The 134,247-nt window shown below is 41.3% G+C and overlaps 1 protein-coding gene across 9 annotated transcripts; it reads right to left on the reverse strand.

Annotated features, from left to right (window-relative positions):
* Positions 1-30,598: 30,598 nt before the first annotated feature.
* On the reverse strand, positions 30,599-121,666 carry POSTN (periostin). 9 transcript variants are annotated; one of them, XM_060763443.2, is made up of 25 exons: positions 121,454-121,666; positions 118,556-118,654; positions 101,020-101,084; positions 100,494-100,651; positions 99,119-99,283; positions 97,865-98,011; positions 88,950-89,091; positions 81,145-81,357; positions 80,810-80,944; positions 74,577-74,725; positions 72,523-72,659; positions 68,008-68,138; positions 66,318-66,448; positions 65,879-65,981; positions 57,681-57,748; positions 56,464-56,509; positions 53,912-53,992; positions 50,210-50,263; positions 49,153-49,248; positions 48,350-48,439; positions 47,342-47,422; positions 45,300-45,380; positions 41,235-41,321; positions 37,871-37,912; positions 30,599-32,033 (listed from the first exon to the last, which is right to left on the reverse strand). In XM_060763443.2, exons 1-25 carry the CDS (start codon positions 121,576-121,578, stop codon positions 31,963-31,965), a joined length of 2,697 nt encoding a protein of 898 aa, XP_060619426.2. In that variant the 5' UTR covers positions 121,579-121,666; the 3' UTR covers positions 30,599-31,962. The 9 variants fall into 9 exon arrangements, with proteins under 9 accessions (XP_060619426.2, XP_060619425.2, XP_060619431.2 ...); XM_060763442.2 differs by having other exon boundaries at positions 37,862-37,912; XM_060763448.2 differs by lacking the exon at positions 49,153-49,248 and having other exon boundaries at positions 37,862-37,912.
* Positions 121,667-134,247: the final 12,581 nt, after the last annotated feature.

Below are 134,247 nucleotides of genomic sequence, written 5' to 3' on the forward strand. Positions count from 1 at the left end.
CCATTGGACAGCTTAGTATGCATACCAGCCGTCCTCCAGAATGACCACCACCACTACCAATATTACCACCTCCTCCAACACCTCCCGGGGGGCATCAATCCTAACCCCCCGGGACTGACTGCTTGCCTGCAGTGAAGGCCAGCTCCCCATTCCGGCCACCTCCAAGCCCTCCCGGAGGGCATCGATCCAGGCCCCCCAGGACTGACTGCTTGCCTGCTGAGTGAAGGCCAGCACCCCATTCCGGCCACCTCCAAGCCCTCCCGGGGGCATCAGTCCTTAACCCCCCGGGAGTGACTGACTGGATACGGTTTAGACTGCATACCGGCTGCCCTCCAGTGTGACTACCTCCAAGCCCTCTCGGGGGCATCGGTCCTTAGCCCCCCCGGGACTGACTGCTTGCCTGGAGTGAAGGCCAGCTCCCCATTCCGGCCACCTCCAAGCCCTCCCGGGGGGCATCGGTCCTTAACCCCCCGGGAGTGACTGATTGGATATGGCTTAGACTGCATACCGGCTGTCCTCCAGTGTGACTACCTCCAAGCCCTCCCGGGGGGCATTGGTCCTTAGCCCCCCGGGACTGACTGCTTGCCTGCAGTGAAGGCCAGAGCCCCATTCCACCCACCTCAAACCCTTCCCGAGGTGAGCAATCCCCCCACAGGAATGACCGATGGGACACCATAACGGCCGTCCCCCAGTCCCACCACCACCGCCAAGATAAACACCTCATAATAAAAACCTCCCGGACGGGCATTGATCCTCTCCTCCCGGAAGTGGCTGTTCGCCTGCCATGTTGGGAGGCCAGCGCCCCATTCCTCCAACCTCCTTGGACTGATTTGGGTGCATTACAGTCATCCTCCAGTATTGACTTTCCCCAGGAATGACCATTACCCTGCTACACTCTGGGGAGGGGGGGAACAATTCCTTCCCCCCCTTACTGGCTGGCAGCCTGCTGCCTCCCCAATCATCTCCTCCAGGGGGGAAAAGACTTCCCCCAGGAATGACCCAGGAATGACCGCTGAACTACAGGGGGGGGGGAGCAATTCCTCCCCCCCTTACAATCCCCTCTGGGAATGACCGTTTATCAGCTCTGTGAATATTTGAGGTCTAACTACTCAAAGGAAATTAGTTCTTAATATAACCAAAACTTGTGGTAATGTATAACACATAGTCAATGTTAATAAAATAACCGGTTAATAAAACCCAAGGTTGCAATTACTATGTCTTTAACATACTCCAAAAAGAAAGTTAAACTTCTAAAGACACCCAAAAGGCTTGGATTATGTATGTATTCCAAATATATTGCGTCCTCCAATTATCAGGGAGATAACGATTTTACAGCGCTGCAAGAGATCCTACCAACTGGAATAATATGTGAGGAGGAAGAAAAACAAGCCCAGCAGGGAATGTCAGAACTCCTGCTGGCACCGATGAAGCCAAATCCACCCACCATGGAGGGGTGCTGTAATACACATAGTGATAAAGTGGCCATCCTTGATCTAGAGAAGGACAGGGTATGAATACTCAAAGTAAAAAACAGTTTAGGGAAAAATTAAATTATCAAAGGTTGCAACAATGTATTTATGATAATAAAATTTAACGAAACAAAGGACCGAATGTGGCAAGTAACATATTTTAGGAAATGATGAAGTAACAGCACGAATGAGGAAGAGAAGCTGGCATTTGAGCAAACATCTGCAGCAGAGCTTGAATGGGGTACTACAACACAGCAGACAAACAGACAACCCTCAAAAAGAGAAAAGCAACGGTAGGCTTGGGAGGAGACGGACTACAGAACACTGAAGCAGAGCCTGTAAAAAGTTGGCAGACTCAGAACAAGCAAGAAGCAGTAGTACCCTTTGAGCCGAGAGTGGTACTTCTCCCCGAGGAAACTCCAGAATGAAATACTGGCCTACACTCGGCAGCCAGACAGACACCTGTGGTAGAGACATGTCTCTTACATAAGATCGTACTTCTTTCGGATAACGTTCCGATGTCACCCTGGAGTTGCAGGAAAGAGAAAAGTGCAGCGCTAGACAACACCGCAGACAAACAGACACCCCTCAAAGATAGGAAAGGGTATGGTAAGCTCAAAAAGGGAAGGACTACAGGACACTGGGCCAGAGATTGGGAAAAGGTGGTAAACTCAGAACAAGCAAGAAGCAGTAGCACCCATAGAGCAGAGGGTGGTGGTTCTCCCCGAGGATACCCTGGGATGAAGTACTGGCCTACACTCGGCAGCCAGGCAGACAGCTCCCCCAAGACATTTCGTACACCTGTGGAACATGTCTCATATGAAGATGTCTTCTTTTGATGCCACCCTGGAGCAGATGGAAAGAGATGATGGGAAGTTACCAGACAAGCACTGGGAAACGACAGCAAGACACTGAACGCAGCCAAACAGCAGTAATGTAATGGACACCACAAAGAACAGACAGAGGGAGGAAAAGTTCCCTTGCCCAGAAGAGAAGGATAGGCCCCCAACAACAATAAGGAGAGCTCTTCCGTAATGCAGTTTGAGGAACGCGCCGCCGCAATGCACGTGAAGGGTTCACCCCTCCCTCCAAATCGGAAAGAGAGGTCTCACAAAATGTCCTGTAAGAAATCTGGAATGACCTGAACTGATAACTCTGAATGCCAGTATTACAGCAAACCCATTCGAAGACATACAGCAGTCAAGCAGTAGCTCCCCAGAGACAAAAGAGATCAAGATGTCTGGACTCTGAAACTGCCAGGGAGTAATGCTAACTGAAATGCTGCCCTGTCCAGCCAAACACTGAATGATTCCCTTCATTGGAATATGTCTCTATTTCTAGAGTAAGACGGTCGTCCTCACAACTCAGAACAACACAGCAGTCAAACGGGCAATCATGTGAGATGTTGAGGATAAGGATGCGCACGCCGACGTTGCATTAGACACTCGGCCTCAAACTGACTTCCTGCATGTCATAGCGTAGTTATTTGGGGTGCAGATTGTGAAGATTGCATTGGATAGACCATGTAAGTACTAGTTCCCGATAGATTGAATGCCATCCAATAGTCACCATCAGCTTGCCCAACATATGCATACAGATTTTGAGTATGAACTTACTGGCTGTCTCAAAATGCAAGCCTAACTGGACCCTCCCCCCCTCAAAAGGTTCATGCCAAATGAAACCCCCCCCCCCCCCAATGCCCCCAGGAAGGAAAAGGAATTTGTTGAGGTAGCTGGAAGCAAAAGCAATGATGATGACGAAGACTATTTCACAAAAGAAAGAGGAAAACCTTTAAGAAATCTCTGGACTGGTTATTAACATATAGATTCAAATATAAGGTACTAGCTGTCCCCTGCCACGCGTTGCTGTGGCCCAGTCTGTTGATCTGGGAAATAAAGTAATAAGAAAGTGTTGGTTTCTAATATATATAATTATGCTTGTGAGTAAACAGTATTTCTTGCTGTGTCTTTGTCAGTGTTATGTGGAGAGTGTCTGGTTTGCCCACTCTGGAACATGCAACATATCATTGTCCTTCTTTAAGGGTCCCTTTCAAATCTATGGTACTATATCTCTCTGTTTGTGAAATCTATCTATCTATCTATCTATCTATCTATCTATCTATCATAGAATCATAGAATCATAGAATCAAAGGGTTGGAAGAGACCTCATGGGCCTTCCAGTCCAACCCCCTGCCAAGAAGCAGGAATATTGCATTCAAATCACCCCTGACAAATGGCCATCCAGCCTCTGCTTAAAAGCTTCCAAAGAAGGAAGCTTTTAAGCATATATATCAATGGCTGGATGGCTCTTTGTCAGGAAGGGTTTGATGACATTTTCTTGCCCTGATGAAGGGAGTTGGATTGGTTGGCCTTAAGTATTTTCTGTTGGTTGTGGGGGTTCTGTGTGGGAAGTCTGCCCAGATTCTGTTGTTCATGGGGTTCAGAATGCTTTTTGATTGTAGGTGAACTGTGAATCCCAGTGACTACAACTCCCAAATGTCAATGTCTATTTCCCCCAAACTCCATCTGTGTTTATATTTGGGCATATTGAGTATTCGTGCCAAGTTTGGTCTAGGTCCATCATTGTTTGAGTTCACAGTGCTCTCTAGATGTAGGTGAACTACATCTCCCAAACTCAAGGTCAATGCTCAGCAAACCCTTCTAGTGTTTTCTGTTGGTCATGGGAGGCCTGTGTGGCAAATTTGGTTCAATTCCATCATTGGTGGAGTTCAGAATGCTCTTTGATTGTAGGTAAACTATAAATCCCAGCAGCTACAACTCTCAAATGAGAAATCATAATTTTTTGAGTGATGGCCACTCCTTGTGTTGTGAGATGTTTTGTTGCCAAATTTGGTGTGATTTCATTTGGTTCTTTTGTTTTTAAGGTACTCATTATGCACAGAGCATGGCTGGAATCACTGGGTTGTTGTAGGTTTTTCAGGTAGGAAGAGACCTCCAATCCAGTCCAGCCCCTTCTGGCAAATGGGAAAAGCACAATGTAACCACTCCTGAGAGATGGCCATTCAATCTCATAATAATAATAATAATAATAATAATAATAATAATAATAAATGAATCCTAGGATAGGAAGAGACCTGCAGGGGCCATCTAGTCCAGTCCCCTTTGGCATAAGGGAAAAGCACAATCTAAACACTCATGAGAGATGGCCATGTAACCTCATAATAATAATAATAATAATAATAATAATAATAATGAAAGAATGCTAGCATAGGAAGAGACTTGAAGGGGCCATCCAGTCCAGCCCCTTTTGGCAAATGGGAGAAGCACAATCTAACCACTCCTGACAGATAGCCAGCCTCAGGTTAATAATAATAAAAAAAATATAAACAATAATAATAGCAGTCCACTTACATCCAGAGAGCACTGTGAACCAAAACAAAGATGAATCTGGACCAAACTTGGGAAGAAAAGTCAATATGGCAAAATTGGAACACAGTGGAGTTTGGGGAAGACCTTGACATTTGGGAGTTGCTTGTGGGGGGGGGAGGGCGACAGGCCCTTCACTCTTTCACCCCACGTAGGACAGAAGGGGAAAGTAGGGAGGGAAAGAAGGAAAGAAGGCAGGAAGGAAAGACAGAAGATAAGGGGAAGAAGGAAAGGAAGGGAGGAAGGGGAAGGGCGGGAAGGAGGGAGGGAGGAAAAACAGAAGGGGAAGAAGGGAAGGCAGGAAAGAAGGTAGAAGATAAGAGAAAGAAGGGAAGAATGGAAAGGAAAGGTAGGAGAGAAGGGGAAAGAAGGGAAGGAAGGGAAGGAAAGGGAAGGGAGGGAGGGAGGAAAGAACAGAAAATAAAGTAAAGTAAGTAAGGAAGGAAAGAGAGGATAAGGGGAAGAAGGGAAGGAAGGAAGGAAATAAAGAAAGGGAAGGGTGGGAAGAAGTTAGGAAAAACAGAAGTGGAAGAAGGAAAGGAAAGGAAAGGAAAGGGAGGGGAGGGAGGAAAAACAAAAGATAAGGGAAGGAAGGAAGGATCACAGCACTCTGGCTGGCTGGCCCATGGGCTATGGGGAAGCCGGGGGGGGGGGGGATGAAAGAGGGCCACCTGTCCAGGAAGGCGCCAGGGCTCGGGAAGGGAGGCATGCGGCACTGGAAGGGCGAGTGGGGCTTGGTGCTGGGCCTCTGGGAGACCTACAGGCCAGGCCCCGAAACAGCCAGGGAGGAGGGGGAGGAGTCCTCTCTGCCTGCAATTGCTCCTGGGAAAGGCGGGCCAAGCATCTCCCAGGCGCAGTTGCTATGGAGTGGAGAAGCCGCCTCCTCCTTCTGCTCCCTCGGTTGAGGCTCAAAGAGGCATTGAGGAAGTGAATAGGAAGAGGCCCCTCTGTCTCTGTTGGTCAGGCTGGTGTTTCAGATGGTGAATTTTGGTGGAACTGTGGCTGGCTCCGGGAGGCCCAGCAGCCATTGCCGCCACAAGTTCCACCGTGAGATGATGGAGGAGCTCTTACATGCACCCCCCCCCCACAGCTGCACGCATGCGCCGTGATGGCTTCTCCTTTTATTAAGGATTTCTAAGTTGTTTTCGATGTTTTTCTAATTTTTATTATTGTTGGTCACACCTTGTATGGTGAGGAGTTTTGTTGGCAAATTTGGTGGGTATTGGCCCAGCAGTTCTTTTGTTTTTAAGGCACTCATTACGGCATGAAGCATTTTATATATATAGATATGGATCACGACAAGAATCATGAATTTATTGAAAATGATTTTATTGAATTCTTGAAAGGTATTTTAAAAATGTGAAAATTGGAGCAATCTTAATCTATCTTTAATAGGAAGAATGTCAACATTTTAAAAGAACGTGCTTCCTTTTTTTTTCTATTCCAAAACGTACCAAAGGGTGGTGTCTATTGATGTGCATCCTTAGGCCAGTTGTCGCAAGATGCCTCACATCTTTGCCTCTGCCGACGCTCCCACCGCAATGCCTACATACTGCCAAAGTGGCCTTCTGAGGATGGACGTCGTAGTGATCCCAGAGGAGTGACCTCAGCCTACCCACACGCACAAGTGCTGTAGTGTTGTGATTTTGAGTAACGGTGTCGGTGGAAGGGGGTGGTGTGTGGGATGGTTCCTCTAGCTCGCCTTCCTGCAAACAGTCCTCCTCTGCCTCACTAAGTCCCGAGCTGGAAGCAGATTCCATGTTTTCTTCTGCCCATCCCTGTGACACGTCCTCCTCCTCCTCCTCCTCCTCCTCCTCCTCCTCCTCCTCCTCACAAACAGTTTTAGTTTGATCGGAGGTACTTTCGAGAACATCTCGACTGCGACATTGACAATTTTGAACAGATGCAGAAGTTTCTGGTCTCTCACAGCTTGAGTAAGCAGTGGCCTCTGTAGCACTAGCCATCGTGGTGGTGGAACGGTCCCACCACCTTGAGATGTTCATCATCATACCCCTGCCTTTCTTATATGTTTGTGAACCACGCACAGGGCCCTTGCATCCCGAAGTGCTTGGAAGGAAACGTCTCATGACTCAAGGCAAAGGCAAAGGCTGCAAGCACTGACTGAGGTTTCCTCAAAGTCAAGAATCGTTTGTGATTACAAGTAACAACACAAAAAGAGGAAACCCAAAGACCAAATGGTTTACTTTCCCCACACAAAGAGTGGTGTGTTTCCAGGCCAATAAACTAACAAAGAGGGAATGTAAGGCAAGGAAATGGACATATAAAGGAAGAAAATGATCGGATCCAATGCAGCAGAGCGAAACCGTCTAACGTGGTCTTTCAGGCCCCTTGTGTAAGGGCATCACAAAAATGTGGCAGCAAAGACATGGAAGGGTTGTTTATTGTGGCTTCATGCGATGCGTTGCACCAGATCTGACCCCTAGCAGGGTTAGGTTTTCTAACAGGGCAACAGAAAGGGGCCAGAGGCCAACACAAACATGGCTGATGCAGTGCACCAGATGGTGGTGCGTTACTCCAGAGCTGAGCCCAAGTAGGGTAAGGCTTTCTTACAGGGCTACAGAAAGGGGCAAGAGGCCAACACAAACATGGCTGAGCCGTTTTAGGGTGAGGTTTTGTTACAGGAGGTTAACAAAGAGGTGCAACTATGGATTGGAGCCCTTAGCAAAAGTAGGGGAGAGACAGCAGTTGTGTCTAATTTTTGTGGCAGCAGGTTACCACATGCAGTGGTGCAACAGTCAGGGATTGGTCCCCTTGACAAAAGTAGGGCAGAAAAAGCAAATGGGACTGCATTGTGGCAGCAGGTTACCACACACAGTGGTGCAACAGTAAGGGATTGGTCCCCTTGGCAAAAGTAGGCAAGAAACAGCAAATGTGTCTGCTTTGTGGCAGCAGGTTACCACACGGTGGTGCAACAGTAAGATATTGGTCCCCTTGTCAAAAGGAGGGCAGAAACAGCAAATGGGTCTGCTTTGTGGCAGCAGGTTACCACACGCAGTGGTGCAACAGTAAGCGATTGGTCCCCTTGGCAAAAGTAGGCATGAAACAGCAAATGGGTCTGCTTTGTGGAAGCAGGTTACCACACGCAGTGGTGCAACAGTAAGGGACTGGTCCCCTTGGCAAAAGTAGGGCAGAGACCGCAGTTGGGTCTGCTTTGTGGCAACAGGTTACCACACAGAGTGGTGCAACAGTAAGGGATTGGTCCCCTTGGCAAAAGGAGGGCAGAGAGTAATGGATTGGACAGCACAGACACCAGTGTAACACACAGTGTAACACACACAGTGTTACACACACAGTGTAACATACAGAGTGTTACACACACAGTGAAACATAGACAGGGGCGCAATAATGCACCCCTTTGAGAAAGCTGCACACCCAAGAACCCCAGGTACTTGGCATCTATTTCTTTTGCCAAGGAAAAAAAAGAATTAAAAAGTAATAAAAAAAGAAAAAAATGGGGATTAAATTATAAATCGGAGGTTTTTTTTCTTTAAAGTTGCATTTATACTTTGTTTACAAATAGCTAAGAATGCTACCTTGTTTTTTTCCCCAAGAAAAAAAGGAAAATAATATGTAAAAATAATAATAAAAAAATAAAATACAAAGGAATAATTACAAAACGCAGCAAAAAAAGGAAAAAGATTTCTCCTTTCAGGAACCTAAGTCAGAGAAACAACCAGGGCTTCTCTTCACAACACTCTGGTCTCTGTCTTTGCCTATGGAAGCCACAGGCAGGCACAACCAGGCACCTCCCTGCTCCCTGCACCCTGGACCCTGAAGCAGTACCAGCAAACCCTCCTTCCCCGTCCCTTTCCCGGCTCGAAATGGAACCACGAGGCATGCACAGCCCCTTTTAAATTATTATTATTATTATTATTATTATTATTATTATTATAACTTTATTTGTACCCCGCTAGCATCTCCCGAAGGATTCGATGCGGCTTACAACAGGCCGAAGCCCACACAATACAACAATACAATACCTAGCAAATAAAACAGATTAAGCAGAAAAACAATACAATAGCAACACAACAAGACATTGTTAAAAACTGAGCCGGCCGGAGTAGGGGTACAGGATTAAAAGTGCGGATGTGTCGGAGGGATATGGGATTATAATATAAGTGCGATGTGCAGTGTGAGGTGGTCTTGGTTCTGACTAAAGTGCTTCTGGGATTTGGTCCTGGGATTCCTAGTCTGAGAAGGCACATGGGGTTCCTAGTCTGAGAAGGCACATTTGAACAGCCAGGTTTTCAAATTCTTTCTGAAGACTGCCAGTGTAGGGGCTTGTCTGAGGTCTTTCGGGAGGGCGTTCCAGAGGCGGGGGGCCACCACGGAGAAGGCCCTGTCCCGTGTCCCCACCAAGCGCGCTTGTGACGCGGGCGGGATCACAAGCAGGGTCTCTCCAGATGACCGGAGTGAGCGTGTGGGTTCGTAGACAGCAATGCGGTCACGCAGGTAGGGTGGTCCCAAACCGTTAAGGGCTTTGTAGGTAAGCACCTGCACCTTAAATTGGGCTCGGAAAATAAACGGCAGCCAGTGGACCTCCTTAAACAGGAGGGTTGACCTCTCTCTGTAATGGGCCCCAGTTAACATTCTGGCTGCTGCCCGCTGGACCAATTGGAGTTTCCGGGCCGTTTTTAAGGGTAGCCCCACGTAGAGCGCATTGCAGTAGTCCAGTCTAGAGGTGACTAAGGCATGGACCACCCCAGCCAGATCAGCCTTAGCGAGGTACGGTTGCAGCTGGCGCACAAGTGCAAAAGCCCTCCCGGCCACCGCCGACGCCTAAGCCTCAAGCGTGAGCGATGAGTCCAGGAGGACTCCCAAGTTGCGGACCTGTGGCTTCAGGGGGAGTGTAACCCCATCCAACACAGGTTGCCACCCTATACCCCGATCAGGTTTACGATCGACCAGGAGGACCTCTGTCTTGTCGGGATTGATCTTCAGCTTGTTCGTCCTCATCCAGATAGACACAGCAGCCCGGCACTCGTCTAGCACCCGAGAGGCCTCCTTGGAATTAGGTGGAAAAGAGTAGTAGAGTTGTGTGTCATTTGCATAGAGATGGCACCCAACTCCAAAACTCCGGATGACCTCTTCCAGTGGTTTCATGTAGATGTTGAAAAGCATGGGAGATAGAATAGAGCCTTGCGGGACCCCACAGGTCAAAGGCCAGGGATCCGAGCAGGCATCTCCCAGCTTCACCATTTGGGTTCGACCCTCTAGGAAGGACCGGAGCCACGATAGAACCGTGCCCCCGAGGCCCATCCCAGAGAGGCGACCCAGAAGGATACCATGATCGATGGTATCGAAAGCCGCTGAGATGTCCAAGAGAACCAGCAGGGTCACACTCCCCCTGTCCAGTCCTCTACGGAGTTCATCCACCAAGGCGACCAAGGCTGTCTCGGTGCCGTGACCAGGCCTGAAACCAGACTGTGACTGATCTAGGTAATTGATGTCATCCAGGAAACCCTGGAGCTGAAGGGCGACCACCTGCTCCAGCACCTTACCCAAAAAAGGGAGGTTGGAGATCGGTCTGTAATTGCTCAGCACCGTAGAGTCAAGGGAGGACTTCTTAAGGAGTGGACGAACCACAGCCTGTTTTAGGTTAGATGGAAAAATCCCTTGCTCCAACGATGCGTTAATGATCAACACAAACCAATCAACCAACCCCTCCTTGGCAGATTTAATAAGCCAGGATGGGCAAGGGTCTAGGGCAGAAGTGGTCGCCCTCACAGCCCCAAGGACCTCCTCCACGGTCTCAGGAAGGACAAGCCGAAAAGAATCCCACAAAATTGGACAAGCAGATGCCTCAGTCACCTCCTCTGGCACTGCGATGAAACTGGAGTCAAGCTCAAGACGTATCTGGGCAACTTTGCCTGCAAAATGGTGTGCGAAATCGCAACACCGAGCTGCTGGGTCGTCCGAGACCTCCTCCACCACAGGTGGGTGAAGGAGTTCCCCGACAACCCGAAACAGCTCTGATGACCTATTTGCTGCAGACGCTATACGGGTGGTCGTGAAAGATTCCCTGGCCACCCGTATAGCCATGGAGTATGCCCTAAGAGAGGCCCTAGCCCGTGCTTGATCAGACACGTCCCGAGATTTCCTCCACTTGCACTCTAGCCCCCTTCTCGTGTGCTTCATCACAACCAACTCCCCGGTGAACCAAGGAGACGGCCTGTCATGACGCAGCAAGATAGGGCGTTCGGGAGCGATCGTATTTATCGCCCTGGACATCTCCTTGTTGTAAAGATCGACCAAGGCGTCAACAGGATCGCCAGGTTCCATGGCAGGAAGAACCCCAAGATTCCTCAGGAATCCATCTGGATCCATCAGTCTCCTGGGGCGGACCATCTTAATTTGTCCTCCACCCCTGCGAAGGTTGGGGGTCGCAGCAAGTCTAAAGCTGACCAGATAGTGATCAGACCATGACACTGGAACGATGTTTTGTTCTTCCACTCTGATCATTCCACTGTCCGCCACAAAAACTAGGTCGAGTGTATGTCCAGCCTGATGGGTGGGTCCTGATATAATTTGTGACAGTCCTATGGTCGTCATGGCGGCCATAAAGTCCTGAGCAGCACCTGACAAAGAGGTCCAAGCGCTGGGAGGCCAGGGCCGAATTAGAGACCACTTCTACCAGCTCAGGCAGGGAAACAGCTGGGTCGCGGGGTGGGCGGTACACCAGCAGAAACCCCACACTGTCACGGTTCCCCACCTTCAGGTGGACACACTCGAACCCAGGTGCTTGCGGAACAGCGCATCTGGTCACGACGATGGATTGCCGAAAGACCACTGCGACCCCTCCTCCCTGCCCCCCCGTCTGGCCTGCTGATGCACCTCGAAGCCTGGCGGGCACAGCTGAGTGAGATTTACTCCCCCCAGCTCGTCCAACCAGGTCTCTGTGATGCATGCCAGATCCGCTCTCTCATCCAGAATCAGGTCCTGGATGGCAGAGGTCTTACCATTAATGGATCTGGCATTGATCAGCAGGACCTTGAGACCGAGGGGACTGCCATGGCGCCTACCACTTCCTACCTTCTCCAGGGTCGCAAGAACTCTGTTGCGCTTCTCCCTGGAGTGTTGGTGACCTACGAATCTCCTCCCCCACACGACCTGAATGGCGCCCCCCCTCTAGGTCCCCCCCCCCTACACAGTTGGAATCAGTGGCTCTCGGAAGAGGTAAGGCTGGAGTATAATCTCTCTTGGGTGTTAGATAGGGATGCTTCCGATGGTGGGGTGGATGGGGAGTCGGCAAGGGAACCGAGTGGGCTAAATAAAGGAAGTGTCCTTGGGCGGGAATGAGTGGCTGATTGTGAAGGGACAACTGGGGCAGATGGGGTCTCGAATTGGTACAAGCCAGGAGGGGGAGCCCTAACCGGGGAACTGTCTGTGGAATTCTCACGGGGGCCTGATGGAACAGAACGAGAAGGCACCCCGGTGTCAAAGAGGGGGCGGATGAAGGGGTCCACAACTACCCTTCTGATAGTAATGCCCCATTTCTTTAAATGCCAATGACCGCCCTGCAGAAACCACGCCCCAATACCTGGCTTCTCCTCTTTGGCTGGAAGCCCATCATTTCCAGCATCCCAGCACCTGTGACATCACTAACAAAACTGGCGGAAGTCATTGTAAAGATGGCGGATGTGGCTTCGATATGGCAAAAACACTTCTGGGTTGCTAAAACGCGTCGATATCACTTCTAAAGGTATTAAAATAACGACTTAATAACGAGATAAGAAATTAACGAACTGGATCAACCAAGCTTAATAAATACTCACAATTGTACATTCCCATGACAAACACTTTACATTCCTCTCTCAAGTAGTATTCTTATTTTTTTTTCAATTTATTTCAGTTGTGGGTACTAAAAAGGAAAATTTATTTATTTTATTTATTTGCGGCATTTATATGTCGCCCTTCTCACCCCGAAGGGGACTCAGAGCGGCTTACAATATATATTTTCATACAATATATTATAGTATTAGCATAGTACAATATCAGTATATATTACTATATTGCACTATACCATTATGTTGTAATATTATTAGTAATATTAAATGTAATGTAAATATATAATTATAATTATAATATTGAATTATTATTACTAGTATTATATTGTATTGCGTTATAATATTATAAATATTATATGTATATACAATATACTATATTATATTATTAGTAAAGACAAGATGGAAATATCTTCTGTTCCCCTCTGTCTTCGCTCTATATATAAGTGGCTATAACAAAATCAAAAATTCTTGAAATTACAATTTCAAAAGTTTGCATGCATATTCATACTCACAGTGCCAATGAATTCATAAATTTTTACTGCACAACATACATCTTACCAAACCCAATTTAGTAGGGAATTACCCATGTCACTACTGCTCCATATGTTCTCAATTAGTAGCCTCAAAAACTTTCATAGATCCACATACAACTTTGGAATTTAAATACACCCATTTTGCTACTTGTAGCACAAAGGAAGTGGTGTATATGATAATTTTTGGCTGCAATCTTGCTTATACAGGACAGACCCAATGTGCAGTAAAATCAAGGATCATTGAATACAAAAGCAGAATCAGAAATCTGTCTAGAGAATCAATACCCTATAAACACTTTTATGAACAACAACACAGCTCAGAATCATTCAAATTTCACATAGTAGAAGTGGTGACACAGCCTAAACATATGGATTATAACACTAAACTCTTACAAAGAGAATCATATTGGATGTTCAGGCTACAAACTGAACACCCGCGTGGTCTAAATTTACATAACTCTTATAGTTGTTTCATATGTTCTGCAGTAACCTTATCGTACTATAAATCCCAACTATACTATGAATATCATTATCACCATCTAGTGGCTATAATCATTTATACCAACCTGGATGTTCCAAAAGATGTTTGAGAATTATTAGTCCCTAGGCCAGATGTTTTAGCCTTCAACTCCCAGAAATCCTAACAGCTAGTAAATTGGCTGGGATTTCTGGGAGTTGTAGACCACAACACCTGAGGACCCACAGGTTGAGAACCACTGCCCTAAGCCTTTCCCTAAGCCATTAGATAGTACTCTGTTTAGCACTTTATCCACTTTTTCGCCCCTACAATACACTGTTGCACAGGCCTTTGCATAGCCCTTTTATAGTTAGTTGTATCCACTTTATAATTCTGGCCATTGGTATTTTGAATCTGTCTGATGGAGCTATAATGAAATTGGTTTTTAAATTTTTATGTATGTTTTAGTAGGATATTTTGTTTTATGATGTGTATTTTAATTTTATTTGTCTGTATTGTTTTTCTTTTTGTCAATTGAATTATTTGCCTTATTGTTGGAAACTGCCTTGAGTCCCCTTTGGGAGATATTCCGGTATACAACTAAAGTTGTTGTTGTTGTTGTTGTTGTTGTTGTTGATGATGATGATGTTGTTATTGATCTCTTCTAACACTAAAAAGACTATCTTCAATTGATTTCTAATGCTAAGGCTGAAAATCTTCATACTATTAATCAAATGAAATAAGGTCTTTGTCTCTTGTCCCCTTCACTAGTGTTATCCAGTTTTCAAACAGCTTATCCCTGCTGCTTCATGATAATGTCTGAGATCTGGAAGAGTCAGACCTCCTCTCTCTTTCACATCAGTTCAGTTTTTGTACACAATATTACTCTTTCCCCTGCCCAAATAAATCTGGTAAGATCCTTTTTTGATTGATCAAACATTTTAGTGCCTTTGATGATTGGTAGATTTTGAAATAGGGAGACAATTTTGAGCAGTATCATCATTTTTAATCACTATAGTTCTGCCTGAAAAAAATATCGGTAACCTATGCCATCTAGTCAGGTCTTTTTTGATTTTTCATAATTGTCTCGAAATATGTTGCAATTTTTTTTGTGAGCCGTAGACCTAAATATTTTACCTTTGTGATTACTTAACATTCTGAAGATTTCTTCCCATTTCATACATATTACTATTTGTTCCTATATTTTTTAGTAAAATCTTAGGTTTGCCTTGTTGATTAAGTCCTGATAAATTTCCATAATTATTAATTGTCTCCAGAAGTTTTTTTACACTCTGTAAGGGGTTATTTAAGAAACAAACCATGTTGTTGATGTATTCTCTAATTTTGAATTCCAGTCTTTTTAATTTAAAGTCTTCAATACCTTTCTCCTCTCTTATTCTAATGTTTAATATCTCTAGCCCTAGAATAAAATAGCAAAGGCGACAAGGGGCATCCCTGTCTGGTTCCTTTTTAGATCTCAATAGTAGATCTCAATAGTTGTCCATTTCTTTTTGGCCTAGCTCTTTGATTTGAATATATTACCCCCACGGCCCTTTTAAATTGATGTCCTATCCCATATTATCCCAATACCTTATCTAAAAATTCCTGACTAATATTATCAAAGGCTTTCTCTGTGTCAATAAGGAATAGTGCCAGATCTCTATTTGGATCTTTTTCATCCACTTCTAATATATTTAGGATCATCCTCTCATTCTGATTAAGGTGCTTATCCAGCAGAAAACCTGCCTGGTCCTCATATAGTGTCCTTGTTAGTATCTGCTTAAATCATAGAATCAAAGAGTTGGAAGAGACCTCATGGGCCATCCAGTCCAACCCCCTGCCAAGAAGCAGGAATATTGCATTCAAATCACCCCTGACAAATGGCCATCCAGCCTCTGCTTAAAAGCTTCCAAAGAAGGAGCCTCCACCACACTCCGGGGCAGAGAGTTCCACTGCTGAACGGCTCTCACAGTCAGGAAGTTCTTCCTAATGTTCAGATGGAATCTCCTCTCTTGTAGTTTGAAGCCATTGTTCCGCATCCTAGTCTCCAAGGAAGCAGAAAACAAGCTTGCTCCCTCCTCCCTGTGGCTTCCTCTCACATATTTATACATGGCTATCATATCTCCTCTCAGCCTTCTCTTCTTCAGGCTAAACATGCCTAGTTCCCTAAGCCGCTCCTCATAGGGCTTGTTCTCCAGACCCTTGATCATTTTAGTTGCCCTCCTCTGGACACATTCCAGCTTGTCAATATCTCTCTTGAATTGTGGTGCCCAGAATTGGACACAATATTCCAGATGTGGTCTAACCAAAGCGGAATAGAGGGGTAGCATGACTTCCCTGGATCTAGACACTATGCTCCTATTGATGCAGGCCAAAATCCCATTGGCTTTTTTTGCCGCCACATCACATTGTTGGCTCATGTTTAACTTGTTGTCCACGAGGACTCCAAGATCTTTTTCACACGTACTGCTCTCGAGCCAGGCGTCACCCATTCTGTATCTTTGCATTTCTGTTTGTTAAAGTCGCCACAACAACAACAACACAAACAGATTGTATTTATTAGGAAATAATACCACAAATTGTCTGCTTTATAAAGAAGTTGACTGGCTTTTGTGAAAGTTACTAACATTGTTAACTAATTTTCTTTTAAACCTCCTGGCTAAAGCATCATGGGACTTTTCATTATTCTGGGTAGATTTGTGAATTGTCTCCAAATGACTGATTTCAAGCAATATCAGTTTGCCTCTCCTTTTCAGTTGGAGGTTAAGGAAGAACTACAACAAAAACTTTAAAATGTCAGTTAAAGGAAAAAAACTAGATGAACCGTGAACATTGCAAAATAATACCCATGATATTCCAGCAGATTTTTTAAAACCAGTCTTTCTTAATGTTACAGGAATTTCTGAGGAAAACTTTTGGCAATGATTCCACACTTGTTCTGGACATTTTAAAAAGTAGAGCCAAGGTCAGAAGGAGGGCAAGCTTAGCAATTTGTAAATACAATGCAAAAGTATTTGAAAATGCTGCGTCATTTTTTTTACAAATGCAAGAACAGCTTTATTATATTAGAAAAAAACCAAGCATGTGCTGTAGCTAGTATATTGGCAGGGTTCATAGAGGCTTAGCAAAGAAATTGCAATGGTGTTTCAAGGGGAAACATCCAGTCATAAAGGGCTCTTCCACACAGACCTATATCCCAGAATATCAAGGCAGGAAATCCCACATTATCTGAGTGTGGACTCAGATAACACAGATTGTGGGCTTTTCTGCCTTGATATTCTGAGATATAGGGCTGCTATCTCTCAGGAGCAGCCTGATTTCTGGAAGTATGGGTCCCCAGGCAGCCCCCTGAGCCCCACTTTGTATGTGTTCCCCCAAAACTCCATAGGGGGAGGCCTCCACAAGTATGGGTCCCCCTTCCATCTATGGACCCCCTGTGTGCCTATTACCAATGATTTTAGATAATTTTTATGTATGTATGAAGATATAATAGACTGCATGTGTTTTATTCTTATACCGGTTTTGGGTCACGCTTCTGCTACTGCATAAGCTACTCTGCTGGTCTTTTGTTGTTAAGCCCTATTTCTAACAATCTGGAGAGTGAAAGAGTACCCATTCCTGAACCTAGTATACCAGAACTCACACATGAGCAGGTCCCTGAGTCCAGTGTGACAGAAAGTGTTTCACATGATCAGGAACAAAATGAAACTGTTGAAACACCTACAAGACATACAGTGCAGAGAGATGAAGTGCCTAGCACAAGCACAAGATTAAAAAGGTAGTAGTAGCAGTAGTGATGAAGAGAATAAAACAATAGAATTAATTCAAATCCCAAGGAGGTCAAAAAGAGCAAACTTAGAAGTACCTCCAGAAAGATTTATGGTACCAATTGACTAAGATTGAATAAGTAAATATTGTAATGTTCTTGAGATGTAAAGAAAAATGTAACTGTACCTTTGTGTTCAAATGTTTGATTGTAAATCTGTACACTGATGTTATGTTTTGCTGTTTGATTGTATAATGGTTTGGTTGGGGCTTGTTTCTTAAGAAAGGAAAGGGGTGTTAGAGTTCATTTCTGAAGTAACAAGTAGTAAGTGATGTAAGCGATTCAAGGATCAATGCAGCGGGGAATGAGCCAAACCACCTGGCCAATATTGGGTGGTTACAGCCAGGGTGGGGCAGCTGCAAGGGGATTAAAGGAACCAAAGCACTATTGCTGTGGGTTGTTGGAGGTGATTGCTGGAGCTGTGTGTTTGGAAGAGTCAGAGGAGTTTGCTGGAAGTTTGCTGGGAGTTTGTCTCTTTGAGACACAAGGCTTGTGTCTCAAAGAGAACATGTAGTCTCTGTATGTATATATGTTCTTTTATAAATTCTGCAAAAGACAACAACTGCGGTTTGTTCCTTGGTCAAAGGCAAAAGACTTTCATCACAACATGTTGAATGCGATTTTCCTGCTTCTTGACAGGGGGTTGGAATTAGATGGCTCACGAGGTCTCTCCCAACCCTATGATTCTATGAACCAAGAGAATGCACAAAAATATATACTACAAAAGAGACAAAACTTCAATTCCTGAGTATACTAAAGCTATCAAATATTAGAATTAGGGAAGGTAAACTCTTGCAATACAGAATTATGTATTGCAAAAGGTGGCAAAAGTCAATTGTTTGAATAGCTGTCAGACCTCTATAAATTTCTTTGTATGTATCCATTGCCTTTATGTTTGATCTGAAAGCGCTGTCTCTCTGACATCCTCTGTTGGCCAAAGTGAATAAAGCTGTGAGCATTGCCTTCACTCTGCCATGTCTTATTTCATAATGGAGCTCAGGCACCCAAACCTGTGGTTCTTGCAGAGCTGAAATCACATAACAACTACAATTTTACATTGTACCATCTTACAGAATTACAAAATCCCAGGGTTTGAAGTGGCGGGGGGACTAGCTTTTCTGGCTGAGACTTCTAAATACCACCCCTTCACTCTAAATCCCAGGGTGTCAATCCCAGGTAAGTTAAAGTGGAATGATATTGCTGCAATTCCATAATGTGAATGGCCCCAGGTGGCACCACATTTCTCAAATGATACAGTAGATATTGGAACATTTGACTTTTGGAAAAGGCAATGCGCTCCTTGTCTATTAAAAGTATGTGTGTGATAAGAAAGTGAGTCTTATATCAGGAGAAATTTTATTATTTATTTATTTATTTACCTTACTTATATACCGCTGTTCTCAGCCCAAAGGCGACTCACAGCAGTTCACAACAAATACGAACAGCAAAAATTCAGTGCTACAGTATAAAAACAGTTAACAACCTAACACATTACACAATTAATAAACAGTTACTACAATACCCATTCACTGTCGTCTCATCATCAAAAACATGATCCAGATTCATCATCCATTGTTCCATTCCAGTGTTCATTAACCAATCATTGCACTAATTATTCGAACGCCTGCTCAAACAGCCAGGTCTTCACTTTTTTGCGGAATACCATTAGAGATGGTGCTAGTCTAATGTCCGTAGGAAGGGCGTTCCACAGCCGAGGAGCCACCACCGAGAAGGCCCTATCTCTCGTCCCCGCCAGCCGTGCTTGAGAAGCAGGCGGGATCGAGAGCAGGGCCTCCCCGGAAGATCTCAAAGTCCTGGTGGGTTCATAGGCAGAGATGCAGTCGGATAGGTAGCTTGGGCCGGAACCGTTTAGGGCTTTAAAGGTCAACGCCAGCACTTTGAATTGAGCCCAGTAGCAGATCGGTAGCCAGTGGAGTTGGCGCAACAGGGGGGTTGTATGCTCCCTGCACTCCGCTCCTGTTAAAATCATGGCTGCCGAGCGTTGGACTAGTTGGAGCTTCCGAGCAGTCTTCAAAGGCAACCCCACGTAGAGAGCGTTGCAGTAGTCTAAACGGGATGTAACCAGAGCGTGGACTACATTGTAAAATATACTGGAGAAAAGAGAAGGCATTTGCTTTTATGATCTCGATTGTAAAAGCATCTTGGTCAGAAGCATCAAGCCCACATAATCCTGACTAAGCAAATCTTCAGTGTAGTTCAACAAACCAGTTTTTTTTTTCCTGGCAGCCATTGTTGGTGGAGTACAGGACTGGGGTATCATGATCTGCACTCCAAGGATTGGTGAATGATGATTCTTTAATATGTTTTGTATTATTACTGACGAGTAAATAAAATATTAGTAAATACTTCATTTATGAGTAGTTTACACTGCAATTGAAAATTTTTAGCGTAAGCTAACACCTCTGTTATGTACACAGAAAGATAATCCAAATATTAATAAAAACCATGTTTATTTAAAAAGAGAAATTAGCACATGATGTTCCCAATGTAAAGTACAGAAAGCTATTTGGCATCGCCCTACTGTTTATAAAAATGGAAAGAGCTAGAATGACACATTTGGGTTTCAGTTTTCAAACCACAGCTTTACTTCTGAGCAGACCCATTTGAAACAGTTGTTGAATAATGTAATAAGAAAATATGGTGTGGGGATTTTCTCTCTTGTTTGTTCAGAAAAAGCAACCTATTATTTTAGTGTTATTTGAGACTGCTACTGCAGTCTATGTGTCTTCTTTTCCAAGGAAAGTTTTCCAGTCGGTTACCAATTCCCTTTGCAATTAAACTTCTGTTCCCAGTAAGTTTATCCAAGACAGCTCTATCAATTACCTAGAACTCTCTGAGCCAAGAAGAGAGGGAAAGATGACTACTCTCGAGGCTTGGACCCTGAGGATGAAAGCAGAACACTCGCCATCAAAATTATGTCAATGTTGGTTCAGGCAACTGATTGCTCAAAGTATTTTATAAAGTTCTGTGGGTTAAATCCAATTGTTATTTACATAAATATTAACCCACTCATCTTTCCATTGACTGACTGTTTCTACTCTGTAAGCCCTATAGCAACTTGAATCTAGGTTTTTCATAATTTTAACTTAATGCACAAAACATTCGTTCATGTTTGTTTCCAGCATAAAAATGAGTTTGCCATTCAGGAGAGGAAACCCAATACTGTTAATGTCTAGCTGTTTTCTAAGTCTGTCATTCCAATGACACTCATTATATTTTATACTCCTCCTTTCTGAATGTGTAGTCATCTCTTCCCATAATGCAAATGGAAGTCGTTAGTCTGCTTGGGGGGCAGATGGGCTTCTGTTGTAGAAATTGCTGTTGTTTCTTTCACCCTAAATTTTTACCCAGATGCTGGTTTCTAGGGTATAAGTCATGGATTCAGTTTCAGTTCTAGAATTTAAATCATGAATTTCTTCACAAGTGTAAACATATTGATATAAATGGTTACTCTGGTTACTATTTGGTCTATTTCTTTAAAAATAAATTATACTTGTCTATTGCTACATTACAATTATGAGACTCCTCTCATCAGGTTTCAGTGATATTATATCATATCATATCTGCTTTCCTGTGTTCATCTTATTTCTCATGCTTTGTACCTTGGGGAGACAGCATATCTCTTTTTTATTTTTTTATTGCAATGGTATCCATCTAACACATAGAAATAAACTTACTTTATCTACATCCATAAACCATTACATTTTTGCCCCCCTCTGTAATCGAGGGCATCCCAGGCTCCTGCCTTTAAGCTGGTTTGACCTGCAGCAGGGAGCTCCACAGTTCCTGATTGCCAGGTTGGGCCAAACTGATGAAATGTTTTTTTTAAATATATTTTTATTATATTATACACACAGATCAGTAAGCCAAATTCCAAGTGTTACACATATAAAACCTAAACAATTCAACAAATATTAAAGATATTATACTAATTTACACTGGTGTATATTACCTTATCTCTCTCCCTCCCTCCCTCCCTCCCTCCCACCCTCCCTCCCTCTTCAACCACAGTGTATTTCTAGCTAATCTTGCAGATCCAGCCACTGGTAGAGTCTTTGTGTTTTTTCTTTGATGTGATCGTTGGCTTCTCCATTTTTCACCCAGTTGAAGTAGACCTTCCATCTATTTGTAATGATCTTTTCTTTGTCCATTCTTGGTGTTTGCTTGGTCATAATTCCCGTAATGTCTAACAGCACTTGGTCGTACATATAATCATTCCAATTAGTTAACGTCGATTTCGATTTGTCTTTCCATCCTCTGGCAATCACTGCATGGGCTGCTCTTATTGTTACTTTAAATAACTCCTGGCAATTAATTATTATACTCGGATGATCCAACACTCCCCAAAGTAGCAAATCATTATTAATTTGAATTCTTATCTGGAATATCTCCTGAATTTTTACTTGTATGATTTGCCAGAATTTTTTTTATTTCAGAACACTCCCACCACATGTGTGAATAAGTACCTTTTTCTTTATTACAATGCCAACACTTCGAATTCTTTCCTTTTAACATATAAGCCAATTGTTCAGGAGTTCTATACCATCTTAATATCATCTTTTTTCTAATTCATTATATTTTTCTATTTTTATTTTATTCATGTTCCTAATTATTTCCTCTATTTCTCTTGTCTGTAATGATTTAACTCCATTCCATTTATTACTTATTGCTCTAATCATAAACTCTATATGGACTGTCACCTTGTCGTGGTGAGGGGGCTTGCGCGTTCCGATGAACCTGTAGGCACAACAACTGGAGTCGTGCACTCCCAGGAGTGGCCGCGGGTGAGGTTCCAGACCAAGCACAGTCCGAAGACCCAAAGACCTCAACGGCGGAGCAGGCGGAGGATAACATGGTACATGTTACAACGGCTGCGAAGGCGGAAGAAGGCTGCAACAGACTGAGAAGCCACGGTCATTGTGTTAAACTACATCACCAGTGGAACCTCACTCTGTGAAGTCTGTGTGTTGATCAGTTGTGCACTGACCTCCACACATTAAAAAAACCCACGCACAGGCGTCTTCCAAGAAAAAAAACAAACCAACCAAAGCCCCATGGCGATCAGCGAGTGGCGACAGGGGCAGGACTGTGAAATCTGGAAGCCCCTAGTCACAGACTGGCACATGGGCGGTGGGTACGGACTCAGTCGTTCTACCTCAAGGTCCGAGGCAGTTGAGTAGTTCGGCAGCTGTATCCGCGACTGAGCAGCCCTTTTGAGGACTCACTCTGCTCACCCCACATGGGGAGGGGGCTAGAAAAGGTGCCCTAAACATAGTCTGCCTCACTTATCCCTGACTGGACTGCCGCGTCCAGTGGGGTCACCACCCTGCGGCCAAAAAAGGAAAATGAACTTCAGTACGTGGAACGTACGGACTCTGATGGACAACAGTGGCAGTGAACGCCCCGAACGCAGAACTGCCATCATTGCAAGGGAGCTGGGACGCTTCAACATCGACATAGCAGCCCTTCAGGAGATCCGGAGAGCAGGAGAGGGACAGCTGAAGGAAGAAAAAGGAGGCTACACCTTCTTCTGGAAGGGACTGCCCGAAGAAGACAAAAGACTGCACGGAGTTGGCTTTGCTATCAGGAATGATCTGGTGAAACATCTGACCGAAGCACCCACTGGCAACAACGAACGTCTCTCAACCCTCCGAATCGATCTTGCCAAAAACCAACGGGCAACCATCATAAGTGCCTATGCACCAACACTAGATGCTGACGAAGACATCAAGGAGAAATTCTACTGTCAGCTGGACACCGTCCTATCAGGGATACCTAAGGAGGACAAAATCATCCTCCTGGGGGACTTTAACGCAAGAGTCGGGCGAGACTTCGACCTGTGGCCAGGGACCATAGGAAAAGACGGGGTTGGAAACAGCAACTCAAATGGCATCCTGCTTCTCACCAAATGTGCGGAGCACAACCTTGTCATCACCAACACGCTCTTCCGCCAGAAAAACAAGTTCAAGACATCATGGAAGCACCCCCGGTCAAAGCATTGGCACCTCTTAGACTATGTAATCACACGTGCCAGAGACCGCCGTGATGTGCTCCTCACAAGAGCCATGACAGGTGCTGACGACTGCTCGACTGACCACAGGCTAATTCGATCCTCGATGGCTATCAAGATCGCCCCCAAGCGCAGACTCCAAGGAAGGAAGGCAAGGCGCAAAATGAACACCCAAGCCCTTCAGGAGCCCTCCAGACGAGCCCATCTCCAAACAGCACTCAAGGACCATCTACCCACAGTACACCCCGAAAATGTCGAGGAACATTGGAACAAACTGAAGACCTCCATCATTCAAGCCTGCGAAGAAACTATTGGATACCAAGCCAAGAAACATCAAGACTGGTTTGGTGAAAATGACATCGAGATCCAACAGCTAATTGACAAGAAAAGGAAAGCCTTCCAAGCATGGCAGAGAGACATCAACTGTGCTGCTAAGAAAAAGATCTATGCCAGTGCAAAAGCTGAGGTCCAGAGAAGGACAAGAGAACTCAAGAACATCTGGTGGACAAAGAAGGCCGAAGAAATCCAACACCTGGCAGATACCCATAATGCTCAGGGATTTTTCAAAGCCACAAAGGTCATCTACGGACCAAGAAACCATGGCATACAGCCTCTACGCTCATCAGATGGAACCAAACTCCTGAAGGACCAAAACTCAATTGCACTACGTTGGAAAGAACACTACCAAAGCCTCCTGAACCGCAGCTCCAATGTGGCTGAAGAGGTCCTCTCACAAATCCCACAACAACAAACCAGGGATGAGCTTGCAGCACTGCCTAGTCTGGAAGAAGTCAGCAATGCCATCAACCAACAGAAGAATAACAAAGCCAGTGGACCAGATGGGATCCCTGCTGAAATCTTTAAAGAGGGAGGACCTGAGCTGACACACCAACTCCACCAGCTCATAGAAAAAGTGTGGGTGACCGAGAAAATCCCAGCAGATTTCAAGGATGACATTCACCCTCTTCAAAAAAGGGGAAAGAACAGACTGCGGAAACTATCGAGGTATCTCCCTTCTAACCTCCGCTGGGAAAATCCTCGCAAGAATCCTTGCAAACCGCCTTCTGCCCCTCTCAGAAGACACCCTCCCAGAATCCCAGAATGGCTTCCGCCCCTCCAGAGGAACAGTGGACATGATCTTCACAGCACGACAGCTCCAAGAAAAATGCAGGGAACAAAACCAACCTCTGTACATGGCATTCATCGACCTTGCAAAGGCATTCAACACAGTGAATCACAGCGCTCTCTGGACCATCCTCCACAAAATCGGGTGCCCTAACAAATTTGTGAACATCCTGCGGCTCCTCCATGATGACATGATGGCAACAGTCTTGGACAGCAGTGGCTCCCAAAGTGACCCATTTAAAGTGGAATCCGGTGTCAAACAGGGATGTGTTATTGCCCCAACTCTATTCTCCATCTTCATCGCTATGATACTTCACCTTGTTGACGGGAGGCTTCCCACCGGAGTGGAAATAATCTATCGGACAGATGGCAAGCTATTCAACCTCAGCAGACTGAAAGCCAAAACCAAGGTTACAACAACAGCTGTTATAGAACTCCAGTATGCTGATGACAATGTCGTCTGTGCGCATTCAGAAGAAGATCTACAAGCCACTCTAAACACCTTCGCAGAAGCATATGAGAAGCTCGGCCTGTCACTGAACATTGAGAAAACCAAGGTGCTGTTCCAGCAGTCACCAGCCCATCCCTCTCCAATGCCAGTAATACAGCTTAATGGCGTAACATTAGAAAATGTGGACCATTTCCGCTACCTTGGCAGCCACCTCTCCACCAAAGTCAACATCGACGCTGAAATACAACACCGCCTGAGCTCTGCAAGTGCAGCATTTTCCAGAATGAAGCAGAGAGTGTTTGAGGACCGGGACATCCGTAGGGAGACCAAGGTGCTTGTCTATAAAGCTATTGTCCTCCCAACCCTGCTCTATGCCTGTGAGACGTGGACTGTCTACAGACGTCACATGCAGCTCCTGGAACGTTTCCATCAGCGCTGCCTCCGGAAAATCCTGCAAATCTCCTGGGAAGACAAGCGGACAAACGTCAGTGTGCTGGAAGAAGCAAAGACCGCCAGCATTGAAGCGATGGTCCTCCAACATCAACTCCGCTGGGCCGGCCACGTTGTCCGGATGCCTGACCACCGTCTCCCAAAGCAGTTGCTCTACTCCGAACTTAAGAACGGAAAACGGAATGTTGGTGGGCAGGAAAAGAGATTTAAAGATGGGCTCAAAGCCAACCTTAAAAACTCTGGCATAGACACTGAGAACTGGGAAGCCCTGGCCCTTGAGCGCTCCAGCTGGAGGACAGCTGTGACCAGCAGTGCTGCAGAATTTGAGGAGGCACGAGTGGAGGGTGAAAGAGAGAAACGTGCCAGGAGGAAGACGCGTCAAGCCAACCCCGACCGGGACCGCCTTCCACCTGGAACCCAATGCCCTCACTGCGGAAGAAGATGCAGAGCAAGAATAGGGCTCCACAGCCACATACGGACCCACAAGGAAATCCATAATGGAAGACCATCTTACTCGTCCAACGAGGGATCGCCTAAGTAAGTAAGTAAGTAAGTAAGTAAGTAAGTAAACTCTTTATCTTCTACCATTAAATTATATATATTTTGCCACTGTTCCTTTACTTGTCTTCTCTCTTGCATTTAGCAATTTATCTACCTTTAGTTCTTCAGTGGGTTTTGCACCCTCTTTTTTTACTTTTTCCCAAATCCCTCTTAATTTTAACCAATTTTCTTTCCCCCCATTTTCCAAAAACTCTGGCCAATTAATTATCTCTCCATCTTGTTTCCACATATCTTGTACCCTCCTTAATCCCTTTTCTTCTAAGTTATTTGCTAACCTTTCGGGGAGTCCCATGCTCTTAATAGGGGTCTTTCCTGATATTTTATATGCCCATAGTTTTTGCCATTTTTGCCAACAGTCATATGCTACCTTTCTCGGCCCTGTTAGATTTTCTTTTATTTTGTTAATATCTCTGGTGTATAGCCCGTATTTTCCCCATCCTAGATTTATTTCATTCTCTACTTTTATCCATTTATCTTCTCCCTTTAAACTTATTTCTAGTAGTGCTCTTAATTGGAAAGCCTCATAATAACATTGTAGATTTGGAAACCCCCATCCAAGAATTCTCTTTGGGATATATTGAATCTGTTTCATTATTCTGTTTTTCTTTTTCCCATATATCCATTCTCTCAAAGTGTTGTCCCATTCTTTTAATTGTTTATATTCTATTTTTATTGATAAAGTTTGGAAAAGATAAAGTAGTTTGAGAATTATGCACATTTTCAGAGCTTGTATTTTCCGTGGAATACTTAATTGCTTATCCCTCCAGGCTTTTATTTTTTCCTGAAGGGCCAAACTGATGAAATGTGCCCCAGCAGCAGCCTCAACCAGGGACTCTTCCCAGCCGTGTGCTCTCTCCTTTCACTTCTTTGCTAGTCCCAACTATTTAACAAATCCCTAAATAAAGATTGATCAAATTGCAACTTTTAAACTCTCTAGCTTGATACTTTGTGTTTCTTCCTTGCCTGAGACTATCTAAATGCATGAAACTAACCTTTTCCAGGCCGCGGGAGACTGCAGGCCTGCCCGGAATGCCTTCCTGGCGTTCCGAGGAGGCCGAATCTGCGTTCCTCCAAACAGCGGATACGGAAACCCCCAGGGCCTCCCGTATCTGCGAGATGGTGGATCGCCTCCATTTTGATGGCATATTTTTCCTAGCTTAATTTTAACACTGCTATCTCGCTTTTTGCATTTTGGGCTTCTACGCTCGGGGAATAACCTTTTAAGTTTTGAGAATATAATTTCAAGGAAACAGCTTATTGTCAAAAGACTGGCCTCGCTGCTGCCGCGCTGCCACTGCCTCTTGCCGCTTCCTCGCCTTTGCCAGGCCTCTGCCCTGGAGACACAGTGCGGCTACCCCACAAGGCTTTCGGGGAACAGCCTGGCTTTGGCGCCCCAGCCCTTGGAGGGAGTTCTAGTTTCCCCAAGGACCAAGGACTTGATCTCAGCACTGCAGGACTCCATCCTTTGGCTCAGTGGAAATCTCCAGACTCCCTTTGTGACTGTTGGACTCTCTACAAAACATTTCAGACTCTAAGGAACTCATTTTCACATATGGATTTCCCCCGTATGAACTATGGACACATTTTCTTCTGAAATTATTATTCTAATCAATTTCTCTGGCGGGTGGAGGAGGGAGGGAGGGAGGTGTTTGGTATGAATTTCTTATGATTCCCATATTTCCCCATGTATTATCCCTCATATTTTTGACCTGGCTCTGAACCCTTTGCCCCTTTCCCCCTCCCCTTGGGGGAAATCAACCAGGAAGCTGCCAGCTGTTTTGAAAAGGTAATCAGTAATCACAAAAGAACCCTTATCTTGATACTCATGCATGGAAACACAGAAAGCCTTTTGTTTGGTCTCGGAGTCAGCCTGCCAGACAAAAGAATTCATTTGACAAACTACTGATCACTTCGCACTGAGGGCGGAAGACCCCCAAAAAGTCTTCTCCCTCTGAAACTGGTTTTTTTTTCAAAACTCTTCACTGCGGACATTCACCCCAGTCTCTTAATTGTGTCATATCTGATGGCGACACGAAAACCCGGATTAAGTAATCATTATTTATCACCCACCCATCAAGGGACAATAGACATGGCTTCTTTTGCAGGCTGGTTTGTGGACTCGAGGGCCCCAAGGCATCAAATTTCTATAATCCACTTATGAATGCATTGTTTCTTCTTCGTCCCACCTCCCCTCTTTCTGATTCGCCAGAGCGCTAAGGCGGTAGGAGCTTTCTGATAGGCTCTTGCACAGCAGAGGAGCTCCGTGATTAGCTCTGGTGCAGGGAGAGTGGCTGCGCCTCCTTCCAGCTGTTATCGTGTCAACCAATCAACTTCGAGCTGGGAGGAGGGCAGAGAGCGGGAATTTTGAAACTTCTGAGCCTGTATTTCCTATAAAAATGCCTCTGATCTCTGTAACAACATGCTCTGAAGGTGAATGATTGCTACATTGCATCCCTTTCAGCTGAATCGCTAATAAAACACCTCGATGCTGCTTCTTCAACTTTGGTGAGATTTCTTTTGGATTTTTAAGGAGAATAAAATTGCTGAAATCAGGCTTCTCTTAGCTCGCCAAAGTAGCGATCCCTCTTTGTTGGGGTCTCAGGGTCTCTCTTCCTGGGGCAGACCCTCCTAAAGTTCCTATCGACTTCACTCCCCCCCCCCCCCCAACTTCGACTGTGTCAAAAGCCTTTGCAAGGTCCTTCGGTTCTCTGAAACTTTAGTTGCAAAACCTCTATTTACTGGGGCTGAATTATTTTTCATTTGTTTTATTAATCCACAATATTTGTATCCGAAGCTCTGGGGAATGCTGTCAGCAGACCATTCTCCTAGGCTACGCCACCAACACCTTCCCGTTCTGGAGTTCCCTGAGCTAGACCACAATGTCTAAACCTTGCAATGTCTTCCACCAAAATGTGCTCAATATCCAAATGTCTCCAGCACCACTAGTGTCCTACATCTCCAATGTTTTAAATCAGCACCAGCATGTGCTCAACACTACTTCCTGGCACCAGTGGGCTCAACACCATGTTTCCTGGCACCAGAGTGTGCTCAACACCAATGTTTCCTGGCACCAGCGTGTGCTCCAACATCAATGTTTCCTGGTACCAGCATGTGCACAAACACCAATGTTTCTTGTCATCAGAGTGTACTCAACAAACCAAATGTTTCCTGGTATCAGTGTGTGCTCCAACACCAATGTTTCCAGGCACAAGAGTGTGCTCAACACACCAATGTTTCCTGGCACTAGAGTGTGCTCAGCACACCAATGTTTCCTGGCACCAGAATGTGCTCAGCACACCAATGTTTACTGGCACAAGCATGTGCTCAGCACCAATGTTCCCTGACACCAGCGTGTGTTCCAACACCAGTGTTTCCTGGCACCAGTGTGTGCTCAACATACCAATGTGTTTAAGTAGCAATGCTTATGAATTGCCCTAGTGGCCATGTGGCCCACCCCATTACCATGCTGACAGGACAGTGCCTTCCAGATTTTAGCCAAATACCTCATCCTGTCTCCCTTTCCTTATCTCTCTGTTTAGCCAATTCTGTCATGGGAAACTATGAGGGACACCGGGAAAGCAGGTGTGGCCACCACAACCGATTTATGACTGCAAACCTGCCAAGTTTCAGAACATTTCAACAATCCATTTTAAAAAGTTTTTGCCATAACTTAAAAAAAACCAAACAATCCCACAAGGATTGGGAACTGAATTCCCAACCAGCATGCTCCACAAGAAGGGGGGAGAATGGACACAGTAAGCCAGGCTTCTAAATGGCTGAGAAAGAAATGTGAGAAACAGAGAGAAACCTCAACTCCCATCATGCCCTGGGAGAGAGTGCAGAGGCTACTTTAATGCCTGTAGTGCACAAAGTGCTGCTGGGAAATCAAGTTCCCAGTGGCGCCCTCTCTGGAGGAGAGGCCTAGGGCCGACTTTGCTGTCTTTTCTCACTTGCTCCAGCCTTATTTGCCTCAAAGGGCAGGGACTGAAGAGGCTGCAGGGAAAGAAAGAGGAGGAGCTGACATCACCAGGTGCACACTCTTGACAGATTTGCAAGGCCACCCACACGCCCCATCGCCCCCATTAGCCGAAAGATCCGGCTGCTCATGATCCATTCCAGTTAAGGCTTCAGCTGGGTCCCACTCAGTCTGTTTTCAACGATCCAGCGGCTGGATCTTAATTACCAAACAGAATTCTGCACACCCCTATTATTTTGCATCAGGCCATCAGGGATATAGCTGCTGCTGCAATCCTGCCCGCTTTCTAGAAAGCACAGAATGACCATACAGATGGTTTCAGAGGCTTTTCTTTTGGGAATCTAAGGAAGGAGGAAGAGAATACTAACCCTTGCAACAACCCAGAAAGGGCACTATACAAAGGAAGGAAACAAACACCTGCACATATCCCTAGCAAGATTCCGGTCATTATTTGTTTTTCAATTAATCTGGCAATTTGTACACTGTTTGTACATTATGAGCTACAGATTATGAGTAAACAGCATAATTATTTAGCTAATTTTAATGAATATTTTGTTGCAGAATAGAAATATAAAGGCACACCCTAATTTATTTTGACAAAACACTGTAGAATTAAGGCATCTCCATGTACCTATGCTATTCTCTTCACAAATACACTTGCATAGTTGACAGAGAAATATGGCAGAAGCAAAAAACAAGATATAAAAAGGACAATTTACAAACATACCCACATTATTAATGGAAAAGAGCAAAGCATCTTTGATACAAAATATTCCAGACCAAGTCCAAACTGATATAACATTTCTTCTGAATCAAAACAATTTTTGTATACATTTTAATGGTCCATGAGGAATTTAACATTATGTAATCCTTATGATTATTTTCTGTTCATAAATGAAAAACTGGGAGTAACTTTATTTTGCTGTTTTAGATTATGTAATGCAATACTTCAAGAATAAAGGCTCACTAGATCAAATAGAGTCAGAACCTCTGTTGATTTCAATGCACATTTCATAAATCAGAGAATTTCAGCCAGAGAGTCAAATCCACAAACAAGACAACACATGACAAAAAGACATTCTTTGAATGGAACTGATTTAGTTCCACTGAAATGAGAATCACTTGGCTCTTTAATTCGGCTTTTTCAGAACCTTATAGATCAGTCTTTACCAGATTTACAATTTCAACTAGAGAAAGTGGTTTAAATCACAAGCACTTTTAAAAATGAGTTTCTACTGAAAGGCCTAACTCAAAGCTAGAGCAGACCCAGTGAATCAATGAAATTCACAAAGGCTTTCAGCAAGTTTCCATTTATTCAGTGAGCCACTTGTAGATATTAGCCAGCATTTTCTTGTGTGTGTTTTAATTTTGAACTTGCAAATAATTGAGGAACTTCTGAAATTTGGATAATTTTTGAAGAATAAAAACAGGAGAAATTAGCAGGTTCACTGGCAAGTACTTTTATACAGTGATGAAAACAAAGATGCTATGCCAGTGGTTTAATATCCATTTTGAATATTAAAGGTGATGCTGTATGTGCCATAATGATACTTAAATAGGTCATACAAAGATAATCCTCAAATAGTTTTGATGATATTGATTTACATAAAGGGAGTAAACATTTACTTACATAGTTTACATGCTATGTCTTATAATTTTAATTTATTTCCAGATGGAATTATAACTTTATTTGTACATTTCCAATTAATTAAAAAATGAAACATTCAATCTCTCTTCATTAAGCGTACTTTCAGGAAGTACTTCCTATTACATGTTCTCCCATGTGAACATGTAAATATGGGCTACAGGTTGAAATGCCTAATTGTTAATGTGATCTGTGGTTCAATAAATGTTTTTCCCTTGTGACTTCTGATTATTGTTTCAGTTCTTCAGTTCTCTTTCTGTGGATTCTGCTTTTTTGCACCAGGACGGACAAGCCGTGTTCTTCTCCGCGGTGATCCTATTGACCCAACCCAAAATTACAAAAGTTAAAAATGTTCCACGATGAATTACAAATTTTAATATCTCCTCCACAAATAAATAAATATGGAAAAGTTCAGGAATACAGTGGTTAATGGTGGGAGTGCTGGGAACAGTTATTTATCAAAATTTGCAGAGCACCAAATTTCCAATCCCCTAGCTCTGCTGATTCTTTCCTAGAGACGATACTCCCTCCTTTTAGTAGTTGTGTATCAGAAGAACCAAAATCTCTTTTATGGCAATCTTCTTAGAATATTATTATTTCATTATATAATGTATGTTCAATCCAGTATATGCAAAATCTGCAGTTACTCGAAGAACATTTCACATATCTCTGCCATAAATAATTTTCCCTGTGAATACCAGTTAACACCAGACCTTGGTGTTAACTTGCACAGTTGCACAGTTGCACAGTCTGCAGTTTACTGTGTCTGGGGAATTGAGTTATTGTTCAAAATGTAATGCCTCCAAGCTGTATATATACATAATTACTTACTTGTAACTACTAGGCCTGTTTGATCAAGAAAAAATTTGTTTCTAAAATCGATTTGTAATTGGGGTGTTTTTTTGTTTCGATATTTAAAATATTTACAAAACTTTCCAAAAAAATGTTTTGTTATTTACGAAATTTCGTAAATATTTACAAAACATTTTAGAAACAATTTTTTTCTTGATCAAACAGGCCTAATAGATAAACTGAAACTCCATTTGCCTAGTTTCCAACAGACCTCTGAGGATGCCTGCCATAGATGTGGGCAAAATGTCAGGAGAGAATGCTTCTGGAACATGGCTAGCCGGCTGCTCCGAGCGCTGCTTGCCCCTCAGCAGCACCGCCGACCGCCGCGACGCCCCCGACCCCCAACACAGCCCCTCAGACCGGCCGCCATCTTAGCCATTCCCTCCCCCGTGCCCCGCCCCTCCCTCCAGAGAATTGTTGGAGCGGTGCCTTGTGGGAAACGTAGTTCCAAGGGGCACGGGGAGGCTAAAAAGGCAGCTCCGAGGCACCAGAGACAACCCAGCCTCTTTTCCACTGAGCTACTCAAGCGGTGCCCTAAAGCATCATGGGAAACGTAGTTCTAAGGCGCTGTTTGGGTTGCTAGGGAGGAAAGGGAGTGAGAGGAATTATTGGGAAGTGGAAGCTAATGGTGCAGTAGCAGATAAACTGAAACTCCATTTGCCTAGTTTCCAACAGACCTCTGAGGATGCCTGCCATAGATGTGGGCAAAATGTCAGGAGAGAATGCTTCTGGAACATGGTCATACATACAGCCCTGAAAACTCACAGCAAAAGAAGAGCCTGAAAACTCACAGCAAGAGCGCCATCCGATCGGCTCCGGCTGCTGCGCCCTCCTCCTCCTCCTCCTCCTTCTGACACTTCCTGCAACACAGCTGGGAGGAGGAGGAGGAGGAGGAGGAGGAGGAGGGCGCAGCAGCCGGAGCCGATCGGTTGGCGCGCGCGCTCCTGCGCCCTCCTCCTCCTCCTCCTCCTCCTCCCAGCTGTGTTGCAGGAAGTGTCAGGAGGAGGAGGAGGAGGAGGAGGGCGCAGGAGCGCGCGCGCCATCCGATCGGCTCCGGCTCCTCCCAGCTGTGTTGCTCGCGCTGCCCCTTCGCCCCGCCCGCCCCATTTACTGCTGGGGTGCTTGGGAGCGCCGGATTGGCTCCCAGGCACCAGCAGCACAGCAGCCTCCATCCCATTAACGAGACGAGCTGAAGCTCGTAAAAAAAAAATGGGGCTGCTGTTTCGATATTTTTAAACCCTTCCGGGTTTGAAAATATGTTTTGAAATCGCGTCGGATATGCTAAAAATAACGATTAAATTACGAAATAACGAATTAACGAACTAAAACCGACAGGCCTAGTAACTACTATATACATTTGTGAGCAAGACATTTTTTGGCAAAACATCACTTCCCCAAAGGGTCAATTTATTCATAGATCAGTGGTGGACAAACTCTTTGATCTCTCATTTGGTGCACTTGAAGTGGAGCAAAGCAGTGACAGACATTTTAAATAGAGGCATACTATAATAAGCATTTGGGACCTTGGAAGTCTCTCTGCAAGCCTCCCAAGACAGGTAGTGAGTTGGCAATAAACCTCTGTTTTAAAAAGCGGGTACTACTCCTCTCCACCTCAAGTGCACAAAATGGTAAGGAGAAGACTGGTGCATAGATTGGTTTTGGCCATTTGAAATAATTTTTATTAGAAACAATAAGATTGGTTTTGCATTACAATAAAACATTTAAAGAAAAAAGGATAGAGAAAAGGATAAGGAAGAAAGAGCGAAGAAAAGCCAGAAACAGAGAGAGGAAAGGGAAGAGAAAAAGAAAAAAAGTGACAAAAGAATTTTGTTATTGACTTCCATCCGTCGTTTCATTGTTGATTTCTTATTTTAAGACTTTGTCCTGTTTTTGTTCTGTTTCTTTATTTTTTCCCATACTTTACATCTTTTATATTGAGAACCCCTATTTTATAATCCATTATTTTCTCTTCTATATTATTAGTTCTATTTTTAATTGCTTAAAATAGTCCTTAACTTCATCTCAGTCCATCTGTTTATTGGGCATTCCTTGGTTTGGTGTTATCCAGTATGTAAGTCTATCCATATATGAATATGGATATTTTTAGTACCTTATTTTGCCAATCCTCTAATATAGGCACTTCCTTAAGTCTCCAATTCCTCATATACACAATCCTAGCTGAGGTACTCAAATAATTAAACAGTTTTTTCATTTCTGGGTCCAGCATCAGTAATAAAAAAATATTCAGGTTCCATTTTCATTTTAAACTTTCATATTTTTTGAATTTCCCAATTGATGTCTTTCCAGTTTTTTTTCTCACTTTTTTGCATGCCCACCAGGTATGGAAGAAAGTACCTGTTGTTGTTTATTCATTCAGTTGCTTCCGACTCTTCGTGACCTCATGGACCAGCCCATGCCATAGAGCTCCCTGTAGGCTGTGGCCACCCCCAGTTCCTTCAAAGTCAAGCAAGTTACTTCAAGCAAACCATCCATCCATCTTGCCCTTGGTCTGCCCCTCTTTCTTTTTCCTTCTATTTTACCCAGCATCATTGTCTTCTCCAAGCTTTCCTGTCTTTTCGTTATGTGACCAAAGTACTTCATCACTGCCTCTAATATACTTTCCTCCAGTGAGCAGTCAGTCTTATTTCCTGGAGTATGGACTGGTTTGATCTTCTTCTAGTCCAAGGCACTCTCAGAACTTTCCTCCAGCACCATAGTTCAAAAGCATCTATCCTTCACTCAGCCTTCCTTAATGGTCCAGCTCTTACATCCATACGTTACTATGGGGACTACCAATGCTTTAACTATGTGGATCTTCGTTGCCAGAGTGTTGTCTCTACTCTTCACTATTTTATCGAGATTGGTCATTGCTCTCCTCCCAAGAAGTAAACGCCTTCTGATTTCCTGGCTGCAGTCTGTGTCTGCATAATCTTTGCACCTAGAAATACAAAGTTTTTCACTGCCTCCATGTTTTCCCCCTCTATTTGCTAGTTATCAATCAGTCTGGTTGCCATAATCTTGGTTTTTTTAAATGTTTAGGTGCAACCCAGCTTTTGCACTTTCTTCTTTTGCCTTGGTTAGAAGGCTTCTCAGCTCCTCCTCGCTTTCAACCATGAAAGTGGTATCATCTGCATATCGACGGTTGTTAATGTGTCTTCCAGCAATTTTAACTCCAGCCTTGGATTCATCAAGCCCTGCATGTCGCATTATGTGTTCTGCATACAAGTTGAATAGGTTGGGTGAGAGTATACAGCCGTATTCCTTTCCCAATCTTGAACCAGTCTGTTGTTCTGTGGTCTGTTCTTACTGTTGCTACTTGGTCGTTATACCTCAGGAGACAGACAAGGTGACTTGGTATGCCCATACCACCAAAAACTGGCCACAACCTGATGACCTGAACATTATGAAACTTGGTGGGCCAGCAGTGGCCCTGCAAGTGTGGGCATTTTCATCTCAATAGCCTTAAAAATTATGGGAATGGGAGCCTGTGAAGCCCCCTCCCAATTGCCACCAATGGGCTGGATCTAGCCATATATTCTGGCTGCGGATGGAAAATGGGAGGCATACAAAAATGGATCGGTGGGTCCCCAAGATGCGGATAGCAGAAACAGGCTGAGGTTCAACTGAAATGTACAAGCCTCTTGGATTCATCACTTACGCTTGAGGCTCAGGCGTCGGCGATGGCCGGGAGGGCTTTTGCACAATTGACACTCGTGCGCCAACTGTGACCGTACCTCGTAAAGGCTGATCTGGTCAGGGTGGTCCATGCCTTGGTCACCTCTAGATTGGACTACTGTAATGTGATCTACGTGGGGCTGCCCTTGAAAACGGCTCGGAAATTCCAACTGGTCCAACGGGTGGTGGCCAGGTTGTTAACTGGTGCTCCTTACAGAGAGAGGTCAACCTCCTGTTTAAGGAGCTCCATTGGCTGCCGTTCATTTTCCGGTCCCAATTCAAGGTGCAGGTGCTCACCTACAAAGCCCTAAATGGTTTGGGACCCGCCTACCTGTGTGACCGCATCTCCGTATATGAACCCACACAATCCCTCCGTTCATCTGGAGAGGCCCTGCTCACGATTCCACCTGCGTCTCAAGCGCGTTTGGTGGGGACGAGGGACAGGGCCTTCTCTGTGGTAGCCCCCTGACTCTGGAACTCTCTCCCCAAGGACATCAGATAAACCCCAACATTGGCAGTCTTTAGGAAGAGCTTGAAGACCTGGCTGTTCCAGTGTGCCTTCCCAGAATAGGAAACTCCCAGCATCATGTCCCAAACGCACTTTACTAGAGATTTAAGATTACCTGCACATCGCACCCACCCTAAAATCCTTACATTTCACCTGTCATGTCCAGCACTTTTAATTTTAGTCATTACATTTGGCTTGGCCCTAGTTTTAAATGTGTTATGATGTATTGTTTTTAATGTTTTATTGTTATTGCTTTTCATGTTTATTGGTTTGCTTTATGAGTTTTTTGTTGTATTTGTTATGCTGTTGTTTTATTGAGGGCCTTGGCCTTTGTAAGCCGCATCGAGTCCTTCGGGAGATGTTAGCGGGGTACAAATAAAGTTAATAAATAATAAATAGTTAATAAATAATAAGGAGCACGAAGCTTATGCAGTAAGCCTCTATTAAAAATGTTAACTGCATCTCTGCTACAGCTCATGGACCCATACTGGTGGATGTGCTATAGTCTCTAGACTTCCCCACATTGTTGCAGAACACCACTTGAGTAGAAAAAGAAAGTGAGGAAGGATACAGAGCATTCTTTCTTTTTCCAGTTTGAGCAATGGAGGGTAATGGGATGGGAGTACTTCTTGCCTCTGCTTTTTGTGCCTGCCTTCGCACTGTGTCCCAAAAAGAGGCAGCCCCCTTTTCTTGCTCTTCTGTCCCCATTTTTTTCCAGGCCACATTCTCATTCTTTTCCTTTATTCCTTTCCCTTTCTGTATTTATATAGATGCAGATATTTTAAGATAATCAATGCAATGTACGCTCCTCAGTTGTAACTTCTCAATTAAACAGATCCTCTCTTTCTCTCTACGCATTTTTGAAAAGAAAGGAAAATTGTTTGCTTTGTGCAAGAACAAATGTATAAATGTTCTTATTGCACAATTATAACTGTAAATAAATATTTTTAAAAGTCCCTTTCCAAGCTTGAATTAAAAAGGCTTGCTTTTTCAAATTAAACTGTACATAAAGAATGTCCAATCATGCTTTCAATTAGAATGCACATCCAATTAAGCATTTTAATGATATATTTAGAATTTTTCAAAGGTGTAAAAGTTATAACCTCACCCTTCTTACCTTGCATCCTTCTGGATGTTTGTATTTTCCTTACAGGTGTTTCTGAAAAAGAAAACATACATAATTTATAATAAGGATTTGCTACAGACAATAAACACTCTCCCTAACCATTGCTTTTTGGAATTAAATTACTTCTTATGTTGACTTTTTAGGACATTGGGGTTATAACTATATACATGCATATATTTCACCACTTCTAGTTCATTGGTAATGGTGCTAATGTATCTTATTCAATTGAGTCAGAATGCAATTTTAAAATGCTGCTTAATTGACTTGACGGCCCATAACCCCCTTTCAACTATGAATCTGCATTCATGCTGGTCAGAGAACCACCACTTTAACCTCAGCTATAAAACATATCTCCTTATGACTTATGATAAATTAAATGTACTAATTTAAAAGTACAAACTTATATTGCACTAGCTGTCCCCTGCCACACGTTGCTGTGGCCCAGTCTGTTGATCTGGAAAATAAAGTAATGAGAACGTGTTGGTTTCTAATACAGTATATGTAATTTCTTTATGCTTGTGGATAAACAGTATTTCTTGGTGTTTCTTTGTCAGTGTTGATGTGGAGAGTGTCTGGTTTGCCTACTCTGGAATATGCAACAGATCATGGTCCTTCTTTAGGGGTCCCTTTCAAATCTATGATACTATATCTCTCTGTGTGTGAATCATATCTATCTATCTATCTATCTCTATGGCTGGATGGCTCTTTGTCAGGAGGGCTTTGAATATGTTTTCTTGCCCTGATGAAGGGAGTTGGATTGGATGGCCTTAAGTACCGCCCTGAGTCGCCTTCGGGCTGAAATGGGTGGGATAGAAATAATGTAAATAAATAAATAAATAAATAAATAAATAAATAAATATTTTCTGTTGGTCATGGGGATTCTGTGTGGGAAGTTTGCCCCGATTCTGTCGTTTGTGGGGTTCAGAACACTCTTTGATTGTAGGTGAACTGTGAATCCCAGTGACTACAACTCCCAAATATCAAGGTCTATTTCCCCCAAACTCCATCTGTGTTCATATCTGAGCGTATTGAGTGCTTGTGCCAAGTTTGGTCCAGATCCATCATTGTTTGAGTCCACAGTGCTCTTTGGATGTAGATGAACTACAACTCCCAAACTACAATTCACCAAACCCGTCCAGTATTTTCTGTTGGTCATGTGAGTTCTGTGTGTCAAGTTTGGTTCAATTCCATCGTTGATGGAGTTCAGAATGCACTTTGATTGTAGGTGAACTATAAAGCCCAGCAACTACAACTCCCAAATGACAAATCATAATGTTTTGAGTGATAGTCACTCCTTGTGTTGTGAGATGTTTTGTTGCCAAATTTGGTGTGATTTCATTCATTGGTTCTTTTGTTTTTAAGGTACTCATTATGCACAGAACATTTTATATATATAGATTTATCATAAGTCATAAGCAAAGAGTACATGATCACAAGAACTATGTGTACCATACACTTTATATGATATATGATCAGACTACAATAGATCTAGATTACTATATAATGTAATATATTGGCACTGGAAATATTGATTTGCATTTATTGTTATTGTAATTAAATATAGGTTTGCATTGTTAATGTCACTATGATAAGTCTTGAAATGTTTCTGAAGCACTGGAAATTGGGGCACTGAATAATAGCATCTGCAGTGCCTCTCACTCATGGGACCATGGAGCACACCATGCACAGGTAGCTGGAAAGACCCCCTTGGGTTCCTGCCACAAATGATTCCTCCAAGGTGCCTTGTAACTGGGAGAGGACTGCAGACAGTACTTTCATCACAAATGGCTTGGTTAAACTACACCAAGCTGCAAAAGTAAGGTCACTGTAAATGTGAATCCGAGCAATTACAAGTTATGATCTTGTAACTGCTGAACAGGTTGTCAGACACATTTTTATTTATTTATTTATTTTGAACATTTATATCCTGTCCTTCTCACCCTCCTGAGGGGTGGGGGGAGGAGACTCAGGATGACTCACAACCAGCAATCATTAGATGCCCAATGAGCAGTAGCAATAAAATTGCAGTTAAAATATTAATTAAAACAGTAAATTTAAACATCAATATTAAAAGTTAACAAATTTAAGTACAAATACATATCCACATCCAAAGTTATAGTCTGAGGTATGTTCATTGTTGGTCAAATAAATTGTTTGCATTGTTATTGCTGCATCTGCTGCTCGAATGCTTGGCTCCACAACCATGATTTAAGCTTTTTCCTAAAGAATAGGAGAGAGGAGGCCAACCTGATTTCATTAGGGAGTGTGTTCCACAGAAGGGGGCCACCACCGATAAGGCCTTGTCTCTCGTCTCTGCCAGTCACACTGCGAGAGTGGCAGGATCGAGAGGTGGATCATAGGGGGAAATATGTTCAGACAAGTAAGCAAGGCCGGAACCATATATGAATGGAAAAGTCCCGTAATGTGTGCAATGCTTTTTTCTTATTTAAAACGCTCAATGTGTAGGTGCTCTATGGAATTTCACCATACACCAGCTGCAATATTTTTTATTTTGCTTGGATTTATACAGCAGCTATATATTTGTATATGTTTTTTACGCAACTGGTGATATTCATAGCACTGATGTTATAGATACAGTCTTGCTTTAGTTGTATCCAAAAAATCAATTCGATGTGTACATGTTATGTTCAACACGCTCAATTCCATTACATACTTTCAGGTCATGTAGAATGTTGGGTACAAGGTCAACACATACCCCCCACCCCAACCTTTCTTCCAATTTTATAATTCTAGAAAAGGGTTCTAGTCCAAGAAAGAAACAACTGTGAAAAACATTTTATACCTTATTTGTTGTTGTTGTTATTATTATTAGTAATAATATTATTATTACCCCGCGTGACTCAAAGCTGCTTAACATAAAAGCATCAGCAGATTTCAGTTGTGACATGATATCTACAGCAACCATTGCTACCATCTATTAAACAGAATACAGATTGGGTTGTTGTAGGTTTTTCCGGGCTATATGGCCATGTTCTGAGGCAATTTTTCTCCTGACGTTTCGCCTGCATCTATGGCAAGCATCCTCAGAGGTAGTGAGGTCTGTTGGAAGTAGGAAAAATGGCTTTATATATCTGTGGAATGACCAGGGTAATGTTTCAGCTGATCACCTTGATTTGCATTCAATAGCCTGGAAGTGCCTGGGGGGAATCTCTTGTTGAGAGTGATTTTCTGTGCCTGTTTGTTTGTTTTGACAATACAGAATACAGATTTCCAAGCTAGACAAGCAACTAGGCAGAAACTGTAGCAAGGGGGCCTTAACAAATTTCCATGAAAATAATCATAAAGCTGTATCTACAACAACCATTGGATATGTGGTTGGTCCCATAGAACTAACCTTCCAGATGAATTTTCTTTATTTCTGTCTCAACAACCTTTGGCTCTCTCTCAATTACTTTAGTAACCTTGGTGTACTCAGATCCAGCTATGATAAACATTAAAAACAACAATAAATTAAGAAGCAGATAGCATTTTGACAGAAAAACGATCCAGAGCGTGTATGCCTCATTTTAACAACTAAGGCTGGATACAGCTGCATTGTAAGAACTGACTGTTTTGAGGATCCATCTGTTTTAGGGATAGCAGCTATGCACTGTCATCTTCCGCCATGTCCCACAAAATGTATACAAGTACATGCACTTCCATACATTCAAATCACTTCCATTTCAGGGTTCTGTGTCACAACTTGCAAACAGCTGGCTGTGTTGCTTTGGGCAGGAATAAAATTTTCTTCTATGGGCTTATGAAGGCTGAGAGGAGATATGATAGCCATGTATAAATATGTGAGAGGAAACCACAGGGAGGAGGGAGCAAGCTTGTTTTCTGCTTCCTTGGAGACTAGGACGCGGAACAATGGCTTCAAACTGCAAGAGAGGAGATTCCATCTGAACATTAGGAAGAACTTCCTGACTGTGAGAGCCGTTCAGCAGTGGAACTCTCTGCCCCGGAGTGTGGTGGAGGCTCCTTCTTTGGAAGCTTTTAAGCAGAGGCTGGATGGCCATTTGTCAGGGGTGATTTGAATGCAATATTCCTGCTTCTTGGCAGGGGGTTGGACTGGATGGCCCGTGAGGTCTCTTCCAACTCTTTGATTCTATGATTCTATGATTTTCTGTTGGAAAGGGGGAAAATCTGGACGATGTCCAAAATGCCAGTCAGCCAATTAACGCTATCTCTAAATTTTCTGAGGTGAGTGTGTGTCTGAACCAGTGCACGTGTGTGGATCACATCAGGGCATGTGATGGTAGTCTGTGGGAAAGGGTTTAGAACAGTGGTTCCTAACCTTTTCTCCTACAGCTATTTTGGACCAGCTCCCACAATTCCCAACAGCTAAAAAGCTGGAGGACCAAAGGCAGAGAACCACTGGTCTAGAAAAATCAAAGTGGGGTGAGAAAACTAAGCATCAACAATGAAGGCAGTGCAATTGATAAGCTGACTCACTGAGTCCAAAATAAATAAAGCCAAACAACCAAACAAATCACAATGTAAACAAGGTAAACATAACTACCCAAATCATTCAATGGGGTAAGCGTAAGATTTCTACTCAAAACTTCCGGACAGCATAAATATGCCAAAAAGTTGTGTTCTTTGTTACTGAAATTCTTGATTGGTTTCTTTATATTCAAGCAATGTTTCTGTTGTCTAGTCAACAACAACCACAAAGCCCTTGCTTTTGCATAGAAAATGACCTTATGTAGAAAATACTATTTTCTGCATAGTTTGTGCTACAGTGTTGCTTTTTCACAAATATGATGCCATAGAGGAATGGATGTGGCCTGAACATTACTTTGAGCTCTGCAAATGGATTCCAGGCTATAGCTGAAACCTGGGCTTCCATATTTAGGTCTGAGTACCTGTGCAAAGATTATAACTCAATCTCTCCTTATTCTCTATGTATCCCTATACTCACCTTTCCTGCACTTATATCCCTATACAAAACTTTCAGATGTTAGGTTGAAGGTTTCCCCCTGACATTAAGTCTAGTCGTGTTCGTTTCTGGGGTTGGTGCACATCTCTATTTCTAAGCCGAAGAGCTGGAGTTGTCCATAGATGCCTCCAAGGTAATGTGGCCGGAATGACTGCATGGAGCACCATTACTTTCCCGCTGGAGCAGTACCTATTGATCTACTCACATTTGCATGTTTTCGAACTGCTAGGTTAGCAGAAGCTGGGGCTAACAGCGATAGCTCATGCCACTCCCTGGAGTCGAACCAGCGACCTTTCGGTCAGCAAGTTCAGCAGCTCACTGCTTTAACCCACTGCGTCACCGGGGGCTCCTTCAAATGTTAGTAGCATCATTCATTCATTCTTCATGAAGACCTTGACAATGCTCAACTAGAATCAAGTTTTCCACAACTGGCCAATGTAATGACATGAAAATGAATGCTGAAAGGTACTTTTTATTTGTGATCTTTGCAATCCCCTTTTTAATACAATTTTTATGTACTACTCCCTCTGCTCCTCATCCCAATTCCTGATGAATTCTACCTGAGTGAAATGTCAAGATCTGGCTCAATGAAGAGCCAGTTGGCTATGACTGACTTTGCGATCTTCCAAATTTGACACTTAGTTAATCATAGCAAAACTAAAGTGAAGTGGATTTGCTTCATTTGGAACAAGAATAACATCTGTAGTCTGAAGTTTAAGAGGCGGGGTTTTGGTAAACTTTGCCAACTATTTTTTCTTCCTCTCATTATGCATGCCAAATAATTCTGACCCACAAGGGCATTCGAGATGATGGATAAAAGGTAAATGTCTTAGGCATTACATTTTCAAAAGTTGTACTAGAGGCTTTTTGTATATATTTTTGTATTATATATGATTTATTACACTAAGATGCTTTTGGCCAAGAAGAGCTGGCTACTCTGCAGCTCATGACAGAATCCTTCCATTGCAAGAACAAATGGCTGGGTCTGGACACATAGACTGAAGTAAGTATAATCATGGGTCAACACTTGCAACTGTCACAATGCCAATCTGGTCTGCCTTTGGGTTTTCATGGTGCTACACATAACTATCATTTTCTACTTGGTTTCCCATCAACATTTTTCAGTTACACCCAATTCCTGCTCCACATGCTACTGCCACTGATGTCCTGAGAGTTTGGAAATGTGATGTCACCAGATTATGATGGCACTGCAGTTATTGTAATATTTTTTCAACCTGACAGGATTGGAAACTTCTGATTTTAAAATGAAACAAGTTTACATCATTAATTAAAACAGTAAATTTAAACATCAATATTAAAAGTTAACAAATCTAAGTACAAATACATATCCACATCCAAAGTTACAGTCTGAGGTATGTTCATTGTTGGTCAAATAAATTGTTTGCATTGTTATTGCTGCATCTGCTGCTCGAATGCTTGGCTCCACAACCATGATTTAAGCTTTTTCCTAAAGAATAGGAGAGAGGAGGCCAACCTGATTTCATTAGGGAGTGTGTTCCACAGAAGGGGGCCACCACCGATAAGGCCTTGTCTCTCATCTCTGCCAGTCACACTTGCGAGAGTGACAGGATCGAGAGGTGGATCATAGAGGGAAATATGTTCAGACAAGTAAGCAAGGCCGGAACCATATATGAATGGAAAAGTCACTTAAAGTGTGTAATGCTTTTTTTCTTATTTTAAACGCTCAATGTGTAGGTGCTCCATGGAATTTCACCATACACCAGCTGCAATATTTTTTATTTTGCTTGGATTTAAACAGCAGCTATATATTTGTATATGTTTTTTACACAACCGGTGATATCCATAGCACTGATGTTATAGATACAGACTTGCTTTAGTTGTATCCTAAAAATCAATTCGATGTGTACATGTTATGTTCAACACGCTCAATTCCATTACATACTTTCAGGTCATGTAGAATATTGGGTACAAGGTCAACACATACCCCCCACCCCAACCTTTTAAAATGAAACAAGTTTACATCAAACATGCACCATGCAGTCAAATAATGAATATACTTACTGTAGCGTTAAAGATAATAATAAGCTTTAATGCAGAGAACCTGCATTCCAAAGAAGGATGCTAAACATGCCTATGTTATTTTATGAGCAATGAACATTTGTTTACAATAAGTAATATAAAAGAGTTGGATATCTTCTTGTATACTTTGTATTTCTTGAAGATCAGTATTTATTACAGAATATTGTATCAAAAATAAAATCTTCATTGCTCATTTGGAACTATTTAAAGACTGAATTCACATATTATTATTTTTATTTTTTTCTCAGTGTAGGTTTTGAGAGGTAAATGGAATACTCAAAGATCAATTTTTCATATGCATTAGTTTTTGTTCTATATAGTTTTGCTCAATGAGATCAGTCTTTAAAAAGTTAAGCTGTTTCTTGTCAGTTCTCATGAGTTCCTTGAAATGAGGTTAGTTGCCTTGCACTTACTAACCTCCCTGGAGGAGTCTTTTGATTTCTTCATCTTCAAGCAAATGACCATCACCTTCAATGAGTTTGGTCACCTTGGTAACCTCTGATAGGACACATGTTTATGGCATGACATTGGTTTGTTTCAGACATTGGGAAATTTCAATTGCAGCACATTTAAGAAGCATACTTTATAAATAAACAACACACATCTCACAATAATAAGTATAATGCCAAACATCTGTTGTTTTCAGGAAAAGAAAGTAATGGTTGCCATGTGCCTCGAGTGTACACCATATATTGACTGTTTAACTTGAACCCCCCCAAAAAAAGTATTATTGAGGTATACATTATTGAAGTAACTAACTATGGCTCCATCTATACTGACCATTCATTGCAGTTCAACAACAAATGCCCACAAAAGCACATTAAAATGTCCTTAATGTACATCCGTGCTCTGTGGTTTATGTAATCACTATCCAGCCTCAAACTGGTTCCAGAATTTCCAGTGTAATCATCTGCACAACAAAAACACTTTCTTCAGTACTGGCTTGAAACTGACTGAAATGGTTGGTGTAGATGTGCCCTCCAGTGCACACTGAATACTTCTGCTATGAAGCCTAACAGTAGATCACATATACATTCACACTGGATGCTATTTCATAGGAATATTAGAATTTCTGAAAATGGGTCTCTCTCTCTGGGCCTTTCCGCACAGCCATTTATTTTGGTACAGAATTTGGATTTAAGAAATCCAGTTCACTTTGGAGTGCCTACACAAGCACCCCCAAACCTGTTCAAAGCTGCCGTGGAGGCTCCATTTACACTGCAATATAAAATCCAGAATATCTGCTTTGAACTGGATTATATGGCAGTATAATCCATATCAAAGAAGATAATCCAATTCAACTAGATTATATGGTAGTACAGACTCACACAATCCAATTCAAAGCAGATAATCTGGATCATCTGCTTTGATAATCTGGATTATATGGCAGTGTAGATCCAGACAGAGTTTATAAAGCTCCACTGATTCTGGATCAAACTGAATACAGACTTTTTAAAGCTTTTTCAGTGAAAATCACTTTTAAAAAAAAATCAGTGGGTAAAGTGGAACAAGCTGAGGCATTGAAATCCTTTCTTTACAGAAGGAGAGACATTTGTTTACATCCACACAAACTTTTAACATGGCTTCCCTCTGTGACTCCCAGAGTTTAACTCTGTCCTAACAAGCACTCCAGATGCTTCTCCAGCTTTCCAACACTGCATTTTTATACACTGACTTCAGTTCATTTTATGCATGATGCGGAATTTCAGGTGAGTTTTTTAAACACTAGATTTCTGGCTGGATGCAAGTTGGAGGTTGCATTGGGGAGGGGGTGTACATTTTGTAGACACCCCAACCTCAAGATGGATTCCAGCCAAATTATAGTGCCTGTGTGGCTGGGACCTTTCTCTTTCTAATCTCCTTGCTCTTAAGACACACAGGCATGAAACCTGGAGATCATAATTATGTGACTGGAAATGTTCACAAGTGTATCTGTTTTCAACATCATTTTTGGAAGCCTTCTTGGGCTCCCAAAAATGAGGGAAAGGTGATTTATAAATCAATTCTTTTAAAAAAAGTTTTCAAATACTCATAAAATTGATGTAATATTTAACATTCATTAAATTGCATTAATTTAATTTGACATTAATCAAATGGCTTAATACTTACAGTAACACAAATGTGTATATCGCTGACCAACATGCTCAAATCAACATTCCTAAACTCAGCAAGTAACCAAGAGTTCTTTTTCATATGCACTATTCCTTTTACACATATGCTGGCTGATTTCAGCCACTAAAACAGGGGTCAGGAACCTTCGGCTCTCCAGGTGTGGTGGACTTCAACTCCCACAATTCCTTGAGGCTCGGCATTCACCCCAAAGGCTTACCTTGGCCTCAAGGAATTGTGGGAGTTGAAGTCCACCACACCTGGAGAGCCGAAGGTTCCCCGTGCCTGCACTAAAGCAACAAGTGTCACAGTTCAGTATCTTATTCTTCCTTAGTAAGATGAATACTAACCTTCTTCCAGCAATTTCTTAAGAGTCTCCTCAGCATCTGCCCCATCACTTGTAGTGATGCGGGTATACTTCACTTCAGGACCTGAAGTGAAAAAGAGTGAATGAGATGTATTCCTCCCTAATTCTTAGAATGCATTTTTCACAATCTTCATTGTCATGTTGTAATTAGCAGAATCTTCTTCCCAGAAGCACATTAATAGACACAGGGGGTAATGAAAGAAGGCCCTGGTAGAAGACTTGCTCTTCATCAGCACTTACAAGCTAGTGAATGCTCAACAGCTGGCTACAGACTCAGAGATTTCAACATACAGAACATTGAGGGTTGTGAAGGTGAACAGAAATATGTTGCAAGAAATATGTGATATGTCGTGGTTGTTCTAAGAGAATTTACTCCCACCTCTCACATGAAAACTGATATTACACAGCATCATCAGGATGTGGTTATATTGTTTGAGACATTGAGTAGTAAACATTTATGCAATGAACAAACAAACAAGATGCACATGAGATGGCAACGATATCTACATATTTGGACCTAAATAAAAATGTTGGTCCCAACTAAATTAGATTCATTTGAATGGTAAAGCAATACTTATATCAATCCTAGTAATTCATTGGGTCTGTCCTAATTAGGGCTCACATTCAGATTTAAGATGTTAAAAATAGGGAATAGAATATTTTTCCACAGTATTTTAATTGCATTACTTAGGCCCCATGTGCACTGCCATATAATGCAGTTTGAACTGCATTATATGGCCAGTGTAGACTCATATAATGCACATTAAACAGCATTGAACTGGATTATATGAGTATAAATTGGATCTGAGGTTTCGTCTTTCTTTTAAGACCCGTTCTCAGGAATTAAGATAGCATCACCAGATTAGAAAAGCTTGGACCTGCTGGTGATAAATAACCTCAAATGGCCAGAATTAGGTGTGGAATCCATATGAAAAAATCCTCACTTTTGTTTGTAAAATTTATGCTTCTGTATATTTTTGGTATAGTTTACCTTGAATAATTCTTTCTTCTGTCACTTCTTTTTCAGTTACTTCCACAGGAAGGCCGTCAATTATTTTCGTGTATTTTTTAATTTTAGGCTCTAATAAAAATGTTTTTAAACATTAAAGACAAAGTAATTGACAACTGTGTTTTTTTAATTGGGTTGTTTTATATTTCATAATGCAGCCAAATAATCTTTATTTCAAAACTTGGGCCAAAAGGGGTAGATGTTAGAAAATGATAGAACTTAACTGTTAAGTGAAGAGAAGAAATGATGCCATTTTCATTTACAAGCATGCTAATGTTGCCAAGGCCAAATATTTATAATCTCAAGCTATGAACGTGATAGAACTTTTAAAACAAATATTTTAAATATCTATTTTATGCATTCATTGAGTTTTTAGACAGAATGATAGGTGCTTTTCAGATTTTGTTTGCAATGTCAATGGCAACAATGTTGAGTTTCTCAAGATATATAAGTATAATTAATATGTTCTAACATAAAAAATAGAGCGTTGCAAAGTTGTTTTTCAACATTTTATCTCATGGCAATGATTCAGGAAGCAGATATCAGAGATGTTAAGAGACAGCAATGTTTCAGCATGCAAAGCACCATAGGGAGAACATTGTATGTGATTTTGTTTACTGGTATTGATAAGCAAAGCAATGAGTTTAATAATGAAATATTGTGTTATAATACACCATTATAAAACATGCAGAAAGCAAACTTCTCCCTTTAGCCTTGCAAAAATCATCAACTATTTTTTCCAAATCATTCTGGTTAGTAATACCCAACCCGCAAGATATATTCACCTCCATGAATCACTTTAGTTACTGTTTCACCTTCCCTGACCAGTTTAAATTCTGGCTCCCCTTCAATCACTTTGGTGATTTTTGTAATGGATGGCACTGCAAAGCATTATTGCAAAATTGGAAACTGTGTTATAGACACATGACAAACATTGAGGAATTATCAAAACATGGGATGGGACAAGCTTCTAAATGTTAACTTCTAACTTCAGGGCCAATCCTACAATTTCTGAGTCAATAACATGGAAGTCTTCAGAGCATTGCAATACCATCATGACACAAGTGTGCTTGAAGATCAATACCTAGAATTCATGATATATACATGCATTGATATATATCAGGATTGCTGTATATGTTACAGGTACTGCATGAGTAGGAGCAAGGATCTCTGGGTGCTTCCAAACAGCTCTAAAACCCATGCCAAAGTGGGTTAAAATAACCTGTTTTGGCATGGGTTTTGTCTACATGCACTCAAACTCTAGACTTTCCTGGTGTGTGTGTGTCTACATGCTATCCTGATTGAATTAATGTGGAAACCTTGGTTTATTCCAAATTAATTCATTTTTACTGGAGGCATCATTTGGATGTCTCCATTAAAAACTGAGTCAGGCCCTGCATTTTGGGCCTGTCTGGATGGGCCTCCTGTTACCAAGATGCTTCAGATTAAGACAGATTAAGAGTGCTGGTCTTTCACATTTCCACTTGTATTTTTGTGCCTCTTGATGCTCCTGCTATATCCCTGTTTGGTGCTCTTTTGGATGGCTATGATCAGGCAGTCTGAGAGGGCATTAAGAGCTCAATGAGAGCTGCTCACTGAAACGGCATCTGTAAGAAGTACAGGTGGAAGCTTCCCTTTTTGAACAACAAGCACTCTCATTTCAACAACTGTGAGGTCTTGCTGGGCCACCATTCCCTAGCTGTGTGACTCCCCCTGTCCCCTAACATCCCTATTTTTTTTACTTCACCTAAGATTCCTAGTAAGAAAAATGATGTGAAAATTCTCCTTAAAAGTGTGTGTGTCAGGCTGCAACTCCACTTTTCTTCCCCATTGTACTCTTACCTTCAATCTCTTTTCGAACGGTGCTACCAACAACTCTTGTTATTGTTTTAATATCTGTGACAAGCAAGGACAAAAATGCATAGCTTTAGGGAATTATTATTATTATTATTATAGAATTACCATGTTTTAGCTTTTAAAGAAAACATTTTAGCTGCAGTAATTTTATAGCTGAAGCATGACATTAGAAGCTTTTTTATTTAACTTTGTCATGTGCTACAGGTGCAATGATTTACAGTACAGTCCTGTATATGATTACTCAAAAATGATTTACAGTACAGTCCTGTATATGCTTACTCAAAAATGATTTACAGTACAGTCCTGTATATGATTACTCAAAAATAAATTTTATTGGGTATAGGCCTGCAGATCCAATATTTCTTTCAAATTCAATTACACATAGAAACATCTAAATTTGTTTAATTTGCTGATCTGGTTGTACACTGTTCCATGTTCCTAGAGAGACTTTGTGTTTAAAATATATGGAATAGTGAAAATGGAGAACATAGCATTAGTTAAGAAGAATTGCTAAAGCATTTTATACAGGTCTTGTGAACTGGGGGCAAGCCTTGCCAAACAAAGCTGAAGGAATGCTGTAAAGAGTGGTCTACAGGGGAGAAAGGTCTTTGAGGCTCCTTCGACATTGCCCTATATCCCAGGATCTGATTCCAGATTATCTGCTTTAATAGCGGTGGTAGGTGAGCACCCAGGCCATTCAGGACAATGTTATACCTCCATGCTACTTGCAGATATTAATTCAGCTACAACCTACAATGTTGCAAAGTTCTGTGCAGCAGCATACAAAATCCGTCAGGGAATGACTAGTCCCAAAAGTTATCTGTGTGTCCAGTAATCTTCTCTGAATCTACAATTTGGTGATGGATCTGGGCATTGTATGTTTTTACCCTGTTTCCCCTTCCCTTCGGCTCCCTCACCCATATTGTGCTTCAGTAGTGATATTTATATTTTTAATGTACCAAACATACCAAGTTTGTATGAAAATGTGACTACTTCCTGTGCTGGTCAATGACCGAAATAAATGATTTGATTTGAGTGGAGGTCATAGGGAGGAGGGAGCAAGTTTGTTTTCTGCTACCCTGGAGACTAGGATGTGGAACAATAACTTCAAGCTACAGGAAAGGAGATTCCACCTGAACATGAGGAAGAACTTTCTAACTGTGAGAGCTGTTCAGCAGTGAAACTCTCTGCTCCAGAGGGTGGAGGAGGCTCCTTCTTTGGGGGGTTTTAAACAGAGTGTGTGCAGCCATCTGTTGGGGATGCTTTGATTGTGCTTTTCCTGCACAGCAGAGCATTGTACTGGATGGCCTATGCGGTTGCTTCCAACTCTATGATTCTATAATTCTAGGAACCCAAAATGCAGAGAGCTCATACTACAAACTCAGTTTTGAACAGAAGTATTTTTTTTAAAAATACAAGTGATCAGAACATGGCTTCCAACATTTCTTGTCCAATTTTATCACAGTTATCTCCCACATTTGAGAAGCAACTTAAAGAATGCTCCAGTGTTCATTTGGGGCTGCTACTGTTGCCATCATTGGCATGTAAAGGAGAGCTGGGTATAGTTCCCGAAAAGGACTGTTGTAGAGTAATCAGTGGTGGGAGTATGAGTAATGTTAAGAGGCCTTTCCAACACAAATCATGCCTTGGGGTAAAGCCAGAGGTTGGGTTATTAGTCTGGCAGCTGGTGATAAATTGGCTGCATGAAGGGAATGAGAAGTGCTCACTATGTTCTGTGCTTGTTTCACATTTACTTGGAGTTTTTCTAACCTATAAGTCAGCCATTGGTGAAGATGAGTCATTACTTTGTCATTACTTGTGGAATTATTAAGGTAAAGACAAAGGCATCCCGAGATGCAATCAATAATGATTTAATAATAGTTCAGCCACTCATCTCAAGCTCTGTACGGATCTGGTTTGAGATGGTTCCTTTGGAGCCAAAGGCACCCAATTACACCCAATCCCTTTTCAGGCACCAAAAGCATGCATTGAACACAAGGGGAGGGCAGAATGTTCACCACACCTCTTTCATTACAATTTCCACATTCCACCAAGGTATGAAACGGAACAGAACCTGCTGTATACCTGGAGGCTTTCCAAGTAGACAGGGGGGACCCTGGCTTCTGGTGCTTTTTGAATTGCAATCCCTAAAAAACTGAAAAGAAGTATGTTCAAACAGAATATTTAAATGTATGTTGTACTTTTATTTTACCCACTGTGTGCCCTGGCAACAAACATGGAGAAGCAAATCTTGCCACAAGGAGTTGGAGCTGGGAAGATCTCAAGACACTAGTGAGATTCCTCAGTCATTTCATTGTCAGTCATTTCAATAGTTTCTTTAATTGTAGCCATATTTTCATTAGTTTTACCACATTTCTTACATTTCTTACAACCACTATAGGTGCTTGTAGCCACTTAATTACATTTTAATTCTATTGTATTTCATAGAATCATAGAATCATAGAGTAGGAAGAGACCTCATGGGCCATCCAACCCCCTGCCGGGAAGCAGGAATATTGCATTCAAAGCACCCCTGACAGATGACCATCCAGCCTCTGTTCAAAAGCTTCCAAAGAAGGAGCCTCCACCACACTCCGGGGCAGAGAGTTCCACTGCTGAACAGCTCTCACAGTCAGGAAGTTCTTCCTCATGTTCAGATGGAATCTCCTTTCTTGTAATTTGAAGCCATTGTTCCGCATCCTAGTCTCCAGGGAAGCAGAAAAAAGCTTGGTCCCTCCTCCCTGTGACTTCCTCTCACATATTTATACATGGCTATCATATCTCCTCTCAGCCTTCTCTTCTTCAGGCTAAACATGCCCAGGTCCTTAAGCCGCTCCTCATAGGGCTTGTTCTCCAGACCCTTAATAATTTTAGTCGCCCTCCTTTGGACACATTCCAGCTTGCCAACATCTCTCTTCAATTGTAGTGCCCAGAATTGGACACAATATTCCAGGTGTGGTCTAACCAAGGTGGAATAGAGGGGTAGCATTACTTCCCTAGATCTAGACACTAGACTCCTATTGATGCAGGCCAAAATCCAATTGGCTTTTTTTGCCGCCACATCACATTGTTGGCTCATGTTTAACTTGTTGTCCACGAGGACTCCAAGATCTTTTTCACACATACTGCTGTCGAGCCAGGCGTCCCCTATTCTGTAGCTTTGCATTTTGTTTTTTCTACCTAAGTGGAGTACCTTGCATTTGTCACTTCATTTTTGTTAGTTTTGGCCCATCTCTCTAATCTGTCAAGATCGTTTTGAATCCTGCTCTTGTCCTCTGGAGTATTGGCTATCCCTCCCAATTTGGCGTCGTCTGCAAACTTGATGTTCATGCCTTCTATCCCTTCATGTAAGTCATTAATAAAAATGTTGAACAGGACTGGGCCCAGGATGGAACCATGTGGCATGCCACTCGTCACTTCTTTCCAGGATGAAGAGGAAGCATTGGTGAGCACCATCTGGGTTTGCCCATTTAACCAATTACAGATCCACCTAACCATAGTTTTGCCTAGCCCACATTGGACTAGTTTCCTTGCCAGAAGGTCATGGGGGACATTGTAGAAGGCCTTACTGAAATACAGGTACGCTACATCCATTGCATTCCCCGCATCTACCCAGCTTGTAACTCTATCGAAAAAAGATACAGTTTGCTATCCATCTTGCTATTTCATCGGATTAACCATTTTTACCTTCTTTTCCAAGAATGGGCTCAAAGCCGCCCTCAGTTACTTTAATCTTTGGATCTACAACTTTAGTAATAATGCGGGTGGCTGAAAGAATAAAAATAGTGCAAATCAGCAGACATATATGTCATTTTTGGAAAAAAATACAATTCATCATTTGTTTTGAATTTTCCATCAATAACACTATTTTTTATTTTGTATCAAAAGTATTGCATAAAGAAACAAGTATAAAACTGATAAAATAGAGGACACACAAGAAGCTAAATAATTTTACACTAAAATGGGCAACAGCAACTGCAATAACACTATGTAACACAATATTTGTTCCTGGGTTATAAATGTTATTTCCTAATTGGCTCTATCATAAAAACATGCAAAATTTATTCAGCTGCAAAAAAACCCTATAGCATATTTTGCTATAGTTTTTCAATAATTTTTCAAGAGTCTCAACCAATTCAACATAGTTTGTGGCAGCTATAAAAAGAAGTTTCTGGTGTATATCAATTAAACAGGACATAAAACTTTCAAACCAGAAACAAAAATATTTTTCAAATTTTGTTACATAGTGTAATCAAATATATATTCCCCCGTCATTCATATATCAGCAACACTGACATTGTATCTTCCTTGTATAAATGTAAAACATTTTATTTACTTTATTTACTTTGTTTTATATCCCGCCCTCTCTCTCTCATTGAAGGAATCAGAGCAGCTATCATATGGCACAATTCAATGTCGTTCAACGATCCATCTCACATTCAAACACATAAAATCAATACATATAAAATCTATAATACTCCTTTAACAACAACATTACATAGTGAAACATTATAAAGCTAACTATAATTAAAATTCAACATGACTTCCATCTCATTACCATTTTCCACATCCATTGCACTTAACCCGGTTAACCATGGTCATCTCCAAATGCTTCTCCCTACAGAAAAGTTTTTATCTGCTTTCTAAATGATAACAGAGAGGGTGCCACTCTTATGTTCAAAGGGAATGCCAGAACCAAGGAGCCACTGTTGAGAAGGCTCCCCCTCTCACTCCCGCCAGCCTCACATGTGTCGGGGGTGGGACCAAGAGTAAGGCTCGAGCCAGTTTATATCGAAAGATGTGTTTGGATAGCTAGGTTGGGCCTGAATCATTCAGGGCTTTAAAGGTTAAAACCAACACATTGAATTGCGCCCAAAAGCACACTGGAGCTACCATAACAAGGGGGTTGTTTAATTCCTTACAGCGCTCCAGTGAGCAACCTGGCCGCAACCTGGCCTAAATCTGAACAGGTAGTGGTCGGTCCATGACAATGGAACTGTAGAAAGTTCCTCTACAATGCCGCCACTACCGTCCCATCCCATACAAAAGACCAGGTCTATGGTGTGTCCAGCTACATGGGTGGAGACAGAAACGACTTGGGACAGCCCCATGGTTCTCATGGTGGCTATGAAGTCCTGAGCCACTCCCAACAGGGTGGTCTCCACATGGACATTGAAGCCCCCCAGTACTATTAGCTGTTGAGACTCCAATGCCAAATCTGAGATCACCTTGGCTAGCTCAGGTAGGAATAATGTTGAGCAGCAGGGTGGACAGTACACCAACAGTATGCTTATTCTGTCCAAGTCACCTGAAGTAGATACATTCAAACAAGGTTGATTGTGGGATGGAGTACGTGGTCAGGGGGATGGAATCTCGTAGAGCATAGCAACTTTGCCTCCCTGGCTCCTGGGTCTAACCTTCTGCTGCACCGAGAAACCTGGTGGGTAAAGCTGGGTTCTTGATTGGGGGGAATCAGGACGAAGGTGGGGGGACCTTCGTCCTGCTAGGTTTTCATAATACATGGCAGGTCTTCATTCTCATCCTGGATTAGATCCTGGTTGTCTTACAGTTTACAGACCTAGTGTTTAGCAGCGGCATTTTCAACCTGGGGACACAAACATTAACTTGCCTAATTAAGTACTGAATAATATATGTAAGTATATGCGATTTTCAAGATGGATAGATTTTGAGCCCCCGTAATATTTCACTTTAAAGGACCTTTAAAAATAAGTAAAATGACTTTATTGAATGAGTCTGAATAATTATAACTGCCTTCCTACTGAGAGATTTTATTCTCAGAAATCATAGACTGAGAAAAGAAAGAGTATTCTGTGTATTGTCGAAGGCTTTCATGGCCGGAATCACTGGGTTGTTGGAGGTTTTTTCAGGCTATAAGGCCATGTTCTAGAGGCATTCTCTCCTGACGTTTCGCCTGCATCTGTGGCAAGCATCCTCAGAGGTAATGAGGTGCTAGCTCAGGTAGGAATGCTTGTGCTAGATGCAGGCGAAATGTCAGGAGAGAATGCTTCTAGAACATGGCCATATAGCCCGAAAAAACCTACAACTACCCAATGAGTATTCTTTTTGTTTTAGTGACTACCCCATAAGACAAATGTTCTTTGTCTTGGCAGTTTTTTGAGCACTCTAATACCCTGTGGAGGCATCTGAATTTCACAACATTGTCATCCAGTTGCACACCCAAAATTCTAATAGTTTACCTTATCTTTTAAAGTACTTACTGTAAAATGTCATTGGGATCTCTTTGAATGTGCTACCTCGGACAAACTGGGTGGGGAGAGAGAAAAAGAAGACTGAAATTCAGTATAGACACACTAGAAACCTGAAAATAAAAATAGCCAAGTTACAATTCTTCAAGTGACTGTATCTCCTGATATATGAAATGGAATAAATTACATTATTGTTATTGTTGTCATCATCCTTATTTTCTCAAAAACAAGAATTGGTAACACCTTTATTAGATCATTAAAATATTTTTAAAGGCAACATTTTCAAATCCTCCAGGACACTTCATCAGATTATGTGTGGGAAGAGAAAATGAAAACTTCCTAGCTAGACATTGGCTCTATTCCTCTAGATTAATTTAGGTGGTACGGTGCTGAGGGCATCATCTAATACTACAGGGGAGAGATATCTTACCACTCAAGGGACACTGGACTGCACTGAGAACTTAATATTCCTCTAATTACTAAGAAATAATTTAACTTTGCTTGATTGCTTTTTCTTTGTTGCCCACCTAAACTGAATCCCTACTTTCTCTGCAGTTTCTGTGTCTCACACTGTACCCGAGCAACCTGTTTTGGCAATTTTTTCAGGCACAAATTCTTCACTTTCTCAATGTGCATAATTCCTGCTCATTTTTACCCTGACCCCTTTCCTCTGGTGTAGGAATCACCATGTTTCCTGGTGCCACTGGTCCCAAATAGCAATAGGTATGTCCTTCAAATAACGGAACCAGAGTGTGTGTGCAAGTATCTGTGGGCACATGCATGTTGCCTGTTTACTTAGGGTGACCTCATTAATTCCATATGGTTCTCTTTGAGAGGAAATATAAGCCACAACATTTGGTATTCATTGGCATATCCAAATACTAACCAGACTGTCCTTGCTTAGCTTCCAATATAAAATAGGATTTAGCGTCTTTAGGGTTTTTAACTTCTGCACTTTAGAAATACAGGAAAGCAAATTGTTTCTCTATCAACTGATGTGAGATCTGAAATTAACACATCCATCTGACTCTTTAGGTCTGCGAACGCTTCTTTGGGACGTGAATCTAAGTATGGATCTTGTGGCTTCTACATCTAGCCAGAAAGATTCTAGTACTTTTGTTTCTTTTCCCACCACATCAAGCTTTTGTTTGAAGACTGTTAACTGCTAAAAACAGGAGATGCTGTATGGTCCAGTTTGCTTTTATCTCAGAACAATGAAACAATCGCACCTTGATCTGAATGTAATTAATCAGCTTTTTGAGAATTGCAAGGAGTTGATCATTTCCAACCGGCATATCTAAAATAAAAATAAAATAGATTTAAATAGATTAAAAACCATAATGGTTTTATTTTTATAATCTGCATTGAAAAGTGGGATAAAAATAATTCTAAGCCATGTTCCTTTCCTCCCTTTCACACACATAGATTATACCTTGGCTTGTTTTTTAGATTGTCCATATTTCTCCATAAATTATTCTTACCATGTAACTTCCAGATTCGCTTCCCATTGAAAATTAGCAAAACCTTTTGGCTGCCTCACCTATGCAATTCAAATATACTGAATGATGGGGAAGAGGTTATTCAGGTAGAATTCATTTCCTCATTATCATAAATATTTGGGCCATGAAGTACAAAAAATAAGCTAGAATTGTTTTGGAAGGAAAAACAAAGGTTCTTTCTTTTATAGTTAAAAAAGGCTTTGGCAATTATGCTGTTATAAGGTAATGTTCATGCACCCTCCAACATACATATACATTCTCAGTGTCTGTTTGACTTCAGCAGTTTATCATTTGAGAAGTTGCAGTTTTCAAGCTTCCATGATGGTGGAAGTATCTGGCAGCATATTTAAGGCCCCATCCAGACAAGCCCATGTTCTGGGACTTGTTTCGGTTTTTATCAGAGGCATTCAAAATGATGCTTCCTGTAAAAGTGAGTCAGAATCATAGAATCATAGAATCAAAGAGTTGGAAGAGACCTCCAGTCCAACCCCCTGCCAAGAAGCATTCAAATCACCCCTGACAGATGGCCATCCAGCCTCTGTTTAAAAGTTTCCACCACACTCCGGTGCAGAGAGTTCCACTGCTGAACGGCTCTCACAGTCAGGAAGTTCTTCCTCATGTTCAGATGGAATCTCCTTTCTTGTAGTTTGAAGCCTCGGTTTCGTGTCCTAGTCTCCAGGGAAGCAGAAAACAAGCTTGCTCCCTCCTCCCTGTGGCTTCCTCTCACATATTGATACATGGCTATCATATCTCCTCTCAACTTTCTCTTCTTCAGGCTAAACATGCCCAGCTCCTTAAGCCGCTCCTCATAGGGCTTGTTCTCCAGACCCCAGTAGAGCTTAATAACATCACAATTACCTCTATGTACAAGTCAACAAATAGTTTTGTTTCTCCTCTCCTGAGAACTTTGATAGGCATCAAAAGGCGTAGTAATTGGTGACTTTAACAGCCATAGCCACATATGGGGTTATGCTCAGGAGAATAAAAATGGAGAGGCTGCCCTCTCCAGGGAAGAAATGCTTATTCTCATGGATAAGCATTTTTGCCTCTCCATGGTAAGCTCTCCATGGACAGCCTCTCCATGGTAAGCTCCCACCATCCTACAACAGTGGGAGATGGCACTAAGTGACAGCATTGTGCAGCATGAACTAAATCAGTGCGACCACCAATACCAAATACACAACATTAGCCGATAGTATGGCAACTGTTCTCAACTATAAGGCCTCAGGAAGTTCAATTTAAATGAAGATTCAACTTCAGAAAGGCAAATTGGTCTAACTTCTCATACATGTTAGGTGACAAGATCTTATCTGACGCCCCAGTCCCTGAGGAATATGAGCGCTTTATCAAAATAGTAAAAACCTGCTCATGGGCTTCTATACCAAGAGGCTGCAGAACACACTATCTTCAGAGCATTACTCCTGATACAGCTGCATTGTTGGAAGACTATTACAGGCTCCACAATGAAGACACATTTAATTGGGATGGTATGTAGTCATCTGCCCCCCCCCCCCCAAATACCACTTTCTCCATACTTCCACATTTCTAAAATTTCTGAATATTTCTGCCATGGATAATAGGGTTGGATAGATTCACCTAGGTGTGGCGTAACTTGAAAAAGATAGAATGTTTTTGCCTTCTGAAAGGACTTCTGCCATGTTTCTGTGAGGCTGTAGTCCCCTATAGTTTTGACTCGCTTTGCAAGGGATGCCGAAGTGAGGCGGAACTATGATGAAGCATTTTTAATGCAACTACACTTTTTGGAAGGCGAAACCTAAGTGCTTGCCTCCCAGCCAATCAGAGGTTATGTTTTGGGGGAGGGGAGAGGTTTGCAGTGTCCAGCAGCCATTGCTGTATATAAACCAAAGCACATGGCTGGAAGGCTCATTGGCAGCTAGGGAAGGGAGAGGGAGGTTGGACTGTTGTTGCTGCTGCTGCTTGTTGCTGTTGGGTGCGGGATGGAAGAAAGGGTTTGGAGCCAGAGGAAAATGGAGGAAGGCAAGGGAGAAGGGAAGATTTTGAGAGAGGAAGGGTTTGGAGCCAGATAAGAGAGAGAAAGAAGGAAAAGCCTAGGGTTGAGAGAGGCGGTATATAAATACGGTGTGAAAGACTTTAGACCATGGATGATGGGAATAACAGTGTTATCAGTCATTTCTTCAGACCATTCTGATCTACACCAATGGCTGAGCAAGATCGAACTTGGCATACAGAGATTCCATTGCCCACTCTACATCCTGGTGCGGTTTGTGGGACGATGCACCATGGATGAGGGGATTTGCAGTACCTTCATTCACTTCCTGCGACCCACACCAATGACCAATGATCAAGAAGAAACCTGACACACAAAGCCCCCATGACCCACCCACCATCCTGGTGCAGTGCGGAGGAGAATGGATCATGGACGATGGGACTTGCATATGAGAGTTGTAGTTCACCCGCACCCACTGAACCACCAGACATTGGATCTAGACTAAAACTACAGAATAGACAAACAATGCCTATCTCAAATAACCCGGGCAGCGCCGGGTCCCCAAGCTAGTATATAATAAAAGTGAATGTTTGTATGTGGAGGGAGGTATATGTGGCAGCATTCCGATTGGCTGCCACTGTGGTACAATTTGCATAAGGTCTCTGATTGGCCAGCCTCAACATTCTAACATTCCAATTGGTTCCCATTGTGGTATAATTTGCATATGGTTTCTGATAGGCCAGCCTCAACATTCTAACATTCTGAAGTGGCTGAGAGGGAAAAGGTAGGAGTCTGAGGCTTTCGTGAATGGTGGGAGTTGAAGTCCAACACACCTTGTGGCCCCCAACAATGACAGAACAAGACCAAACTTGGCACACAGACCCCTCAAGACCCACTCTACTTCCTGGTGCAGTTTGAGGGAGGATGGACCATGGAAGACAGGACTTGCAGAACTTTAACTCCATTCCTTAGAGCACTGTGGCCCAAACCAATGACGGATCAGGACCAAACTTGGCACACAGAGGCCCAATGTCCCACTTTTCAACCTGTTAGGGTTCAGGGCAGGATGGGCCACGAATAATGGGATTTGCAGTACCTTCACCCGGTTCACTTCCCACAGAACACTGTAGCCCCTACAAATCACAGACCAGGCCCAAACTTGGGACACAGAGTACACATGACACACTCTACATTCTGATGTAGTTTTAAGGAGGATGGACCATGGATGATGGGATTTGGAGTACCTTCACTCATTTACTGAAACCACTGTGACCCTCATCCAATGACTGATCAAGACCAAACTTGCCACACAGAGCCCCCATGACCCACTCTACATCCTGCTGCAAGGAGCCCCCGGTGGCACAGTGGGTTAAACCCCTGTGCCGGCAGGACTGAAAACCGACAGGTCGCAGTTCGAATCGGGGAGAGGCAGATGAGCTCCCTCTATCAGCTCCAGCTCCTCATGCGGGGACATGAGAGAAGCCTCCCACAAGGATGATAAAAACATCAATTCATCCAGGCGTCCCCTGGGCAACATCCTTGCAGACGGCCAATTCTCTCACACCAGAAGCGACTTGCAGTTTCTCAAGTTGCTCCTGACATGACAAAAAAAATCCTGCTGCAGTTTGGAGGAGGGTGGATCATGGATGATGGGACTTGCAGTACCTTCATTCACTTACTGAAACCACTGCGACCCTCATCCAATTATTGATCAAGACCAAACTTGGCATACAGGACCTCCATTACCCACTTTCTCTAATAACCCAGGCAGCGCCGGATCCCCAAGCTAGTCTATCTATCTATATAATAAAAGTCAACGTTTGTATGTGGCGGACAGAAGTGTGGCGGTGTGGAGGAGTATGTGCCAGCTTTCTGATTGGCTGCCACTGTCGTGCTATTTGCATATGGTCTCTGATTGGCCTTGCATATGGTCTCTGATTGGCCAGCCTGAAAGTTCCAAGATTCCAATTGGCTGCTGCTGTGGTGCTATTTGCATATCGTCTCTGATTGGCCAGTTTCAGCAGGAGCCCCTGGTGGAGAAAAGGGTTCATGACAGAAATGGAGACATGAGAGAAGGAAATTTGCATATGGTCTCTGATTGGCCAGCCTCAATTTCAAGATTCCGAGATGACAAAGAGAGGAAAGGAAAAGGCCAGGGGAGGCTGGGTCAGAACATTACCAATACAGACCAAACTTGGCACACAGAGCCCCCATGACCCACTCTACATCATACTGCAGTTTGGAGGAGGACAAACCATGAACATTCTGAGACCGCTGTTAACCTCATCCAATGACTGATCAGGACCAAACTTGGCACATAGACCTCTCATGGCCCACTTTACATCCTGGTATGGTTTGGCTGGGGATGGACCATGGATTATGGGACTTGCAGTACCTTTGCTCAATTCTTGAAACCACTGCAACCCTCATCCAATTACTGATAAAGACCAAACTTGGCACACTGAGTCTCCATGATGCACTCTACATCCTGGTGCAGTTTAGAAGAGGATGCACCATGGATGATGGGACTTGCAATACCTGCACTCCCTTCCTAAGACCATTACAACTGCCAACAATGATGGATCAGGACCACAATTTACACAGAGAGCCCGCGTGACCCACTCTACATCCTGGTGCGGTTTGGAAGAATTTGACAATGGATGATGGGACTTGTAGTCACTTCATTTATTTATTTATTTACTGCGCTTATATACCGCAATTCTCAGCCCTTTAAGGGCGACTCACTTCACTCACTTCCTAAGACCACTGAGACCTTTGCCAATGACTGATCAAGACCAAACTTGGCACACAGAGTCCCCATGACCCACTCTACATTCTGGTGCACTTTCGAGGAGGACAGACCATGGATGATGGGACTTCAAGTACCTCCGCTCCCTTCCCAAGACTGCTGCAACCCTCATTAATGTCCGATCAAGACCAAACTTGGCACATAGAGCCCCCATGACCCACTCTACATCCCGATGCAGTTTGGAGGAGGATGGACCACAGATGAAGGAACTCACAGTACCTTCACTAACTTCCTGAGACCACTGCGAGCCATATAAATAACTGATAAAGTTCAACCTTGATACACAATTCCTTTCTCAAATAACCCGGGCAGCACTGGGTCCCCAAGCTAGTATATAATAAAAGAGAATGTTTGTATGCGGAGGGCGGTGAATGTGGCAGCTTTCTGATTGGCTGCCACTTTCACAGGCCACTGTGAACAGCACGGGTGACGACCTAGACCAAACTTGGCACACATAACCCCCATGACCCCCTTTACGTCCTGGTGAGGTTTTGGGGAGGACGGACCAAGGATGATGGGATTTGTAGTACTTTCAAACCCTTTGGTTCCCACAGACCACTGTGGTCCCCAACAAAGACCGATAAAGACCAAACACAGAGTCCCCACGACCCTCTCTACATCCTACTGCAGTTTGGAGGAGGGCAGACCATGGATGATGGGACTTGAAGTACCTCTACTCACTTTCTGAGACGACTGCGACCCTCATCCAATAACTGATCAAGACCAAACTTGGCACACAGAGCCCCCATGACCCATTCTACATCTTGCTGCAGTTTCGAGGACAATGGACCACAGATGATGGGACTTGCAGTACCTTCACTCACTTTCTGAGACGACTGCGACCCTTATCCAATGACTGACCAAGACCAAACTTGGCACACAGAGCCCCCATGACCCACTCTACATCCTGGTGCTATTTGAAGGAGGATGGACCATGGACGATGCAACTCGCTATATCTTCACTAATTTCCTGAGAGCACTGTGAGCCACATAAATAACTGATAAAGACTAACCTTGGCACACAATGCCTTTCTCAAATAACCCGGGCATTGCCGGGTCCCCAAGCTAGTAAATAAATAAATAAATAAATAAATGTTTTTTTGGGATGCAGGGAGAGGGTGAAATTAATAAAGTCATTTATTTTATTTATTTATTTATTTGCTTTGCTTATATACCGCTGTTCTCAGCCCGGGGGCGACTCACAGCGGTGTACAACATAGAAAGGACAGGTTTAAAAATACAAGACACAATCTAAAATATCAATCTAGCAATAACCAAAACATCATTATCAAAAACATCCACAATATCAAAATACAAAAAGCCAATCTCGACGTCTCATCGTTTAAACCACAATCCAGTATCATTTTCCGTTGTTCCATTCCTGTCGTCATTACCAATTATTGCACTTCTTGTTCGAACGCCTTCTTAAACAGCCAAGTCTTTAGTTTCCTGCGGAATATCAACAGGGAAGGAGCCAGTCTGATGTCCACGGGAAGGGTGTTCCACAGCCGAGGAGCCACCACCGAGAAGGCCCTGTCTCTCGTCCCCGCCAGGCGTGCCTGTGAGGCAGGCGGGATCAAGAGCAGGGCCTCCCCGGACGATCTCAAAGTCCTCGTGGGCTCGTAGGCCGAGATGCGGTCAGATAGGTATCTTGGGCCGGAACCGTTTAGGGCTTTATAGGCCAACGCCAGCACCTTGAATTGAGCCCGGTAGCAAATCGGCAGCCAGTGGAGCTGGTACAACAAGGGCGTTGTATGCTCCCTGCGTCCCGCTCCTGTTAGTAACATGGCTGCCGTGCGTTGGACCAATTGAAGCCGTCTTCAAGGGCAACCCCACATAGAGTGTTGCAGTAGTCTAAACGGGATGTAACCAGAGCATGGACTACCGTGGCCAAGTCAGACTTCCTGAGGTACGGGCGCAGCTGGTGCACGAGCCTAAGCTGTGCAAATGCTCCCCTGGTCACCACCGTGACCTGGGGCTCCAGGCTCAGCGATGAATCCAGGATCACACCCAAGCTGCGAACCTGTGCCTTCAAGGGGAGTGCGACCCCATCCAGCACAGGCTGTAACCCTATACCCTTTTCTGGAAACTTCTTTTTTGCTCACCAATAAAGTTTTGCTATTTTTATAGGGGTCTCACCCTTTTTTCTGGGTTGTGTTTTGGGACTTGATGCTACATTTCCCAATCTTGCTGGGCCTCAGCTGCACAAATGGTGACTTCCAACAGTATGAATGTGTCTGAAAGTTGTGGGGAGTGATCCCCTATAACCTTTTGTCATTTCCTTAAAAATTCAAGGAGGTAGCTCTTTTATTTTTATTTTAATAAATAATTTTTAAAATTGCTTAAAAATTCTTTAAAATTGGTAGATCATCTGAGCATGCTGAAATTTGGTGTGCTAGCAGTATATCAAGTTTCATCAAGATTGATATAAAAATAAGGAAGGAGAAGGCCCTGGAGTTTTCCCAGTGCCACTGCTGTTTTCCATGTATTGTATAATCACACCCGCCATAAACAAATCAATTCAGAAGTTTCAGAAGTTTTGGAGTGTACCAACTTTTGAACTACCAGTGGCCCCTACCTGTGCCCCCTAGATTCGAAATGAGTTTTGAACCATTTTTTTGGATCAACCAAGCATAATGGAGATTCCATCTGAACATTAGGAAGAACTTCCTGACTGTGAGAGCTGTTCAGCAGTGGGACTCTGCCCCAGTATGGTGGAGGCTCCTTCTTTGGAAGCTTTTAAACAGAGGCTGGATGGCCATCTGTCAGGGGTGCTTTGAATGCAATATTCCTGCTTCTTGGCAGGGGGTTGGACTGGATGGTCCATGAGGTCTCTTCTAACTCTATGATTCTATGATTCTAATGGACACAGTTGTTAATAACCTGTATAGACCTTATGGGAGAAGACTATAGCACATCGGGGGGTGGGGGGAGTCCCAAAAGAAACACTGACAGGTTTGTTGGCTATTTGAGAACTACATGTCTAAAACTATGCAACTCAGAGGTACCGACCAACTGAGGTAATGACCAACATTATGGATGAATGATAAAAGTCAACTTTCTTTATAGCCAGATACTACAGAAAACCAGATTATCTTTGATAAAGCACTTTACAAAAATATTTTATGAATATAATAATCCACAACCCACCTGCAGGATACAGAAGTTTGTCTATAACGTGAATTACACCATTGGTTGCCATGAGATCAGATTCTTTTGATTGCTGTTCATTCACTAGGAGACTGTCATTTACCTAAAGATTAACCAACCAAGATGAAAAGAAGAAAACAGAACACCATAACTTTTAAATAATAATTATCATAGTCTCTAATAGAGCTGAATCATGCATTTTCATAATGTCCAATATTTTATATAGTTAATTCTCCATCATATAATGGATTTGGATATCATTACAAGGAATGTTAAATAAAGTGAAAAGGAAACTATTAAAATTTCTTGGAGGGTTTTTTAAAATAACCTGTGGAATGCTCTCCATTTGGTTTTTCAGACTACTAATTTTAAGAGGAGGAGGGGAAGGAGAAATGGGATATGTGATAATATTTCCTTAAAGTTTACTTTCACTGCTCACCACTTTTAAGTACAGTTTGCCACCCTGAATAGTTTTGAGAATGTTGGTTACACCAGGTTCAAATCCACTTCCAATGAAAACTCCCTGAGACAGATGATAAAGCAGAATATTCCGGAGAGCATTTTGGTCCCCTGGAAAAGAGAAAGGAGGGCATAAATGCTGCCGCATGAATAATTTATCAAGCCCAATATCTTGTTTTCATGAACAAATACTACAGACAACTTGTTAGCTCCCTCCCCAACCTCCCTATATATGTAAAGAGGCTCAACAACCTCTAACAAGATTAAGGGCTCTTTTTACCCAAGGGAAAATTACACTATTATAACTAACAAGATTAATATTATCTCCAATGGGCTTTGCAGTACATCAGAAGTACAGTAATGTGTCATTAACCCCAGAAATTACAGCTATAATTGTATCTGGAATCCACACATCTACGAATGGGAGATGTGCATGAATCCCCACTTCAGCTGTTACTCTAGAAGAATAAAATGCAGAACAAAATTAGAGGTATGATTCCTTAGGAAAGAAATGGTTAAGATCCCACTTGCAGCATTTGTGCAAATAAAACTTTGCTGAGGCCTGCATATACAGGTGAGAAACAGCTCAACTGCATCCACATGGCTTGTAGTGGGAAACATAGGCCTACATTGCCATATTTATATGATAATGTAGAAGGGCCCACAATTAAGATGAGCATGTAATAGCAAAAAAAAAAAAAAACAGGGTGGGAAGGACTCTTCTTCAGTTATTGCTTCAGAAGAGCAAAGAATGCTGCCAGGATTGTTATCCAGTTAAAACAGTGGTTCCAAATTTTTGGTCCTCCAGGTCTTTTGAACTTCTGCTCCCACAATTTCTAACAGCTAGTAAGATGGCTAGCATTCCTGGGCGTTTAAGTCCAAAACAACTGGAGGACCAAAGCCTGGGAACCACTGCATTAAAAGGACTGCTGTCTTAAGAGCCATAGCAAACTAGGATTTTGCGAGAGCAAACTAAGCCAGCATGAGCGATGCTCCGCCTCTTTCTCCGCCTATTTCCCTTTGCTAGGGCAGCGTTGCGAGCGTACGCTCGTGCCGCAGCAAACTACAGGAAGCTTGCACTCGGGCTTGCTCCGAAGCCCCGCCTTCCCCCCCCCCCCCCCCGAGGCTGCTCTCTCTCTTGCTAGCGTGCCTGTTTTCCATTGTAGAGGGCAGGGATGTGAGCGTACGCTCACAGTTGAATTCTGCCAACTGCGAGAGTACATTCACATCGCTTCCCTCGCTCTCGCTTCCAGTAGTTTGCTATGGCTCTAAGTGATGTTCACTTCACAGACACTTCAAAAGCTTCTTTCTAGTTTTGGAATACTCAATATATCCTCAGCACAAGGAACTTTCTCCCTGAATTTTCAGGATGCATCTCCTAAAGCAAAACAGAAGTGCTGAAGAGTTCTGCAGCATCAATTCATTTCTAAAGTAGGGTTTAGGATCCTTCCACATACTAGAGCACTTACAAAAAGAAGTGGACTTCCAGTTTTGTTTTTCGCATTCCATATAGCACTTACTGGGTCTTAGGGACAGAGAACTGGCCCCTTTACCCCCAAACAGGTGTAGCATTCTGGAAAATTCTTCCTTTAAATGTGTCCAAAATCAGGAGTTACATAGGAGCCATCAGCTACCACAGCCTGTCCAAAATCCTGTTACAATGTACTTACTCATCAGAGTCTGTTTGTCTTGTTCCGTCAAGCCTTTAAAAGCATCATTTGTTGGGACAAACAAAGTCCAGTCACCAGGTTGGGACAGAACTTCTTCTAAGTCTGCAGCTTCTACCAGGCTGAGGAATATGCTGGGAAAGAAAATAATGTATGAAACTAAGCCACTACAGTGTTACCTTCGCAGTTCACTTATTGTGGACTCGCTGTTTTGCTGTTTTTTTTATCCCCCCGGAGCTGCGGGGGTGAGGGGAGGTGAGGAAGAAAGAGGAGGAATATCCTGGGGCTTGAAGGAGCTGGGGGTGCTGATTGCCGACAGGGAGCTCTGGCGTGGGCTGGTCCATGAGGTCACAAAGAGTCGGAAACGACTGAACGAATGAACAACAATACCCTGGCGCTTATCTCTGGGCTCATGGGCGGCAGCCTCCTCCTCCTCGCCGCCTCTTTTGCTCCCCGCTTCTTCTTCGGAGGCCTTAGCCCAGCCCGGAAACAGCATCAATGGCGCCCAAGGGGCCTCCGAGACTGGGAGCAGCAGAGGTGGCGAGGAGGAGGCTCCGCTCACTCGGTGGCAGCTTTCTCCTCCTTGCTGCCTCTGCTGCTCCCAGCCTTGGAAGCCCCCTGGGCTCTGTTGATGGCACTGTCAGGTTGGGCTGAGGCCTCAGACCAGGCCTCAGCCTAGCCTGGCAGTGACATCAATGGCGCCCAAGGAGCCTCCGAGGCTGGGAGCAGCAGAGGTGGCAAGGAGGAGGCTCCACCCACTCGGCGGCAACTTCTCTTCCTTGCCACCTCTGCTGCTCCCGGCCTCAGAAGCCCTTTGGGCTCTGTTGATGGCACTGCCAGGCTGGGCTGAGTTCAGCCGGGTAGTGCCATCAACCGCACCAAGGGGCCTCTGAGGCTGGGAGCAGCAGAGGAGGCGAGGAGGAGGAGGCCGTTTCTCCTTTCGGATCTCAGTAAATTTTAAACCTATCTGCTATCTCGCTTTTCTTATTTTGGATCCCTACGCCCGGGAAATAACCTCTCAATTTTTGAGAATATATTTTATTAGAAACAGCTGATTGCCAAAAACGCCGGTTTCATGGTAACCGTTCGACTGTTCCTCGCTGCCGCTCACCCCTGCTAAGCTCCGGACCCAGGGACTTGATGTGATTCCCCCATGGGACTTCGGAGAGGAGCCTGGCCAGGGGGCCCCGGACCTTGGGAAGAGATTCTAGTTTTCCAAGGACCAGAATGTGAATCCATTGCAGTACGGTCGGAGTTCCATCTGCCATCCTTTGCAAAGATCAAGGACTTTCTGCTGCCTGTTTGGAACTCCAGGAAATATTATTTCTCATGAACTTTCCTCAGAAACATTGGACTCAAAGTCTCCAAATAAAATTAATTCTTTTTATTAGATATATTTGGGATGTGGGACAAGGACGGGTTTTTTTTGTTGCTATGAAATGCTTATGATTTGAATGTATGTATCTTCCTATGAAATATCTTTTGCCCTTTTGCTTTACCCTTGGTCCCTTGCCTTAGAAAGGCGACCAGGAAAACAACTCAGTGCCCAAGGGGGGCTGTTGCCCCCCACAAAACCAACATTCCACAGACGTTTGCATGGACAATAGCAAAGGAAGTTTTCCATTGATTTTCTGAGTTGGTCTGGTCAATGGACGCTTCCCAAAGGCTAGTTTTGATTATTTCAAACAAAGCGGGCCAGACTTCCCAGCAGGGAGCCTTCTGATCAGCTCCGTCTTTCTTTATCCAGTACACAAAGTGAACTTCTCTTATCAGATCAGGGACAGGAAAACTCTTCTTAAATCAATCAACTCTTCATCAACAAAACAATAACTCCGTGCCTCAGCTGGCCAATTCCCCCGGATGTAGGGATATGTAGGTTTCAATGTGTCATAATCCCATCACCTTCCATTGTCCCTGATCGTCCCGCCTCCTCTTCTCTGATTCGTCAATCCCCAGAAGCGAGGAAAGCGTCCTGATACGCTCTCCAGAAGCGGGGAAGCCTTGTGATTGGCTCAGGCTGAGGGTGGGCCGCCAAGCCTACTCCCAGCTGTTCAAGCTAATCACCGACGAGCTGGGCGGGGAAGGGCGGGCGGGAAATTTGAAATCTCTGTACATGTTTTGTCTATAAAAATGCTTGCAAACTTTGTAACGGCATGCTTGTGGGTGAGCTATCCCTACAATTGCATCCGATTCAGCCTCGGTCACCATCTTCTTCCGCTTTGGTGAGATTTATATTATTTTTAATATTTTTATAGCCGGAATTCATCTTCTCTATCCTCACCAAGGTTGTGGACCCTCTTTGGTGCGGTCCTAGGGGTCTCTCTTACTGGGGAGACCCTCCTAAAGTCCGTATTGACTTCAACTTGACAAAGTACTGTAAGTGTTGATCCCCAGCCATACTGATTTGAGCAGATGGGAGTCACAGTTAAACTTCTGGAAGACATTGGCTTAGGAAACTACCTATGTTATGAAATCAATGTTATGACATGGAATATGTTTCTGAGCAGGCATGCATAGGATTCATAGGAATGGCCTGAATGGCAGTATTGGAGTTCAGTGCAAGCATCAGTCAAAAAAAATTAAAACCAGCCTGCTGTCTTCTGTTCTCTGCAGCAAAAGCTAGAAACACTTTCCCAATATTTTTATTAGTTATTTTATGCCTTTCTATTGTTTGTTGTTGTTTGCCTCCAGGTTGTTCCTGATTTATGACAAACCTAAGGCAAATAAAGTTTTCTTGGCAAGGAAGATTGCCTTTGCCCTCATGTGAGGCAACCCAATGGATTCAGATGCCCAAGCAATTATTTGAGATCTGGTTTCCTGAGTTGTCCAAGTACTACAGCACATTGACTGTCTCTTTATACTTATATTTATATTACTAAATCTATGCACTAAATCCCACTGTTAATGTTAACTTGCACTAAATCCCATTGTTAATATAAACTTGTGGATACGCATGCCATTAACTGGTTTATACAAATGTTATTTTACTAAAATCCCATTGTGGAAGATCCCAACAACCAAGGTAATCTCATCTCAGGCATGGATTTAGATGGGAGGGGAAGGATTAAGCAAGGCTAAATTAAGCCCATAATGTGGTAACTGGCTGAAAGTAGTAGTAGTTCTGTATGGGGAATTATGTTTTGATGAGCCATGCTGGATTGAGGCCACAGACCATAATATATTTTCTCAACCATTTTTGCCTATTTTCTCTTGCTTTGATCTGGAATGACTGCCTGGAAATTCTTCACATCAAAACAATGTTTTCCGCTACTTTTGGTTCACTGCAAATATATTGGTGGTAAAACCGTTATCAAACACCTCTAACCCCCTATAGTTAGAGATCTATAGTTTGTCAATGAATCAGGCCGAAAAGATATTGAAATGGTATAAAAGGGGTTATAAAACCTTACAACAGGACTAACAGCAGCAAGATTTGCATAGTCTTTTTAACAAGGTTTTATATATATTTATAACAGAAATTGACATATAGCCAATATGCTGGAATTCCTGGCCTCTGTTTGACCTGGGTTAACAGATAAGCTATTGTGCCATGGTAAGAACCCACCTCAGGCAAACCTTTGTTTATTTAAACCCAAAAATATCATAATCTCATCATCTCTAGACAGCCAGGGAAATAAAACAGCTAATATGTTTTGTTTCCACATATTTTCATATATTACACTAATTTTTCAAATCTAAAATGTACAAACTATATCTTTAATTTTCTTTACTCTTAAATGTAAAATATTTTTTTCCTTTCTGTTTAAATTCCCTTAGTCTGGGCAGATAGCTATTAGCCTCAGGCAAAGACAGCAAACTCAATAAACTAGCTGAAGACTGTCCTTTGTTTACCTGGGAAAACCTGCTTGTATATTAATATAAAACTGTATGAAACCATATTTTCCAAGCTGAAACCCCTCCCAAATGGGATAGCTCTAAAGCACCCATTTAGGACCAATCCTAGCATGAATCCTGGCCAGTCTCTTCCTGGGCAACCAGAAACAGAACGAGGCAAATTCAAATTGTAACAGTGTAACAAACTCTATTTAGCCTCTTGCAGGGGCACATGTGTTCTGACTTGCACTTTGGGGTAGAAGCGCGCAAGTCTCCATCTTTCATCAGGATGAACAATAAAACATCTCTGTCCTTGTCTTCGGCTGCTTTGGTCAGTTAATTTCAATCTGGAACTTTGGCTATTAGTTGTTAGCATTTCTTGCTAGGCAGAATCCTCAACGCTTCTTGGCAGGGGGTTGGACTGGATGGCCCATAAAGTCTTTTCCAACTCTATGATTCTATGATTCTGTGATTCTATTGTGGTCTAGATTCTATATCAAAATTACTGATAGCAATCCTTCAGTCAGGAAAATGTAGGAATTTCATTTCTCCTCCAGAAATAAATAATTTGAGATTCAGTATTTCAAATTTTGTCTCGGTATCTATCATCTTCACTATTTAAAACCAAAATCTGTATCATAATGTCAAGCATTTTTGATGTGGCTAAAAAAAATCTTAATGTACCTGAATCGTTTATCAGATCTCAGTGTTTCATGAAGAGTCTTTTCTGCTGGTTGAATTAGTTGTCTGAAAACATGGATGAATCCATTCCTCCCCTCTTTGCTTCCTCGGATCATGCAAGAATTCTCAACACACACAGCCTAGCAAGGAAAAGAAGAACATTGCACAAGAGAAAGAGTGTTAGGGGAAAACATGTAAACCATGATTTGGAATAATGCCTCTCCCCAGTCTATGTGTTGTAATGTCAAATGTAATTAATCCAGAACATTTGCAAGTGATTTGTTTCCATTCTCACAGCAACAAGTATTTCTAAATGTGGCAATTTCTTGGTTGGCTGTACAAAATGAATCTTGAAAAAATATGTCTTTACAATCTGAGTGAGGCAACATTTTCCTAAATGGATGGACAGAGGGGGATTCGGATACTGACTATGCTTGTTTGCAGTCTAGTGATAGACTTATAGATCTGTTGTGGGATTTTCAAGGGAACAAAGAAAAGGGTTGTGAAGGAACCATTCCCTGCATGATCCAGAGTTTGAACAATTCAACATGTATCCCTTTATTTTAATTTATTGCCAATGTAGTGCAACAGACTGAGATACAATTATTCATAGAATAAAATCTAAATATAAACAAGAAAGCAGAAAATAGAAGATAATTTGAAATGCACTTGAATAAACTGAAAATGTTTAGACACCGTTTTTCACCTCCTACACACATTATTTCTAAGGATGTCACATGCAGATGGTTCCAGGTGTGTTCAGAAATTTAAAAACCCTTTTGGTTTCTCCGATTCTTCAGAACATCAGGCTCACTATCTATCATTCTAAAAACCCAGTTTGACTGCTACATGGACTTCATGACATGATGTGGGGGACAGTGGATAATCCATAGGGCAGTGGGGCAAAGTGTGGGGCAGCGGGGCGAATCTGTCAACCAGTACCTCACATTGCCCACTGCATTCACTTGCTCATCACATGCCAGAAAGTGTACATTTCTAGCTTGCTTCCATGCTGTCCAATCTGAACACGAGTAGTCTCACGTGTTCAAACTTCTCTGTCGTAGAACACTTCACCAATGCAGTCAGCATGGAAGTAGCAGTGCATCATGTGACTGGATCTGGCAAGCTCCATAGTGGCTGTGCTGGCAAAGTGTTTGAGGATGGGTAAATTTCCCAATGTGATAAGGTCCCATGTGTTCCCTGAAACATTTTTTAAACTTAAATACACTTGTGTATAAGCTGACTTCATGTATATGTAAAGAGTTCACATTTGGCCCAGAATTATGGATTTTGATATGATCTGTGGACAAGTTGCAGCTCATTCCAGGGAGAGGGAATCAGTCACCCTGGCCACTGCCATTTTCCAATTGAAGCATTCCAAAAGCTGGAGAGAGCAGAGGGGATTGAAGCTTCTTTTGTGTTTTTCCTTGATCAACTAAGCTTTTGCTATTCACTATTCTACTCAGAGAAGGGGATAGTTATCTTTTTAAAATAAGAGAAGGGGATAGTTATCTTTTTAAAATAAAATACAGCACTTACTTTGATCCATGGGTATGTAGACCCAGGATTTTTGGGTTACGATTTTGACTAACATTTCTAGAGTTATGCGTGAGTAAATAAAGTATGTAGCCAGTACAAAAATCTCCTTGTAGTCAGATTCTTCTCTTCTTTCAAACAGAAGTAGATAAACTTCTAGATGTTCTTCAACTACAACTTCTATCCTTTTTCACCACTTGTTTTGCTGGCTAGGAGTGCTGTGAGTGCAGTCCAACTACATCTGAAGGGGCAAACTTTAACTACCCCTGCTTTAAACCAGAGTTTCTCTCAAACATTGACAATCTTATGTCTTCTACAAAGTGAGCACCTCTGTGTTTATTGTGATTTACGCCCAGGGAAGAATGTGTTGCATTCTTAAATTTCCTGTATATTAATAAGCTACTTTTAATAAACTTTCTATAGAAATACATGATTAACCTGAGGAACAGTCTCTTGTTATTTAAATGGTTTCAATATGCTTTTCATATCTCAAACGATTTCCAAAATTTACCCTTGCTTACCGTGCGATAAACAAACACTCTGAGCTTCTTCCCTCCCAGAGTCTCCAAGAATTGCCCATTGTAGAGGTCATTTAGACCAATTTTCACTTTCAAAATGTGATTCTGAAGAATCAGCTTAAGGATCCGCTGGTCCATCGCCAAGGTGTCATCTAAGTGTTTAGGTATAACAAATACACTATGTTTTCATTAATGTTATCTTATGCATAAAACATTTAGGATAATCTCAGATACAATTATAATGCTATTCATCCTCACAATACAATTTTTGGTTTTGCTTTTTCAGTCTGAGATAGAAATTGCCCAAGATCCTCATGTTCACTTATATGATGGAGATGCATGGACTTGTAGTGGAAGGAATAAACAGTTCCAGACTCTATTGTCTTACAACGACGATAATCAAACCCACAGAACTGCCACTGAGAACCATCAAGCCCACAAGGAGTTTTTTTTTTTAGAATAGCTAGATAAATGCAAAAGTGGTTTCAACAAGACTTTGACCAGTTCTAGCCCAGCCCCAAACATTGTTGAATATGGCCTCATACTTCCTACCTATTACCCCGGCCATCCCTCTAATAGCTCCTAGAAATGAGCAGCCCCAGGCCTGTACCTACTATTGCTGTTAGCGTTGTACTTAATTCCCGGCCCCCTCATATTTTGAGTTTGCACAAGCCTCGGCCCAGCCTTTTAATTGCTCTGAACAGGCTGGATATATATGTATGTTATTGTGATAATTTTATGCTTATGTTGTTTTGTTAATATTATGTTATGCAGTTTACTCTGTATGTTTTGGTGATGTTACTTGGAAACTGCCCTGAGTCCCCCTCGGGGAGATAGAGTGGTATATAAATAAAGTTTATTTATTTATTATAAGAAATGGCAAAGAATATCAAAACATTTTCTCATTCTGACAAAAATAAACAAACTGCATGGGTTTCAAGGTGGTAAAGTTTATTGATTAGTCCACTGACCATAGCAACAGTAAGACAAAAACACCCCCCCCCCCCGCAAATAGACACTAATCACTGTCCTAAAACTCCTGTAATAGTGAACTAACATACATTAAAACACAATTAAAACACAATTTAAAATATCATAATTAAAGTGTCAAGGTAAAACTTCATACCACAGAAGTTAAGGACAAAGGTTAAAACAAAGGTTAAAATAGACCAAATAGACACAATCCCAATCCAGTTCACATATTTATTTATTTGACTTGTATACTGCTACTCCCAATTTGGCTCGGAGCGATTTACAGCAATAGATTAAAACAATGCAATTAACTTTAAAATACAATAAAGCAAGAACAGACATAGTCCCGAGTTATTCACCCATCGAAAGCTTGTCGGAAGAGGTTTTACAGGCTTTCCGAAAAGCAAGTAGGTCTCGGATAGTTTGGGTTTCAACTGGCAAGGCATTCCATAAATAAGGGGCTACAATCGAAAAGGCTCTCTGCCTAGTAGAGGACAAATGATAAGTCCGGATGTTGGGGACTTCAAGCACATTTTGGTCTTTGGACCGAAGTAATCTCTGGGGTTGGTAGGGGGATAAGCGAGCCCTCAGGTATGCTGGCCCCAGACCATATAAGGCCTTAAAGGTTAGTAACAGCACCTTGAAAGTAATCCGGTACTCAATCAGTAGCCAGTGCAGCTGCTGTAGAATTGGGGTGATACGACACCTCACAAGTACCCTGGCGAGAAGACGAGCTGCCGCATTTTGCACTAGGTTCAGTTTCCGGATCACTGACAAAGGAAGGCCAATGTAGAGGGCGTTACAGTAGTCAACCCTCGAGTTGACCGTCACCTGGATCACCGTAGCCAGGTTGTTCCTAGATAGGTAGGGAGCCAGTCGCCTAGCCTGACGTAGATGGAAAAACGCAGATCTGCTCACAGCAGAGACCTGGGCCTCCATTGTGAGCAGAGGGTCCAGTAAGACACCAAGACTTTTTACAGAAGGTGACAGAAGTAGTGTCTCGCCATCCAGGGTAGGCAGCTGGATCTCCCTCCCACCTGAACAGCTCAGCCAAAGGATCTCTGTCTTCGCTGGGTTCTCCCTCAACCTGCTGGGATGCAACCATCCAGTAATGGCCTCAAGGCGCTGATGGAAATTTTCGGGTACAGACTCCAGCCGGCCCTCCATCCTCAGAATGAGCTGAGTGTCATCAGCGTACTGGTGGCACTCAAGCCCAAAGCTCTGCACCAGTTGGGCAAGCGATCGCATATAGATGTTAAATAATAGAGGAGAGAGAATAGCTCCCTGCGGGACCCCACAAGTTAGCGGAGATCTCTCGGAAACCATCCCTCCCCTCACCACACGCTGTCCCCGATTCTGGAGGAAGGAGGACACCCATTTAAGGGGTATCCCCCTAACCCCAGTCATGGCTAGGCAGTGGGTCAATAGATTGTGATCGACTGTATCAAATGCTGCTGTGAGGTCCAATAACACAAGCAGTGCTGATCTGCCTTGATCCATCTGGCAGCGGAGCTGATCTGTGATGGCAACTAGCACAGTCTCTGTCCCGTGCCCCCTACGGAAGCTGGACTGGAAGGGATCAAGTCCGACTGTGTCATTTAGGAACTGCTGCAACTGTTCTGCTGCTGCCCTCTCAACCACCTTGCCCAGAAACGGAAGTTTCGAGACTGGGCAGTAGCTAGAGGGAACCGAACGATCTAAGTCTGGTTTCTTCAGCAGCGGAGATACCATCGCCTCTTTTAAACCCTCTGGAAAAACTCCTTGCTCAAGGGAGCTATTTATTATATTCAACAGAGGTTCACGTAATCCCTCCAGGCAAGATTTTACTAGCCAGAAGGGACATGGATCAAGGCTGCAGGTGGTCGGCCTAGTTGCAGTCATGATCCTATCGACAGCCTCTGCATCTAGCGGGGTGAGGATGGGCCCAGCGAGTGGCCACGGAGTCTCAAGTTCACTTACTGTATCAATCGTGGCAGGGACCACCGCTATAGTTTACCCAATCGCAGTTCTCAGCTGCGTTGCTTTATGTATAAAAAGAGCTGTTGGTGTGTTATCTTAGCATCCTGGCCAGCCATTAAAATGTAGTTTTGTTATGGGGATCCCAGTGAGTCTTCTGTGTAATGAATGGTCAGAGGTATTGATTTCTCTCTTTCTTGTACAAAATACAACTAAACAGTACATGATACAAAATTGTTCGTTATATGGAACCTTCCATGTTTAACCATTGTATCTGTTTGTTCAAATCTGGTTCTAGTGAATATCCTCCTGAGATGTTTAGGAATTTCTGTCTTTAGGTGTTCGGCCGATTGAAAAGTTTGTTTGAAGCGACTTAGCAATTTCAGTGAGCCAGCTTTACGAAGATATCCTGTATTTATTGTGCCACTGTTTTTGGGTCTAGTTCTTTTAGATTTGGATATAAAATTGGAAGTCCCAATGTATTTTGTCAGTTGAGCTAGCCAAGAGGACTGATGTTGATTTTTGGTCTGCTCTAACAGGGACAGTTTTGATAGTCTATCATTTGCAATGGCATTTAGTTTTAACCAATATTTATATGCCCTAATTTTGGATAAACCATCAACTGTGTATACTCCCATTTCTGCTATAACTGCTGCATTTGGGGTCCTTTTATCCACTCCCAGAAAGTTACACAGGTGCTGTGCTTGAGATTGCTCTTATAATGATACTTCCAGACTTCCACACTGTACAGGAGTATGGGGGTAACCTTAGCCTTATATACTTTAAGAAGCATGTCTAAGGATCCTGGTTGGCTATGATGTGTTAATTTTAGCAGTTGATTTGCTCATACTCTCGCTCTGGCTGAACTACTTTAATGGTGTGGGAACCAGGAAAAAATTACTTGGAAAAAATTACTCCTAGGTACGTAAAAGTGTGAACTTGCTATATTGGTTCACCATCCAGAAGCCATCTGTGATTATTATGTCGTTTGCCAAATATCATTATTTTTTACTTCAATTTATTGATAGGGAGTACTTATGAAAATAGGAATTAAATCTTCTCAGCAACTTACGTAGCCCAACTTGCGAGTGTGACAATAATATCATGTCATCAGCATATAACAGGATGTTAATGTGTGTTTTAAGCACCCGAGACTGGGTCCTTCAACTGTTCAGGTAGATAATTTACATATAAGCTAAATAACAGTGGTGCTAATATACAGCGTTGTCTAGCCCCTTTGTGTGTTTCAACACTGTTTGTCATGACTCTTTGCAACTCAAATCGCACTTTCAGGTAGGTGTTTGTGTAAAGTGCTTTGATCAGTGTCAGCAGCCTGGGTTCCATATTTAGATCAGTTAATTTAATCCATAACATATCTCTATTTACAGTATCGAATGCTGCACTAAGGTCTATAAAGGCAGCATACAATTGTTTCCCTTTGTTGGCATAGTTTGTAGTTATGTGTCAATAGTTGATTCACACTGCCTGAAGCTGGCCTGTTCTTCATCGAGGATGCATTTTTCGTTTTCCCAGCCCTCAGCTCTGCTCAGGAGGTATCTGGTATATATTTTGGCCATTATATCAATTAAACTAATCAGTCGATAAGAACCAGGATCTTATTTGTTTCCTTTTTTGTATATGGGAACAACTATTGCCATCTTCCAACCAAATGGGATTTGACAGGTGTTATTTATAGGTCTGCTAATAAAGAGGCCCACCAGTCCAGGTATTTTTTGAATAGCTCAGCAGGTAGATAGTCTTCCTCTGGGGCTTTATTGGTCTTTGGGTCGTTTATGATACATCTGATCTCATATTCTGTTACTGGAGGTCAGTGGGGTAGGGCTTCTATTGGTAAATCTTTAACTGGAGGTTGCGTCACTGTGGTTTCTGATGAAACAAACAAGTGGGTATAGTAATTTTCCCAGTCCTCTATGAGATAGGTATATTAAATGCAAATTTTCTTTCTTCAAAATTCCAGTTACTACATGCCAAAAGATAGCCAAGTTATTACTCTAAGCTGAACACTCGAGTTTGGACCAGATTGAGACTGCATGATTTTTCCTTTTTGCTTTAACAAGTTTCTTGTATTCTCATCTCAGGGTCAACATTTTTGTTTGCAAATGTGTAGAATTGTTGTCATCATCTTTGTTCTCAGAAGCTGGCATTCTTTGTCAAACCAGAGTGCTCTGCTCATTTGAGGACCTTTAGGAAAGGCTTTTGTTACAAGATGTTCCTTTAGGCTACCACAAATATTTGTGAATGCATTAGAGACTGTCTGCCACTCAGCTGAGGGTGACTGTATTAGTAAGGCCCCCTGTGCTATATCCTCTGATTTGAGGGTATTCACTATTGCCACCATGTCTACATGTATTGCCTCATTGTTGGCCGTAATCCAATTATCGTTCCTATTGTTTGACCTTAAATTTGAAGGGCCCAAAAATTTTACACACACTGGTTGATAGTCACTTTCTCCCCTCAAAAGCACACTGATCTGTGAGAAAAGATCGGCCTTATCTGCTGAAAACACATATGAAATCTAAGGCACTGCTTGTGTGGCTGGAATTAAATGTGTAAGGATGTACATAGTCCTGATTGTTATAATTATTCTTACCTCCTAGGATTTGTAAATTATACTTAGAAATCAATGAAAGCAGGCTTATACCAGCCCTATAGAACTTTTTGTCTCTGGAATACCATTGAGGGTGGTTGTTAATAAAATCATGTGGGAGACCACCATATTGAGCTAGTTCATGAATGGATGGCCCTAATTGAGCATTAAAGTCTCCCAGTAAATTAATCGTTGCTTGTGATTACATAGCTGTTAATTCTTCCACCATTATTTCTAACTGTACCCAGGTATCAGGACTATAATAAGAGGATGTGCCTATTGGGATTAAAAACATTTATCAATATAAACTTCATTTCTTTATGACTGAACTTAATAGCCAATATGTTGTGGTAACCATCCCCTATGACCAATCCTTCCCCTTGCCATTGTAATTTCTCCTTAATACATATACATAAGACCCTTATTCCCTCTTTTATAAGCAGATATGTACCAACATTGAAATCCGGGTATTGTATTAAGTCACTCACTCCTACTAACCAAGATTCTTTTAATGCTAATATCTCAAAATCAGATAGGGTTTCAAAATACAGAGACACTCACATCCAAACAGTTCATTTCTACAGTCTGTAAGAATATAAAGACTGTAAAGTTTTTATAGTCTTCCTCATTTCATATAGCTGTGCAAAAAGCATGAGGCGTCTCTCATTTCTAGTGCCGAAAATATTTTTGGCTTCCTTACCTGAAAAAGCCCCATTTAGTGGAGCTAGGAGGGTATATTCTTCCTCTGGTCTCAGAGATGCAGCCAAACCAACCTGAGACACTAAATCTTTGAAGGTAGCTTGTTGTGGACCAGCAAGCTCAATAACTTGTTTAGCTGGAAATGAGACAAGAGGACACATGTTTAGTTGGAAATGAGACACATGTTTTCTACATCATAGAAATTCATATAGTTATATTTGTTAGCGGGGGCAATAAATATCTTATTTGTTTAACAGAGTAAAAGACCAGCAATGGTTAGATGGTCAGAGATCACAAGAAAAAGTGTATATTAGGGATCAACTATATGCCACTCACCTGAGTCAGGAATAAGCACTTGGTCTATGAGGTGAATTACACCATTGCTTGTCACAATATCTTTGCGACTGACCATCTTGACTCCATTAATTGTCAAGCTTTCACCATCACAGCCAATTTCAACTGTGTTGCCTTCCATGGTCTCAAAAGATGCACCTCCCATGATAGCTTCAGAACACTGAAGAGAGTTCAAAATGTGGAATTTCATCAGAGCTGATTAGGGAAGAAATCAAAAAGAGTCATGTGTTTAGGCAATGTTTGAGGGGATCATGGTTGAGATACAGCAATTATCAAAATCTTTTAGAAAATACAATATTACTATAATGAAGTGTTCTGAAGAGATGATTTATTGTATCATAAATATAAATTAAGACTGCAGCAATGTGGCAACCAAAGTTATTTCTGATTATTAGAGAAGACGTTTAGGTTTCAAATGTATATAGCAGCCCTTATGTTTAAAGTTGAGTACTATCAACTTTGCAGAAGCATACGAGAAGCTCGGCCTGTCATTGAACATTGAGAAAATCTTCCAGCAGGCACCAGCCAACCCCTCTCCAATGCCAGAAATACAGCTTAATGGTGTAACATCAGAAAATGTTGACATTTTCTGCTACTTTGGCAGCCACCTCTCCACAAAAGTCAACATTGACACCAAAATATAACACCGCCTGAGCTCTGTGAGTGCAGCATTTTTCCAAATGAACAAGAGAGTGTTTGAGGACCGGGACATACATAGGGATACCAAGGTGCTTGTTTATAAAGCTATTGTCCTCCCAACCCTGCTACATGCCTGTGAGACGTGGACTGTCTACAGACGTCATATGCAACTCCTGGAATGATTCCATCAGTGCTGCCTCCGGAAAATCTTGCAAATCTCTTGGGAAGACAAGCAGACAAATGTCAGCATGCTGGAAGAAGCAAAGACCACCAGCATTGAAGTGATGGTCCTCTGCCATCAAGTCCACTGGACAGGCCACATTGTCCGGATGCCTGACCACCATCTCCCAAAGCAGTTGCTCTACTCCGAACTCAAGAATGGAAAATGGAATGTTGGTGGGCAGGAAAAGAGATTTAAATATAGGCTCAAAGTGAACCATAAAAGCTCTGGCATAGACACTGAGAACTGGGAAGCACTGGCTTTTGAGTGCTCCAACTGAAGGTCAGCTGTGATAAGCAGTGCTGTAGAATTTGAAGAGGCATGAATGGAGGGCGAAAGAGAGAAACATGCCAAGAGAAAGGCACGTCAAGCCAACCCCGACCGGGACCGTCTTCCACCTGGAAACCGATGCCCCCACTGTGGGAGAAGATGCAGATCAAGAATTGGGCTCCACAGCCATCTATGGACCCACTGCCAATACACTGATATTGGAAGACTATCCTACTCGGACAAAGAGGGATCACCTAAGTAGTAGGTAGTACTATATATACTCATGTACAAGTTGACATTGTGTTTAACTCAAGGACAAGTTTGGGGGAGGACAAAATTATAGATTTTAATTTAGCCTGTGGATAAATTGAGAAGTTCCTCGGAGAGGAGAAGCCCTGTGCACCTTGGGCCGTTAGCTTCCCTGGCCACTGCCATTCAAAGAGGTGCATTGGAGAGAGTATAAAAAGGTCAGTGCTTCTTTGAACTTCTCCCAGGATGGACTAAGCACTTGCCTTTTGTTCCTTGATTCAGAGAAAGGTATGGTTCCCTTTTCAGTAAAAGTTGACATACAGTAGCGGTATATACATTTCCCCCCCTTGTCCATTATATTTTATTTTGTACAGTTCTACCAAATGTCAATGTGTTATAGATAACAGCCTTAACAGTTGTACATATATTGCCAACATAAACATCTTACAGAAATTAAGAAAATTGTGTGCATGGTTAAAAATAATAGCATAGAATAAGTAAGTGATCGAACGGAGGGAGGGAGGGAGAAGGGGTGGGCAACATAGGTTGCTTTAACACTAAAAATTAGTTAAATGTTAATTTTTAAAGGATGTATATAAGAAAACTATGTCAACAGTCTGTTGAATGAAAGTGGAATGTATTTACATTGACCCATGGATAAGTCAATCTAGAAATTTTGGTTCAAGTTTTTAACTTAATTTTAGACTTATTCATAAATATACAACATATATTTTCTAGGGATTATCTGTAAATAAATATTTTAAATTAAAACTGAGACTGTGGTCCAAACTATAAGAACAACATAAGAAGCAAATGGTGTCCTAAATTATGGGTTTTTCTTCCCAATTTACCTAACATTCAGAATAGCTGCCATAAACTAATCAGTATTGATCCTACAAGGAATGCCATAATCTTTATCGTTTTGGTGCATAGTGCTTGGTGGGGAAGCCCTGAATAGATGAGAAGAATGTCTTGCTTAAGAGGGTTTATGCTGACTTTGGTTCTGAGGTTTTTCTGCTTCACAGCTCAGCCATTGTGCCATCTATTAGTGAACCAAACTCAGCATCAACTGGCACAGGAACCTCAATATAGACAACATTTTCAAGTCACTAAAGGGTTCTTCTAGTTAGCAGCTACAAACCAAAGCCATAATAGAATGAAGACATCCGCAAAACTCAAAACCAGAAACCACAGCAGAAAATCATCTTAAGACATAACTACTTTGGAATGGGGAAAATGGCCCATATTGCCTTTGAGCATTTTGTCACATTTCCATAGATTTCCACTCATGGTGTCCAGCTTCTATATCAGTCTTCACTTTAAAAAAATAAAATGCATGTACAGTCAGCCCTCTACATTTGTGGGTTTGATTTTTGGGGATTTAATTAATATGTTATCTCTAAGAATTTTTAGGTCCTCCATTGCAACTCTGGCCACTGGAAGTTGTGCTGGATGACCTAGCGATTCCTAGAGAGGATACTTCTCTTGACATTTGTAGGAATTATACAGTCACCTGCAGGTGGAAGTTGACCATAGAGTTATGCTGGAGAACCTAGAGAAGAGTTCTCTCAGGTAAAAAAAATAAATCAGTATTTTCTTTATTCATCTTTCCTCCCACTTTCATAACAGTAAAGTATTCCAAACCCTAGATAATATGAGAGGCGGACTACACATGTTTCCTTGCTCCAATTGCTCACATTTTGTGGTGAAAAATTCCAAGTTTTGGCATTGTAATGTGCATTTTTAAAATTTACCCTTTCATCCACCATATATGGATTTCCCATAATAGGTATATTTTTATCTATACTTTAATTGGTAGAATTGAACATAACCTTAAGGAAGGTCCAGATATCAAAATGCTACAGCATTCTGGTTCATATTTTGATACAGGGGCTATGAATTAGATTTAGTTGGATTGAATTGTATCAAAATGCTACTCCAACACAATTCTCCTCTATCTATAGAACCAACTTAATGGCCTCCTTATAGAGCTGTTATCAGATGTTGATCAACTTTTCAAGTACCAAGGGTATATGAATCAAAGTAACTTCTTAAGGCAGGGGATGAAGATTTTTTTTGGGGGGGGGTGCCTTTCAAGAACAAAATTGGGCCATTTCATGCTCAATAGCCTATCTTGTTCAATGTGAAGATCCTTCCTTTTTCTGTTTAAACATTTGTGTGCTATTATTGTGACAAAATGGAAGCAAAGGTTTTACTGTCTTCTCTTTCGCACAGCATTTGTTTGGTGCCAAGTGCACTAATCAACCTAGCAGGGCAGGGGAAATTCCCTGCATGTTGGGCTTTTCTCAGCTGGCATGCTGAACAAGCAAGTATTTTTGGATCGGAAATTTATATTAGTCATTAATCAAATTCTCTGGGATTGATTTGGAAATGAGTTATCAAAAATTATGTTATTTTTTAAGATATTGCTTGGAACAAATCTCTTCTTTCCTGACAGATCTAAATTTGACATTATGTTTGTTGATCAGTATTAAGTTGTACAAAAATGCTGTCTGTTTTTTTCCTCCAAATTATGGATATCTAATTCAAATGCACACATAGGGGGGAATTTTAAGGCTTTAAAGCTGCGATGAGTATATGAAACCATGTTTTTTCACACACTGTTCCCTGTTTCTATTCATCTTAGTACTGCTTATGCAAAATACATTTCTACTGAAAAATCATCAAGAATGTAGACACTTACACCCACAGAAAAAGAAGAGGATAATTAATGGCCTAAGATTACATTAATACACTTTCATCAGGGATGTTATTTAAATCAAACAAACTAAACACTTTCATATTAGCTAATTCCATGTTAGAATAAAATTGTGTCATACTTAGAAAGATGGAGATAATCCCTTGGGAGACAGTGACATGGCTTCTTTCTAGTGATTACTTCCAGACATCCTGTGTCTAAAGCATTACTCCCTTGATACCCTTTCTTTCTTTCTTTTGTAATATGAAGGAAGGAAAGCTTTCACTCCTACACTCCTCATGTATTAATTGTCTTTTCTGAATGAGCTAGACAGATGTTAGCTGTAAGTCACTAAATGAGAGTTCCCTTCCCTTTTTAATAGAAAGGATAGATTTATGGGGCACAAAGGTTAACAATTTGAGCTGCACTGAGGATATTTAAATGCAAAACTTTTTTTACTAGAGCTTAGCTGGTGGAAGCATTGCAAGTTCAGCAGGTTATTTACATTCAAATGTGCTACAACAGTTTTATCAGCTCAATATAATAAGCACAGCATTTTAGAGGTGGGACTCTGTGACATGACCACTTCATTTCAGCTGTTATTTTATAGTATACAACTTCTTGCCCTTACAAATGATCTGAAGTTGATTTTCACTAGCCACTATGCAAACCACGAGAGATGGCAGCCAGGAGTATTGGACACAAGAAATGCGAGAAGAAGTACTAGATACTAGAGGCCTTTCCCTGCCTTCCATGGTCTCAGTTCTTCCATTGTTATGTAATGATAACACCTTATACAAAGATTAATTGAAGCAATTCATATTTTTTATGTGTTGTCTCATAGCTGCTTGCCCACTAGTGAAGCTGACAGCATAGAGACATGGAGATAGGGAAAAGGCAGAGCTGCTCAACACCTTCTTTGCCTCAGTCTTCCCCCAAAAGAAGATTTGTATTCAAGCTGCCCAATATGAAGCTGAAGATGTAATAAGGGAAATGCAACCCAAAATAAGTAAAGTAATAGTCCAAGAATACCTGGCTACTCTAAATGAATTTAAATCTCCAGGGCCAGATGAACTACTCTTGTATCGAAGGAGTTGTTTCAGATCCATTTTCAATATTTGAATAACACATTTGAATGTAAATAACCTGCTGAGCTTGCAGAAGTCATTTCAGAAGGAGATACAAAATCAACTCAGCTGAACAAGGCTACTAAGGGAACTAGGAATCCACAAAGATAGAAGAGAAGAGACAGGACTTAGCAATGAGACATCTTAGGGGCTAAAAAGCGACTAAAAAGCAATGAGGAAATTATGAGAATTGGCTCTAACTGGCAAGAAATATGGGACATCAATCATAATGTATCAAGAAATATATTATGGGGCATTATGAAGTCAATGGCAAGATGATTATGCATAAAAGAAACCTATAATCTTAAAAGGAGACAAGAAGAAAGGGAAAAAAATTAGAAAAAAATATTGGAAAAAGAAGACAGGAATTTACCTCCAAATGAAGAATTGAACTTTTGGTGGGACTTTAGAAGAAAAGAAGACTCTGGAGAAGGGGAGCATAGGGGTGAATGTAAATGAAAGAGGGGAAAATGTATAGTATATGTCTATATAACTGTATTTTTTTCACATATAAAAATTATTACTATATATATTTAAAAAATAACCTGCTGTGCTTGCAGAAGTCATTTCAGAACCACTTGCAATAATCTTTAAGAATTCTTGGAGAACAAGAGAAGTCCCAGCAGACTGGAGGAGGGCAAATCCGTTTTTGAGGAAAAAATCCGTTTTTTCAACAAGGGAAAAAAGAGGACCCAAACAATTACTGTCCAGTCAGCCTGGCATCAATACCAAGAAAGATTCTGGAGCAGATCACTAAGGAGGTATTCTGCAATCACTTAGGAATGCTGAGGGCTGAGCATGAAGCAAGAAAGCAGCTAGAAGGTTGCTTATATCCTCCACAACTTAATTGATTTATAAAGTACTAGCTGTACCCGCCACGCGTTGCTGTGGCCAAATTTCCCTCCCCCCTTTTCCTCCTTTCTTTCTCCCTTCCCTCCCTCTTTCTTTCCTTCCTTGTCTTTTTTTCTTCCTTTCTCTGCTTTCTTCCTTCTCTACCTCTTTCTTTCCTTTCTTCCACACAGCCCTCTATCCCAGAATATCAAGGTAGAAAATCGCACAGTATCTGCTTTGAGCTAGGTTTTCTGAGTCCACACTCAGATAATGTGGGGTTTTCTGCCTTGATATTCTGGGCTAGAAGGCTGTGTGGAAGGGCTCTCTGAAAACCCAGTTTAAAGTAGATATTGTGGGTTATTGTGCCTAGATATTCTGGATATAGGGATGTGTGGAAGGGTCCTGGTGAAATCTGGTAATGTGGGGTTTTATTCAGGTGTGTGGAAGGGGCCTTAGATACAAATGCAACCAAAGAGCAAACCTAGAAAACGGATCTTGTTTGTAGGTTGAAGACTGCCTGTAATTGTACAGTGGTGTCTTTTCCTTCCCCTTCCTAAAAGGCCACAAGGGCTATAAAGTTTTCCCCACCAACATGCACCACTCTCCTGAGGCACTCTGTTGATGCTCAGGGGTGGCCTTGACCTGCCAGGATCATTCTCCTCCTCCTCCTCCTGCTGCTGCTGAAAGGATTTCAGTCATTTTATCTCTCTCTCTGTGGGGCTTAAGTGGCATGCTCGCCTTCTTGCCTCTGTGCCAAGCAGGGATCCCTTTGGCGGTGACACCAAGCCCAGAAGAGAAAGTGATGGGATGGGAAGGGAGGGAAGAGACCTCCAAAGGCCATTTAGTCCAGCCCCTTCTACCATATGGGAGAAGCACAAGCAAAGTACTCCTGACAGATGGCCATTCAGACTTTGGTTAATATTAATGATACAATAGTAGGGTAGAAAGAGACCTCCAAAGGCATTCCAGTCCAGCCCCTTCTGCCATAAGGGAGGAACACAACCAAAGCACTCCTGACAGATGGCCATTCAGATGCTGGTTAATAACAGAATTAATAATAATAATAATAATAATAATAATAATAGAATCATAAGGTAGGAAGAGACCTCCAAGGGCCATCCAGTTCAGCCTCTTCTGTTATCCCTTAGGATAAACATAATCAAACCACTCCTGACAAATGGCCAGCCTCAGCTTCATAATAATCTGTATGAGGCACATGCACACACACCTTTATGGGCCAAGGGAGTGGTCAATTTTGTGCAGCCCATGTCTCCCCAAACTCCCTCCTGCACTGTTGGAGCTGCCAGCAATGAAAACACCGCTCTGCCCTCACTGCCAGTAGCACAACAGACCCCTGCGGGGCTCCCTCCTTCCCTCCCTCTGAGCAGCGGGGCTTCTCCCCGCCTCCCTCCCTCTCTTCCCTGTTGGCTGATGCTTCTTTCAGCGATGAGGAAAAGCAAATGGGGGGCGGGGAAAGCAAGCAGCCAGAGCGAGGAGGACTGTTTAGCCGAGGTGAGAGAGAGAGACAATGGAGGAGCTCTCATGCACGCGTGCACCCTCCCCACCCCTGTGCGCATGCTCTGTGTGTTGTTCTCTCCTTTTTTAGAATGTTTTAGTTCTTTTTGGTGGTTTATTTTAATTTTTATGATTGTTGGTCATACCTTGCGATATGAGAAGTTTGGAGGCCAAATTTGATGTCAGTCATATTTAACAAATCATTTTTTCCTCCTAAACTGAAACCATATTGAAATACCTTCAGAGGCCACCTTGTCACTCATGATCCTCTCCAAGACACCACGTGGAAGTTTTTCAAAAGCTTCATTGGTAGGCGCAAAAAGTGTGTAATGCCCAGGTTTTTCAAGAACATTCATCACATCTGACGTATAGGCAGCTGCCTAAGATCAAAGAAAGAATTGAAATGAAAAGCATATGACAAAATGTTTGGTAATACACTGCAATTATTACATTAAAAAAATAAACAAACAAAGATTTAAAATGATGAAAAATGTTCAACCACTGCAAATCTGCAATTTGTATTAGGCTGGGTAAACATTACTGATAATGCAAACATTAGAAAATTTGCATTTGGTAAATTAAAATAATAAGAAGTGGTGATGTTGGACTTTGCACCTTATCATAAGCAAAATGTTATGAATCATTTTTAAGACACCAATTTTGCTTCCAGAAGAGTAACATACGTGTCAAATGATGACATCAAATATCAGAAGCATTTTTGGTCTTTTGGTTTTGCTTCATTTCTCTTTATAGGCTACTGATTTAAAGTACATAAAGTACTGACATCAGTAGGGGTACTTGACTCTTTTTATTCGACTTACAAAATGAAGAATGCTCTCCAACCTCCCTCCCAGAACTCACATCAGAACAACTGTTAGGCAATAGTTGATTTTTTTGTTAATTTGGGCAAAATTTCCCAAAAATGGGCTAAATTTCCAATTGCCAATTAACAGAAAAGAGAGAGAGAAGAGGAACATGAGGAGGCAAAAGAAGGGTGGAAGGAGGGCAAAAGGGAATAAACAATAAGCGGGGAAAAAAAATCAGACCAGAAAAGAACAAAGGTAAAAGCAAATGGGCGTCACAAGTCAAACAGCATAGAGGAAAATAAAAGGGTGAAATAACAGTCACAAGAAGAAGCCGAGGCGCTACCGGCAGTAGCAGAAGGGAGGGGAGGAAGGGAAAGAGGGAAGAAGAATTGGAGATGACAAAGTAAGAAGAGAGATGAAGGAGTGTGAGAGACAAGGTAGAGGCACAGAAAGTAATAAACTAGCGTAATTAACCTAAAGAGGACTCATACCAGCTAAATACCAAACCCACAAAAACCCAGTCAAAAGAAAGAAGGAAATAGGAAATCTAGTAAGCAAAAACGCAGCTTTCCATAGAAGATTTTACCAAACAAGTAACATTAGGAACAACATAAAAGGGAAAGGCACAAAGGAAAATCCGGAAAGAAAAACTGACAAAAGGGAAAGGATCATACAAGGGCAATAATAAACGCATAACACATACGATATAGGCAATTTAGACAATAATTAGCTATTCCACTTGCCATTTATAATAATACAAAAACAGTACATAGCATGGATAGAGAATTATAAATTATACTGTGAGACAGCAGAGGAAAAGGCAAATACATATATATATATACACATAAAAATAACAATAACATATATATATAAATAATAATAATAATATAGAAGAACAAAAAACAAAAAAGAAATCTATAACAATAATAACAAGAAAATAAAATAAAAATAATAACAATAATAACAATAATTAAAAACTATAATAATAACAGAAGTAATAAATAATAAATAATAAATAATAAATAAATTAAGTTATTTTCTTTCTATAATTAAATAAATAAAAATAATAAAGTAAACAATATAGTGAAAATTAATATATTAAGATACAATAAAGTAAAATAAAATAAAAATAAATACACAATTCATAAAATAAAATAATATAATATTATAACAATACAGTAATAAAATAATACATAAATTATACAGTACATAAGAGAACAAATTAAAATAATAATAATAAAACAACAATAATAATTATAAAAACAATAAAAAATAATATAATAAAAATATATAAAAATAAAAAATAAAGTAAACAAGCAAGTAAACAAATAAAAGATGGCAAATATGAAATCCAAAGGAGACAGAGAGAAAGATAGAGAAAAGGAAGAGAGAAAATTAAATGTAGCAACATCCAGGAGAGGATCTACACAAGAAGAACCGGCATCAAAAGAACCCTCACTGAGAGATGTGATGAAAGAACTACAGAAACTATCAGAAAAAAAGATACCCTAAAAGAACAACAAGAAAAGCTAATGGAAAATCAGGATAAACTCCAAGAACAGCAGCAGACGGTGAAAAAAGAAATCTCAGAAGAATTGGCCGAACTGAAAAGGGAGATGAAAAAATACATTGCAGACCTTCAGAAAGAAATGAAAGAACTTAAACAGGGAAATCAACAGATAGTAACAGTGTAGGAACAGCAAAAACTCAGGATAGATAAGATGACAGAAAAAAGTGACAGACTGGAGAAACAAGAAAAATTTGAACAGAACTATATGGAATTTCAACTGAGATATAGAAATGTAATGGAGGAAGCAAGTGAGAACATAAGACAAACCATAATCCGAATCACAGCAAAATTGATGGAATGCGAGGAAAGCCATATTGAAGATTTAATGGACCGGGTATATAGGATCTCGACAAACTATGCAAGATGTAACAAAACGGAAAGAGACGTAATAGCTCATTTCACAAAGAAGACTACACAAGATGAAATATTGAAACAGAATAATAAAATACCAGTATACCATAAATGAAAAAAGGTAGCCATACTGAAAGAAATACCATCAACAGCCCTAACAAAAAGAAGAAAATATTTCTTCCTAACAGAAGAACTGAAAAAAAGAGACATAAGATTTAGGTGGGAGAAAAATGAAGGTATTATGGTAACATTCATAGGAGAACGATATTGGCTGACATCAGAGGAGAAAGCTAAAGATTTTTATGATATGCTGATGAAAAGTAAAGAAGAGAATCCAACCCCAGACCTAGGAAATCCAAACAAACGGGCTAGGACAAATTCACCAACCTCATCAATTAAATGGGAAAAACCTAAGGACCAAGTCAAACAAAACATAGACAAACTGGAAGAGGAAAAGGAAGAGAAGGTAGAAGAAGAACTAGAAGATGGAGTGGAGGCTTAAATGTTTTTCAACAACGTTAACGGACTAAATTCGCCCAATAAAAGGAGAAGGATCTTCGATCAAATTAGGAAAGGGAATTACGACATAATTGCACTTCAAGAGACACATATATCATAGAAACACAGTGCACATCTATCACAAAAATATCTAGGAAAGGAATTTCACTCATCTGCGACTGAAAAAAAAGGAGTAGTGATCTACGTAAAGGAAAATCTACCAGCAAAAATGGCATTTAAGGACTCAGAAGGTAGGATACTAGGTGTAACAATAGAGAGAGGAGATGAAAAACTGTTAATCTGCACCATTTATGCTCCAAACAGACCAAAAGGAAAATTTATAAAAAAAATATTAAAAGAATCATTGTCAGAACAAGAATTAATATTGTTGGGAGACTTCAACGGCGTTATGGACAGCAAAATAGACCGAACTATCAAAATGAACAAAAAAAGACAAAATGACCAAGGAAGATTACTGGATAGTTTCCTCAAAATACAGGAGGACTTTGGATTGCAAGACACATGGAGAATCCATCATAATTTAGAACGGGACTATACGTTTCACTCAAGCAGACATAATACATGGTCCAGGATCAACATCATCTGGACAACAAAAGCACTAACAGCCAAGGTCGACAAAATAAAAATACTACCTAGAAGAGATACAGACCATTGTCCTTTAGAATTGCTTATAAACCAAAAACTCAAACTAGGGAAATGGAGACTAAACGAAACCCTACTAAGATCTGAAGAAGAGATAGATAGGAACAAGAACATCTTGAAAGAATACTTCACACTGAACAACACTCATGAAATGAAGAAGACCACAATTTGGGATGCAAGCAAAGCCATGACGAGTGGGAATTTTTACAGCAAAATGCTAGAAAGAAGAAACTGAAGAAGAAGCAACTGAGCAACATCCAACAGGAAATCAAAAAAATTGAGAAAGAGTACAAAAGATCCCCAAATAATAACAAACATAAACGTAACTTAGAAATACTAAATAAACAAAGACGATACATAGAGGCAGAACAAACAGCCAAGGAACTTAAATTCATGAAACAATATAATTTCCAAAATGCCAACAAACCAGGCAAATGGTTATCAAGAAGGATAAGAAAAAAGAAACAAGCACAATTTATCACACAAATTAAAGAAGACGATAAGATATACACAAAAGATGCCGACATTCAAAATCAGTTCTATAAATACTATAGAGGGCTATATATATATCAATATATATAAACCCATTTTCCTAATTCCAACAGACCTCACTACCTCTGAGGATGCTTGCCATAGATGCAGGCGAAACGTCAGGAGAAAAATTGCCTCCAGAACATGGCCATATAGCCCGAAAAAACCCACAAGAACCTAGGTACAGAATTGATTTTTTGCAAGGACGTCAACTACTGAAGGAGCTAAGCATAATAAAGAAACAAGACAGAGACTGAAAGGATGAGGAGGAGAACGGTGAAAGGAAGAACACCAGAGAAAAAAGGAGAATTGGAGGAAATAATGGTAAAGGGAGAGGAAAAAATATACATACTACTCGGCTGTACATAAAGTTTATACAAGAATAGATTATATTTTTGTTTCTAAAAACATGTTAAGTAAATTGTTAAATGCTGATACTGGAATTATCAAGATTTCAGATCATGCCCTGGTGTCAATTGAGATTGTCTTGAAATGTGATTATGATAAAATGAGGAGGTGGAGATTGAATACAAAAATTTTGAACAATAGAGAGATTGTGGATAGAGTGAAATCAAAATGGCAAGAAATTTGGGGATTTAATGAAAGTATCAAAAGGAGTGCTATGGGACACAATGAAAGCGGTTGTGAGAGGGTTATGCATAAAAGAGACAATTAATCTCAAAAAAAGGCAAGAAGAAAGGAAAAGGAATCTAGGAAAAGAATTAGAGGAGCTTGAAAAAGAATATTCAATAAAGAGAGATATACACATTTTTAAAAGAGGAATTTGATAAAATGGAAACAGATGAAGTACACAAAAATTTAATATATTTAAGGAGGGAATTTTTTGAATTTAGTGATAGGAATTCAAAGATGTTAGCCAAATCCACTCCAAAAAAAAAAAAAAGAAAGAAAAGAAAATGGAAGGTATAATGTTTTTGGATCATTTTTTTTATGATGAGACTATAATGAATGGTTATTGTAATAATTGTTATTAATTATGTAATGTGTTAGGTTATTAACTGTTTTTTATACTGTAGCATTGAATTTTTTGCTGTTCTTATTTGTTGTGAACCGCTGTGAGTCGCCTTCGGGCTGAGAACAGCGGTATATAAGTAAGGTAAATAAATAAATAAATAAATAAATAAGAAGAATGATAAAAGATAAAACTGGTAAAATATGTAGATCTATGAAAGAAAAATTGAAGGTCTTTGAAGAGTTTTACAATGAACTATACCAAACAAAAGCTAGCTCCATGGAAACAATTAGGAAATATGTGGAGGAAAATTGGGAGAGTAGGTTGGAAGAGAAAGACCAAAGAACTATTGAAACAACCTATTAAGAAGACGGAAATATAAGAAGTTATAAAAAATTAAAAGCCGGGAAAGCTCCAGGTCTGGACAGTCTGGGAACAGAATATTATAAAAGTTTTAGAGAAGTATTGATTCCAAAACTATTAGAACTGTACAGCGGAATAATGGAAATAGATGAAGTACAGAAAAGATATCAGAATCATGGAGGAAGTCATTAATAATATTAATACCAAAAGCTGATAAAGATTTAACAGACCCAGGGTCATATAGGCCCATATCATTAGTTAATCAGGATGCAAAGATTTTATCTGCTATAATAGCCAATAGAATGAATAAATTCATGTACAAGTATATAAAAAAAGATCAGTGTGGTTTGTAAAAGGAAGACAATGTCAAATTTGATAGGGAGAGTATTAAATAAAATTTGTGTGATTCAAGAGAGAAAGATAAAAGTAGGGATATTATCTTTATATATTGAAATCTTTTGATTGTGTGGAATGGTGGACATTAAGGGAGATTATGAAGAAATTTGGAATGGGCAGTAGAATAAAAGGATTATTAGAACAATACTATTCAAGAAATTCAGCAGTAGTAATTATAAATAATGGGGTGACAAAAGAAATAAAAGTGACAATGGGAACAAGGCAAGATTGCCCTCTATGACCAGTTTTGTTTGCCATGGTGATAGAATTATTTGCAAATGCCATTAGGAAAGATAAGAACTTAGAAGGAGTAAGAATAAAGGATAAGCAGAAGGTGAGCTTATTTGCTGCTGACACATTATTATTTATTAAAAATATAGTAGGTAAAATGGATAAAATAAAGGATCATTTAGATATATTTGGGAAAACAAAGGGGTCTACAAGTTTACAGAACAGAGCAAAATGGGAATTAGAATTAAGAATAAATTAAAATACCTGGGAGTAATAATAACAAAGGACTTAAAAGAAATGGAAGAAGTAAATGCAATAGCATTAAGAAAAGTAGTTAAAAATTAATAGAGTGTGAAAATATACATTTATCTTAGTTTGGAAAAATATCATTAGTAAAAATGAAAATACTTCTGAAGATAAATTTTATATTTAGAATGCTCCCACTTCAGATTACAGAAGAAGAGCTAAATAGATTGCAACAAATGATAAATAAATATTGTAATGGTAGTAAAAGAAATAGATTAAACAAACAGTTATGGTACAGATTGCAAAAAGATGGAGCATTAGTACTCCCTAATATTAAAAAATATTATGAAGCAAGCAGACTGAGATTGGTTATAGAAGGAATGATAAAAAGGAGGTTGTCGATTGGCTAAGAAAGGAATAAAAAAAGTGGAGGAAGAAATCTGGAATATATTTTTTAAAGTGTTTACGAGAAAAAAAAACCTAGGGAAATTAGAAACCCAATGTTGAGCAATATATTAGAAGTATGGAACAAATATAGGAGAATGTTAATAGCAGATGGTTCAATAATAACCTCAATTATATTGGAAAAGAAATTTCCAAGTTTTTTTAAAAAAAGTAATGGATAAAAAGTTAAAGGAAAAAAATTAGACAAAATAGGGGACTGGATAAAGGTTGGAATGAAGAAGGAAATGATTATGGAAGAATTTAGAGAAATAAAACTGACATGGTTCCACTGTATACAATTAGAACAATGGTTTAAAAAGTGGGTAAAAAATAATAAGAACGGAAGTAAGCTTAACCAATTCGAAAAAATAATACAAAATTAGAGGAACACAAAAATTTGAAAGGAATAATTAGTAAAGTATATAAAATAATAATTGAAATAAAGGAAGGAAAAACAAAAGAACAACATCCTCAAGGAGGTCTGGGAAGAAGATTTAGGGATAAAAATAAATGAAACAGAGTGGAAACAATTATAGAGACAAAGACATCTAAAGGATATATTAATACGGGTTAAAGAAAATTACTATAAGTTAATATGCAAATGGTACCTAACACCAGTAAGAATAGCAAATATAAATAAAAACTACTCAAAAAATTGCTGGAGAGGATGCCAAGAATCAGGAACATATATACATATGTGGTGGGAATATGTAAATAATTTTGGGGGGAAAGTATTTAGAGAAATAGAATCATAGAATCATAAAATTGGAAGAGACCTCATGGCCATCCAGTCCAAACCCCCACCAAGAAGCAGGAAAATTGCATTCAAAGCACCCCCTGACAGATGCCCATCCAGCCTCTGTTTAAAAACTTCTAAAGAAGGAGCCAACAATGTGATGTGGTGGCAAAAAAAGCCATTGGGATTTTGGCCTGCATCAATAGGAGTATAGTGTCTAGATCTGGAGAACAAGCCCTATGAAAAACGGCGTAAGAGCTGGGCATGTTTAGTCTGAAGAATAGAAGGCAGAGAGGAGACATGATAGTCATATTTAAATATGTGAGAGAAAGTCATAGGGAGGAAGGAGCAAGCTTGTTTTAGGACGCAATGGAACAATGACTTCAAACTACAGGAAAGGAGATTCCATCTGAACATTAGGAAGAACTTCCTGACTGTGAGAGCTGTTCAGCAGTGGAACTCTCTGCCCCGGAGTGTGGTGGAGGCTCCTTCTTTGGAAGCTTTTAAACAGAGGCTGGATGGCCATCTGTCAGGGGTGCTTTGAATGCAATATTCCTGCTTCCTGGCAGGGGGTTGGATGGCCCATGAGGTCTTTTCCAACTCTATGATTCTATGATTCTATAAGCACCCACCCTTTAAGCAACATTTACGCATCCCTTCCAAAATATTTAATATAATAAATTTTATACCCGGCATATTACTTGACCCCCGACTTCTGAGTGGATTTTCCAGAGTTAAAAAGTCATCTTATATTCCAGAAAGTACAGTATTTGGGTCATCCTTTTTTCCTTCTTGAATATAGGGACCACATTTGCCCTCCTACAAGCTGCTGGGATTTGTCCCACTCTCCAAGAACTCTCAAAGATGATTGCCAGTGTTTCTGAAACAACCTCCGCTAGTTCCTTCAATAGATCATCTATTGCCATTCCCTACTGAATGGAAAAATTGTACATGAAAGCTATACCTGACAGAACATGCTACCATCCCAGAATTATTTAAAATATTTTTTCTCATCAACCAGGAGGGGTGAAATTCATGACTGAATTTATCCCAGAAGTGTACTTGGCACAGTTCTGGAAATAAACAACTTTGTCAACAAAGAGACAACATGTTCAGCCAGAAGTGTTCAATCTCTGAAAGGGTAAAAATAGAAAACTGTTGGAATATGATGAATCCCACTGAAATACCAAGATATTTTGAATAATTGAGTATCTTGAGACATTGCATCAATTTAAGCTTATTTTATTTTGGACTTAATTGTCTCCTTTTTTTATTTAGGGGTACTAATTGCATTCAATTAAAAGGCTAAAGAGCATAACATCAGTGAAGAAAACAGAAAACTTACTCTGAGAGAAGAGAGATCATCTTCTACGTCAAGGAAGTCCTGGATTGTATTTCCAACGGGGGTCAGCACACGGTCAATGACGTGCACAACACCATTTGTCGCAATCTGGTTGCCATGGATGACTCTGGCACAGTTAACGGTGACAACCTATATTTCGAGAATAGTGTGAGAAAATGTTCAGAAGAAAACTTGCTATATAATTGCCTCTCTTTCTCTTTGGCTGTTGGCAACCAAAGGTATATGCTGGCAGATTTACATATTTCTTTGTTTTTTTATTCTTTTTTATAATTTGTTTATGCAATGTGCAATGTTATTGAAACAATCTAAATGGTACATATTTTGCAATATCTTCTTGCTTGTAAGTTACATTTCATTCCCTAGTATTACAGGGTTGGTAGCAGTCACAGATTTTAAGCTGATTGCAATTAAAGAGAATCACATAGTTTTGTTGTTAGTAACTACCATCAACTCAACTCTTACTTATAGTGACCCTTGACAAGATTTCTTGGGGTTGCTTTTGCCTTCCTCTGAGGCTGATAGTGTGACTTGCCCTAGGTCACCCAGTGGGTTTCCATGCCTAAGCAGGGGTTCAAACCCTGCTCTTCTGGAGATCTAAAGCTGGAGATCATTTAATGCAGTTAGAATTCAGATTAACTGCAATGAGCTGGAATATATGGCAATGTAGACTCATATAATCCAGTTCAAGTTTAGCATGCATGATATGGCAGTGTAGATAGAGCCTTAACCAATATTGTCTCTCTCAAAACATAAGGTTAGAGCTTCATTAGTTATCATGAAGTTTACACTGAGAACATTATAATTAAATGTAAGAATACAAATGGTTTAGATTCCAAATATTTCAGTCAGAATCAATGGGACTTCATGTGCCTGCATATTAATATTTGCCCTATTTAAGAAACTAGCCCTGGTACTAGTTTGATGTCTTTTGTGAACTAGGGAAACTCCTTAATAAAACATCTAGGGATTTTAGCATCTTTAAACTCTCAGTCTTTTAATTGGACTTTTAACGGCTGGTTGTTTTATATGTATCTTTTATTCTTTTATTAATTTTAATATTTGTAAGCTACCTGGATTTAATTAATTATAGATTGATTAGATTTATTAGGCAGCTGGACATAAATCTTTTTTTAAAAAATACATAGCTCTTAATAACTTCGTACTTAACATAAATTGTCCTCTTCCCGACTTCAGGTTTTGTGTTAGTAGAATTCTGTAAAAGGGAAACAGACTTACACCATTAGGGTAGTGATTTATGTGAAGGTTTTGGTTGTTGTACATAGAGACCAGAGTCATGCCATTCCTAAGGTCCTTGGTCAGCATTCGCTTGTTTACCATGTGGTTATGGAGGGCATTGTACAGCTCAATGTTTACATTCTCAATCAGGCCACTGTGGATTTCCTGGGGAGAAAGACTCAGTTAAAATCTTGCAGAAATAATATCACTCAGCCATATAGGCAGATTTCTCCACCACAAGTAAACCATCTTTTCAAATCTTTTAGAATGCTAATAGTTAATAATAAGAAACGTAATGCTTGGATAAGTTACTAGGCTTATATTTCATGGTCATCTAACAAAATTAATAGCTGCTACTTCGAAGTCCCACGGCACCACTTGTTATCAAACTACCCCCCCCCCCACTGCAGCTTATTTTCTTGTAAATCTTTAATAAACAACAAACTCTATAATATATGCAACAACTTTTATTTGGCTAACCAAAAGGTGCCAAATACATCACACTAGCTTTCAATATTGCCTGAGTCATTTCAGGCAGAAATGATTAAATAGGATAGATAGGAAATATAGTGTTAGGGTGAAGATCCCAGCATCTCCATTTTGTAGCTTTATTTGGTTTTTTGTTTATGTTTAAAGTCAACATGGCTTTACTTGCAACATTTTATGTCTTCCTTAATTTTAAGTTATGTTTTTAACTATTTTTGGGCTCTTTAAGACAGCCCAAAATGCAGGAATTGTCTCACTTTTACCTGAAGTATCTAAATGATGCCTCAGGTAAAAGCAAATTAATGTGGAGAATACTGGGTTTTCCCTGTTTGTTCTGCATTAATTAAACACCCCAAAAGATCTGGAAATTAAGCTAAGGTCTGGTTCTTTCCTGGTACTGGGCCTGTGGGGATTGACTCCCAGAACTGCTTCCACAGTCCCGGGGGTCAATCCCCACAGCCACCTCAGTTCTCAGAGGGAATGGGCGGGTGCCCACCCCCTCCCCTCCAGCCCACCATTTTCCTGAAAAAACCTTACCAGAGGGGCCTCTCTAAAGAGTACTCCTGATGCACGAAAATTGTATGTCAGGAGAAGGGGGAGTGATTTCCATCCTCCTTCCACCTCCTGACATCATTTTCATGCACCAGGAGGACTGTACTGCACTGCTGGGTTGGAGGTGGGAACAGAAACCTGGGAAGAAGCAAGTTATTTAAACTCACTTTCTCCCTGGTTTAGGGAAGTGTAGAAGGGCCCTTAATTTCAGTTACTATTTCCCCCATTCACTTTCTGAACTCCCCCCCCCCCCCCCCCCCCCCGTTACTGATCACTTTCTTTGGTGTAACTATTCCCCTTTCCTGCTGGAATACTTTTAAAATATGGAGATAATTACACGGTCCAAAAGATCCCAGGCTTCGTTGCTTGGTGCAAAGAATGTGTAAGAGCCAGGTCCTTCGATCTCTTCTCTCAGCTTTGACATGTCGGAGTATCTCTGAGTGGCAGTAGCTCCCACAATGCCCAAAGTGCCATAGACATGATCTATGGGAGCAACTGAAAGAGAGAAATTGTCAGGAGGATTAAACTTATACTTTTCTACATTTCTACCAATGCCCACTTTACATGTTACACCACTCATATGAGTAGAACATTTTCACATTGATTTATTTTATTTTATTTATTTAGCAGTTCGAGGGACTCAGGCCGGTTTCCAACATCAATATTACAGACAGTCATTAAAACATCATATTCTAAATCACACTAAAACATTAAAATAGCAAAATACAATCATATATATTCATGCCCTTAAAAAGAGAGAGGTGACTATATTGGACAAGTGAAGGTTCTTTCAAGAAATGCTTCATAGCAGGAACATTATGGATGCATAATCCCAATTTCTCTTCTCATTGGGAATACAATACCTGCTGGACAGCCACGTTCACCTTCCATCTTCATGTAGCCAGGGCAGCATTCGTATAAAACAGTTCTGTAGAGAACCAGAGGATGAGTAAAATATCACTTCATTTCCACAGCATCTTAATCTCTCCTTCTCCACCTCCACCACAATTTTTTAAATCGAAATGCACCAAAAGTTGCTTACTAGAATTAGAAAAGTACAAATGCAAAGCCATTTGTTCATATCCAAATTATAATCTCCCTTGATTTTCTGAAAGCTGTCTGTCTGATGCTGAATTAATATCTGGATGAGAGACCTTCTGGATACACTGAGAATTTCTAGGGAGGACTAGAATTATGCCTGGAGAAATGTTGCTGCTATTCAAGATCTGTGATACTAGACTAGGTGCAAGCTTTCTGTATTCTTATGTTCTGTTACAAAACTGAGCTCAGTAATATATTCACAACTGATGCAGACCTGGTTAACATTAGAATGATAGGTTTTTAGCACCTCACCCAGGGTTTGTGAGAGGGTGACTCAGAGCAAACAGTAGAATGGATTACTCTTGGGGTGGATCCAGACAGGCTTTATTTTAAAAACACAGATTTTCCTGGGGGCCTGTTTACACCCACCCCAGAAAGTGAGTCCAGATGTCTGGAGGTCCTACCCCCCTCCCCTGAAGCCCCCAGACCCCTTTGAAAAGTAATGAAAATTTACCCAGCCTCCATTACAGGCTTCGAATAGCTCTCCTGGCACGTACAAATGATGCACCAGGAGGGGGGGGGGGGCAGGGAGGAAAATCCCCCCCCCCGCTCTTCTGGTCCGTCATTTCTTCATGCCAGGAGAGCTGCTCAAAGCCTGTAATGGAGGCCTGGTAATTTTTCATTATTTTTCAAAGAGGTCTGGGGGCTTCAGGGGAGGGTTGAGTATTCTCACAATTTACTGGGCTTATTTACTGTGGAAATTGTGTCTGGACTGTAGTCCAGACATCGGAAGTAGTGAATTTATCCTGCACCTTTCAAGCAGGTGTGGAATAAATCCATTATCTATTTAATTCACCACAAACCAGGGTTTTCCTGGTTTGTGGTGAATTGATTTGGGACTGTCCAGAACATTGTCGAGATAGCCTCTCCTTGATTGTGGTAGATACTGCAATAAAGGTACTGTCTGGACAGGCCCTTGATTTCCCTGCCTCCACTCAACATAGTGGTGAGTAGCAGTCCTTTTCTGAGAGAAAGAAGTGTCTCAGTTCTTGTCTCCTCCGCTCTTCCTTTCTCTTTGGATCTAGGTTGTCTCTGCTGGCTCCTTCTCCAGGGAGAAAAACTGCCAGTTCTACACTATTCATTTCTCTTGCTTGTGAAAGAGTAACTTATTTCACCATGAACACCCTGCAACAACTTCATGATAAAAACTAGAGAGCTGGTGTTTTTTCCCTTTGGAGGAAGAGATGACAGAGGCAAGCTAGAGGCAAACAACATGGAAGAGTGGTGTAGCCAAGTTAGAGAAAGTAAACAGAGGTAAAACACTTGGAGGGGGTAATAGTGGGTGCCAATGGCTACTCTGCTCTAGTACTACAGGGCCTCTGAGGGCAATACAAAACTATCTGGCCACCAGGCCACATGTTGTGCAGGCATGCACCATAGTATCTATCAATTTTAAATCCTGTGATTGCCTCCTACAGAATTCTGTGGTTTGTAATTTAGGGAGAACCTTTCAACTGCTCAGTCAGAGAGGCCCTAGTCCCCCCTAACCTACAAAGCCCAGAATAGTGCAGGAGGAAGCCACAGGATTTAAAGTGGATAGATGGTTTAGTAGCTTGATCCATTGGTTCATCCTATGCTCCTGAGCAACAGGAAAAAAAATTCTCTATATGAGGATTCTTGAGTAGAATAAGTCGATTACTGGATGGAAGTCAAAATTGATGTATAATTCCAATTAATTCAAGCAGTCTGTTTAGTTGAAAGTAGAGTATTGCATTTAGACCAAAGCACACATGGCTTTTATTCTTTACGTCTCCCTTTAAGAGATAACTTCTTTAAGAAGGAAGTACTGGTTGCATTATGACATTCATTTTCTATGTGCCTAACTATTATTAACTGTAGCTCCATTCCTGCTTATAGATATTGTCTAAATGAGTAATCATGTACCCTGTAAGAGTGCTGGATGTAAAGGAATTCAGTTTACTGGTTTATATTAATCAGTGAAAACATATTTTTACCTTTAACTGAGTCATTTAACAACTTAAAACTATAAACTATTACATTTAATTACTTGCTATTTGTTTATGAAAATCCAGCTTTTAGGCTACAGCCCTTCCCTTCCCATGTGAAAGTAAGATGACTTTGTGATGGGTTACATAGATGTAACTGGGTAAGAAGAGTGGATTAGGACTTTATCAAGGGTATTAAAATATATAAACACCGCAAAAATGTTGTAAGATTTTATTTGTGGAGGAGTGTGTGAGCGCATAGTTCATGTATGACTTTCCTAGGTTGAGAGCCGCACCAGAACTATAAATGTGTAAATAGATCTATGTAATGACTCTTACCTAATAGGCCAGAGTAAAAAATTTAAATTTTTTTTTGTTGTGTCAGGAGCAACCTGAAAAACTGCAAGTCGCTTCTGGTATGAGAGAATTGGCCACCTGCAAGGATGTTGCCCAGGGGACGCCCGGATGATTTGGTGTTTTATCATCCTTGTGGGAGGCTTCTCTCATGTCCCCACATGAGGAGCTGGAGCTGATAGAGGGAGCTCATCCACCTCTCCCCGGATTCGAACCTGCGAACCTTCAGTCCTGCCGGCACAGGGGTTTAACCAACTGTGCCACCGGGGGCTCCCAGTAGAAGCCTGGGAAGACAGTATGGCAAACCTCAATTTTGAGAGTGTCTGCCAGGAAAGCAGCCATCTTGAGAGAGGAAAGTTAGAAGATGGGAGGAGCTGGCGGTCTCCTGGGATTGGCTAGAGCAGAGGAGGAGGAGCCAAGTCTTGGTCGTTCCTGGGTCATTTTCCAGCTCTAGTTTGTCTATTTATTCCGGGGTTCCGAATGCTTGCCCGAAGAGCCAAGTTTTTACTCGTTTTCAGAAAGTCAGGAGGGAGGGGGCTGATCTAATACCCTAGGCAGGGAGTTCCACAGCCGAGGGGCCACCACAGAGAAGGCCCTGTCTCTCCCCACACCAAACGTGCTTGTGAAGCAGGTGGGATCGAGAGCAGGGCCTCCTCAGACGATCTTAAGTTCCTGGAGGGTTCGTAGGAAGAGATGCATTCAGATAGATAGGCTGGGCCGGAACCATTTAGGGCTTTATAGGCTAAAGCCAGCACTTTGAATTGAGCCCGGTAGCAAACTGGCAGCCAGTGGAGCTGATGCAGCAGAGGAGTTGTGTGCTCCCTGAGCTCCGCTCCTGTTAGTAACCTGGCTGCCGCATGCTGGACCATTTGAAACTTCCGGGCCGTCTTCAAAGGCAACCCCATGTAGAGCGCGTTGCAGTATCCCAGGATCTGATCCCAGATTATCTACCTACACTGCCTGATAATCTGGGATAATCAGATAATCTGGGATCAGATCCTGGGATATAGGGCAGTCTAGATATAGCCCCAGTAAGGTCATTTCATTGATTTCTGGCATATCAGAGCACTTTGCAGGGCACATTGAATTAGGAATGGGAATGCAATAGTCCTAGTGGGGATAAAAATGTGACCACCAGGAAACAATTAGGCGTACAAAGATTGAGAGCCCTGACCTAAGCTACTGTGCTCACTTGCTACAAACATGCTGTCTGTAAACATGTCAATAAACTACATGGAAGTCTTCATGGTACAGTAGGAAAAAACCCCATGGGGCCAAAAGTAGAGCCCAAGTGAAAAAGACGAGAAAGGCAGAATTGTAAGCAGCTTTGCCTCCCCCCCCCCATGCAGTAGGGAAAAAGATCAGTTTAACGTAAATTTAATGCAGATGAGGCATAACATTTGCCAAGCTATAATACTTAGAGTCAAAATGTTCTTTGAGTATATTTTGGATGATCATATTCCTTTATTTATTTATTTATTTATTTACGGCATTTATATGCCGCCCTTCTCACCCCAAAGGGGACTCAGAGCGGCTTACAATATATATTTTCATACAATATATTATATTACTAGCATAGTACAATATCAGTATATATTACTATATTGCACTATACCATTATATTGTAATATTATTAGTAATATTACATGTAATGTAAATATATAATTATAATTATAATATTGAATTATTATTACTAGTATTATATTGTATTACATTATAATATTCTAAATATTATATGTATATACAATATACATATAATATATTATATTATTAGTAAAGACAAAATTGACATGTCTTTAAGCACATTATATGTGTCCTCTGGAAGACTCCAGGAGTTCCTGTCATTTGGCTTTCACTATGCAAACTCATATGGTCCCCTCATGGTTCAGTGTAACCAGAAAGGCTGATACATCACATATATATGAAGTGGGAAGATATTTGGAGAAAGGACAGATTCTAAGGATTGGCTGAAATCTCCCGCCTTAAGTCTTCTTAAGAACTAGGGGGGAAAAAGCTCAGAAGTGAAGCAACCCTCAAACAGCTCAGTCTTTTTGCTCATTTAATCTGACTCCTGCAAAGGACATGCATTTTGTGTGAGCTGAGGCTTAACCCTGCTGAGCAAAACAGGAGTTCCCTCTGATCTGCTCTCATCTACAAAAAAGGGCAAGGTAGGACACAAAAGATAGGAGTACATGAGCCTCACTCCAAAGCCCACCCATATATGGAAAGGAGTTTGTTTTCCTTTGGATTTCCAATAGAGTAATCTTTTTAACACTTTACATTCTCATAATCTCTTTAAGCTTTCTACAGCTGAAACCACTGTTGTGGTTTTCTGGTTTTGTTTTCTTGGTTTAGTTATTTCGCCAGATGATAAATTTGGCAAGCACATCTAACTCCTATTGCTAGCTGTAGTATAATGCATTTCCTCAAGTACAAACAGTACTCTGTTGCTTTGAGGAGGGCTCTTCCCTTGGGCAAACAACGGACATCTTTCTCCAAGGATGTGCAGAGGATTTTGACGACAGAGGAAAAGGAGCTGGGGCTATTTTGCACTTAAAAAATAAATGGTGATAATTCACAATTACATTCCTGCAAATATTGCTTTTGTGATCTCTGTGAATTATGCAAATGAAATAGGTTAGTATATATTTTTCTTTCTTTATTTTAAATTTGCTGGTCATGGAATATTGTATGGTGCAGAACTAATAGCTGGAATATATGTGTCGGAAGCCAGACTCAGGAGTATGTCCAAAAGTTGAGTTTATTAACACAAAACAAAAGAGACCCAGAGACACTTACTTCAGTGTCCCTGGTCAAACTTAAAAGTACCAGCAAGTTCCAGTTCAAAAAACAAAGTAAATGAATAATCCAGATTATCCGGAGAAAAGATCCGGATTAAACTAAACTGCTTCAAAAGTCACGCAAAGTAACACAGCAAGTAAAGGGTGAACAAACAAAAAGCTGCAAAGCAGGAAACGTAGTCAAACGAAGTTCAAGGTCAAAGTAAGCCAAGTCCAAAGTTGTGAGGTTCCAAAGTCCACGTAGGCAGCGCCATAGTCAAAAACCAGTCCAAAGTCAAAGACGGGGAAATCCAAGCCAAGCTGTAACATGAACGGAAGCAGCAACCTGCAGATCCAGGACCCAAACCCAACACGAAAGTGGCAGTGACAAAACCCAAGGCACAAAACTAACACTTTGCCTTCTGCATGAGTATTCAGTGCCTAGTTTTATCTTACACCTCATCATCTGATGATGAGCTGACCCCCACCCTGCCGTCATCCCTTACAGCTGTCCTTGCCTCCACACCTGAATGCTGACACCCATCCCCTCAACTCTTCCATCTTTTGTCAAGACTTAGATCTCCCCAAGACTCAGCAGTATCTCCCGATTGCCAATCCCCACCAGTAGAAAACCCCACAAATGTGTCACTAGACGTTGGCTGAGTACATACATCTCAAACCTCTTGAACCTTGGTCCAATCCAGTGTGCCATCCCCATCCCCATCACTCCCAGACCCATCACTCTCAGAGAAACCCATGAAAGACTGTGGGAGCAGTAAGTATATCCTGGATCTTCTTCCTCATCCGATTCCTGCTCCTGAGTAACCCTCTTAGTTCCCCTATTCACATCCACTGTATCTCCTTCCTCCTCCTCACCCTTCACTCTCAGAAAACCCTTTGAAGGAGTCTTCATCAGTAGGTGACATAAGTATATCCCGGATCCTTTTCCTTTGTTGTTCCTCATCTAGCTCTTGCTCACGAGCACTCCTTTCCCCCCTTCTGACACCCATACTACCACTTGCAGTGTTACTAACAGGCTCTACTACAACAATATGCTCACATACTGGCTATTTAGGATGTTTTGCTCAATACAAAATATAAGTGTTCATATGACTGCTGACAAAGCCAGATGGACCTGATAAGTAGTTAAATAAGATCTGCCTCCTCTTTGTAGTATCAGCTGAAATATACCTAGCACTGCCTAACTGCAAACCCCAATCCCTCCCAAGAAAAGGAACTATGCCCCCTGCCAAATGAGATGCCAAATGGACAGACCATAAAGTGCAATCAGCCTGAAGCTTATAAATATCTGGGCATACTACAGCTGGACAATATCAAGCATGAGCATGTGAAAAATGTGGCCAGCAAAGAATATGCCCAAAGGGTCAGAAAATTTCTGAAGAGCAAATTAAATGGTGGAAATATGATCAAGGCTATCAACACCTGGACTGTCTCCATCATCAGATACCTGCTGGAATTGTGAACTGGATGCAAGCAGAACTGGATGATCCGGACAGAAAAACAAGAAAACAAATGACAATCCACTATTCATTACACCCACGTAATGATGTTGACAAACTTTACCTGCCCAGAAAACAGGAGGAAGATGGCTTCTGAAAGTGAAACAAACAGTAGAAGAAAAGAATCATGAACTGACAGATCATGTGAAGAACCAACATTGATGGAAGTCAATCATAAAAAACTGCTTAAATTGCAAAAGACAAAGAGTGACTATCGTAAAAATATAATGAAGAGCAGAAGAGAAAACTGGCAAAAGATAGTTCTCCATGGACAGTTCCTGGGAAAATTGAGAGCAAAAGTGACAAAGAAAAAACCAAGGATATGGCTTACAAATTGGAACTTTGAAAAAGGAGACAGAAGGCCTGGTTCTTGCAGCCCTAGAACAGGTAATTAGAACAAATGCCATCAAAGCCAGAATTCAAAAATTAATGACAGATTCCAAGTGTAGACTCTGCAAAGAAGCAGATGAAATGAAGGATCGCATACTCAGCTGCTGCAAGAAGATCGCGCAGACAGACTATAAACAGAGGCATGTCTGTTGCTCAGATTGGAACTTGTGCTACATATATTTATTAATGATTTATAAATGATTTTCAAGATATCAGACCAAAGCCAAAACAGTGTAATGTTCAGGTGGTCTTTTCATCCCTCCTTCCAGTTGTAAGACACGGCCCTACAAGGGCCAGAAAGTACAGGTCAATAACTGGCTTAGAAAATGATGTCAGGAGGAACACCTTGGCTTCCTCGACCAGGAGGAAAGCATTTCCAGGAGGATGGCCTACTGGCAAGGGATGGGGTGCATCTCACACAAGAAAGAAAACACCTTTTTTGCTCACAGACTTGCAAGCCTCATTAGGCACACTTTAAACTAGGTCCACCGGGGGAGGGGGACAACAGCCTTGCGAACAGTACTTTACCCACAATGTCAGGGAACTGCCAAAAGGCTAAACAGAGAGTTGCACAAACACAACAAGGACCACGTAGCGAAAGTGCAATAATCCCAAATAAACAGCTCAGGGGTAGATTTCAGGGACTCACAGGTCTTTATACAGAGCATGGGAAATAAACAAGATGAACTCCAACTTTTAGTACAATACCACACTTATGATGTCATAGGCATCACTGAAACCTAATGGGATGACTCCTATCACTGGAATGTAGACATCAAGGGCTATAACCTCTTTTACAGAAACAGAAAAAAAGGGGAGAGGAGGGGGAGTAGACTTATATGTGAGAAACAGTTATGTTGCAGAAGAGATGAAAGACTGCAATCTGGGAAATCAGCTTGAAAGCATCTGGATAAGAGTCAAGGGAATCGTGACTCAAAAAGATCTCATTATGAGTGTCTACTACAGACCTCTGACTCAGGATGAAAAACTTGACACAGCTTTCTGTCAACAGTTGACCAAACAAGCACAAAAAAGAGATATAGTAGTCATGGCCGATTTCAACTATCCCGATATTTGCTGGAAAACTAAGTAAAAAGTACAAAGTCCAACAAATTCCTTGCTTGCCTTGCAGAGAATTTTGTGGTTCAGAAGGTAGAAGGGGATCGGCTACTTTCGATCTCATCCTAACAAATGCGGAGGACCTGATCAATGCAGTCGAAGTGGTCGGATCCTTAGGGGCAAGTGACCATGTGCTCCTGCAGTTTGCGATATGAAGGACAGCTGAAACTAAGACAAGTATGTTTCAGTAAGTTGTAGCAGAACCAAGTGTGTGTGTGTGTGTTGAAGAAAAACCTTATGATGGTAATTATGTGCAGCTGGTAATGTAGGTCAACCAGGAATCTTGGGCCACACCCGATAGGGTATAACTATGAGTTTTTAGAATACAGTTCTGGGGAGCTTTTTCTCTGAGGAGATCTATACTCAAAGGCTCTGCTCTGAGGAGCAGTTTGGAGAGAAGCTGTTATGCTGCTCTAAAGGAGGCTATGGTGGAATAGCTGTTTACTCAAGGTTTATGCCTTTGCTCTCTTATTTGACTTAAGATGATGCCTTATTTTGTGTTATTTACAAAGACTATGCAAGTTTCTTGCACTGTTTGTTTTTTGTATGCAACATTGCAAGTTTGTGTTTCATCTCTGCTATTAAGAGTAAAGATTTTTCTGTTCATTTTTCCTCTTGTCTGTGTGTCTTGGGCATGGGACATGGGTAAGATCCACGTGATGCACAACAAAGTCAAACCCACATTTTGGACTTTAGGAGAGCTGACTTCCAAAAAATGATGGATGCCGATACTAAAAGACAAGGGAGTTCAGGATGGATGGTAGTTTTTCTAGAGTGAAATACTCAAGGCGCAACTGCAAACAGTGCCAACAAAGAGAAAAAAACCAGACAAGTGCAAAGAAGCCAGAATAGACGTCCAAAAAACTTCTAACTAGGCTAAGGCTCAAAAGAGACATGCACACAAAGTGTAAAAGGGGAGAAATCATGAAAGAAGAATTCAAACAAATAACCAACCCTTGTAGGAAAAAGGTTTGCAAGGCTAAAGCACAAAATGAGCTCAGGCTTGCTGGGGACATTAAAAACAATAAAAGGGCTTCTTTGCTTACGTCAGTAGGAAAAGGAAGAACAAGGAGGCGATAGGGCCCCTACAAGGTACAGGGAAAAGGCAGAACTACTTAATGCCTTCTTTGCTTCATTCTTCTCACAAAAAGAAAGCCATCCTCAACCTCAGCAACATGGAGTGGATGAAGAATAAGGGGAAATCCAACCTCAAATAGGGAAACAAGTCACCCAGGAATACTTGCATGCTCTAAACGAATTCAAGTCCCCAAGGCCAGATCAACTACATCCAAGAGTATTGAAGGAACTAGCGGAAGTTATTTCAGAACCACTGGTGATCATCTTTGAGAGTCATCTTTGATCTTTATCTTCAAGAAGTGGAAAAAGGATGACCCAAACAATTACCATCCAGTCAACCTCATGTTGATACCAAGTAAGATTCTGGAAAAGATAATTAAGGAAGTGGTCTGCAAACACTTAGAAACAAATGCAGTCATCGCTAATAGTCAACACGGATTTATCAAAAACAACCCATGCCAGACTAATCTTTTTTGATCGAGTTACAAGCTGGCTAGATGCAGGGAATGCTGTGGATGTAGCGTACCTGGATTTCAGTAAGGCCTTCGACAAGGTCCCCCATGACTTTCTGGCAAACAAACTAGTCCAATGTGGGCTAGGCAAAACTACGGTTAGGTTGAGCTGTAATTGGTTGTAATCAGCAGGTCATCTTCAACCTCAGCAGGATGGAGTGGATGAGGGATTAGAGGACACCCAACCCCAAATTGGGAAACAAGTCATCCAGGAATACCTGGCCACTCTAAACAAGTTCAAGTCCCCGGGGCCAGATCAACTACATCCAAGAATATTGAAGAAACTAGCAGAAGTCATCTCGGAACCATTGGCAATCATCTTTGAGAGTTCTTGGAGAACGGGAGAAGTTCCAGCAGACTTCTGCTGGAGGAGAGCCAATGTGGTCCCAATCTTCAAGAAGGGAAAAAAGGATGACACAAACAATTACCGTCCGGTCAGCCTCACATCGATACCAGGCAAGATTCTGGAAAAGATTGTTAAGGAAGTGGTCTACAAACACTTAGAAACGAATGCGGTCATCGCTAAGAGTCAACATGGATTTATCAAAAACAAGTCAAGCCAGCCTAATCTGATCTCTTTTTTCAATAGAGTTACAAGCTGGGTAGATGCGGGAAATGCCGTGGATGTAACATACCTGGATTTCAGAAAGGCCTTCGACAAGGTCCCCCATGACCTTCTGGCAAACAAACTAGCCCAATGTGGGCTAGGCAAAACTACGGTTAGGTGGAGCTGTAATTGGTTAAGTGGATGAACCCAAAGGGTGCTCACCAATGCTTCCTGGAAAGAAATAATGAGCGGAGTGCTGCCGGGTTCAACATCTTTATTAATGACTTAGATCAGTGGTTCTCAACCTGTGGGTGCCCAGATGTTTTGGCCTTCGACTCCCAGAAATCCTAACAGCTGGTAAACTGGCTGGGATTTCTGGAAGTTGTAGGCCAAAACACCTGGGGACCCACAGGTTGAGAACCACTGACTTAGATGAAGGGTTAGAAGGCACAATCATCAAGTGTGTAGACAATACCAAATTGGGAGGGATAGCCAATACTCCAGAGGACAGGAGCAGAATTCAAGATGATCTTAACAGATTAGAGAGATGGACCAAAACTAACAAAATAAAGTTCAACAGTGACAAATGCAGGATATGCCACTTAGGCAGAAAAAATGAAATGCAAAGATACGGAATAGGGGACGCGTGGCTCGACTAATCTGATCTCTTTTTTGATCAAGTTACAAGCTGGGTAGATGCAACAGCTACAACAACAACAACAGCTACAACAACAACAGCTACACTTCATCCAGATGAAGCAACAATGGCGCAACTCCACCCAGCACTGTCCCCCGACCCAAGCCGCAACAGTGGCAGTGCATTCTTCTGCTCAGGCACAGCAACAACTGCACAGACCCACCTGGCAGCGAAGACAATGGCCCAGGTCACCCACACGGGCAGGAGGTTTAAGCAGCAACCTCCAGAGTGTCCTCCTGTAAGTCCATTCAAAGTAGTTTACTAGCTTACAAGTTCTATTGATGTATACAAAAGCACAGGTGTAACCTTAGCTTTATATAATTTAATTATTGGGATTAGGGTACTTAGGTGAGCCTTTGCCCTGAGTGTGCTACTTTGATGATGAAACATCCAAGAACCCGTGTTGGAGAAAATTACTCCAAGATAAGGGAAGGTGTTTACTTGTTCTATTACCTCACCCTCTAATTGCCATCAGTGTCTCTGCTGTGTTTTTTCAAACACCATTATTTTTACTTTGATTTTTTGATGATTAGAGAGTTATCCTGGTAATAGGGACAGAGTCTCCTAAACAACCCATGAAGTCCAACTTGCCAATGTGATAGTAATATCATATCATCAGCATATAGCAAAGTGTTACAGTATATGTTTAGGGAGGGTCCTTGATTACTCTAGGCATATCATTGATATAGAGATTAAATAATATTTGTGCTAAAATGCACCCTTGTATTACCCCTTTACATGTATTGATCCTGCTTGTCATAGCTCCATTTGCCCCAAACTGGGCTCTCAAACAGGTGCTTGTGTATAAGGCTTTGATCAGTAGCAACAGTCTAGGTTCCATTTTGAGGGTGAACAACTTATTTCGTAATAGTTCTCTGTTCACCATATCAAATGCTGCAGAGAAGTCAATCAAGGCAGCATACAAGTGTCTCCTCTTACAGGCATATTTAGCAATCAAGTGATTCAGAATAAAACAGTTATTGATGGTAGATCTGTTTTGTTTAAAACCTGGTTGTTCTTCCACAAGGATACCTTTTTTGTTTACCCAGTTTTCAACTCTGCTCAGTAGGAACCTAGCATAAATTTTGGCAACAATATCTATTAAACGAATGGGCCTGTAACTACTGGGATCTTTTTTATTTCCCTTTTTATATATGGGAGCCACTTTTGTCAACTTCCATGTTTATATGGTAACAAGCCCGCCAAAAAAGGAGCCCACCAATTAGGATCTTTTAAAAATAATTGGGTTGGTAAGAAATCTTCAAGTTCTTTATCACTCTTTTAGCCTTTAATGATACACTTTATCTCTTTTTCTGAAACTGGTAGCCAGGAAGGAGGGGCTTCCATGCATAAATCTCTGTTTAAGTGCTGTTTCTCTACAGGTTCTGTTAAAGCAAATAAACCTTGATAGTAATTCTTCCAATCCTTGTCTGAGATTAGTATATCAAGTGAAAATGTTGGTTCCTTTAATATTCCTGCTACAGAAAGCTAAAATATAGCTCAATTATGACTCTTTGTTGCTATTTCAAGTCCAGACCAAGTTGCAATGGCATATTTTTTTTCCTTCAGTTTTGTAAGTTTTTTATATTTCTTTCTAAGGCTTGAATCAGAGCAGAGGAAGACTTCTGGGTAAGTCTCATTGCTGACTTCAGTTTTTTTTTTAACAGTCATCATTCAGTGTCAAACCAGGATGATCTGTGTCTTATAATTATTTATAGAAGGTTTAATTGTTACATGTTTTTTCAACATGTAACACAGATTTGTAAATGCATTGGAAACTAGTGGCCAGTCAGCTGTAGGTGACTGGATTATTGTAGCTCAATTTTTTGCATCATCTGTTTCAAGGCTATCTGTTATTGTTGTAGTATCAACAATAGGAGTGAGGGAGCTGTTCTAATTTACATATGGAGGGAGTTCCAGAGGGTAGAGGTGATCACTGAGGAGGCCCCCTCTCTTATCCCCACCAGGCACTCCTGAGATGTGGGTGGGAATAAGAGGAGCCCCCCCCCCCCCCCCCGTTTGATTGTAGTGTCCAGGTAGGTTTATATGCAGGGATGTGGTTTGTCAAATAGTTTGGGCCTGAAATGTTTAAGGCTTTATAGGTAATAACCAGTACTCTGAAAGTGCATCGGCAGCCAGTGGAGCTGCCATAACATGGGAATTGACTGCTTCCTGTGTGGTGCTCCAGTTAGTAATCTGGCTGCCAATCTCTGAACCAGTTGAAGCTTCTGAACTATCTTCAAAGGCATACCCATGTAGAGAGCATTGTAGTAGTCCAAGTGGGATGTGACTAAAGCACAGACAACCAAGTTTTAATTGTGCTCCTGGCTGCTACTGACACCTGAGGTTCCAAGGTCAGCAATGAGTCCAAGCACTCCCAGACTGCAGACCTGTGTTTTTATGGGAAGTGTGACCTCATCCAACACAGATTGAAATCCTACATCTAGATCCACCTTCCCAATGACCAGGAGTATCTCTGTCTTGTCTGGATTTAATTTCAACTTGTTCAACTCCATCCAGTACATTACTGAAGACAGGCACTGGTTCAGGACCAGGATGACATCCCTGATAAAGTTGGGTGTCATCTGCATAAATTTGACACTGAACTCCAAAACTCCGGATGATCTCCCCCCCTCCATGGTTTCATGTAAATGTTAAACAGCATGGAGGACAGAATAGAGCCCCGAGGGACCCACAAGCCAGGGAGTAGAACAGGAGTCCCCCAGAGCCACCATCTGGGACCAGCCCTCCGAGAATAACCAAAGCAATTGTAAAACATTGCCCCAGTAAGGTGGTGATGAGGGGGAATTTTATACAGCAAAAGTGATAAAGAATAAGATGAAATTACAAAAAATGGGGGAAATTATGGAAGAAATTAATAAAGAAGAAAATCAACTTAAAAGAAATAAAAAAAGAACTACAGAAAAATCTGGAATTGTTACATAAGCAAAGGGAATATTTAGAACTGGAAGAAAGAGCAAAACAATTGAAAGATATGAAACAGGACTTCTTTGAAAATGCAAATAAACCTGGAAAATGATTATCAAATAAATTAAGGAGAAAGAGGGGAGCAACATATGTGACTAAATTGAAGGTAGAAGAGGGGATGGTATTAAAAAAATACAAAATTCTATAGAAAATTATACCAAAAGGACAAGACAGAAGAAGAAAAGATATCAAAATACTTGGGACATCAGGAAATTCAAAGAATCACGGATGACCAAAGGGAAGAACTAAATAGGGAAATTTAAAATGCAATAAGATTTGAAAACAAATAAAGCACCGTTGCCAGACGGATTATCTGCAGGATATTATAAGACTTTTGAACAAGAGTTAACACCATATCTGAAAAAATTATGAATAAATTAGGCAAAAAGAAGAAATCCCTATAACATGGAAACAAGTGAACATCTGTATAATACATATAGAGAACTTGACCCAGAGGAGGTCAAAAATTATAGACCAATATCACTCCTAAATCTAGATTATAAAATATTTGCCAGTATAATAGCAGAAAAATTGAAAAAATTACTAAGCAAACGCATAAAAGAAGAACAGACAGGGTTTTGACCCAATAGATACCAAAGGGACAATGTAAGGACAATAATAGATTTAATAGAATATTACAAAATAAAAATTCAAAAGAAACTTATGTTCCTAGCCCTAAATGCCAAGAAGGTTTGAATCTGGGGAGAGGTGGATGAGCTCCCTCTATCCGCTCCAGCTTCTCATGCGGGGACATGAGAGAAGCCTCCCACAAGGATGATAAAAACATCAAATCATCCAGGCATCCCTTGGGCAATGTCTTTGCAGATGGCCAATTTCCTCACACCAGAAGAGACTTGCTCCTAACATGACAAAAAAAAGTTACAGAATATTTTTTAAAAAGAAAATACTGATATGAAGAGAAAAAGTAAGCATACCAGGATGAAAAAAAGGAAGAGAAGATTTGAGAAGCAAGAAGAAAAAGAGAGAACGAAGGCAAAGGAGAAAACCTCGAAAAAGTTATCTGGGAGTCAAAATATCTATATATTTATTATTATTATTATTATTATTATTATTATTATTATTATTATTATTAAACTTTATTTGTACCCCGCTAGCATCTCCCGAAGGATTCAATGCGGCTTACACAGGCCGAGGACTCAACACACAACACAACAGTACAATCTAAGCAAATCAAACAATTAAAAACAGAATAAAGCAAAATAAACAACAGGCACAAAACACTAAAACACAATAAAACTGGGTCGGGCCAGAGAGTGGGTACAAAGATTAAAAGTGCTGATATGACAGGAGGTGTATATGGGGCTTCTAGGGCAAGTGCAATGTGCGATGTGCAGCAATCATTGGTTCTGATAAAGTGCTTATGGGACTTGGTAGTGGAGATTTCCTAATCTGGGAAGGCGCATCGGAAAAGCCAGGTCTTCAAATTCTTTCTGATGACAGCCAATGTAGGGGCCTGTCTAAGGTCTTTATTATTATTATTATTATTATTATTACTATTATTATTATTATTTTCTTTAGTTTTCTTTTCTTTCTCTCCCCCCCCCCCCTTTTCATACTAGATCACCCTATGCTGCCTTATTCTGTCTATTCTTTTTGGTTTTGTTTGTTTTTGGCTATTATCTCCTCCACCTAAAGGATTTAAAATGTTTTTTATGGAAAAATGTCAATAAAGATTATATTTTTAAAAAATTAAAACATTGCCCCCAAGACCTATCCCAGAGAAGCAGCCTAAAAGGATACCATGGTCAATGGTATTGAATGCCGCTGAGTGGTCCAGGAGAACCTCAAGGGACACACTCCCCCTACCTAGTTCTCTTTGTAGATCATCCACCATGGCGACAAATGGCACTTCAGTTCCAAAACCGGGCCTGAAACCAGATTGAAACTGATCCAGATAATGGGTTTCATCCAAGAGACATTGGAACTGAAAGGCAACCAGCTTCTCTAGAAACTTGTCCAGGAAGAGGAGATTTGAAACTGGCCGATAGTTGTCTAGTTCAGTGGTATCCAATGCTGGTTTCTTTTACTTTTACTTACTTTACTTACTACAGCATCCTTGAATTTGGAGGGCATTATATCTTGAGTCAAGGAGGCATTCACCAGCACTTTCACCCATTCTGCCAGTCCCCACCTCCAGGCGATTTAATTAGCCAGGATGGGCAAGGGTCCAGAGAACAAGTGGTTGCCTTCATTCTTTCCAAGATCTTGTCCTTGTACTCGGGTTGAAAATAATCCATTAAACATTGATGTTGGTTCTCTCGGATGGGTCTAGGGTCTAAAAGCCTGAAGGTATCACAGCATGTTCTTAAGAGCATGTCAGAACATGTTCTTATAGCTTATACTTACCAAATGTAATTGCTCCTTGCAAACATACTATTAAGTGTGTTGTTATTGTCGATGTGTGCCTTCAAGTTGTCTCTGATTTATGATGACTGTAGGGACCATCTCATGAGTGGGGGGAAAGTGGGGGAAAGTGAAGGGAACCATCTTAACCTGTTCCCTACCTTTCCCCCCCATCTTTCGGGATGGCCAGACATCCCACGTCCTTTCTGCATCAATGTCCATCTTTTCCCCACTTTAGCCCACTTTTCACCATTAGTAGACGGGTAACATCCATCTTCTGAAGACAGATTTAGGGCTTTGTTCTATGCACTGTGGAAAAGGAGCACCACAGAGTCCCACCAGATGTGCCCTTACATCATGTGATGGCCTTCATGAGACTAACCATGGGAGTCCATTTCCGAAGCACATGGAAAGAGAACCCTAAACCAGTGGGATTAAGTACTAGGTGAAACTACCAGGAGGTTTTCCTGTCAAGGTTTGTTTAAAGCAGGCTTGCCTTTGCCTTACTCTAAAGCCGAAAAAGTGTGACTTAACCAAAGTCGCTCAGTAGGTTTCCATGGTTGAGTGGAGATTTGTACCCTGATCTGCAGAGTCATAGTCCAAGACTATGACTACATGGTAGCATATCCTTAAAAAAATTATTACCAACTGATAGGAGGTACAGGTGACAAAGACAAGGACAAACAGATGGAAAAATAGGCTTTATTCTAGAGCTGTAACTACACTAAACTCCATGGTTTCACATTGATGTGGCATTGGGGGTGTGCAGTGGTGGTTGGAGTGTCGAGGGATTGTTGTGTTGTTTTTGTGATGTGTGCTAGGGAAATAATTTAATCTTGTTGTACAATGTACAAATGGCAATAAAGTTATTTTATTTCATAGAATGAAACAAAACTAGTTTGGCAAGAGTCAAGTTCAAAATATGAGATGCATTGTGCAGACTCTCCTTGCAAAAGAAAAGTTGGCCACCAATTGTTAGTACTGATGATAGAGGCAGGACTTACGCTTTCTTCCCACAGATGGCTCCCTGGTACCAGTTTCTACATGTGCTGAAATATTTCTTGTTGGTTCCCATAACTTGCTGGAGAGCGCAGACATTTGGCCTGGTGGGCAAAGAAAAGAAGGACCAATATAAAAAACCTTTCTCAGCATTAATATTTATAAAAGTATTCAAAACTAAAACTTTACAAAATTCCTAGTATGTGTGGGTTCTACTCAGTTTTTCATTTCCTGGCCTCATTTTGGTTCAGTTCCATAGACTAGCATGGTCAAAATCATCATATGTTTATATATACATGTCTTCTAAAATATTTATTTTTCATACTTTCTCCCTATATATACTGTTTATCAATGTGTGTGTTTTAGCAAGTGAACTTTTACTATATCATGTAATTTGCATGTTGTTTTAATTCAAACATATTTTCCTGCACGTTTCCCACTAGTTATGTATCTTGTGTCTGCATTTGCTTTTAATGTACATATTTTTGTATGAACTGTCTTCATGGAAAATAGTATCAAAAAATTCTGGAAAATGTAAAGACAGTATGATACCCATATATGCAGGATCTGTACCCATATTTTCATTTATCCACATTTGGCAAAATATGTCTTGCAGGGCATTTTCTTGGGCCTCTATCATAACTCTGTGATATTCTTGGAACTTTATTGCAATAGATTTTACTATGGTTTGTAATTTCACATTTCCGTGTGAAGTTTGGGAATGCATCCCCTTCAGATACAGAAGCCATACTAAATCTGTTTCCATTCATTTATGATTTTTGAAGTCCAAATTTGGTGTGTTATCTGGTATAACATTGAACAAATGTCTCTCCTATGTCTAACTATAACCAGAAGTCTATTTCCTGAAAGACAGCTTGGTTTTAAAAGTTGCATGGGACTTCAGACAAGTACAAGTCAGATGTATGAAATATTACTTGGATAGAGAAGTCTTACAAGATTTTTCCAGATGAAAAAATGATTATTAGGTGCAAATGTAGTTAAATCAACATAACAACATCTGATAGCTCTAATCGTATGACCATAGACTTAATCCTTGTTCCCTAAGGTTTTGTTGTGCAAATTTGACTTGTCTTTCAATAGCCTGAATCTTGCTTGAAAACGTTTTCACTTTCCAAATGTTTCCAATATCCAGGTTAATGGTTGCTTATTCACATCTGAATATCCAATGCTGGAGACAGACACATTTCTTTTCTAGAGGTAGGAACAGCGTGGTAGGGTTTTTATTGGCACAGAAGCATCTGGTTTCTATTGAATATAATAGTTCAAACAGCCATTTCTAATTTTCCATTTATGTCATGCAGAAAACTTTTATAGCAATCAAGTCTCATTAGCTCCATATGTGAGACCCAGCTGCTCATAGAGGGCAAGATTATCACACAATCTTTTGCTCACATGTTTTGGGGCAGTGGGCTGGTGGCAGTTGGTAGTATTTCAAAAGCCTGTAAAATTAATCTAGCCATGCATAGGAGAGAGAAGGATTCTGTGATTCCATCTTCAATTCTCTCATAAAATATTGTACTTTCCTCAGCCAAAATGTCAGGCAGTTCTTAGATGTTTAGGAGGGGAGCTCTTGAGATCTGGGGTTCCATTCACACTGCACCATTATACATTATGATTCAATTGTAATAATTGCCATGGTAGCTTACAGTGAAACCAATACAATACCATTTGAAAATATACAAATATCAAAATAGAACTAATATTAACAGTATTAAAATAAACAGTTGAAACTCTTTATTCAAGTGCCACATCCTGGAGTTCAAAGGATACAGCCATGGCAGTTATAGTGGAATCATAGTGTTATAAGTGTGTATTGTGTAATGCGTATTGTTTTCATGCCTTTCAAAAATGATAGTTCGTATCTGATCTGTGCCTTTACCTTGTAAAATCTACTGGCTTTTGCATTAGAAATGGTAACAAATGGAATGGGGTGTGAATAACATCAACACTTTCCCCCCTTGGGTGTCATTCTGCTCACAGCTGTGTTACTGAAGTTATATGGGGTGGGGCAGTGTGGATCATCTGGGATATCACAACAGTACACAAATAATTAACCCCATAACCAAAAAATTGTTCAACTTTTTGCACAATTTGTTGCTTTATGATGACATTAAATATTTTTCTCTTATAGCACCTACTATAGAATAGCAAGACAATTTGTTTTAGATGGGTAAATATAATTTAAAAAATATAATTTACTTCCATTTTTGTCATAAATATTTGTTTTACATAGTCAAATATAACCATCTTAGAATGAACAAAATTATTCAAGCATGCTTTTTGACTGTATTGGGCACAATAGTTCATAAACATTTGAAATAAATTCATAATTAACCTACGTGGAAGAAAGAAAGGAAGGGGTTTTGTGTGTCTGGCTTTCTGAGCATACAAGTATGGGGAAGGTGCCCAATTAACTAATGGACCACTTATCACTAACTAAGCCTGGATAATGTAAAAGGGTTATTATTTGATTAGTGACCAATGCATCTTACTCACTCCGCAGTGTGGGATACATATTCTGCTTTGCCAGGAGGCACATGCATCTCTTCCCATTTCAAATATTCTGGGATGGAGTTCTCACATTAAAATCAGATGTAGAGTTGGGCTTTGATATGCCCTAGCACAATCTAGAACCTCCTATAACATCCTCACAACAGAAGTGAAAATACTTATTTTCTGTTTATGGCTGCTTTAAAATATTTGAGCTGATTAACAAATTCCAATCTTGCTTTTTTCTTTTCATTAAAAGTTTGCAGCAAGAGCACATAAAACACACTTGGAACACTTTACTGTGGCTAAACAATAGCTTTTGGTGTTTGAAGAAAGTTGAATTTAGACTATAGGTTGTGAATACTTAGGTAGGAAATAAAATCCAGACTTACCCTTGTTCACGTGCTCTGATCCGACTGTGGCTCAAAATCTTATCATAATGAGCAGTGGCAGATTCTGCTGGATGAAAAGCTGATAGGAAACAAATACTGACTGTAGCAACCGAAAGGAGCTCCATCCCTTTTGCCTCTCTCTCACTCTCGCTTGCTCAGTCGCTCCTGTCTCCTCCACTAGTCTGAAAAGAGAATGGGCAAGAGGCTCAAGAGAACTCAAAGTTTATATACATGCTATAGCACAGTGGGAGGGGAAATGTATTAACCTGAGACTTCGAACCACCCTCATAGGAAGAGGAAAGCAGCAGACAGTATTTCATCAGCCCCTGCATAAATGTTTAACGTAAACTCTGTTCTGGGATTCTCCCCCCCCCCCTTTGCTATATATTTCTAGAGGTGCCACACACACCCCTACTTTAACTGATTATTTAAGCAGTTGGAGAGACTGGGTTATTGTAACTATTGCAATATAGGCAATTTACACAATCTTTATGGTTTTTTTATTAGGACTTTATTAGAATTTATGGTTCCAGGTTCATTCTTCATGTGGAAGAAGAGCAACTGGTCAACTTTTCCTAAATGGGCAATAAAGAGGAGATAAATGTATTTCTGGATTCCCTTACTATGGTTAAAATATGAATTACTGCTCTTCCACAGGTACAAACATCCCTTACATATAAAAAACCGCAGCCTTAGAAAAGCTGTTAAAGCATACAGTATGTATTCAGTAGAATCTAGGTCAGTGGTTCTCAACTTGTGGGTCCCCAGATGTTTTGGCCTTCAGCTCCCAGAAATCCTAACAGCTGGGATTTCTGGGAGTTATACAGATTGAGAACTACTGGTCTAGTTAAAACTTTTCCAGAATAACACTACTGTAGACTAAAGGAGAGTGTGTCTTGTATTCTCCCTGATATTTTAATTTCTATGTGTGGGGAATATATAGAGGTGTACTTGGTTATTAGATTCAAATTCTCCATGTTGAATATCTCTCTCTTGGTTACAGGCCATAAAACAGGAAGCTCTGCGGCTTCAAGAGAAGGGATACTCGGAAATACACCATGTTGCTCTTCTGTTAAGAAATATAATATGTGATTTTTTTGAGAACGTACTATAGCTGAGAGTTTGTGGAGGAGAAAAATGATTAAATTTGAAAAAGAAGAAACAAGAAGAATGAAAATATCTTAGGGTGCATCTAAATTGCAGAATGAATGTATATTGTCGAAGGCTTTCATGGCCGGAATCACTGGGTTGTTGTAGGTTTTTCCAGGCTATATGGCCATGTTCTGGAGGCAATTTTTCTCCTGACGTTTCGCCTGCTTCTATGGCAAGCATCCTCAGAGGTAGTGAGGTCTGTTGGAAGTAGGAAAAATGGGTTTATATATCTGTGGAATGACCATGGTGGGACAAAGGACTTTTGTTTGCTGGGGCTAGATGTGAATCTTTCAGCTGATCACCTTGATTAGCATTCAATGGCTTAGAAGTGCCGGGGGGGGGGGGGAATCCCTTGTTGAGAGTGATTTTATGTGCCTAAACTGGGCTCTACAGGCCAATGGATACTCCACCTCAGACATCAGAAGAGCTGCAAGACCGAGAACAAGCCACGAGAGTAAAGATGAAGATCCACCCAGAGGAAAAGTGTTCTTGCCATACATCAAGGGAACTACTGACCGCATAGGAAAACTGATGAGGAAACATAATATACAAACCATTTACAGACCCACCAAGAAAATCCAACAAATGCTACGTTCAGCAAAGGACAAGAGGGATCCTCTCACCTCTGCAGGAGTCTACCGTGTACCATGCAGCTGTGGACAAGTCTACATAGGGACCACCAAACGCAGCGCCTAGACACGCACCAAGGAACATGAAAGGCACTGCAAACTACTCCAACCAGAGAAATCAGCCATAGCAGAGCACCTGATGAACCAACCTGGACACCGCATATTATTTGAGAACACAGAAGTGCTGGACCACTCTCACAACCACCATGTCAGACTACACAGAGAAGCCATTGAAATCCACAAACATGTGGACAATTTCAACAGAAAGGAAGAAACCATAAAAATGAACAAAATCTGGCTACCAGTATTAAAGGACTCAAAAATCACAACAGCAAAACAACAGAGGGGAAGCAAACAGGCCCATAAAATCACTCTCAACAAGGGATTCCCCCCGGGCACTTCTAAGCCATTGAATGCTAATCAAGGTGATCAGCTGAAAGATTCACATCTAGCCCCAGCAAACAAAAGTCCTTTTCTCACCCTGGTCATTCCACAGGTATATAAACCCATTTTTCCTACTTCCAACAGACCTCACTACCTCTGAGGATGCTTGCCATAGATGCAGGCGAAACGTCAGGAGAAAAATTGCCTCCAGAACATGGCCATATAGCCCGGAAAAACCTACAACAACCCAGAATGAATGTAGTTTGATCCCACTTTAACTGCAGTCTGACACCACTATGCTATGGCTCAATGCTCTGGAATCAAGGGGGTTGTAGTTTTACCAGGTCTTTACCCTTCTCTGTCAAAGAATACCAGTGCCTTGCCAAACTACAACTCCCAGGATCCCATAGTGTCAAGCAGAAAGGACCATCTCAACATTTCAATATTTTCCCACCCCCTTGTATAAAGACGTATATGGATAAAAGTGTTGTAATATTTTGTGGAGTTTGTATTCTGATTAAAATTTACATTATGCAATTATTTTTCAAACCTAACATTTCATGTTCTGGTTCAAAGCATATTAAATAAATAGATTACATCTATCCCTCCACATTTGCATGTTTCATTGTGGATTTGATTATTCACATTTGATTAATATGTTCTGTCTACAGGCCAATGGATACTCCAGGCCAATGGATACTTTTCCAGAATAACACTACTGTAGACTAAAGGAGAGTGTGTCTTGTATTCTCCCTGATATTTTAATTTCTATCCTCCAGTGTAACTCGAATTCAACTTCCATCATAAAATCATGCTGGAGGACATAGATTCTTAGAGAGGACACTTCCCTAGATATGTATACATACTTAAGCGTGTTTCTAGCAGCAGATGACTATAGTTGCACAGAAGATCTAGAGACTCCTAGAGAGAGGTTAAATATTAGTGAGTTTAAAATTTGTGTTTCCCCCCTTTCCGGTAAATGTGGAGGGTCTTTCCACCGCTGCACCAACCATGTCTACATTGTCCTTACAACCAAATCCATGCTTTGCTAGAAGTGCCTTGATCAACCAGTGTGGACCTGTCACTCCACAACATCTTTTGAAGTGGGAGGCAGGGTGTCATTCAAATTGTTCTATGAATGTTGTCTGCATTAAGCCCTAGAATCTGCAACCATTCTCAGGAGTAAGCAATATATTTTTTAAAAAACTGTATTTCAAAATCCCCCCAAATTGAAAATCCAAAACACATGTATTTCAAGCCTTACCCTAAATAACCAATATTTTCAGTCTTCTTTCAATGAACCAATGGCAGCACATTTTTGTGTGTGTGAAAGAAACCTTGTAAGAAACAAAATAAAAGCCACCCTTCAAAGAAATGTTAATCAAGACTGTGAGAATTTAGATTAATTTCCCTCAGTAATGTTAATTGCATTTCTCTGGAGACCTCTAGTGGGGAAAATCTTGTAAGCATTTTAAACATTAAGAAGCTTGCATGGACATTTGCTTGAAGTGATGTTTCTTCGATTTCAGTTTCCCAAAAGCCATCTTCAAAGACCTTCATTTCAGCATATGAGTCTGAGGACCCTTCCACACAGCCATATAACCCAGAATATCAAGGCGGAAAATCCCACAATATCTGTTTTGAACTGGGTTGTTGGAGCCATATATTCCAGTTCAAAGCATATATTGTGGGATTTCCTGCCTTGATATACTGGGCTATATGGCTGCGTGGAAAGGCCCTGAGCTGCTCTTGTGATTGTAGTTATTAGTTATCTGACTCCATTTTGTAACACATTGTTTTTCTGGATTGCCTTTTGCTTCTCTTATTTGACTGGATTTCTTTCCCTTCTAAACCTCCTTTTGCAAGACTCCATATTTCAATTAAGTTAATCTTGGATTATATTCTACAGCACTGAAGAGGCTGTAGGAAGGAAAGTAACTTTTATGATGTTTTAGACCATGATCTAAATTTGATGGAAAATCCAATCTTGGATTCTCCTTACTGGGTCTCACAGGGTAGTTTTACACAACTGCTTAAACTATGCCGATATGTGGATTAAAGTGAGCCGGTTAGCTGCAGAGCACATACACAAGCACTCCAGGAACCGGTTAGAGGCTAAGATGGTCGCCACAAAGAGTCTCTAAATGCAGATCAATCTGTACTCATGTATATATTTATTTTTCAGCAGCAGCATGTCCAAAGGGATCTAGGTTTGTTTCTGTGTTTCTATAAAATGCAGCAGTGCTACACATGTCCTGATGAGAGCTCTGTATTTCTCTGTCTCGAGTCCAACTGCATGGGATATAGAGTGATTGGCTTCAGTGATTTTATGGCTTTTTCCAGAATTTCCTTTGAGTTTGTTTAATGCACCGGTTCTGGCTGGATACATGCTGTAGAACACATTGGGGGTACATGTTTTGTGGACATGCCAACCTCAAGTCAGCTTGGAATGGCATTTTAATGCCTGTATGGAACTTCACTTAGCCACCAAAGAACTATACACTCAAAAGTGTATAGTTTATATACACTTTATAAGTGTATAGTTTATATACACTTTATATACACTATACACTATACTCAAAAGTGTATAGTTTAATAGAGGGTGAATACACACCCTCCAACATCAGAATATGGTAAAGTTTGCAGAAATTACACACAAACTAAGAGAAGCTGCAGTAGTTTGCTTTTGCTTGACCCTAGTGAAAAGAAAAGGACCCTCCCTCCCCATAACATTCATTACAGTATTTGCAAACTACTTCTGTAGAATTTTGTACAATTTACAGCAATTGAAGTAAGGAGAAGAAAAAGAAGAGTAGAAGACAGACACTGGATCATTTTAAAAGCAGCTAAAAAATGGACATCAGGATTGTCTTCACCAAATCAAGACAGCTGTAGGAAATAGGAATAGAAACATTTTTCAAATTTAGCCATGAGTACAGAAGAATAGAATCTGAAGTTGTGAAATCCATGTATCTGAACCATGCCATCCTCAGAGTGAATTTAAGCTAGTACTAAGTTTGATCTAAGGCTACTTCCACACATCTGTATAAAATACCACATTATCTGCTTTGAACTGAGTTATATGGCAGTGTGGACTCAGATAAACAGTTCAAAGCAGATATTGTGGATTATCTGCATTGATATTCTGGGTTATATGGCTGTGTGGAAGTACCCTAAGTGGATGTTTCCGCTTCCTCAAACACATCCACATACTTGCTTGAAAGGGAAACTTTTGTAAAACTTGTTAAAAAGACCTACAAAGTGGATGATCTTAGTGGATAAAGTTTTAACTTATTTTATTCTCCATACGCACAGATTTTATAAATGTCATACATGAAACTGTGTAGATTGACTCCATAACATTATGAACTTTCTGTTTTTAATGTTGTGAATTTCTGGTCTAAATGTTAACACTCAAAAAAACCATCTGTTTTTAACATTTTAACATTTATATTCCTGGTCTGTGACTAATAATAATAAATAAATAAAAAGAGAGGGGAGTTGTGGGGAATTGTCAAAAAGCTCCATAGGCAAGCGAGGAATCTGTTGGACTTTGTACTCTTGGCCAAGTTTGTTTTCCAGCAAATATCGGAATAGGTGAAATCGCCCATGACTACTACATCTCTTCTTTGTGTCTGTTTGGTCAACTGTTGGCAGAAGACTTCATCAAGTTCTTTCTCCTGGCTTGGAGGTCTGTAGTAGACACCTACAACAAGATCTTTTTGAGTCCCAGGTCCCTTGATTCTTATCCTTTCAAGCTGGTTTCCCAGATTGCTGTCTTGCATCACTTCTGCAGTGTAACAGGTTTTGACATATAAGGCTCCTCTCCCCTTTGTTTAGTTTCTGTGAAAGAGGTTATAGCCCTCGATGTCTACATTCCAGATGTAGCTTCATCACAATAAGCGTTTCACTAGGACTGAGCTGAAGGGCCTACTTTCACTTTCAGAGAAACGTCTTGGCCAGGGATGGAAACCTCAGGTCTTGAGGACAAATTCAGTCCAACTGGGATCTTTTCCCCATGGTACCAGTTTGGGTGGTTTCTCAGTCATTCCTAATTTTAAATGTCAAAACTTCTTCTGTCAAGTTCTTAAAAGAAAAATGCTGATATTTTTGGTTTTATGCTTTTGCTTTTGACTTTGTCCATCATTGGACTGTGCCTCACCACCAGATTGCTTCTTTGTTGATTAAGAACTTCAGCTGAAAGAACTTAATCTAGACCAGAGCTTCTTAAACTTTCCCACTCAGGACCTCTTTTGGCCCAAGAAAGTTTTATGTGACCACTGAACAGGCTAAACAGGCTGACCGAACAGGCTGATTTTCCTTTTTATGAAGTGCAGCTAAAGCATCTTCCGTGGAGTCTACACACCATGTAAATGTTTAAAACAGGTGGTATTCGGAAACTTTTTACTTTTCACATTTTTTTGGGACACGACAAGGGAGGCATCTGTTTCTTTTTGTGAACACTGATCTTAAGTATCTATTAGATAATGTTGGTTTATGGTGATCCTATCCTGTGGGTTTTCTTATTTCTTATTTAGAGGAAGTTTGCCATTGCTTTGCTGTTAGGCAGAGAAAATGTGAATTGTCCAAGGTCATCCTCTGGCTTTACATTGCTGAACAGGAATTTGGGTTTCCTGTGTCCAACTACTCCATTGCATGTATAGAATCATAGAACATTGAGTTGGAAGACACCTCGTGGGCCATCCAATTCAACTCCCTGCAAAGAAACATTGTATTCAAAGCACCCTGACAGATCGCCATCCAGCCTCTGTTCAAAAGCTTCTAAAGAAGGAGCCTCCACCACACTCTGGGGCAGAGAGTTCCACTGCTGAACAGCTCTCATAGTCAGGAAGTTCTTCCTCATGTTCAAGTGGAATCTCCTCTCCTGTAGTTTGAAGCCATTGTTCCATGTCCTAGCCTCCAGGGCAGCTGAAAACAAGCTTTGTACACATTTTCTTTTAATCTTATTGACTGATTCTTAACCACTTGCCACTTTAACACTCTTTTCCAGTCGAGGTCTGTCAGAGACCCCAGGTCTCCTTCCCACATCTTTTCTAACAGCTTCTGCTGTTCACCTATTAATCCATTGTATATTTTCCCAATTAATCATTTCCCTGATATTTCTTGCTTTTTAAGTTTAGTTAATCATTCATCTTATTTGTTCAGCTCTCTACATCTGGGATTTTTACCTAACCAGTCCTTTTTCTATTTATATAGCTGTAACCAATTCAAACCAATTCAGGACACCTTGATGTTCCAACTTGTTAAACTTGTCCATCAAATTTTGTATCCATTCCTTCCAATATAGAGCTATTCCCACTTCCACTATTTTTTTAACTCTTAAATTTAATTCTCAAGTCTTCTGGGAAATTGTCCAGTAAAACTATTGGCGTTAGGGGAGAAACTCCTGGAAATATTTTGTTTTTTAACTTAACCCATGTCTCCATAACATCATTAGCTAGGTTATTTTTACACTCCTTAATTATTTTGCCTGTTTTTGACATGAAAAACATTTCCCCATAATCTCATTGCCAACATTTACCTTTTAATTCCTGTCAGATTAATTTAGGTTTTGAGAGCAGCCTAAACATTCCCTTTATTATATGTGCCTGATGGTAGGTTTTCAGTTCTGGTATTCCTAATCTCCCTAATTTCTGAGGCATATACCATCAGCCTCTTGATAGCCTAGATCTTCTTGTTCCACAACAAAATTCATTGACTAATTTCTGCCATTTTAAAAATCAACATCTAGCAGTTTAATGGGTAACTTATTACAAAGGAAGTAAAATTTAGATAATGTTTTCATTTTATTCATGCTGAAGCATAAGAGATTTTTTTTCATTCCAATAGTCTCTTGAATTTCCCTAGTCTATCAAATTTTTAAAACTCTGAGTAATTAATGGGTATTGTGACTCCCAAGTACTTCATTTTGCTTCTAATTTAACCTTAAATTGATTGTTATTTTTTCTTTGCCTTTACCCCAGGTTTCTTCTCATTACCTCTGTTTTCCTCCAATTAATTATTAGGCCTGTTATTTTTCCAAATTGTTTTAGATGTAGGTTTATCCAGTCTAGTGCCCTATCTGGATTCATGACTGTCAAAAGTATTTTGCATATTTAGAAATTTACTTTTTCAAATTATCTGGGCAGTGCCAGGTACCCATTCTAATCCCCAAATAAACAAGACTAAGTGAAATGTTGTACCTTCTGAGACTGGCAGTAGGTGGCACCATTATAGAAGGCAAGTGATGATTCTCAAACAGCTCTCCACAGTGCTCCTGATTGGAATCTAGTTAAGATCTGCAGGGCAGAATTGAAGCTTTATTGATGTTAATGCTTTTAAATTGTTCTTGTGTTTATGTGGCATTGAATTTTGCTTGTAAACCACTTCACTTCACTTCACTTTATTTCTTAATTAGTCGCTCTCCACCAAGGTGCTCCGAGCGACTTACAATCTAAAATAGTATTTAAACAATATAAAAACATTCAACAGAAAAACATTCAACAGTGACTATTTGGCAAATTAGATCTGATTACTTAAATGCACAACCAAACAGCCAAGTCTTGAGTGCCTTTACAAAAGGTCACAACTCCGACATTGCTCTAATGTATGGAGGCAATGAATGCATCTCCCCACAGAATTGGAGCATAGGTCGAAAAAGCTCTACGCCTTGTAGTTTCCAGGTGTACCTCCCTAGGGCCCGGTATGTATAGGAGATTTTCCTGGGTAGATCGAGGTGACCACGGATGGAGAAAAGGAATGATACAAAGGTCCATGGCCATTTTGAGCTCTAAATGTCAGGATCAGTATCTTGTAAGAGATCCGATGTTCTATTGGTAGCCAATGCAGTTGTTGCAGAATCGGTGTAATATGGGATTTTATAGATGTTCCCGCTAGCAGCCTGGCCGCTGCATTTTGGACCATCCGAATCTTCTGGGTTGTTGACTTCGGAAAGCCGGCATATAAGGCGTTGCAATAGTCCAACCTCGTGGTGACTTTTGCGTGGATTACTGTTGCCAATGCTTCTACCGAAAGGTAGGATGCCAATTTCCTTGCCTGGCGAAGATGAAAAAAGGCCTGCTTACTTATGACAGTGATCTGGGCCTCCATCGTCAGCGATGAGTCCAACACAGCCCCGAGGCTTTTAACAGTGGCAGACAGAACCAGAGCTTCCCCATCAAAATCAGGCAGAGACTGGATTAATTCTGGCGGCTGGCCAGGCCAGAGTATCTCAGTTTTTACAGGATTCACTTTTAGTCTGCTCACTCACAGCCAACTCATCACTGCTTCCAAACACAGCCTAAAGTTCTCAGGAATCGTGGTTGTCCCAGGTTCGAGACGCAAGAGTAGCTGGGTATCATCTGCATACTGGTAGCACTCTATGCCAAAGCTCCACACCAGTCCAGCAAGTGGCCGGACGTAGATGTTAAATAACAGGGGCGAGAGGATAGCACCCTGGGGAACTCCACAGCAAAGGCAGGAGCTCTCAGAGCTTCGGCCTAGCCACTCTCCTCTCTGTCTCTGGTCCCGGAGGAACGAATTGAACCATTTCAGGGCTAAACCTTGTACACCAGACATAGCCAATCAATGAATCAGCAAGTCATGGTCCGCGGTGTCGAATGCAGCTGTGAGGTCCAAGAGTACCAACAGCACTGATCCGCCTTGGTCTAATTGACGACGAATTTCATCAGTAATAGCTACCAAGACAGTCTCTGTCCCATGACCTGAGCGAAAGCCTGATTGAAAGGGGTCTAAACCCACAGTCTCATCTAAGAATTGCTGTAGCTGCCCCGCCACTGTCCGTTCAATCACCTTGCCCAAAAATGGAAGGTTTGAAACTGGGCGATAGTTACTAGGTATGGCGGCGTGTAGGCTTGGTTTTTTCAAGAGAGGGTGGACCACTGCTTCTTTAAGGCAATCTGGAAAAATTCCTTGCTCCAAGGAACTGTTGGTGATGCTCCTTAAGGAATCTCATAGTCCCTCCCAGCACTCCTTAACCAACCGGGAGGGGCAAGGATCGAGGGAGCAGGTGGTTGGTCTTGCTGCAGCTAGAGTCTTTTCCAGGTCTTCCATTTCCAATGGCACAAAATGTTCTAGAAGTTGGCTACTAGTTGGCCAGAAGGGCTCTAGTTCCCTCGATGTGTCCTCTGTGGGAGGTAGCCCTTCGCGGAGCAGATTTACCTTATTTATAAAGTGGCTCTGGAAGGTCTCTGCTGTAATATCTTGACTAGCCACATCTTTGGCCGGATGGGTTGAATTTGTGATGTTACGAACAATTTTAAATATTTGAGCAGGTTGAGATCTGGCGGATGTTATCAATGAGGAATTCTATTCTTTTTTGGCCTCTCTGGTGGCTTCTTCATAGATTTTTTGATGTATTTCAAAAGCTGACTTTGAGATTTCATCAGGTTTCTTGCGCCATTTATGTTCTAATCTCTTCCGCTCACGTTTCATCTGACGTAATGCATTCGTGAACCACGAAGATCTATTCTGGTGAGGGCAAAGAGCCCGTTTAGGGGCAACTATATCTAAGGCAGTTGATAGATTTTAGTTCCAGTTTTCCACTCGTTCGCACAGAGAATCAGCAGTGTAATCCAGTTCTTTAAGGACACTCAAAAGTCTAGTAGAATCCATCAGCTTCCTCGGCCGCACAAAGATTTGTTCAGTCTTCGGACGCTGTGGTGGTGGAATCTCTAAGACTGAAGATAGAGTCACTTGTATTCCGATACCAAAAATCAAGTCCAAGGTCTGCCCAGCTCGATGAGTAGGACCGGTCACCATTAATGAGAAGCCTATTGTTTCCATAGATTGTACTAGGTCCCTTGCGATTGAAGAAGACAACAACCTATCTGCATGTACATTGAAGTCTCCCAATACGATGAGACTTGGGAACTTCAGGACCCAGTCCGCCACAAGGTCTAATAACTTGGGGATGCTCTCGTTCGGGGCCCCAGGGGCCCGATAAACTAAGAGGATAGTCACACTTTCCCTAGCAGCCAATGTCAAACCTATACATTCGATACCCATAATATCTGGGGTAGGAATAGTTCTAATGGAGAAATTATCACGGCCTACTATTTCCACCCCCCTCCTCAACCCCCCTTTCGAGATAGAATCACAGAATCATAGAATCAATGAGTTGGAAGAGACCTCATGGGCCATCCAGTCCAACCCCCTGCCAAGAAGCAGGAATGTTGCATTCAAATCACCCCTAATAGATGGTCATCCAGCCTCTGTTTAAAAGCTTTCAAAGAAGGAGCCTCCACCACACTCAGAGAGTTCCACTGATGAACGGCTCTCACAGGAAGTTCTTCCTCATGTTCAGATGGAATCTCCTCTCTTCTAGTTTGAAGCCTTTGTTCTGCGTCCTAGTCTCCAAGGAAGCAGAAAACAAGCTTGCTCCCTCCTCCTTGTGGCTTCCTCTCACATATTTATACGTGGCTATCATATCTCCTCTCAGCCTTCTCTTCTTCAGGCTAAACATGCCCAACTCCTTAAGCCGCTCCTCATAGGGCTTGTTCTCCAGACCCTTGATCATTTTAGTCGCCCTCCTCTGGACACATTCCACATACCAGATCTTTGAAGCATCTGGAAACCTGAAGGTGTTAGTTCATATGAGGGAATATTATCTCCTTCTCATATCCACGTTTCTGTAATGCATACTGCATCTGTCTTCTGATCAACAATAAAGTCTCGAAGGGTCGCTGTTTTGTTCGTCACTGACCTAGCGTTGATCAGTTGCAAGGCCAAGGGGGACGAAGGAGAAGGGTTCTCGTTATCATATTTGGGAATACAGATGGAAGCCGAATCTGTCGCTGACTTTGTCTCTTTTTAGAGACCAGCATGCTATCATTCTCATATATCCCTCTCCCGATGATTATTGGGATCGTCCTCCCAGTACTGGGTTAGCCTGTAATATCAGTTAGGTGCCGGATGTTCGAAACACCTCAAGAAAAGGGAATGACGCAAGGCCCGAGAGGGTATGATTTTGGGCACCAACCTGTGGGCACAGCGGAGCTGGAGTAAATGCTAAGTCTCCTAAACATCGTTTAGGGCGTGCAGGTGTTCTGTTGGACCGAGGGGACAAGCCCCTAACTGCTGGGTTTTTAGAATGACCCTCCTCTGTGGTCCTATCTTCCCTGTTTGTGTTAATAGTAGCCCTAACTGGAGAGATATTCATCCTTTGTGTTGAAGATGACTTCGGCATTCTTGTCCCGGCCCCAAAACCAGCCCCCCAAAAGGTTCTGGTTTTGTAGCTTTTCTGCTGGGCTCTGTGTTTTGATGTACTAGGGCTTGTAGCTCTTTCTGATACACATTCAAATCATTGACTTCCGGGCATTTCTTTGTTCTGTATGTCGGCGGAAGTGTTCTCCATCTTCGCAGAAACCCCTCCAGATGCGATCTTACTCACTAGGGCATCCTGCGTTGGAACTTCCCCAATATTCTTCTCAGGATCGCTCCCCTCAGAGTTTCTTTGGCCGGAGACATCTCCTCTGGGAGAACTCCTACCGGAAGTTGCCGCTTTAGATGAATTCCCCTCAGGAGCAGTTCTTTTGGAGATGTCCTCACCAGAAGTAGGGCCTTTCCCTAGGTGGTGCTTCCGTCTCTTTCTCGAACGGCGTTTACACC

Source organism: Anolis sagrei, chromosome 2, assembly GCF_037176765.1.
Source record: "Anolis sagrei isolate rAnoSag1 chromosome 2, rAnoSag1.mat, whole genome shotgun sequence".
Taxonomy (NCBI): Eukaryota; Metazoa; Chordata; class Lepidosauria; order Squamata; family Dactyloidae; genus Anolis; species Anolis sagrei.

Coding starts and splice junctions, on each gene's coding strand:
- POSTN (XM_060763442.2), bottom strand. CDS start 121,578: ATGGAGCTCCTTTCGGTTGCTACAGTCAGTATTTGTTTCCTATCAGCT. Junction 65,982..66,317: donor GCAAACTGTACTTAAAAGTG/GTGAGCAGTGAA, acceptor GTTAATCTTTAG/GTAAATGACAGTCTCCTAGT. Junction 48,440..49,152: donor AACTAAAGTGATTCATGGAG/GTGAATATATCT, acceptor CATTTTTATTAG/AGCCTAAAATTAAAAAATAC.